Source organism: Sturnira hondurensis, unplaced genomic scaffold (assembly GCF_014824575.4).
Source record: "Sturnira hondurensis isolate 20B ecotype Veracruz unplaced genomic scaffold, ASM1482457v3 Scaffold0016273, whole genome shotgun sequence".
Lineage (NCBI taxonomy): Eukaryota > Metazoa > Chordata > Mammalia > Chiroptera > Phyllostomidae > Sturnira > Sturnira hondurensis.
In genome coordinates, this window is record NW_028088904.1 from 637,262 (window position 1) to 781,440 (window position 144,179).

At 39.1% G+C, this 144,179-nt stretch overlaps 1 protein-coding gene and 1 long non-coding RNA gene across 2 annotated transcripts; one reads left to right on the forward strand and one right to left on the reverse strand.

Moving 5' to 3' along the window:
- Positions 1-9,403: 9,403 nt before the first annotated feature.
- PRKAR2B (protein kinase cAMP-dependent type II regulatory subunit beta) lies at positions 9,404-119,863 on the reverse strand. Its single transcript, XM_037065869.1, has 11 exons — positions 119,300-119,863; positions 94,239-94,274; positions 37,261-37,313; positions 33,809-33,892; positions 26,797-26,903; positions 23,959-24,112; positions 17,248-17,349; positions 15,912-15,986; positions 13,526-13,591; positions 13,255-13,393; positions 9,404-11,314 (listed from the first exon to the last, which is right to left on the reverse strand). Exons 1-11 carry the CDS (start codon positions 119,607-119,609, stop codon positions 11,181-11,183), a joined length of 1,260 nt encoding a protein of 419 aa, XP_036921764.1. The 5' UTR covers positions 119,610-119,863; the 3' UTR covers positions 9,404-11,180.
- Positions 12,712-14,347, forward strand: LOC119000746 (uncharacterized). Its single transcript, XR_005069396.1, has 2 exons — positions 12,712-12,789; positions 14,145-14,347. It is a non-coding gene; the product is annotated as an uncharacterized LOC119000746 (long non-coding RNA).
- Positions 119,864-144,179: the final 24,316 nt, after the last annotated feature.

The window sequence follows — 144,179 nt, forward strand, 5'->3', positions numbered from 1 at the left end:
AAATCTAGCAAAACCACCTAATAGTTGGCATTTCATTTTTATGGTATAGACAATTACTTCCATATCAAACATCATCACATGCTTCTTTAGGATTTCCTAGGCAATATTAGATTTACAAACAGCATAAAAGGGGACAGAATGATGTAGATCTGTGGGTCAAATAATAAGGTTTTCCTCTCAAAATACTCTGTCTGCTTTGGAAACTTTTTATAAATTTCTCTATACACTAGGCCCAATAACACCACTATTAGGAAACTATATGAAACCAAGAATTACACAAGGAACCAAGAGATTTTAATTGCCCATGCGTTCTGCCCTGGACTCACAAAGTATATGATTTCGGTGAAGTCAGTCCATTATAGAACTGAATTAATTTAAGCTCTCATAGCTGTTGTTGGGCACGCAAGTCCCCTAGAAATACCTGGTGTACTTTGTTGCTTATATTTGCATAATTATACTTCAAAAATTTTTAAAATACTCGTGAAAGTAATAATTATATAGTTCAGGTGGGCAACCAGTTTTCCTGCCTTTAAAAGTACCCTGGAGCACTTTTGCAATTCTTTTTTTAAAAATACATTTTATTGATTATGCTATTATACTTGTCCCATTTTCTTTCTCCCCCATAATCCCCTCTGCCTTGTACCACCCCTCCCACCAGCATTCCTCCATCTTACTTCCTGTCCATGGATTGTACATATAAGATCTTTGGCTTCTCCATTTCCCATACTATTCTTAACCTCCCCCTGTCTATTTTGTACCTACCATTGATGCTACTTATTCCCTGTATCTTCCCCCCGATTCTCTTCCCTCCCCTGCCCCGCTGATAACCCTTCATGTGATCTCCATTTCTGTGATTCCGTTCCTGTTGTAGTTGTTTGCCTAGTTGGGTTTTTTTTTTTTTAGGTTCAGTTGTTGATTGTTGAGTTTGTTTTCATTTTACTGTTCATATTTTTTATCATCTCCCTTTTCTTAGATAAGTCCCTTTAACATTTCATATAATAAGGGCTTGGTGATGATGAACTCCTTGAACTTGACATTATCTGGGAAGCACTTTATCTGCCTTTCCATTCTAAATGAAAGCTTTGCTGGATAGAGCAATCTTGGATGTAGGTCTTTGGATTTCATGACTTGGAATACTTCTTTCCAACCCCTTCTTAACTGCAAGGTTTCTTTTGAGAAATCAGCTGACAGTCTGATGGGAATCCCTTTGTAGGTAATTGTCTCCATTTCTCTTACTGCTTTTAAGATCTCCTCTTTAATCTTGGTTAATGTAATTATGATGTGCCCTGGTGTGTGCTTCCTTGGGTCCAGCTTCTTTGGGGACTCTCTGGGCTCCTGGACTTCCCAGAATTCTGTTTCCTTTGCCAGGTTGGGGAAGTTTTCCTTTATTATTTTTTCAAATAAGCTTTCAATTTCTTGCTCTTCCTCTTCTCCTTCTAGCACCCCCATGATTCAGATGTTGGAACGTTTCAAGATGTTCCAGAGGTTCCCCAGCCTCTCAGTTTTTTGAATATCTCTTTCTTCATTCTGTTCTGATTGAATGTTTATTTCTTCCTTTTATTCCAAGCTGTTGATTTGAGTCCAGTTTCCTTCCCTTCACTATCGGTTCCCTGTATATTTTCCTTTATTTTACTTTGTATAGCCTTCACTTCTTCCCATTTTGCAACCATACTGAACCATTTCTGTGATTATCAGTGTTTTTTAATATATTCTATTGATTATACCATTACAGTTGTTGTTCTATTCCCCCCTTTATTCTCCTCCACCCTACACACCCACCATTCCCCCCCTTTAGTTTATGACCACGTGTCTCAAGTTCTTTAGATTCTATATTTCCCCCACTATTCTTGCCCTCCCCCCTATTTTCTACCTACTGTCTATGCTATTTTCTGTACCTTCTCCCCCCTTCTCCTCCTCCCACTCCCCTGTTGCTAACGCTCCATGTGATCTTCATTTCTATGGTTCTGCTCCTAATCTAGCTATCCTCTTGGTTTGCTTTTGTTTTAGGTGTGGCTGTTGATAAGTGTGAGTTTGCTGTCCTTTCACTGTTCATATTTTTCATCTTCTTTTTCTTAGATAAGTTCCTTTAACATTTCATATAATAAGGGCTTGGTGATGATGAACTCCTTGAATTTGATCTTATCTGAGAAGCACTTTGCCGCCGCCCGTGGCAGCAAGGTGTTCGCGAGGTGAGGCGATGGACTTAACTTAATTAAAATAATGGAGAGGTCCAAGTGCTCCTGGCTGGCAAATGGCAAGTTTATTCAAGAAACTGCTGGCTTATATGCAGAACTACAGTGGCCCGAGAACAATGCTGTTTTACAAAAGTTTGTACATTACCGAAAGCTATCAAGAGGGCAAGATGTTCTCACATCCTGAGAACATTTGCCCACAGATAGCAGTGTCCTCAAGATTATCACTTCCTTGGAACATGATGCACATGCCAAGACCTTGTTCTTTCCTTCAAGGCTGAGAAGGAGGAGGTCCGAAAGATGTCAAGATACCCACCGGCTCCAGGGACCAGAAACCAAGTCCCGCCACCGTTTTCACAGTGGGGGCTCTGTCCGTGATCCCCTGCAGCCTGGTGGGCTCCCACATCTCCCCCTTCTTTATTTTATATATCGAACTGGCTCCACATTCCTCGTCATGTCCAGCTTATGTTTTTTGAGGTCTACATACAAGCCACTGATTTGTTTGATAAAAAACCGAATAAGGCTTAATAACAGCAAATGATGTAACATTCATTGATGCGTTTAAACAATTGGTTAGGAAGCAGTTATGACAGCTTAAGTTATACTTTTGATCATATATAAGTTGAACATTTCCAGCTACAAAAGCATATGGATCTGGAACGCAAGCAATAATTGAAACATTTTTCTGAGTCCCCGAAACATTCATAGCGTCCTGGTCTCCAAGGTGAACCCATTGAACAACTCTTTTAGCTACAGTGACATATTGAAGGGCAGCAACCGCTTTCCATAACATATTTTGAAATGTACGGTTATTTCTAGTCCATATGCCATACAGCAAGTTCATTGGTCTGAATGTTGTGGGGCGGTAATCACTCCAGTCACAAAGCCCTTGATCACAGATGGTATAGTTGAGATGGCACATTCTCCAAGCAGGTCCCAATTGACTTGGGGATGGTGTTTTCTGCTTGCACAATGGGATATCAGGTGGGGGATCTCCTGGTCCTACAATGGTAGTTGAGACATTTCGTCGTAGGTATAGTAAGTCCACTCCCCAGTGAGTCCCGTTAGTGAAATTCCCATCCCAATCAGCATATCTAGAGATAAGAGTGCAGTTATTATTGTCTAATGAAAAACAGATGGGCAAAGTAGTAGATAATCCTGTGTAGTTATAAAGCGTAGATATTGGGATAACATGTCCTATAGAAGGAGGTCCTAAAACTTTAGTATTGTTAACATAAACAGGAACAAAGTCATTATCGTTCCAGGTCACAGGATGCATCATTGGAGGATTAGGGACAAAAGCCCAATATTCCTCAGTCTTCACTTGAATCCTCAGCATCCACAAAAGGCTCAGCAAAATCGCCAGACGTTGGCGTCTTCTCCGAGCTCGCTCCGGGTGGCTGAGGCGAGGCTGCATCGTCAAGCGTGCTAGCCGTCCCCGCAGCCGGTTCGTTTTGCTTCTGGGCATGTCGGACACAACGTTCAGGAAGCCAACGAGGGGCTTCTGCGTCTGTTGGAAAAACACAAACATGCCCCCTGCCCCAAACTAAAACTGGGTCAGGTCCATGACGAGAGCCATCTATGGGGTCTCTCCAATAAACCAACGGGTAATGTCGCATACGCGGCCCCCAATGCCGATCAGCCGCGGAGCGTCCTTCTGCATCCAAAGTTAAAAAGTTAAGAACAAATAAGGAATGTGACACTAACAGTTTAGGAGAATGAGGATCATACCATCTCCCCCCTTTTAATTTAGAGAACTGATGTTTGAGGGAAAGATGAGTACGTTCAATGATACCTTGTCCTTGTGGGTTGTGAGGTATACCTGTTTTATGTAAAATCTGAAATGAAGCACAAAAAGAAGCGAAACTTTTACTAGTATACGCTGGGGCATTATCTGTCTTCAAGACCTTAGGAACTCCAAGGATTGAAAAACAAAAGAGAAGGTGAGTAATAACATTGCGTACATTTTCACCTGTGAGAGGAGAAGCGCAGATAAAATGAGAACAGGTATCAACGGTGACATGTAAGTAACGTAATCGTCCAAACGCTGGGCAATGGGTAACGTCCATCTGCCAAAGATCATTGGGTTTAAGACCACGAGGGTTGATACCATAATGAGGCACGGGGAGAAGCTGAGCGCACGTAGAACATGATTTAACAATTTGACGGGCAGCTTCTCGGGTGAGACGGAATTGATAACGAAGAGAGCGAGCAGATTGATGATGCAGGGCATGAGAAGATGTAGCCTTTTGCTCCTGTGAAAGGAAAATTTGCGTAAAAGTATCTGCAGTTTGATTACCATGGGCAAGGGGTCCAGGAAGGGAGGAATGTCCTCGAATGTGACCAATGAAACAGGGAAACTGTCGTTTCTGTAAAAGTTGTTGAATATCTGAGAAAAGCTGAGAAATCGTATGATTAGAGGTATGAATTAAAGGAACAGTTTCTAAAACAGCCATAGCTCGAACAACATATTGGCTATCTGTGTAAAGATTAAATGGTTGATTATATAGGGCAAGAGCTTGGCTGACAGCAAACAGTTCCACTTCTTGAGCTGAAACATAAGGGGTGGTCCAGATGAGAGGCTTGGTAGGAGTAAGTAGAACAGCACGTCCATTAGAAGATCCATCTGTGAATAGGGTAAAGGAAGTTGATAAAGGTTCAGAAGTGACAATGTTAGGAAAAATAAATCGTGCAGTATGGGCAAATTGTAAAATTTTATCAGCGGGCAGATGATGAGAGATGGTTCCAGCAAAACCTTCAAAGGCAAGAGCAAAAATGTCGTTAAAGTTAAGAAGCCAGTTAAGTTGTTCAGCGGTATAAGGTATAACAATAACAGTGGGATCATGTCCTAAAACTTGGAGAGAGATTTTGCGCCCTTGCTGGATGCGTTCTGCTACCAGAGAGGGATAGGGACTCAAAACTTTCTTTGGAGTAGACGATCCATGGATCCATTGCAATACACCTTCTTGATATAAAACTCCTGTTGGGGTTAAGGTAGTAGGAAGAATAATCAAGGACCACGGTCGTGAAATATCACAATATGTGAGTTGAGCTGTTAATAAAGCATTTTCTACAGACTGTAAAGCCTTCTTTGCTTCTGGAGTCATGGATCTAGGAGACGAGGGATTAGGGTCTCCTAAAAGAAGATTAAACAAGGGTTTTAAGTCACCAGTAGATAATTTAAGTGAAGGGCGGATCCAATTGAGTTCCCCTAGAAAGGTTTGAAAATCATGTAAAGTTTTTAATTGAGAAGTATCAATGGTTAGTTTCTGCGGAGAGAAGGAAGAGGGTTTTAATGAATACCCTAGGTAAGAAAATGGATAGGTATTTTGTACCTTATCAGTAGCGATCTGCAATCCTGATTGGGATAAGGCTTGTTGTATATGCTGGAAAGTTGAATACAAATAAGACTCGCTTTCATGAGCTAATAGAATGTCATCCATGTAATGGATGATTAATGCAAGAGGAAACTGATCTCGAGTTTGTTGAATAGCTTGTTGCACAAACTTTTGACATAGGGACTTGAACCCTGAACCCTCAAATTAAAAGTCTGATGCTCTACCAACTGAGCTATCCGGGCTCCGCTTGACCTGCTAGATTTCCCCAATCTGCTTCATCAGGCTTTGGCGGCTCCGATTGAACAGTCGCCACCTTAAAATCAGTCGCCACCTTAAGATTAGGTTCTTCATACCGCGCCTCCCAAGTCGGAGGAGGCAGAGCAGTTGGCACTGAAGGCAGAGGGCGAGAAAGATCCTCTGCCGAATGAATGGCTGGCAAACTGCCACGAGTCCCTTGTTCCCATTTTTCAAGCTCAGAATCTCCTCTAAGACAATCTCTTACTAGTGTCCACAAAGAAAACGCATCAACAGGAGTTTTCTCTGGACCGTGAGCACGGTAGTGTTCACGAATACGTTCTCCTACCTTTTTCCAAGTTTCCATATTAATAGTACCTTCTTCCGGGAACCAAGGGCAAACTTGTTGAATAAAATCTACAAAACAATGTATTTGATTCTTAGAGGTAGTAATGCCTCGCCCCTTTAATAAGGAGCAGAGGACTTTTTCAAAAAGTCCCTGATCTGATGAATGGGAACTTCCCATAATTATAAACTCTCCAATACTACTTCCTGCTACTTTTTATTTTTTAACTTACCCGGGCTTCCTGTAGCAGCGGTCCTCTCGGGCTCCCCTATCCTCGCGATTAGGACTCTGCTGGTCCCCCCTGACCCCCTTTTTCCGGGTCCCTGTTCGGGCGCCACTCTGCAGCCGTCCGAGGCAGCAAGATGTTCGCGAGGTGAGGCGATGGACCATTCTAAATGAAAGCTTTGCTGGATAGAGCAATCTTGGATGTAGGTCTTTGGATTTCATGACTTAGAATACTTCTTTCCAGCTCCTTCTTGCCCGTAAAGTCTCTGTTGAGAAATCCACTGACAGTCTGATGGGAGCTCCTTTGTAGGTGACTGTCCCCTTATCTCTTGCTGCTTCTAGGATTCTCTCCTTCATTTTAATCTTGGCTAATGTAATTATGATGTGACTTGGTGTGTTCCTTCTTGGGTCCAACTTCTTTGGGACTCTCTGAGCTTCCTGAATTTCCTGGAAGTCTATTTCCTTTGCTGGACTGGGGAAGTTCTCCTTGATTATTTGTTCAAATAAGTTTTCCACTCGTGGCTGTTTCTTTTCCCCTTCTGGTACCCCTATAATTCAGATATTGGAGCATTTAAAGATGTCCTGGAGGTTCCTAAGGCTCTCCTCATTTTTTTTGAAATCTTGTTTCTTCATTCTTTTCTGTTGGGTCATATTTTTCTTCCTTCTGGTTCACTCCCTTGATTTGAGTCCCAGTTTCCTTTCCATCACTGTTGGTTTCCTGTGCATTTCCCTTCATTTCAATTAGTTTAGTCTTCATACGTTCCTCTAATTTGTGACTGTAATCAACCAGTTCTGTAAGCATCCTGATCACCAGTATTTTGAATTGTGCATCTGAGAGGTTCGCTATTTCTCAGTCGCTTAGAGTTATCAGCTCTGGGGCTTTGAGTTCTTCTTGAGCCATTATTTTGGACTGTCCGTGCCTGTTATGTATGAGGAGCGGAGCCCTAGGTGTTCACCAGGGCGGGGCAACTCAGTGGCTGGGATGTGATGCTGTATGTGGGGGTGGGCTCAAAGGTAATCAGTGGTGGTCCCCTCTGCCTCCCGCCATGGTCTGTCTCTCTGCTCACTCCTTTGCTGGCTTATCTGCGTGCGCAAAAGTGCAACCGTAGTCAGCCTGCCCTGCACCCTCACTGGGTCCTCGATGCTACCCTGGCTGCCCTTGTGCCTGGGTGGCCTGCGGTCGCCTGGGTTGGGGGATCCTTCCTGCCCAACCCTGCTCTGCTGCTGGCTCCACCCCTCTTACCAGTCTCAGTTGAATGGTTTGTTGTTGTCGGACTTCCGTATAGTTCAGTTTTCTGTTCTTTGGCTGCGTCTTTGTTTACTAAACCTTTGTTGTATTCAAACTTGGTTGTGGAAGAAGGCACAGTGTTTCTACCTACGCCTCCATCTTGGCAGAAGTCCCTGACAGTGTTTTGAACTCTGCATCTGATAGGTTGGCTATCTCTTCATCACTTAGCTCTGTTTTTGGAGCTTTGATATGTTCTTTCATTTAGACTATTTTTTTTTCTTGGAGCACCTGTTACATAGTAAGGGGCAGAGCCTTAGGAATTGGCCAGGACAGGGCAACCAACATCATCGCATTGTGGTGCTATGTATGGGCAAGGGGTCAGAGAGGGAACAATGCTGCATGCTGGGCTCTCTGCTGGCTTTCAGTCACTTCCCCCTTTCCCCCAAGCAGACTGGGCCCTTCTGGTGCTGATTCCCAGGTGGGTGGGTTTGTGTACTGTGGGTCTCTCCATGGAACTCTCCTGTGAGGCTGGGAGTTTCTCCCCTGCCTCAACCCCGGGTTGCATGGTCTGTTTCACTCCCCAGTTGTTTCTTCTGATTCATCCACATGCAAATGTGGGACCACCCAGTCTGCCAGCTGCCCCTCTCTGCCCCTCTTACTAGTCTGAATGAATGTTTCTTCAACTCCACGGTTGTCAGACTTCTGTACAGTTCGATTTTCTGGCAGTTCTGGTTGGCAGTTTTGTTTTTAAATTTGTTGTTGTCCTCTTCTTGGTTGTGTGAGGGGGCAAAGTGTATCTACCTATGCCTCCATAGGTAGTTACAGATATCCTATTGACCAGATATCCTATTAGGTTGTCTCAATTCTTATTCCAGCTTCTTTTTGTCAAAATCCTGATATTCATTATCAAGCTGTACCATACACTATTTTTAATTTTAGAAGCCAGCATTCATTATAATTGTTTCTCCCTTAAGTGTTAACATAATTAGATATTAGAATCCATCAGTTATTTAAGAAAGCCTTGGCTTACCCAGGTGTATTACTTAGGCTTATACATTATTAATTTTCTTTAAGAATGACAAAGCTCATGTTATGACAAATCCTTGTCATAAACATAACATTTCTTGAGAAAAGTAAGAAAAATACATGACTATTTTAGATGTTTTATAAAGGAAAAGGACTCAGCACTTAATCGTACATACTTCCATAAAATCCAAAGTCCCCTGTTTCATGCCCTGTGTTTTACTTGCAGCAGCAGCACTTTTGAGCGTAGGAAATGGTCTGGAGCCATCGTTCTGTGGCAGCAGTTTAACAATAAACCAAATAGAGTCGCCAACTGTGTCACAGGAGGATTTAGGTTAAACTCTATGCACCAAGCCCTAGTTCATACAGCTATGCAGGAAGCACATACACACTCTTGTATTTATTTAAAGGAAATATGGGGAAGAACTTTTGTGTTAAAACATGTTCTCTGAGAAGAATTCTTAGCTACATATAATACATCCTTGAGTGAAACTTCAACAGAGAACTTCCAAATACTAGTAAGGATTCTTGATTAGTGATTAAATAACATCCACATGTAAAACTAGAGGTGTTTTAGATACTTCAAGACATAAATTTCTTGGCCAGATTTACTTGGTTATTCTAACATAACATACTTATATAAACATGCCAAAATCATATGACTAATAGTTAAGAACGTTAGAAACTCCACTGCCATTCAGAACCATGCTTTCACGCTCCATTATGCCCACACGTGCTGGACCTCAGTCATGCCCTCCACATGGTGCAGTATGCACTCTGGAAGTCATTAAAAAACAAATAAACAAAAACCCTTGACTAAACATAATTAACATAGTTTATTATAAAAGTGTGCTTCATTATAAGGAAAATTTAAATATAACCAACAATAATGTAACCAGCATTTACAGCTTCAGAGTTCTTTATTAAACAGGCATTTTTGCTATTCCATGAATAGTTCACCAGCTTATGCCACAAAATAGGTAATCTGAAAAAGTGAATAAAGAATACAGAATGATGAACCAGAAATCTGGGGTTCTGTTTTTTTTTTATTTATTAACATGGCTTTTAAAATAAAATTAAATAGAAAACAAGTCATTTTCATATAGTAAGCAGCTCTCTTCCTACAAGAAAGTTTACAAAATTGTTAAACAGTGTTCTAAAATGTGGCTGAAGTTACACTTTACATACTTTAACTTCTTATATATACATTATCTGGTTAACATATTTTAACCACATTTTAATTATACAATTAAGACCAAAAACATTCTCTAATAAGACCATACTAGCCACAGAATAATTTTACCCATGTATATGTTTCTTTAAAACATTTCCTAAAATGGAATTGCTTGTTGAAAAGTGAACTGGTTAGAATTAATCTCTCTAGACATTGGATAATATAGGTTAGAAATGTAAGGCTATATTGCTTTGGCTGAATATAATTCATCTTATGTAGCCAATAATAAGTTATCAATTATCAATGAAAATCTATTCTGGTTGAGGTCATTCTTTGAGTCTACATTAAAGCAAATGGTAAGGCCAAATGGTATGTTCGGAATGGGCAGAAATTCCTTTTATCTTTGCATATGATTTTGCTTATAAATATTTATTTTTACCACCTTGGAGGAAACCCCATGGGAGCACATATCTGAAAGAATCATGTTATGGATACAAGTGAAGAACAAAGAAATATCTTGTGGGCATGTTGATAAGGACCCCATATTATTTTTGGTGTGGGTTTTTTTGTAGTATATATAAGAGTTTAGACTTTTAGACAACAACAAGTTAATTTAAATTAAAGCTTTTAAAAAAGGTTTGTGACATTAAATATCAAACTCAAATTTTTAAAGATAAAGAATAGAGAATTGTAAATGGAAAAAAGGAAGCAGAGATATATGCTTTATGAGGAAAAAGTGTTAATGATCTCTCATCTAAAAGAGACTCTCACCTATTACAACTAAATTGCCTGTCCTAAAACTACTGGTTACTGACATTATGCCAAAGAAGTCAAAATGTACTTTATTGCAAAAATATAAAAGGTTCTTGAATTGCATATGATGTTGTATGCCATTTCACCAATAGGCCAAAGCCAGCACATAACTTATCAAGGCAGAAAAATTTTAAAACAAAAATGATTCAAATTGTACTTACTATATATACAATGAGTTGTAAGAGAATGTGAAATCATGCTGTGTAGCATGATTCATCGCCAAGTTCCCTCTTACATGGACATACTCACTGACATATCAATCTGAGTAAGTCAAAACAAACACAAATAGCCTATGATAACATCCTTTGATTATCTTCTTACACACAGATACTTTCAGTATATTACAATCATCTGAATAAACCTTTCAATTTTGTGGAACACAAAATCATTTTATCAGTATGTCAATATTTTTATGATCTACTCTTTAGAAAGTGATGTTAAAGCCTATTGCCTATCACTACTGTTTACTGATACATTGTAAATGTAAAAAAAAAAAGGAAAGAACAGGAAATCACAGAAAATGCTTGGCATCTACACAAACACATTCTCAGTGGACTAACCACTACTGTGTAATTTTGTTACTATAGGTCTTGCTCCATACTTCGCTTCATGCAGTAGGTTCAACAATATCCATGTTTGTTCCAAACAGGGCAACTAATTGTTCTTCATAGGTGGTGATGTTTCTTTTCATAATTTCCATGCAAGGTCCCAAAAGCCTTTCAAATGCTTGCACATCCATGGCTAAAAGAAAAGGGGGGCAGAGAATAAAAGTAAAATGAGTAACATTCTTTGAAAATCTGCAGAATTTCTGAGTAATTTGTAATGTCATTCTGCTATGTCAGTAATTAAATGGTATTTTTAGGTAAATATACAAGAAAAAGGCATAAAGATAAAATTGTTCCACTTCAAAGTAGCCAGAGTTCCTTGGCAATATGATGTGCAATGCAAGGCTGGGATGCAGTTCCTGATACAGACCGAGAAAAGAATGAGGGACTGTCATCGGCAAGGCCTTGAAATTCAAAAAAAATAGCTTTTATGCCGTCATCTGAGTAGATACAAACTCAAAGATGACGAGGAAGTGTCTTCTGTTTTACCTCAGGGTTTATAATGCCATGTTTTAAGACTAAATGTTACCTTTTATCATTTTTACTCTTACACTATCATATAGTCACTTTGAAACAGCAGCCACAATAATACTTTGTCCACTTCCATATCTGTGTTATATGTCACTTTGCTTGCCTATGTCATACACTTTTAAAAACTAAATTTATAATGCGCACATGGAAAAGATCACACTCTGTACCCTAAAACTACAATTTAAAATACATGTTTTTGCCTTTTAAAGTAGCAAAGATAAAAAAGGCAGTGTTTACAAAATTAGAGCAGATGGACATTCTTGCACTGCTGGTAGCATGTAAATCGGTACAAGTAAAAGTGACCTGATGACATATAGCAAAAGCTATAACAGGAAAACCCACTCCTAAAAAAAACATTTCTAAGGGAAAACCCTACGTTTGGGAAAAGCAGCACCCCCTCCAAAATGGGGCCAAAATCTTCAGAATATTCACCAGTGGGGGATCATTAAATAATGTGCATATTTCCCTAACAGAATGTGACAATTTGATGTAGTAAAATGAAAAAATGCCTAAGCTATAATGAGTGAAAAAAGCATTTAACAAAATTGTTTAAAACAGAAAAATCATGCAAATAGAAGATGAGAAGCTACTATAATGGGATGTGGAATGGAAGGTCACTGGGTGGTTTTGGTGTGGGTGCCTCTTAGTTTTTCCTACCTTTTCTGTATTTCTCAAATTTTGTTTAATGTTGGGCTTTCACTCATACTACCTTTACTCTTACTGTTTACTATTTCTACTCAGGGAAATTCCCTGTCAGTTTCTGTCTTCTGTTTTCTGTTTTATCTGAGTGTAACAACTGATTAACATTATACTTGAAAACATTTTCAAAAGTGACTTCTCTATAAGTTAGTTCTGAGAATAATAGCAAATCTTAAGAATATGGAAGCTGAGTTTCTTCTACTAAATGGGGGATGAGGAAAATAGAGTGGCTAATATAGATGATTAATTTTTTTAAAGAAAATGTCATCTATATTGACACCACCTGAATTATATTTTCCATTATTAACGCAAGTTGTTGGTCATATTTAAAATCTTGCAGCTGAAGATGGTACTTCTGCCAAGCTACTACAGTTTAAAAAGGTAATTAAACAGCTAAACAATAAAGAAAATTTTACTGTGCTGACAACCTTAACCTATGTTTCCCAGTACTAAGTATTCCCACAGACATTCCAACTTTCTCCACAGAGCTTAATTCACTCTATAAAAATATTGTTTTAGCCTTTTTGAGGAACATAATACATGTTGTTTATTTGAAAAATCAGATATAAAATGTGGTACCCAGAATTATTATAATAAAATGTTATTTCAAGCCTATAAAAAAGAACACTATATATGTATATGAAACTTTTAACAAAAAAAAACCCCACAGAAAAACAAAACAAAACTGGCTTCCACAAACTGATTTTATAATGCAATACTACCCTTGTTATATTTTGCGGGGACCATAAAACCTATGAATCCAGTAAAGTAAATCTGTACAACACAGATACATCAAGTGCAGACATAAAGACTTCAGTCGGGTGTGCCCACCCCGGGGCGTCCTACCTAAACACTTGACAGTCCCGATGGCATGTGCGGAGGCTGCTCGAGGTTTGTTAGTCACCAGCGCAAGTTCTCCGAAGTACTGTCCCCGGGAGCACCGAGCGATCTCCACGGCACCGTTCTCTTCCACTTCTGATTTACTCTGACAAGTCATTAAAAGCATCAACTTTTACTCAGCATGTTGGAAAGACAAAAGTTAATCTTAGTCTAAAGAGCATGAAGAAAATTTATTATGTTCCTAGTAATATGTGAATTTTTGGGAATTCACACTTACCTTCCTTTTCATAGTAATTTTCACTTCTCCAGATTCTACAATGAAGAAAGAATCAGCCAAATCTCCCTATTAGAGTAAAACAAAAACAGAGGATGAAAATGCAAATTTAGTTGACAAAAATCCTCTTGCCTATTATAACCCTGAAGTCAGTCCAACTCCCGGTGTACAGATTTGCCTGAAAAGTAACACCCCACAGTTCCTGTCTCTCACTTTGTAAACAGAAGTTATAGTCAACAATTACATAGTAATGGTTTCATTTGTAACATTATTTGAATATACCCTCTACCACAGCATTTTTAAGTCAAGAAAAAATGGCAAATAACACTGGGGGAATTCCACCTGAACTTCAGCCTGGATACAGATGTTAGAACACCCAGACTTATTCAGGAACTGTAGATTTGGATCCTGATGTTTGAACTGCAGTCAGCTAGAGACCACACTCTAAGATGCCTGTTTATTGACAGTCCACCGTCAAGGCCTCTGGGGGGGAAAAAACTGAAAGAAAAATGTTGGGTGAAAAGAATGAAGGGATTAAGCAAAATAAATAAAAATAAAACCCTGGTGGGGGGAGGAGGTAAAGTGTTGTTATTTCTAACTGCATATCCATTTTTTTTCTCAGTGATGTTTTTGAATAAACTCTACCTTGACTTCCAATGATGCCTTCTAAATTAAATAGTATAAACAGAAGACAGCAGATACTGACTTTACTGAGCCTCTCCAAGTAATTTGGAAAAGAAACTTAGGTACTCAAAAACCCTTTAGTACAATTCAAGAACCACACTATCAATTTATATCACAAAATACATATTAAGTAGATTTATATAATATGATATGTATGTTTATGAATGCTTAAAAACATCTAAAAATATCCTTAATAAACTCCAAGTATAGTATACATATGTCCTTTCCCTTATTTTTACATCTAGTTTTCATAAGAGTTTCACTTTCAGATTTGAATCATAGTAGGTCCATCAACTGCTGTGTAATTTAGTTTTCAAAACATGCTCTAAGTGCATGTAAACTGGTGAAATCTGAGTAGGGTCTGGATTAGGCCAATGTCATTTCCTAGTTTTTGTTTTGTTTTTTCTTGAAAAATTTTATTTATTTATCTTTAGAGGGGAAGGGAAGGAGAGAGAAAGAGAAATATCAATGTATGGTTGCCTCTCGTGTGTCCCCTGCTGGGAACTGTCCTGCAACCCAGGCATGTGCCTGGACTGGGAATCGAACCACGGTTGTTTGTTTCCCAGGCCCATGCTCAATCCACTGAGCTACGCCAGCCAGGGCTATTTCCTAATTTTGATACTGTGCTCTAGTGATACAAGATACCCTGGGGAAACTAGGTGAAGAGTGCATGGGACTTCTCTGTTCTATTTTTGCAACTTCCTGTGAAGCTATAATTATTTCAAAATAAAAAGCTGAAAAAATCATTTCAAAAGTGTTCTATACTTATCAATTTCTATAATAGAATCTTAGCCTTGTTTTCTAATTTGATCCCACTTCTTCCCAATCCTTCACTGCTCTAATCTGTGAGTATGTTTGGGGGATAAGGAGCAGGGAGGGGACAGAGACTGACTTATTTACCTTCTAAAACAATTATTTCCTCAGTCTCACAGACCTTCAATCTTGTTTCACATATATCCAAAGAAGAGAGGATATTTTAGCTAAATAGTGCAATATAATATATTATGATAAAAAATTACAGAATCTATTAAAAATCTATTTAAATAATTTGTTCAACACTTCAAAAATATAACTAGGAAATAAGGTACTATCATCTGTGTGCTCAATCTGTGAACTTCAGTTATCTCATAAGTCCTACTTCTCACAAGCCACATTCTAACCAAGGTATGTATTACTACTGGCTCAAAGTGTGATTTTTTAGATAAGATTAATGGTTAAATAGCATGTTGGCCCTCGTTTCATGTCTGGAAGCCAACACAGTATAGGGTACAGCGTGTTCCATTTTTGGTTCATTTTATGAGGGAGCAGCCATCGTGAATGACATTGTGAATGGACTGTACAAAAGGCTCGCATCTTCCAGTGCACCTTCTGACTCTTCATTAATCTCATGGGACATTCACCTGTAATTTTCCTCTTATAAATGGCATCTTATTCTTTATATATATATATATCATATACAAATACAAAATTAAGCAGAAGTCTACTTGATGACTTAATACATATTCATTAAGAGATAATTATATAAATAAAAATATTCAAAGCTTAATGGCTGTAAATTAAACCATTTTAAATAGGTCACTTGGTAAAAGTAATATTTAATCCATCAATACATGCTAATTAAAGACATAAGAAAAATTCATCAAGACAATTTTTAAGAAACTTTTGGAATATAACTCTAAACTAAATTATATAAAAAGGATTATACCTGAGCAATGATTTGTTCTCCATCATTATATACTTTGGTGCCTATCACATCTACCACTTTCAGGCGTTCAGAAACCTACAAAGAAAAAAATTACTATTAAATAAAGATTAGTTAGGTGGTAATATTTATATCAGAGGTTTGAAAATTAGTAACCTATACACTAAACAAGCCAAGAAGTGTGTGGGTTTGTAAGTGTTACATTAATTAACCAATAGCATTTTAAAGTAAATTTCTCAAAAAATTTTGAATTTCCAGCTTCTCTTGAAAAATCAACAGTACCCAGCCCATATTTCACATGGCAAATGGAGCACATGTTCTCCAGTTTTACCAAAATCCTGTCCTGCCTTGGTTCTTCTTTATGTAACTTGCCTAGATCTGAAGGCATTTGGATTTCCAACCCCTGATCTATTTAAATTTAAAGACATATGCTGCTAGAGATAGCTGCCTAATTTGCATTCTGTAATGTGGCCAAAAGTTTTGCCAGGCGTATACTAACAATACAACAAAGGTACTTCTGTACATCAGTCAGTGCGAACCTCAAACACTCTGGTCCAGATGCTGAGAGGAACTTAGTTGCCAGCCACTAAGACAGGGAAGAGGAGTGGAGTAGATTTAGGATGTGAGGTTTGAGATGTCTATTTAGTGTCTGAGAGGAAATGTTAAATATGCAGTTAGATAGTTGTATGAGTCTGGCATTCTAGGGAGGGACCTTATCCGTTACGTCAATTTTAAAAGGTATCAACACAGTGTTTAAACCCAGGAGATTTGACAAGTTCAAAAGAGGAATAAGAGTAACCTAAAAAAAGAAAAGACACTAGAATGCCAATTTAAGAGGAAACAAAATAAGGAATAAACATATTAAAGATGACTGGGAAGGAAAGGCCAGAGAGGATTTTTTTATTTTCATTTTTTGGTAACTAGAAAGATTAATTTTTTGGTGAGGGGGACAATGTTGTTCTGTTTGTTGTTTCTTTTCCCTGGTATATTTACAAGGGAATAGATATTTGTTATATTGAGTTAATATCCATTTCTATATTTAAATAATGTCTCCCTAGAAAGGTATAACTAATGGCTCCTGATGACACTGCATGTTTATTTCAAATCTCTTTTAGAAAAGGACCACATAAAACTGCTAGAGATGCTCACAGGAACCCATTGCTTATAAACAGTAAAATATATGCAGTTTTAGGTAGTAAAAGAAATAGCGAACTATACAAACACCATAACTAATCTTTAAATGAAAATGTGGCTAGATTTCTATTCAAAGGAATTTTTGTATAGAAATAAATATTCCTAACAAAACAGTTTTCAAAGCAAAATATAAATATATACTTACTTCCAAAGATTTAAGAAATGGCAGTGACTCGATAAAACTTTCATACATTTTTCTCTTTTTGGCATTATTTTTTACAATTATTCTCCTGAAGGTTACCCTGTCCTAAGGCAGAATATCAAATACAAAGACAGTTAAAAAGGTAAATTTTCTGAGGAAAAAAAGTTTCATTCCCTATAAGAAACAAATGATAACTGAAGATTTTGAAATAAAAGAATAATATTATTATACATTTAGTGTAACATTTAATATTTTTATTCAAGCATAAACTACAGAACCATATAAAATATTATTTTATGTTTTTTAAAGAACGCATCATTTTATTTTTATTCAGAACAGAGATCGACCACCATGTAATTAAGCTAAACCCACAAGGTGGCACTGTCGCTCCATTTTAAAAACTATATACCAGCACCGTATTTGTTCTTGCTTCGGCTTTCAGACGTAATTGACAAATAACATGGAGTAAGTTTAAAGTAAACAACATGTTGATTTGATAACTTACACAATGTGAAGTGATTCCCACAGTAGAATTTGTTAAGGCCTCTATCAGCTAATTGCCATTTCTCTTTTATGGTGAGAATATTTAAAATTTACTTCGGCAACTTTCAAGTATATAATGGAATACTGTTAACTGTAATAGTCACCATGCTGTACATTTGGTCCCAGAATTTATTCATCTTTTAACTGAAAGTTGTATCTCCCCTTTGACCAGTATTTCCCCCGGTACCCCATGCACAGCCCCTGGCAACCACCAATGTATGCAGCTTCTAGTTGGGACTCGTGCAGTTTTCTGACCACGGATGACAGCCCTAGAGTATTATCAAATCACTGTGATAAGATATTACCAGCATTTTTTAGTTGCAGTATAACTGTTATATAACAGTTTCAGTTGTACATGATGGTTGGATTTTTGTATATATTGCAAAATGACCACCACAATTTAAGTTTAGTTAACATCCATCACTTTACACAGTTATAAAACCTCTATTGTGGTGAGAAGACTTCAAATCTGCTCTCTGCAACTTTTATTTATAATTTAAATGACTTTAATTTTTACACTTGATCTTAGCCAAAAGGCCGAGAAGCGATGACTTTTAATTTTTAAATTACAGTGAACATATAATATTATGTTAGTTTCAGGTGTACACCTCGGTAGTTAAGACATTATATAACTAAGCGATCACCTTGGTCAATCTCATAGCCATCTGACACCACACATAGTTATTAGAATATTACTGACCACTCCCTTCACCATTTTCACCCATCCACCCAACTCCCTCCTAGCCGGAAAAAGTCAAAACGTTCTCTGTATCTGAGTCTGTTTCTGTTCTGCTTGCTCATTTATTTTGTTTTTTAGATTCGACTGTTTTTGATGGACACTCTTACTGTTCATTTTTTTTTATCTTGTTCTTCTGAAAGACCCTTTAACATATCATGTAATGCTGGCTTGGTGGTGGTGAACTCCTTTCGATTTTTCTTGTCTGAGAAGCTCTTTATCTGTCCTTCGTTTCTAAATGATAACTTTGCTAGACAAAATAATCTTGCTTGTAGGTTCTTGCTTTCCCTCACTTTGACTATTCATTATTTCCTGCCAATCCCTTCTAGCCTGCAAAGTTCCTGTTGAGAAATTAGCTGGTGGTCTTAAGGGAACTCCTGTAGATAAATAATTGCTTTTCTCTTGGTGCCTTTAATACTTTATTTTTCTTTTTAACCTTTTGCATTTTGATTATAGTATCTCTTTGTGTGGATTTCTTTGGGTTCATCCTGCTTGAGACTGACTCTGTGCTTCCTGGACTTGTACGTCTATTTACTTCACAAGGTTAGGGAAGTTTTCTGTCATCATTTTTTTCAAGTAGGTTTTCAATTTCTTGCTCTCTCTCCTTCTGGCACGCTCATGATGCAAATGTTGGTATGCTTGAAGTTGTCTCAGAAGCTTTTTGCACGATGTTCATTTCTTGAATTTTTTTTCCTACTATTCTGATTGGGTGTTTTTGCTTCCTTATATTCCAAATTGCTGATTTGATTCTTGGCCTCAAATACTGTACTGTTGATTCCCTGGAAATTGTTCTTCATTTCAGTTAGTGTATCCTTCATTTCAGACTGGTTCTTTTGTATAGCTTCCACGTCCTTTCTTATGCTGTTGAAGTTCTAAGTTCATTGGGCGTCCTTACATCAGGTGTTTTGAACTCTGCATCTAGTAGATTGCTTGTCTCCATTACGTTTATTTTTTTCTGGAGTTTTGTTCTGTTCTTTTATGTGGGACATATTTCTTTCTCTTCATTTTGGCAGCCTTCCTGTGGTTTTTTTTCCCCCTACATATTAAAGTTGATACGTCTTCCTGGGCTTGGTAGAGTGGCCTGAGGTGTAGTGGGTGTTCTACCCACTGTAGGGTCCAGTGGCACAGCCTCCCCCAATCACCCAGGCTGGACACTCCAGGTGCCACCATCCTCTACCTCATGTGGGCTGTATACTCTCCTATTATAGTTGAGCCTCAATTGCTGTTGGCATGTCAATGAGGGGGATTTACCCTCAGGCTAATCAGCTTCAAGGACTGGCTATGTTCACCAACCTCTGACCACAGTGTGGTATCAGCTGTGCAGGGGCCCACCCCATGGAGCAGGACTTAAACGTCAGCAGGGCTCTGGTACCTGCTGAGTCTGCCCCTTTAGCGTGCCGCTTGTGAAGGTGGTTGAGGGTTGCTTTGACATGGTCTGAAGCTGTCCACCAGTGCTCTGGCTCTGAGGTCTCCTAGGAGATGCAGGCTAAGGTCACCTGGCATAAGCTACAAAACAATCTGGAGATGGCTGCTACTTGTGCTGGGGTTGGAGGTCCCTAGGTAAGGACAAGATGCAAATCAAGGCTGGCTAGTGGTAGGCCTGGGGCCACTTAATGAGAAGTTTGGGCATGCTGAAGCCAGAATTTGCTTGAGACATTTTAAATAGTCTGAAACATGAGCCAGGACAGGCCAATCTTATGGAAAAGCCACTGGAAACAATTTGGGTGGGCCAAAAGTTGGATGGTGCAGGGACTTCGGGGAATCACTGGGGTGGGCAAACAATGTGAACCTAGTTGATGGAGACTCACATATAATGCCTGCCTGCTGGCTTTGTTGGGGAAGGACTCAAACAGAATGGTGTCTGCCAGCACTTTTTTCTGGCAGAAAGCTGCACGTCTCCCCAAGTTCTTACCTGATCCATTTCAGTTCCTCCCTGTATGCCTATGGTGCCCTTCAAGCTGCTGCCCTAGCGCTGGAACTAAGAAGAAGTGAGTCCAGGTAAGTCCATGTGGGGGCCCTTGAAGAGTAACTGCCTGGGACTCTAGAAGCCTCCTGTCTCACTCAGCCTCACTCCCCACTGGTTTTTAGAGTCAGAAGTTATAGGGGCTTCTCTTCCCAGCACGGAGACCCTGGGCTGGAGGGACTGGCGTGGGGCTGGCACTCCTTGCTCCGCAGGGGGACCTCCACAGCTGAGCTATCCCTCCTGATTTTTACTGGTCACACATGGGTGTGAGACCAGCCTGTCTGTATGGGTGTGAGACCAGCCTGTCTTTACTCCTCCTAGTAGTCCCCGAGTGGCTTCTTTAATTCCCTAGTTATAGGGCTACCATTCAGCCAGATTTCAGGAGGTTCTGTAGTGTAGTTGTAACGTGGATGTGGTTTTAGGAGTACATAAGTATGACATTTACGTACCCCACCATCCTGACCCGAAGCCAGCAACTTTCGAATATACCATACAGTATCATTATTAACTACAGTCACCATGCTGAGCATTACATACCCAGGACTTTTTATGTTAGTGGAAGTCAGTACCTTTTGACCTCCTTCACCCATGACCAGCATTTTTATTAAAAAAATAAAGTAAAATAGAATATAGCATTAATTCCTTTTAGTAAAGTGTTTTTTACCTATGTATCTGTTTCAGTTTTACACGAACACAGATACATGTTTCCTGATGTGCTTTTTAATATGAGCTGCAGTAAAAAAAAATACATGAGAAACACTACTAGGAAATATTTTAAAATCATAAAGCAATTGTAAGAGTTTCTGAAAAATTATTTTTCTCACATCCACATTATATCAGTCCTCTTAAAGATGTACATAGAAAACAACAACTTTCTTAAGTCTAATTCCAGTGTTTATTTCATGCATATGATTTTAAAATGTTCCTATGTGTATACTATTTAACTCAAAGATAACGCAATTAAGGAACTGGAGAAATTTTAAATATCACAGCTCAAAAAATGGGGGAAGGCAGGACTTCAGTGTGTGTTTGCTGATGTTTTAAAGAAACTTTGTAATACCTATGTAACTTTAGTTCTGTTCTTTCTTACAAAAAAGACTTTCCTACAAATTTTATTTTCAAAAAAAAATTCCTACAGAACAAAATTTTGGGTCTTAGTAAACAGCCCCCAAATTATGTTACTTTGGCATATCTTGACAAATAATACCAACTTACATAAAATAAAATTAAGTTGGATACGTTCTTCAATTACTAAATTATTGTGCCAACATATTAAGGCTGAATTTAAATGAACTGAGAATATGGAGAAAAATGCCAGTGTGAATACGTCTTGAGAAAATTGAACATACTTTTGCCCAATTTAGTTTATTATAATTTTACAAGGGCTATAATTTAGACTTGTACTCTTAGTATTTTTTTAAAAAACAGAAAGTCTTACAAAGTAAAAAAATTGAAATATTTTCCAAGCTTGGCATCAGAATCAGCTGAGTACTAAGAAAAGGTTTTTGAGGTCCTAGACTTTCATGACTGAAAAGTCTCTCCATGTAGGGCCCAATAACCTGTGTTTCATAAAATCTTCCCAAGTGATTCTGGTATATAATCAAGTTTGGGAACCAGCTGAAACACCATTCAATGGACAGAGTTTATTGTAAAACAGAGAAGATTAGAAATAGTTCAGTGATTTAGAAGTAAGCTTTATGTCTCAAGAAAAAATTTCTATCAGTGGCCCACTCTTCACACCCACTGTGACATATAAATAAAATCCAGAATGTCCCATTTCAAATGTTTTCATCCTAGTCATTTCAGTAATTACCTCTCTGAATCATCAGCATGGTCACGCTGATCGGTTACTTCTCTAAGGCTATCAAGCAACCCTACTCAGAAGATTAATTCTTTCCGTGATATCTTAGGGAACAGGTTCTGTAGCTCTCCCCACCACTCACTTCCTATGGATCAACTCTGCTCTTGATGTGGAAGTTTTACTGTGCTGCCTTTGGGTAGTCAAATCTTTTATAGCCCTTAAAACACTTCAGATAATGAGTTTTCCTCTACCAGAAACAATTCCAATTTTTCTTCTACAACCTAAAACGTGATTCATTTTAAATAAGTAGACCAGTAACTGCCTAGTTCTAGTAAGAAAAAATGTACACTGTCTTATTTCTATGATCAAGTGGTATTTTTACCAGCTGAATCCACTTTGGAGTCTAATGTGGAGTCCTGATTGAATAATTTTTAACTTCTGTAAAGCTACAGTCCTTGGAAATGAAATTAACACACTTCCTATCATCTCAACCTTCCCCCCTTCCACAAAGGATTTGAGAGAAATAACCTGATAGATGCATGTCGAAACTACAGGGTGGACTATTTTCAACCATTTAAAAAGAAAATATAAGTGGTATGAACAGTCCCTTAAATCAGTGCTGCTGAAAGTGCGCTTCAGGTCCCAGAAGCACTGGTGTCTCCTGGGAGCTTATGAAAAATATAGACTCACAGGCCTCATCCCAGACTCACTGAATCAGAATCTGAGTTTTAACTAAATTCCAAGGTGATCTGTACAAGCACCAGCGTAAACAGTCTTCCCGAATCAGCTTTCCTAGTGCCTGCTCCTCTGCAGCCTGGTATTTTCTATGAAAAGATGATACGCAGCTCAAACACCAAACCCAAATGCCTCTGAGCCAACTTTTCAGTATTGTTACTACCATTACTTACTACCCTAATACTAGCATTAAGAAATCTATTTTGAAAGCCCAGGTCCTACCCTAGAGAAAGTCTGATTAGGGAGAGTGAGGTTAAACCTGTGGTGGGGCCTAGGCAAAATGATTTTTTACCCCCACCCCCAAGTGATTCTGATGTGCATCCAGGTAAGAAACACAGGCACCAAGTATTTTTTCTCTACACAGCTGCTATTCAATGCAAATCTCTTACCAATCAATGTATATCCCACCAAAATCAGTTTTCAGTGGTTTCTTAAACTCTAGTGCACTTTACAGTCACTTGGCAGGCTTGCTCAAATACAGATTGCTGGGCTCCATCTCCAGGGTTTCTGATTTAGTGGGCCCAAATCAGTAAGTGGGGCCCCAGATGAGTTGCTCCTAGTTAGGGGACTGCAGTTTGGGAGCAAGAGATGGTCACACTTAACACAGAAGGCTATCTCAGAAAAAAGCATGGAAGGCTTTGCTGGTTTCTTGTGTGAGTGTTTAAAAGATGAGCAAAAGGCAAAGGACCACTTTGGATCTGAGTGTCTTTTCCAGGGCCAGTGTGTTAAGCACTTGACTTGACTGGGGGAAAGAACACGAAGATTTCACTCAGCACAGTCTTAGTGCATTTCAGCATCCAGCAGTTGCTTAAGCCCCTGGTGCTTGGTGATGATCCCAATAAATCCACCTATTAAAACTAAAACACTGTATCTACATAGCTTTGGTCATAATGCTTTTTACAAATAATATTCAGGTCAAAGAAATATTTCACTCACCAAACCCCACAGAGCACCAGGAGAGGTAGCAGTGATTGTAGCTGCTCTGGGTGTATTGTACATTAAGGCCAGTTCACCAAAACTCCCACGATTATCATAGTTACCAACACATCTTCCAACACCATCACATTTTACATAAATATCAAATGTTCCTCTGTTGGACACAGGAAAAATAAAAGGTAAAAGTAATTCAGGTAAAATCTCATTACAATAAAACCTGGTTTGAGAGAAAAGCCCTGTGCAATAAAACCTCATTCCATGCTTCCCTTTCCCTTCTGATGGCAATCAGCAATTAAAGGGCATTAAGATGTCCAAGACACCAGCTGATCCAGAAAAGCATGAAGAGACATCAGTTAGACTAGGGGGAGGACCATACATATGCCTGCTGGGGGAAAAGAACAAGGCAAAACAATAAAAACTGGAGGTAATAAAATAAATGATAAAATGTAACTAAGAGCAACCAAGCAGTACACACATCGATAACCATCTGAAAGAATGTGTATGAAAATGCTGACTGTAGTTATCTCTAAGCATAAGAATACTGAAGGAATCCAGGGACATTAACTAACTACCTAATACAGAGTTTTTGTCTCTAAAATGAACATGCATTACTTTTGAGATCAGAAGAAAATAACTTTAAAATACGTATATATAATTAATATGTATAACTATCTAAAATATATACATCGTATGTACATAAAACCAATTTGGTCAGCCATTACTATACAGTACTTGTGAGGATCCTCTCTGATCTAAAGGAGGGGCTGGCCCACACACTGGCTGCATTTTCACAGTTTTACTAGAACACCGGCACACTGAGGCTCATTTGCACTGCGTCTTGTCCCTATCCTGTATTTCCACGAACTACACTCTTCTGGTGGAGGACCGCCTTTCCACAGGCGGCAGACTACCAGCACACGTGGCTGCAAGGCTGCTGAAGTGCCTGTGATGGCAGACGAGGGGAGTTCTCTGGTTTTATCTTACTGGCTAAACCCTAGCAAAGACAAAAGAGGGAATGTTTTTATTTAAAAGGGGTTATGAATGGTAAAAACAATACAAGCAAAGACATAAGAAAACAGACAAAAATATCAGTGAAGAAGAGAATAATTGGCTTAACATAATTCACATACAGAATGACTATTTCAAGGATAACACCTAGAATTGTTTCTGAATGATTTTTTCAAGCATAGATTAATTCTTCTATTTTATGTTTAACACCTTTGCACTAAAACTGGTCTCTACATTTTCTACTTTGAGGTAAGGTAAAATATACAACAAATGTGCTGATGAGAAGTAAGATGAGTTCTAGTCCAGCTGAAATGACGTAAGTCAAACATCTGTTAAAATACTGTGTGCTGCTTTTTTATACAGATCGCTGCCCTGATTAGGTGAGGCCTTGGGCATGGACAGAACACAAATGGTGGCCAAGAGACCTGCCTGCAGGGCTGCCTCTGCACCCATCATCTGGGTAACCTTCACCCACTCACGCCACTTCTGTGTGCCTGAGAGTTTTCACCTGGGTAATCAGGAGCTACCTGAAAAGAATGTACTATATACAAATGTAGGGGAATTATTATGGTCAAAATACCTACTAAAGTAACATTAATCCTACATGGTATTTGGGGTTCTCATAGGCCCCTACAATTAAACAACAAACAGCTGAATGAATTTCTGAGGCGCTTCACTGATGGAAGTGGTTAATGATACAAAAACCATGACTGTAACTTACATATGAGGTAACTGGTTCTATTTTGTGTTCTAAAATCAGAGTGCACCATGGCCCTGGATACCGCCTTGGCAACAGCTCTGTAGGGCACCAGGGTATTTGGGATGAGGGAATGGAGGAATCCGTGGAAACCCTTGTTGCAGAGAGCACGCACTGCTGATTTTTATGCAAGATACCACCCACGGAACCAAGATCAAGAAACGAGGACTAAGCAGACAGATGGGGAGTAATTTTCCACAAGCCTTCCGAGTTGAACACAGCTCTACCCATAGAAGCAAATGTAATCCAATAAATTAGGGCAGGGATACCAATTGTCTCATATTTACTTCAACATCATTTTACAACGTGAAGAAATACTCAGTCCAGACTGCTCCCCATCACAATTTTTGGGACTCTCACTTAATTACTGGTAAAAGCATCGTTAATGCACAAAGTCTTATTAAGCACAACTTGAAGCTTTCTTAAATTAGATTTTTCAATGCAGATGCATGCTGTCTTATTTTAATAAAATAACTTATAGAGTGTTTAAAAGGCAAAATAATGCATAAGCAACTTCTGGAAGGACAAACTACTGCTAGACTAACTACACAATGCTGAAGAGGTGGGGGATGAGACCTTCTGCCTTATGCCCCCTTTGACTTTTTAAACCATAAGCACATTTTACTTTATAGCTAATAAAAAAACATAACAGATTGAGTTTACTGTGATTCAGTATCTCAGGTGCTGTATTATGCTTCTAATTCTCACTGTAATAGGCACCAATTACATCCTAACTACCTGTCAAACAGAAGTTAACAAATGGCCCTGGCTGGTGTGGCTCAGTGGTTGAGTGCCGGCCTGTGAAACAGAAGTTAACAAATGGGAAGGTTCACAGTAAGCAACTGAGATGTATAGACGAAAATAAACAAAAATCATCAGTTCTTTTATAAACTATGCCTCTTTTCATGATCCAATAGGATTTCACTGCATGTATTCACAGCAGGTTTAGTGCCTATTATGTAGTAATAAGAGTAAAGAAGCAATAGCAACTATATATTAAATTGCTATCATAACCATTGAGATTGTACCCAAAAGGTCTGTTACATTTTAGCAGTGAAGCTATGCAAACTTACCTATCGATTACGTAAAAGTTGTCACCATCGTCACCTTGATCAATTACATGTTCCCCTTCTTTGACTAATTTTTCAAACATGGCATCTAATACTTGAGACATCTGCTCCTATTTTTTAAAAAGAAAAGATAATCTATATGTTTATCTAGATCATGTTTTCTTAAGTAAACATAATTAGCTTTATATTTCTGTGAGCAAGTGCAAATAAATGGAGTGTCATCATGCTATTATATTAAGTCCTATCAAAAACTACACAGCAGTCTTTCTGACCACATGCAAATGAGATGATTATGTATTTACTCTCATATTCAGGATCTAAATGGAATTCTAATTAGTCTGTTTCAGAATATCTGCAATTAGCACCACTTTCACATGAAAAAATTAGCCATCAAACCACATATACTTTGTGAAATATAATATAACTAAAATGACCAGGTTAAGTAAAGAACTACTGCAAATATCTTTTTAAAAATCTGTTTTTAAAACTTCCCTATATTAGTCATCCCTAGAATTTATATGAAGATTACTTAAATACTTGGTGAATTTAAATCCTGACTCCAATCCTTTTTGGTTTAGCTCACACACACAAAAGGCAAAATAAAAAATGACTGTGGCAAATACTGTATCACTGTTTTTTCTCACTAAGGTTCTTTTCAAGAAGCAACCATTTACCTCTGGAGAGAAGGTTTATTAAAACTGAAGCCAGAAACATAAAATCTAATATTCAGAAACTACTTAAAATATATAAACATTTTATTCTGCTAACATGTAGCTTAACAAGGCTTACAAATAAACGTCAGCCAGTGAGAATAAACTAGGAAGTCAAAGAAATCCATACACAATTCAAAGGGCTTTGAATACACAAAACAAATGGACACAGAAAAATAGTACAATGCACAGTAATAGAAAAGTCAAAAGATGTAAGAGGGTTATTTGCTTTGACACTTACTGGCTCTGATATTTTACCCAGTTATTTTCAATGGGTATTAAAAGGGTACAATCCTAACTTGCCCATGCCAAAATACTTAAGTATGATAAGTTAAGGAGCTGAAGATAGATTGGGGGGATGGCAGGGGGGGAGATATAAGTAGAGAATACTGGTTAAAACACAGTATTACACACTCTGCGCCTGCCGGTATGGCTTAGTTGGTTTGATGTCCCTCCACAAAACCAAAAGAAAGGTGGTTCTGTCCAGTTGAACATATGCCTGGGTTTGGTTTCAGGTTTGGTCCCAGCTGGGGGTCAGGGTGCTTATGGAAGGCAACCAATAGATGTCTCTCTTACACTGATGTTTCTCTCTCTCTCTCTCCCTTCCCCTCTCTCTAAAATCAAAATTAATTTTTTAAAAAAGGTGCTCTGGATCAAAAGCAAGAACAGACCACACAGGACTCTTTCTGAACATTTCATAGGAACATAAGGTATGAACATACACAATATAGAGTATGGGAAGGGGAAATGGATGGCGGTGGCATTTCTAGAGCATGGGTGGTTGCCAGATTTTACTGTGTATAATGCACACGCACCATTTTGTATGCATTATACATGGGATTATGCCCATTATACCCATGGTATTTATTCCTTATACCCAGGCATAATGCACATGATTACTTTTTCCTCAAACATCTGGGCAAAAAGTGTGCATTCTATATGACAAAATACAGTAAATGGAAGGTGTTCAACCACGATCAAAGACTGAAAGACCCACCCCAACATAATTTGTCAACTTCTGTAAAGCTTCCAGCAAAAAGAGGGAACTCTTAAAAACACGATAGGATGTTCCACTTCTTTCAAAGTAAAAAGAAATGCAAATTAAAACTGAAATGAGATACTTTTTTCACCTGTCAGATTCAAAAAAATAAGAACATTCAGAATTAAGTGTTGGAGATGGTGTGGAAAAGGTCCCCTCACACAGACTGCTAAGGGGAAGGTGAAGTGAGAAAAACTAGAGAATAATCTGTCAATATCTGATAAAGTTCCAAATACACATACCTTTCACCTCACTACTCTTTTTTTAAGAAAGATATTATACAGATATTTGTGAAATGACATGTGCATAGGCATTTTTCATTGCAGTATCGTATAGCAAAACAAATGGAAACAAACTAATGTTTACCTACAGGGCACTGGATAAATAAATCTGGTGTATCTATACATTGGAAACCTATGTAGCTATAAGAAAGAATGTGATATTTAAGATATCTATCTTTCCTTGGAGTAACTGAGAACAATGAAGGGTAATCAGGAAATATGAAAACCTGCCACAGGGGGAACAGTTCAAGGAACTGGGGGCATTTAGGTGAGAGAAAAGAAGACCTGCATGTGAACAAATCAGCTGTCTTCTGTCACACGATGTCAGTGATTCTAGAGGCCACAACCAGGGCTTTCGGGTCGAAGTGTCATGGAGACTTTGGCACAATGTAAAGACTTGTCCAAGACTGAGAGCTGTCTATCAGTGGCACCGGATCCCTTGCACAGAGATCAGCTCCCTGACACTCAACGGAATGTTCAAGGCTGGCTTTCCATCTTCTACAAGCTATGAAAGGGCCCAACATTTCTCAAATTGTGTTTTGTGCAACCCATGGCTTTTCTGGAGGTGCTTTGGGGACTAATTCTGTAAACAGTTAATTTAATTGCATCCTTAAAGTGTATTTTAGCCATTAAATGCTATAATGGAAATCAAAATGCTCAGCTGGATTAAATATACTAAATTATTACAAGGTGAAATTTTATACAACATAAAATGAAAAGCCATTTTAAAGTGAACAATTCAGTGGCCACAAAGTTGTACAACCATCACATCTATCTAGTTTCAAAACAGTTTTCATTGCCCTAAAAGGAAATCCTATACCCATTAAGCAGTCATTTGCCATTCTCCACCCCACCCCGACCCCTGGCAACACTAATCCATTTTCTGTTTCTATGGAGTTACCCATTCTGGATGTTTCATGTAACAGGGTCATATAAAATGGGATTTTTTTGTGTCTGGCTTATTTCACTGAGCATAAAGTTTTTGAGGTTCATCCCTGTTACAGCATTACTTCATTTGTTTTTAGAGATAAAAACTATTCATTCCAAAATTTGCTTATCCATTTATCTGCCAATGAATAATTGGGTTCATAGTGAATAATGTGGCTATAAACATTCATATACAAGTATTTGTTTGAAAACTGTGTTTCAATTCTTTTGGGTCTATACCTAGGAGGAGTAGAATTTGCTGAGTTATGTGTTTAACTTTGAAGAAACCACCAAGCTGTTTTCCACAGTGCCTGAACCATTTGACTTTCCCACCAGAAATGTATTAAGGTTCTAATTTTCCCATGCCCTCACCAACACTTATTTTCCTCTTTTTAAAAAAAAAAATAGCCACACCACTGCAGGTGAAGTGGATTTTTTTAATCATTACAAGAGGATATGTTTATTGATTTGAGAGAGAGAAAGAGAAACATCAATCAGCTGTCTCCAGTACACGTCTGACTGGGGATCGAACCCACAACCTAGGTATGTGCCCTGACTGGAAATCAAACCTGCAACCTTTTTGATGTACAGACAACATTCCCACCAACTGAGCCACCCAGCCAGGGTACAAGTGAAGTGTTTTTGATGCATTTCCCTAATGACTAACCATGTTGAAAATTTTTTCATGTGCTCAGTGATTATTTGTGTATCTTCCTTGGAGAAATGTCTATCCCAGTACTTTGCCCATTTTTAAGTTGGGTCATTTTGTCTTTTTGTTGCTGAATAGTAAGAGCTCTTTACATATTCTGGATACTAGGCCCTTATCATACATATGATTTATAATATTATCTCCCATTCTGTAAGTTATCTTTCCATTTTTTTTGGATAATGTCCTTTAATGCACAATTTTTTATATTTTCTTTTTTTATGGAGTCCAATTACAACATTATCCGTGTTCTCATCTTTTTTTTTTTTTAATCTTTAGAGGGGAAGGAAGGAGAGAGGGAGAGAAACATCAATGTATGGTTGCCTCTTGTGCATCCCTCACTGGGAACTGGCCTGCAACCCAGGCATGTGCCCCGATTGGGAATTAAACCCTGATCATCTGCATCACAGGCCCGTGCTCAATCTACTGAGCCACACCAGCCAGGGCTGTTCTCATTGTTAATTCCTTTCAAAACTTGTGACAAGTGGCAAAACCAACAAATACTGAATGATGAAGCATTTTCTCTTGCAGAGTGGCATTGACTCATACAAGTTCTAGCAAGCACCATGAGTCCTGAGCAAGTGCCAAGTGTGGAAACATTTTTTTCTCATCAAAATGTGATGAGTACAGGGTTTGGCAGGTTCTGAAGCCAACAAGTACCAAAGTACTGTAATCTTTTTTCTTTTCTTATTCCTGTTTTTACCATCTAAGAATCCACTGCTATATCCAAAGTCAAGAATACCTCTCTGTTAAGAGAACTAAAACTATGAAGTTTTCGAGTTTACAGTTAGGCATTTGATCCACTTTTAGTTAATTTCTATATATGGTATGAAGTAGGAGGCCAAGTCTGTTATTTTGTGTGTGGATATCTGGTTGTCCTAGCACCATTTGTTGAAGTGACTATTCTTTCCCATTGAATGGCCTTAGCATTCTTACTGAAATCAAAGAGCCGTAGATGCACAGATTTATTTCTAGACTCCACTATATCCCATCATTCTCTGTCTATCCCTATGCCAGTGACACATTGTTTTGATTACTGTCTCTATGTAGTAACAGCTTTGAAACTGGCTACTGTGAATCTTCCAACTTGCTCTTCTTTTTCGATATTATTTTGCTATTGAGGCCCCCTATTATATATACAATTTTAAATCATACATTAGACAATAGCACAATAGTAATGTTTTTGTGATTAAGCTTTATAGCATATTACCTTTAACTTTTACAAATAAATTAATAGTAATAAAATAATTTTTAAAAAGATTATAGAATCTCTATGAGTACAGACATGGTGTTAAGTAAAAAAAGAACTAGGCACAATACTGTGTAGAATTTGCTGCCAATGTTTTTTAAAGGTTATACTTGTATATACAAAGCATAATCCTGGAAAAATACACATGATAATGCTAAAAGAACTTGGCTCCTGAGAGACTAGGATGCTGGGAGACAGGAATGAAAGGGAGATTTCCTTTCACTGACTACTCTTTTATTGTTTAAGAATTTTACTATTTTGTTCTGTTTGAATTTTTGTAAATTGTGCATATATACTGAGTTACCATTTTTAATTAATTAAAAAACCAAACTCTCCATTTACACAGAGAACATAATTATTGCATCTTCATGTGAGTTAAGAAGACTTTTGGGAGAACAATGGTGATGGGTTCATAGGCGGTAGTTTCACCCCTGCCCTGGGTCTCTGTGGGAGCCCTGGCGCCTCTTTGTGAAACAGCAGCCAGGCCTGAAGATGATGCCAATGTGGCAGCAAAACAGTGCTTTCTTGGCATGGTGCTAATTGACCCCACAGGGGCCATTTTACCCAGATGAGTTCATGGACCAGGCAGCATATGGTCACCTATTAAAATTATGACATTGGATTAAACAGCTTACTAATACTTTGTTTTGCTTACTGTTTATATTTCAACTCTTTTAGGTCAAATGGAGAGGGAATATCAGCTTTACTGATTAGCTCTGGCTGTAAATGTCAAATGGAGAAAAAGATGAAAAACAGTGCTGTAGTACGTATTTTTGCCATCTTTGAATTAGCCGCATTGAAAAATATTATAATGCTTAAGAATTCACACACAGATATATTAAAAAGTAATTCCTGATAAAATACAGACAATTATTTCTTCTAGAACTTCTCTATGTGACAGGTGTCTGTTCTAGTCAATCAAAATGTAATTTCCCCCTAATTATACACGGAATGAGGAGAACTTAGGAAATATTCGACATGCAGGGCCTTATCAAAATAACTGACAACTGCCATAGGAAATCCCTTTGTCTCCTACAGAATGCGGTTACGAGACTAAGCTCAGTACAAGGGCCCTGACTCACTCAAAAATAACAATTTACTCTTCATTAATCAAAGAGCCTAGCATATAGCTTAGGAAAATTATTTCAGTTTGCCTCATATTAGAAATACTTCCAAAGAAAAATGGCCTACTGAGTTGAGCATTAAAATATTCATGAAAAGATTATCTTCAAAGAGATTAATAATTATAAATGCTGCACTCAATGTATGAATATAGAACACTCCAAGGGAAAATGCTGTGAGGCCTAGGAGGTGCAAGGTTTTCAAGATAAACAATGACTTTGGGAAATTCAAATGAGATAGTAGATGCAAAGCCAAGATGATTCTTCTTGTCAGTCAGTAATTACTGCTTCCTTTTCCTCCATCAAGTTTTCCCATTTTAGGAAAAGGTACCACCTCACCGTCATTCTGGCTAGACACAGGGAATCATCCTAGACTCTTTCTGTTAGGTTCCAATTCATTCAACCACCAAGTACCAACCTCTGCTGATCCTGAATATTGTGTAAAGCCATTCCTCTTCCCCTTTCCCTAGCTGGGCCCGTTTCTTTTCCCTGGATCACAGATGGCACTGTTTCCTCACTGAGCTTCATTCCTCTGTGCTTGCTCTATCACTCTCCCTCTGGCCTTTACTCGACCCTCTACACTGTGGCCACAATACAGTTACTGTTACCAGTTGGTGAGAGGCAATTCACCAAGGGCCTTGCACATGCCTGCATGTTCCGGAGGGGTGTACAGATAATGCAAGGTCTGAGCTTCTCTTCAGCTGGGCCATTTCTCAGGGCTGTTTGTAGCTAGTAATTTTGAGGGATGAGATAATGTCTTCTTCCCCCAGACAAACAGCAGGCCTGCTTACTCCTCCTTCTAACAGCAGTGACCTCCCAAGCTCAGTACAAACATTCCTCCCCTATAATACAACCCACTGCACACGCGGGTACCCACAACAGGGCCACTACAAAACAGGGTGACGTTAGCTAGTAAAGAGAATGAATCCCAAGATTCACACCTACTACTGCAGAAACCATTTCTATCACTGAGATTTCTTACCGGATCCAGGTTCTTAAACAGCAAGATGTCTTTGCAAGCCTCTTGCAATCGATTCCTTTGATCATCCGTTTTTGGATGTATAATCTAAAACACCAAATAAACCAACAAATAATTAGTCTATTCTTATTTATAAGGGATAAAATTTCCTAGTAGGATGTTAGAAGGAAGAACTGAGAGTACTGAGGTTGCTTTAGGCAATTAGATACCTATCAGCCCACTAAGTAGGAGAAAATAATACAATTTGTCTCAGGGAGTGGGTGTACATTGATTAATATAGCACTTCAATGTTTTTCTTTTCTTTTTTAGTTTTTCAATTATACTTGCCATTCAATATTATATTACATTAGTTTCAGGTATACAACAAAGTGGTTAGACACTTGTACAATTTAGGAAGTAATTTCCCCCATAAGTCTATAAAAATACTATATATAGTACCTGCATGGCACCATACATAGTTATTACAATATTACTGACTTTATTCTCTATATTGTACTTTAGATCTCCCTGATATTTTGTAACTGCCAATTTGTACTTCTTACTCCCTTCTTTTCCACCCAGCCCTGCAGCCCCTCGCTTATCTTGGCAACTACTGGTTTGTTCTGTTATCTCTGAGTCTTTGCCTATTTTGCTTATTCATTTACTTTGTTCTTTAGATTCTCCATTTAAGTGAAATCATATGGTACTTGTCTTTCTCTATCTGACTTATTTCATTTAGTGTAATACCCTCTAGGTCCTTCCATGTTGTTGCAAATGGTAAGACTTCATTCCTTTTTATGGCCAAGTAGTATTCCATTGTATATACAGGTTGGGGGGAAAGTAGGTCTACAGTTGTTGGTATGGAAAATAATACAATATTTAATAAATAATATGAGAATGAACTCTTGTGTTTCACTCTAGGTTTCACTGTAAACCTAGCTCTCCCCACCCTGTACATACCACATATTCTTTATCCAATACTGATAGACACTTAGGTTGCTTCCATATCTTGGCTACTTAAAAAAATGCTACAGTGAACACAGGCTGCATGTATCTTTTCAAATTAGTGTTCTGGATAGCACTTGAATGTTTTTGAAAGGGGTGTTTCCCCCAGGTTAGCAAGTTACACTTTGTACAGGTTTGTGATGGTCTAATCACTAAAGACACCCAAGCTCCCAGCCAGTGGGAGCACAGAACAGGATGACAGGTGACAACAGATGCACTAAAACTCTACAGACTTCCTCTATTCTGTTTAATACTCTCTAAGTATTCTTACTCAGAATGTAATATAGTCTCTAGAATCAAGTAAATTCTTACATGTGCAGTGCAGTAGATGTTAAATACACTTTTATGTATCATGTACATCAATACCTTCACAGGGAGCAACTCTTTGAAGGGAGGGAGCAATTGTGCCCTGCCACACCAAGCATGTGGATTTGAAAACAAATGAATCCAGCAGTCCTGGTGTGCTCACTTTAGAATGAGCTCCAAGAAAACCAGCATCCTATATTCTTACCAAACTTTCCATTCCAGTGAGATAAAGAACAAACAGAATGCTCTGGGTAAGTGTGGCCTGCCAACTCTCCAGAGTCCCTTTAATTTAGAGAAGGCAAAACTGACTTGGACCAACTGGCCTATTTTTCACGAACACTGTAGTGTGTAACTTTTATAAAATGAGTTAGGCAAAAGACAATCGTAAAAGCAGCAGGCAACAAGTTGGTCTCCTGGAAACCTATAAATCACCTTTTCCTATTCTGATGGTCACTCTAAGAGTGACCGTGGAAGATGATAAACTGGTGCCTCTCCTCCTCAGCCAGCCAGCCCCACCACCAGAGCAACGAGAATCCAGCAGTGGTGAGTTCTGTACCCATGAATATATCAGAACTTAAAATGGGAAATGCAAATCAGTATTTCAGACCCACCTCAGATGGCCAAGTATTAATGAAAATCATAGGTCCAACAAGAATCAAGGAAATTTACAATATATGTATACTACTTATGTGTGTATTGTTTATATACTACTCAAAAGACTATATCACCTTCCTATAAGGGTAAGGTATATGCAAACTCTTGTTCACTGATCAATATTCATCTCAAACTAGATTCTGTGGTGACACATCAACACAGAAAAAATGAATTTGGTGACTACTAACTCACTGTGTATAAGACACTTGTAAAATGTGGGTATTAACTAAATCATGCCAACCAAAATTTACTTCTTCCTACTTTAAGCAAGGAAGGCTAACAGCACAAAACAAAGTTACTTCTCACTTGATGAAATTCATCAAGAACTTCAAGCCAACGCATTCCTAAATGTTTGCCTGCTGAGAATCTCTATCCTCAGAGAGAAAAGGTTGGGGCTATCAGGTCACCAATGTTGAGGTAACGTCCTAGGTCCAAGTGGGAGTCGCTCCCACCTGGGGTGCCGCACTGGCAAACCAAAACTTTGATAACTTTTGGGTACCTGGAAATGCTCTGCTTCACCAGAAACATGACATATCCAGCCAGCCAGTCCCCAAGTTAAGCCAGCTCTGGTCTCTAGACTAATTTCATTGTTTCTCACTCATTTTCTTCCCGCCCTCCCCAACCCTGGTGCTGGGAATCTCCACAGTAGGGAGAGAAATGGGGGTTCCTTGAAGATCTTCTGGTCATATAAGGCTCCTCATCTTGTTACCATTGGATTTTACATATATTTCAGGGAGCTTAACGATGCAATGACTTAGGGATGCAATATCTGGTTTTCCATATTAAAACTCCATTTTACAGAATTATTTTTGAGAGCTACAGAAATAGACTTGTGTTTATATTTTTAAAGGCCAAATAGAAAAGGGGGACTTCTGTAAAATACGTACTTGAAAAAAGGGCATTATTGCTTCCATTTCCAAGCACAGTAACCTCTTTGTTTAGTTTACTTTTTACTAAATAAATAACAGGAGATTGGACTAAAGAACACAGCTTAAAAATTTGCTTCAAACTAAACCAAACAAATTTTTACAAAAGCATTAGGACCTCTAAGAAAATAGTTTCTGAGCAAACTATTAAGACTCATAAAAAATATCAACTGCTGTACTGACACTTTAGATGTCATTTTACCAGGATTTTTTTTGTTTGTTTCAGAGTAAGCTTCTGTTATCACAAATCAGTAGGAGCAGCAGGCTCTTCCCAGTATTTTTCTTTACTAGAAATACTAAGAAAAATAAAGTATCGCTATGAGAAAGCTGTATTTTTGCAAAAGAAATAAAACCACAACTCCAGTGAGGTTTTATATTTACCTTTCCTTTAGCCAAAGAGAGAGACTGGATAAAAGTAATTCTACAGAACTTGCAGGACAAGTAAACTACCAGAGATAAAACTAGGGAAAGAAATAGTCAAAATAATTCCATTAAACTATGTGCCTGTTAACACCTTTTCTATCATTACTTTCCTTACCCGATGCGGGAGTAACTTAAAATTAATTCATTCAGTAAATTACATACCCTGGACTCTGCATCATCTTCTTCTTCATCAGGATTATAAGCTTCTGCACAAACTATTTAAAAAAAAGAACATTTTAAAGATTCTTTCACCAAGAAACATACTATAATAAATATATCTTTTAAAAATTAATAAACAAAAAGAGTACTATTGTGTAAAAACCATTAATTCACCTCATCCAGGACAAGCAGTCCACCCCCAAACCGATTTCCTCTTGCAGTACATGTGGAATTTATTAAATACAGAGCTGCACTTTAAGACACTGACAACTGCTGTTTGCTTTCTCTTATTCAGAGAAACATAATGGTTAAGCCATGAAGTTGGCTTAACCTCTGCCAACTTCATTTCTAAGCTATAGAAATGTATAAGATCTAAAAGTTACCTGAAAGAACAGACAGCAAAAAAAAGTTTAAGTCTGCTATAAAATGATCAATTTAATTATATAGTCAGGAGTAACTTTCATATATTATGTATAACCCAATCTTCTAGGAACAAGTACTTTTATTAATATCTTGCATATTCCTATCCAGTCTTTATTTTTTGAATTGAGCTCATATTGTACATGCAATTTTAAAACCTCCTTTTTTCATTTAACACTGTAAGAACTTCACGTACTACTAGAAACATTTCTGTAAATAATGATTTAAGGACTGCTGATTACTTATCATAAGCTATAATTAACCACTCCCCTACCTAATGCTAGACACTTTGTCTGGCTTCTATTAAAACAACCTTTCAATAAACATCTTCATGCAGAAATATTTGTCTATACTCCAAATTATGCTGTAAGAAATTATTCTCAAATGTTGTTTTGGGGGGTAGGTTAAAAGAGTTTTTAAGACACAGTGCCAAATGAGAGTGTACCATTCACTGTCCTACAGGGAATGTATAAGACAACTCCTCTAAACTCTACAACAGGCTTGGATGGTAATGCTTTTAAAATCCTTGACAATTTAGATGAAAGAGGGATTTAAAACTTTCAAGGTTACTGCTGACCTTGAACAAGTGTCAAATGTTTATAAGCTGACTATATTTCCTCCTTTGTCCTTATGTATAAGGAATTTATGTACGTATTTGGTTTTCTTTTTGATTTATACCAATTTCTTAATACTACTGTGTCATATTTCTCACAATCATCTTATCACGTTTGCTTTTTAACTATAATTACAAAGATTGTATAGATATGCCTATTTATATACTTTTAATGTAGTGATACCAAGGGAGAAAATTCCCCAATATGATTTAAATTAAAATGTTAAACACCACAAAACTGGTACCACTGGTTCTGAACTTGGAAATCCCTTAATTTGCAAGTCTGCTACTTTAAAGGAGAAGTAAAGATCTGTTACTTCTCCTTTCAGTTTTTTAAAATTATTTTATTGTTGTTCAGTTACAGTTGTCTATTATTTTCTCCCCACCCCTGCCCTCCCCCTCAGCCAAACTCACCTCGCCACTCCCTTGCTTCCACCCTCCCCCTTGGTTTTGCCCATGTGTCCTTTATAGTAGTTCCTAAAAACCCTCTCCCCACGATTTATAGATTCAATGCAATCGCTATTAAAGTACCCATGACATATTTCAAAGATACAGAATAAACATTTCAGAAATTTATATGGAGTCATATAAATTTATATGGAGTCATAAATGACCCCAAATAGCTGCAGCAATTTTGAGAAAGAAGAACAAAGTAGGAGGGGTCACAATACCTGAAACCAAATTGTATTACAAGGCCACTGTAATCAAAACAGCCTGGTACTGGCATAAAAACAGGCATATAGACCAATGGAATAGAACAGAGAGCCCAGAAATAAACAAGTCTCTACAGTCCTTTCCGTTTTTTTAAGACAGATCTTTTTATTGATACATTACCCTCTAGCCCATATGAACTTAATTATGCCATAGGTATAGAAATTTAAAGAATAGAGGATAGATAAAAGGCTGACAAAATGTCTTTCCAAGGGCCTCTGATGGAATCAAGAATATATCATCATTAAGAATAGTATCAGCCCTGGCTGGTGTAGCTCAGTGGACTGAGCGCGGGCCTGTGACCCACAGGATCGCAGTTCGATTCCCAGTCAGGGCACATGCCTGGGTTGCAGGCCAGTTCCCAGCAGGGGATGCAGTTGCCAGCAGGGGGTGCACAAGAGGCAACCATACATTGATATTTCTCTCCTTCCCTTCCCCTCTAAAGATTAAAAAAAAAACTTAAAAAAAAAGAATAGTATCAAGAACAGGCAGCATGGTACAGTGGGCAAGAGCCTGGACTCCACAGAAGAATATTATCAGAGGACTTCCAGTCAAGATGGAGGAATAGGTAAACACAGTTCTCACCTCCTCCTATAACCACATCAGAATTACAACTACACTACAAAAAAACCACAATCCAGAACTGCCAGAAATCAAGCTGAGAGCAAGTCCTTCAACTAAGGAATTAAAGAAGAAACCACAATGAGAATGGTAGGAGGAGTGGGGATACTGAATGGCACGGTCCCACACCAAACTGTGGCAGATAAAAATCAGGAGGGATAGCTCCACTGTGGAGTTCCCCCCTGCGGAGCAAGGGGTCCCAGCCCCATAGCACAGGTTCCAGTGCCAGGAAAAGAAGTCCCCATAACTTCTGGCTCTAAAAAAGAGCAGTAATTGATGCTGAGGAAAACACAAACTTCTGGAGTCCCAGGCAGTTCCTCTTAATATGCCCCCAAATAAACTTACTCGGACTCACCCTCTCTGAGCCCAGCACTGGGCAGCAGCTTGAAAGGCACCAGAGACATACAGGGAGGAACTGAATTGTCTGGCATCAGGGTGAGGGCTAGAGGGGCAGCTTTATTCTAGACAGAAGTGCTGCCAGAGGCCATTGTTACTTTGCTGAGCCCTCCCCCCATAGAACCAGCAGGTGGGGTGCCGCATCTGAGAGTCCATTCAACCTAGTTCACTGTTTGCCCCATCCTGGGAGTTTCCAGAAGCTCCCTCCACTGCCAACCTATTTCCAGTGACTCTTCCATACAAACGGCTTGTCTTGGCTCATGATTCAGATTTTCCTAAATTTTCTCAAACACATCATCTGGCCTCAGCAAAGGCCCATACCTCTCCTCTCACTAAGTAGCCCCTGGCCTGGCACAAGCAGCAACAGGCCTCGGTTTACGACTTGGCTTTGCCTGGGCGCCTTTAAGCTCAGCACAAGTAGCAGCCATCTGTGGATCACTCTGTCGCTTACACAGGGTGGCCCCACGCAAGACACAAGTGGTGGCTTACATTAACCTGCACCTCTGAGGCGGCCCCACGGCCAGCGCATCCTGTGGTCAGTTTCAGGCCACAGTGAAGCACCATCACTCAACCACCTCCACAAGTGACACACTCAAGAGGAGTACTTAGCTGGCACCAGAGCCCTGCTGAAGGAAGTCCTGCTCTGCAGAGTGGGCCCCTGCACAGCTGATCCTCTGAGGTGTTTGGAGGTGGGTGGTCAGTGGTCACAGCCAGAAGTTGCAGCTGATGAGTCTGGGTAAAACCCTACCACTGACATGGCAACAGCAGTCAAGGCTCAATGATACGATGAGGGCATATAGAACACACAAGGGTGCACCTTGACTGTCCAGTTTGGAAGATAGAGGAGACTACGCCACTGGATCCTACTGGACACCTACTACATTAGGCCGATCTACCAAGCCTAGGAGATGTGGCAGCCCTACCGAATACACAGAAATAAACAAAAGGAATCTGCCTAAATGAGGAGACTAAGAAACATGGCCCAAATGAAAGAATAGAACAAAACTCCAGAAAAAGAACGAAACAAATGCAGATAAGTAATCTATCAGATGCAAAGTTCGAAACACTGGATATAAGGATGCTCAATGAACTTAGTGAGGACCTCAACAGCATAAAAAAGAGCCAGACAGAAATAATCACTAATTGAAATAAAGGATAATTTATAGGGAATCACCAATAGAGTAGATGAAGCCACGCTACCCAAAAATAAGCAATTTGGAATACGAGTATAAGGAAGCAAAAAATATCCAATCAGAAGAGCAAAAAGAAAACAATCCAAAAAGTGAGGTTAGTTTAAGGAGCCTCAGAGAGAACTTCAAGCATACCAACATTTGCATCATCGGGATGCTGGAAAAAAAAGAGGAAGAAATTGAAAACCTATTTGAAAACATAGTAACAGAAAACTTCCTTAATTTGATGAAGGAAATAGACACCCAAGTTCAGGAATCACAGAGAGTCCCAAACAAGATGACTCCAAAGAGGCACATACCAAGATACATCATAATTAAAATGCGAAAGGCTAAAGTCAAAAAGAGAATCTTAAAAGTAGTAAGAGAAAAGCAGTAAGTTACCTACAAGGGAGCTCCCATAAGACTGTCAACTGATTTCTATAAAGAAACTTTACAAGCCAGAGGGAGTGTCAAGAAATATTTAAAGCGATGAAAACCAAGAATTTAAAACCAAAATTACTCTACCCAGCAAAGCTATCACTTAGAATTGAGGGATAAAGTTTCCCAGACAAGAAAAAGCTAAAGGAGTTCATCACCACTAATAATACTGTTCATCAAAACAGTATTATTAGAAATGTTAAAGGGTGAAGGGGCAGGAGGGAGGAAGGGAGAAGAGGGGAAGGAGAAGAAGAACAATAAAAATATGGACAATAAAATGGCAATCAACACCCATCTATCAACAATGGAATCTAGAAACACAAAATCAATGAGCAAGCAGAAAAGAAACAGAATCATAGATACACAAAATGTTTTGATGACTACCAGATTGGGTTGGGGGAAGGCAGGGAGATGGGCAAAAAGGGTGAAGGGATTAAGAAATTCAAATTGGTTGTTACAAAATAGTCAGAGGATGTAAAGTACAACATAGGGAATATAGTCAATAGTCTAATAACTGTGCATGGTGTCAGACTGTGTGAGATTTATCAGGATGATCACTTAGGTTATATAATGTCTAACCACTAGGGTGTACACCTAAAACTAATGTAATGTATGTCAACCGTAATTTAAAATAAAAAATAGTTTAAGAAAATGATAAAGCAGAGATTGCAAAACAAAAAAAGAATATTATCATCATTAGTACTACTATTACCATTATTATTCTAAAACCTGCCATTACCTTTCTCATCTCCAAGCATTGTTCTATATACCTAGGCCAGTGAGTGATTCTTAACCAGGGACAAATTTGGTCCCCAGAGGACATGTGCCAATGTCTGGAGACATTTTGATTGTCACACCTATGAGGGCTGAGGAGAAAGCTACTGGAAAAGGCCAAAGATGCTGCTAAACATCCTACAATGCACAGGACAGTGCCCTGCTGCACACACCCTCCAACATGTCAATAGATCTAAGGTTGAGAAACCCTGACCTAGTGTATATTTTCTCATTCAACCTCACAACCCTCAGACAGGTATGTCACTGCTTGACAGATAAAAGACTAGGATATACAGAGGTTACATATCTTGGCCAGAATCACATATTGTAGTACCACAGCACCATACTTGATCCCAGAATTGGCTGGCTGAGTCCAAAGCCCCCGTTTTTAACCATGGTTCTGCACTCAACTGCTTTGATGAATTCACCAGCACAATGCCTGGACTTCAGCCTTCTGTCTCAGAAATCTACAGGAGGCCTGTCTCTAAAGGGCAGGCTCCTTACTAAAGAACCTAACTGATGCATATCACCAAAATGCCAATTTATAACTAACTTCTTGAATCAAATAGGGAGTCAGCATGACTAGCCAGCTTTCTACCTGCAGGAAGACCACAGAAGAAGCCGAATCACAATTAAAAGATTGCTTACTGGAAAGGAAAGGGGAGGAAGAGAGTTTGTGAAATAAAATGAATGTTTGATGGCATCACCTGGGACAGACTGAGGCATCCACTTACACAACAGATGGTCCTGCTAATGTGGCCTAGACCATTTCATTTTGTTGGCTACAACTCTCCCTAAAAGCATGAGGACATCTACTTCCGAAGCTGGGCTCTGTAACTTTCTGTTTCCATAAATGGCCAATCTCACAGGCAGGAGTGCTACAAAATTTGCAGGACTCAATGCAAAAACAAAGGCACCATTTTTAAAAATTAAGAATATCAAGAGGTCAACAACAGAACATTAAACCAACATTGAGGCCCTTGTGAATATGGGGCCTATGAATTAAGCTCTGCTAATGAAATGAATACATTCAATGAAGTGATTATACAGCAGGTAAGGTATTTGGTTTTTTAAGGTAACTTGTTATAAGCATATATATCCTCCAGCCCATTATCATTGATCTTACAATTTAATTCACAGAGGAAAATCTTAACCTGATAATTTCTAAGTTTGAAGCACTAAACTCTGACTAAAAACCATGAAGGATATCTATTTTTTTCCTAAATAACTTACTGATTGTTCCACTATTATTTGCTATTTAATACCCTCCTGACTTGTGACATCTACTTTATCACATGTTTACTGTTTGATTCTGAACTATCCAATTCATTGAACATTTATTGTGCCAGTATTAAATGATTTAGTTCTTGGCATTTATGGTAAAATGTCCTACACCATTTGTCCAAGAAATTGGGACAAGAAAGATAATGAGGCTAATGATAATTGGGACAGAAAATGAGGACCTTTTGTCCTGTTCACCAAAGGGCCTAGCACAGAGATTAGGAGCTCAGTAACTATCCAATAAATGAATGAATGAAATGTTCTATGGTCAAACTATGGTCTCCAGATAATTTGAGCTTCCTCGTTTCTTTCTGAAATGTATTTGCCCCATCCCTCCTGGGCAATCTGAAATACAAGCTTGAAATGATATATAATACTTTGGTAATTACACAAAACTGAGGGACAGAGTCTTCTTGTTTAAGTGAACCCAATATTGAGGTTTTCCTTTTATGTTGTGCATATATGTATTTGGATAATGCATTAGTTATCTAGAATGGTCCAATAATTTAAGTACATTCTCACACTGCAGAGAGTATAACATACTATGGTGCAGTCAGCCATCTGTCACAGTTTGCAAGACAGAACACGAAAGTAGGAATTACACTGACTTTGCATCTTTTGGGGTCTTGCCCTCAATCTCTTCATATAATTCAATAGGTAGGTGAAAATAGGTAAATAGGTAGACAGACAGATATAGAGATATAGTGATCCATGACGGGTATTAAATATGTTATCTTTTCCAACACCACTTCTTCAACTCTTTGACATCAACTGGGTGTCCAACAATTCAATTAAATTCTAACATTATCTGTCTAAAGTTACGTTAGATGTCACAAGTGAAAGGACTCAGCCCTACGAGATTGCCCCACTTCAGACACCAGTGCAATTCCCAGGCTACCCATACTTCTGACCAACCAGCTATAAACTGAAGGTTCCCCAACCCCCTCCTCAGGTTTGATAATTCACTAGAATTACCCGACAGAACTAAAAAAAAATGCTTTTCTTACTCTTACCAGTTTATTATAAAAGATACTTACGAAGAGCCAAGATGAGAGGCAGAGGGCAAGAAATGGGGGTAGCATGGAAAGTGGCAGGTAGGGGTGGCACAGAGCCCCCAAGCTGTCTTTACTGCACCCACTGCCTAACGCCTCAATGTGTTTGTTCACCAATCTGGAAGCCCTCTGAAACCTGTTTAGGGGGTTTTATGGAGGCCTCATTACACAGCCCAAGGTTGGGCTGAAAGTTTTAAGTTTCTAATCAGAGCTTGGCCTTTCCAGTAACCAGCACCCATTCTGAAGAGTCCAGGAGCTCCTCAGGAGCTCACCAAAGAAATTCAGCACTAAGGAGATACTAACAAGGGTTTCTGGAACTCAATGCCAGGCATGCAGGACAAAGACCAAGTATCTTTCTTGCTTACATCTCACACCAACTCCCAGGGTCTTTCATGAAGTACCCACTATGCTCTGTTGGTAATGCATAAAAAGCAGTACAGTCAAAACAACTCTGCACTGGACAAGTTTGCATACCCACATTAGCAAAGCTAACAAAACATAAGGGAACCAAACTGAATTCCATGAGCCAATGGGTCTCAGCACCTGGTGCAGACTCTTACACATGGTACACCCTTAATATTTGTTGAACGAATAAAAAGCAAATGTAGCCTGTACAGAAACACTGCATGCTTTAAAGGCTGTTAGCCTAGAAAAAAATTGACTTCTATAAAAAATATAAAATTTACTTTTCCAATGTTCTCAGTACATTAAGATTTTAGCATACTTATTTAAATGATAATCATCTTCAAATAAAGGTATTATAAAAGCACAGGTGCATCAGACAACAGAGTTCTGATTTAATATGGTTAAACTTAGCCTATTGAAGTGGAAATGCCCTTCTACAATGGGAAAAAAAATTACCTTTTACAGAGATTAGTTTAAGGCATGCATTCTCAGACAAGACAGTTAGGGGAGGGGTCAAAAAGTATTTTTTTCACATACAGCACTGATATATATATACACACACACACATAGGCACACACAGGGATATACAGTGTATCTGTGGTATTAAAATGTCATTGGGGACTATTAAGGGGAAAAATCTAAAAAGGAGATGTGCCTATGAAAATAAAATTGAGAATGTTCTTATGCCTACAACGTTGGTATAAGAACATACTAATTAGAGCTAAGTAGACGGAAGAGGAAAAATGACAAGTCAATATACTTTCCCCTCCCCCCACTCATTTACATTTCTGTCAATGTAATTTGCTCCATATCTTCTCTGACACAATAGTGATAATCTTGTTAACACAAGATTAAGCAATATTCTTGTCTGTTACCAAGCCAATGTCAACAAGAGTTCCTAATCTGGGGTGCAGAAAAAGGAGAAACTATATTCAGGTGAATGGTTCGAAAACTGGAGAAATGTAGTTTCTGCTGGACACCAAAACTGGGCTCCACAGAGACAAGTGGGAGAACTGCTTATATACAGAGAGAGTTCCCACCCTGGTTCCCAATAGGTCCATTTTTATGCAAAGGATGACTCCACACATGCTGTCTGGGCACAAAAGCACTTTCCTGACTGGCTGGCTTCACACATTCTGACAGCCGTTATGGAGCAACTCTGATTGGTCAGTTTAGATGCAATGGAGATACGGCTGTGCAGTTCTGACTGAATGGGGCAGGTCTCAGCCCACTGGAACACAAAGGATACCAGAAACTCCTTGATAAGGGCTGATACTGAAGGCAGGAGCACAGTACTTTTGTTTTGTAGGCTGATAGTTCGTTCAGTCTACATCTTTTCCCTGAAATACTACTGCATGTGAGAGGCCTCTGAGGGCAACAGCTGCTAGACTTGAGTTATGAATTTGTGCCCAATTAACCACAAGGAGTCCTTCTCGGCAGATACAGTCCTTCAGGTCCACAATCTTAAATTTGAATTCACAAAGCAAAGCATTTGGCATGTGCCCCAAAAATACAGAAGTTCACATTCTGATCCTAAATCATACTCAAGCGAAAGGACCCATAAGAAGTCTTACTTACTCATTTAAAAAAACAAAACAAAAAGAACTACCAGCCCTGGCTGGTGTGGCTCAGTGGATTGAGCACCGGACTGTGAAGCAAAGGGTCGCCAGTTCAGTTCCCAGTCTAGGGCACATGCCTGGGTTATGGGCCAGGTCCCCAGTAGGGGACATTCGAGAGGCAACTACACATTGATGTTTCTCTCCCTCTTTCTCTCTCTCTAAAAATAAACAAATACCTGGCTGGTGTAGCTCAGTGGATTGAGCACGGGCCTGCGAACCACACAATCGCAGTTCGATTCCCAGTCAGGGCACATGCCTGGGTTGCAGGCCAGTTCCCAGCAGGGGACTCACGAGAGGCAACCATACATTCATATTTCTCTCCTTCTCTCCTTTCCTTCCGGCTCTAAATATAAATAAATAAATCTTTTAAATAAATAAATAAATAAATAAAATTTAAAAAGATTTAAAAAACTGTGGATGTCAGAAGAATGGTGGCATGACAGATCCCCTTGGTCCCTCTCCTTGAAGTTTCAACAATTTCAACAGCTACAATTCAACAAAAGATTCCACACTCAATGCACAAACACACCGTAGAAATCGCACTTTGGAACATCTAAAGATAGGCAAGTGGGAGTGAACTGGAGAAACAAGAAGGGAGAAAAGCTGAGATGAGCCAGCAACACAGCCCTACAGCTGGACGCTCCTGGTAGGGCTCGGCCTGGAAAGGGAAGGAATCAGGTTGTGGCTGGAATTCCCTTCAGCCAGGAGGAGCCAAGAAATTTGGCAGCATTCCTGCAGGAGAGGGCAGTAGAAGCAGAAGCTGAGCCCAGAGACCGAGGCGAGAGAGAAGAGCACAGAAGTCTGGCTGCAGTTGTTGGGCAGTTGGCATTCTCAACGGAAGAAAAGCCACATCTGGCCACCTCGTGACCTCCCAGACCTGTGCCTCCCCTCACCTTTGGTGTTGGGTTGTGGAGCACATTACCTGCAAACCGGAGAACTAATACTACAAAATCACTTTATTCCCTGAACAAAGGGTGCACTCTGTGACTGGGCCTGGAGCTGAGACACAAGGGGGACCACAGAGTGGTCCAAGATCACCATAATTGGAAAGGCAAAACAACAAAGAAGCCAGCTGCATTCCCCCAGCCCACCTCACCCCCACCTGTCATTGCTATAGTGATGGCAGCATCTGGCTTCTGGGGATGGCACTGGGACTTCACAGATTTGGAGCCCCATTGCCCACTGTATTTCCCTGTGGGGTTGGTCACCTGGGACCAGGGCAACCACTTCATGGGGGAGGGAATCATCTACCCAGGAAAATCATCTTCACCCATGGAGATCTGAAAAGCCAGAGTGCTAGAGAGCTAAAAAACTTTGTGGTTCAGTGCCACCTACTGGAAAATAATAGAAAGACCTCTTCGGGTTAATCTATTAGAGAAGTACTACTCATACGTAGATGCTTAGACAGAGAAGTAATCCATCAACTACCATGAACAACCAAGGCTGCAAGGCAGTTCAGAAAGAAAATGAAAAAATCTCCAGAAAACAAACTTACTGAAATGGAAATATGTGATATAAATGAGAGAATTCAGGACCGCAACTGCTGAAGCAATTCAATGAAACCACCACCAAAATAAAAAGGCAACCTACTGAATGGGAGATGATATTTGCAAACAACAGCTCTGACAAGGGGTTAATATCCAAAATGTATAAAGAATTCATACAACTCAACACAAAACAATCTGATTTAAAATGGGCAGAGGATCTAAACAGACTCTTCTCACAAGAAGACATACAAATGACCAACAGACAGAAAAAGATGGTGAACTTCACTAGCAGGGAAATAAAACTATAATGCGATACCATCCCACAACTTTTAGAATGGCTATCATCAACAAGACAAATAACAGGTGTTGGAGAAGCTATAGAGAAAAGGGAACCCCCACTCCCTGCTGGTAGGAATGAAAACTGATATAGACACTATGAAAAACAGTATGGCAGCTCCTCAAACAATTAAGAATAAGCATATGACCCAGCAATCCTCCTTTTGGGTACCTACCCCCCAAACTAAAAAACATTCACAAAGATATGTGTACGCCCTATTCATTGCAGTATTATTCAAGGTGGCCAAGACATGGAGACAACCAAAGTGTCCATTGATAGAGGACTGGATAAAGAAGATATGCTATGGAATACTACTCAACCATAAGAAAAGATAAAACAATGCCATTTGTGACAACATGGATGGAACTTGAAACTATTATGCTAAGTGAACTAAGTGACTCAGAAAAATCTAAAAACCACTATGATTCCACTCATAGACACAGACAACAGTATGTTGGGTACCAGAGGAAAGGGGGTGGAAGGATAGTAAAGGGGGCAAAATATATGGTGACAGATTATTCGACTTTGGGTGTTGGGTACACAATGCAATATACAGATCATGTATCAGAAAAATGTTCACTTGAAATGTGTATGATCTTATTAACCAATATCATCCCAATAAATTTAACTTAAAAAACAAAAAATTATTTATGAAATGCAGGAGATAATACAAAGAGTAAAAGAATAATTCAAAACATATATTATCATTAGGTATTATGAATAAGGTAAAAATTGTTTTGCCTATATATTTTATATTACTTCAAATATTATAGATACCTATGTACTGCATATAACCATCTGTGGTCTAGGAGACCACAGCTTAGAAAGCAAGATAGAAATAGAATAATCAACAATAATATTAATGCCATGATGAAGGTATGTACAAAGTGCTGTAGGAGCACGGAAGACAGAGGAGTGACCAGCTGTTTAGAGGACAGAGGAAGGACTCAGAGAAGAGACTCCTTAAATAATTAATGAAGAATGGAAAGTTGTTCACTGAGAAAAAAAGGAGCTTGTTTTGTTCACTGCTGTATTCTTAACACTTAGAATAATGATTGGCACACAATAAATGTTAACAAAATGGTTGAAGAAATGAATGTTCTTTTTATTGGTGAGAAAAGCATTATCTTCTTTTGATCCTTAGACTAACAGAAACTGCATTTGTCAGGGTGGTCTGGCCTATACTACAGTAACAAGCATCCCCAAATCTTAGTGACAAAAAACAAAGGTTCACTTCTTGCTAAGACTATCTCAGGGCAGTGGGTCATCTGCTCCAGGTGGTCTTTACTAAAGACTGCAGGCTAACAAAGCTGTCACAATGTGGAATGTTACCAGTCACCAAGCCCATGGCAAACTGCTGACTGGCTCTTAATGGGGTCAACATGTGGCACCCCAAATCGTGGCCCCTTGGTATAATGACTATGTTAAGCTGAAGGCATCTGAGAAAACAGCAAAAGCAGGAAGGTCACCCTTCTTCCCTGAAAGCAGGAGATAAACCTCTCATCTCAAAGGTACCCTCTCCCTGTACCAGGAGGGAGACATCCTTGCCACTGGAGACAGGGAACTTACAGCTGAGAAGGCCATATAAACAAATCTCGCTACTTCTTCATCATTTAGTACATGTAAATGTACCAACACAGTACCAACCCCTCTTGTCAATTCTTCACACATGTATTGCTCTTTGTCTGACAGGCATAAAAGCTTCCTGCTTCAATCACTTCTTTGGGGCGTCATTTGCCTCTGAAGGCTCTTGTATATATGTAAAAAATTCAATAAAATTTGTATGTGTTTCTCTTGTTAATCTTATGTCAGTTTAATACTTAGGCCTAGCCAGAGACCCAAAGAGGGAACACAATGTTCTCTCCCCTGCATTCCTAGAGCTTCTGCCTGGAAATGATACGTGTCACTTCTGCCAAGCAGGAATATATGTCACTTTCATGTGACAAGACACAGCCATTCCTAACTTTAAGGAGACAGAGAAGAAAATGTTACCATGTGCTCACGGGAGAAAAAACCAGGATATTGTGAAAGCCCTAATGACCAAAGAAACTACCTGACAGCCCTAAACCCAAGGTTTTCTCTCACTCAGAAAGGGCATAAAAGGAGCACTGAGCTCAACCTCACAGCTTCCTTAAAAACAAAGAAAAAAATTCTTGACTTAAAAATCTTCAGAGTAAAGTCCATAAACTCTGAAAAGAATCACTACAATTTTCTTTAAAACTGCCTATCAAATACTAAATGAATATTCAAAGATTTAATTTACAACATAATGTATTCCTGCATCAAACTATAAATTATTGCAATCCACTGTGTTGCTGCCTACATTTCAGCTACAAAAAAAGCAATATATACATCATGTACCTATCTTGCAGAAAATGTTGGCAAGCTTCACTAAATAGTATTTTTAAAGTATATTTTATTGATTATGCTATTACAGTTGTCTCAATTTTTTTCTCCACTTTATTCCCTTCTACCCTGCATACCCCGCCACACTGCAGCACTCCCCCTCCCCTTAGTTCATGTCCATGGGTTGTACATGTAAGTTCTTTGGCTTCTCTATTTCCTATACCATTCTTAACCTCCCCCTGTCTGTTTTATGCCTACCTATTATGCTTCTTATTCCCTGTACCTTTTCCCCTCCATTCTCCCTAAATAGTATTTAAATAGATCATATATGTTCATGTCAGCAGAATTTTACTAAAAAGATTTTAGTTAAGACTATATAACACTGTCTTGTACAAACGGCAGAAATATATTTTCCAGTTAATCTACTTTGTTTACCTCTTCACAAAGTTATCAATTGGGCTTTAAGAATCAGCCCTTCATAAACTACCTCTTATTCTCTAAAGAATTGTTTTAAACTTCACTCAGGTAGGTTCTTAAATCATCCCAGATATATAATTACCAATCCTAAAGAAAACACTGATAATTTTTCCCTGCTATTTCCAGTATAAAACATTCTACTGTCTCATATTTCAGATATACTTTATTAAACATTTCACTAAACTGCCCTGACTCGTTACCAAAACAGTATCTTTGTTGCACTTTGAGAGGTATTTTGAATAAGACTGCATAATTTACCAGTTCCCATGTGTTTATATTTATTTTTTCCCTCATTTTTATTGTTGACACTAATACACATCCCCATTACCCCCTCCTTTACCCACGTCCACCTATGCCCCAAACCCCCTTCCCTCTGGCTATCCCCACACTGTTACCAATGTCTGTGAGTTATGCATAAATGTTCTTTGGTTAATTCCTTCACCTTCTTTCCACCTCTCCTCAGCCCTCTGAAAGGGGCCAGTCTGTTCCATGTGTCCATGCTTCTGTTTCTATTTTGTTCATCAGTTTATTTTGTTCATTAGATTCCACATATAAGTGAGTTTATATGCTATTTGTCTTTCTCTGACTGGCTCATTTCACTTAGCATAGTAATCTCCAGGTCTATCCAGGCTGTCACAAAAGGTGAGATTTTCTTTTCTTTACAGCTGGGTAGTATTCCATTGTATAAATGTCCCACGGCTTTTTTTTTTTTTTTTAAGATTTTACTTACTTATCTTTAGATGGGAAGGGAAGGAGAGAGGGAGAGAAATATCAATGTATGGTTGCCTCTCATGCATCCCCTGCCGGGAATTGGCCTGTAACCCAGGCATGTGCCCTGACTGGGAATCGAACCGCGATCATGTGGTTCGCAGGCCCGTGCTCAATCCACTGAGCTACACCAGCCAGGCTGTCCCACAGCTTTTTTATCCACTGATCTACTGATGGGCACATGGGCTGTTTCCAGATCTTGGCCATTGTAAAGAGTGCTATGAACACAGGGTTGCATATATTCTTTTGAATTGGTGTTTCAGGATTCTTAGGCTATATTCCCAGAAGTGGGATCACTGGGTCAAAAGGCAGCTCCAATCTTAATTTTTTGAGGAGAAGTCCATACTGTTTTCCACAGTGGCTGTACCAGTTTGCATTCCCACCAGCAGTGCAAAAGGGTTCCCTTTCTCCTCATCCTCACCAACACCTTGCTGTTTGTTGATTTATTTATGACAGCCATTCTGGCAGGTGTGACGTGATACCTCATTGTGGTTTTAATATGCATCTCTCTGATGACTAGTGATGCTAAGCATCTTTTCATATGTCTGCTGGCCATCTACATGTCCTCTTTGGAGAAGTGTCTAGTCAGGTCCTTTGCCCATTTTTTAATTGGACTGTTTGTCTTCGTAATATTGAGTTGTAGATGTATTTTGGAAATGAACCTCTTATCTGAAGTATCATTGGCAAGTATGTTTTCCCATACAGTGGGTTCACTTTTCATTTTGTTGATCGTTTTCTTTTGTGGTGCAAAACCTTTTTAGTTGGATATAGTCCCATTTTTATCCTCTATTTCCCTTGCCCTAAGAGACATATCAGCAAAAATACTGCTCTCAGACATGATATTTTATTACCTATGATTGCTTCTAGTATTTTTTATTGTTTTATGGCCCACATATAAGTGTTTTATTACTTTGAGTTTATTCTTATGTATAGTTTAAGTTGGGGATCTAGTTTAATTGTTTTCCCATGTACCTGTCCAATTTCCCCAACACCAGTTATTGAAGATTCTGCCCTTCTTTGTCAAACACTAATTGACCATAAAAGTCTGGGTTTATTTCTGGGATCTCTGTTCTGTTCCGGGATCTATGTGTCTGTTCTTACACTAGTACCAGGCTGTTTTGGTTACAATGGCCTTATAGTATAGTTTAATATCAGGTCCTCTGGTCTGTCCTACTTTATTCTTCTTTCTCGAGATTGTTGAGGCTATTCAGGTCTTCATGGTTCAATATACATTTTTGGAATACTTGCCATTGGTATCTTAATAGGAATTGTGTTGAATCTATAGATTACTTTGGGTAGTACTGACATTTTAATGATGGTAATCCTTCTAATCCATGATCACAGAATATGCTTCCACTTATTTGCATATTCCTTAATTTCATTTTCAATGTACTCTTAATTTTCCAAGTACAGGTCTTTTATCTCTTTGGTTAAATTTATTTCTAGGTACTTTATTTATTTTTGTTGTAATAGTCAATGGGATTATTTTTATATTTCTAAAAACAATTTTTTTCCACCTGTACACCACTGCTCTTTAAGTGACTGTACAATGAAGAATCATACATATCTTACAAACAAGTATCATGTTTAAGATACTATTGAATCAGTGTCACTGAGTCACATAAATAAGCAGCAATAGAGCTTCAGACAAATGAAAATGTGTTCATTTGGTCTTTCCCTATTATTAAAGTTACAGAAAACAAAATATTCCTTAATCTGTTTCCAAAAATGTATGAATTTTTCTTCAAAACCTCCTCCAAAAAAAAAAAAGCCCTAACTGTGTTGAACCCATGTATGTGCAATTTTTATTCTATACTTGAATTCCAATGTATTTAAAAACTTTAGTTATGAACCCAATCATTGAATCTATCTCCAATGCATTTTCTTTCCACTACATAATCTACATGTATGCATTCAGTGTATAAAACATCCACTGCCTCTTTTAATAATTAACTCATTTATAAGGAATATGGCACAGTTTATAGGACAAACCACTCAGTAGGTTTATACAGAAAACCATGTCAGTATGAATGTACCTGTGAGGGTGAATCCAGAACCTGAAGGTATCTTACACGACGTAAGATATCTTACTTGACGTAAGTCCACGGTTCATACACAATGAGGAGCCTGTGGGGTTCAGAGAATGGAGCGCACACCACGAGCCCTCTTTCTCTCTTACAAAGAACAGTGGTCCCCATGGCTACTAATGTTCCTTTCATCAGTAAGGATATAAGAAAGTTAACAATGTGCAGGATCCAAGATAGGGAAAGTGCATGTAATCAAAGGGCCTAATCTTTGCATATTTTCTAAATAATCTATTCCAAGTAAATTTTTCTTAAAGAGAAAGTATAAAAACTTACAAATGACCAAGGATCATCAGAAAAGTAGATAAAATACAAAGAACCTAGCGAATAACTCTGAGAATAAATTTGGATAACCATTAATATTTTACAGCCAGATGCTAATCATTACAGTTCCTCACTGAAATTCTCCAGAACTATTAAACAGCGAACAGTAACTAGATCATCTGTACCAGAGGGCATGTCACAGAAATTATAATGTGCTTTGCTGAAAAGGCTCTAATAAGGACTTCTGAGAATTGTATTTGATGGTTATAGCTTTTTTTTTTAATATATTTTATTGATTATACCATTACAGTTGTTCTACTCCCCCCCTTCTTTCCCCTCCACCCGCACACTCCCTCCCCCACCCTTCTCCCCCCCTTAGTTTATAACCACGTGTCTCAAGTTCTTTAGGTTCTATATTTCCCCCACTATTCTCACCCTCCTCCCTATCTATTTTCTACCTACCATCTATGCTATTTTCTGTGCCTTCTCCCCCCTTCTCCTCCTCCCACCCCCCTGTTTCTAACCCTCCATGTGTTCTTCATTTCTATGGTTCCACTCCTGATCTAGCTGTCCTCTTGGTTTGCTTTTGTTTTAGGTGTGGTTGTTAATAACTGTGCGTTTGCTGTCCTTTCACTGTTCATATTTTTCATCATCTCTTTCTTATATAAGTCCCTTTAACATTTCATATAATAAGGGCTTGGTGATGATGAACTCCTTGAACTTGACCTTATCTGAGAAGCACTTTATCTGTCCTTCCATTCTAAATGAAAGTTTTGCTGGATAAAGCAATCTTGGCTGTAGGTCTTTGGATTTCATGACTTGGAATACTTCTTTCCAGCCCCTTCTTGCCTGTAAGGTCTCTTTTGAGAAATCTGCTGACAGTCTGATGGGTACTCCTTTGTAGGTGACTGTCCCCTTATCCCTTGCTGCTTCTAGGATTCTCTCCTTCATTTTAGTCTTGGCTAATGTAATTATGATGTGCCTTGGTGTGTTCCTTCTTGGGTCCAACTTCTTTGGCACTCTCTGAGCTTCCTGGATTTCCTGGAAGTCTATTTCCTTTGCCAGACTGGGGAAGTTCTCCTTTATTATTTGTTCAAATACGTTTTCCACTCGTGGCTGTTTCTTTCCCCCTTCTGGTACCCCTATAATCCGGATGTTGGAACGTTTAAAGATGTCCTGGAGGTTCCTAAGCCTCTCCTCATTTTTTTGAATTCTCATTTCTTCATTCCTTTCTGGTTGGATGTTTCGTTCTTCCTTCTGGTCCATTCCATTGATTTGAGTCCCAGTTTCCTTTCCATCACTATTGGTTTCCTGGACATCTCCCTTCATTTCAATTAGTTTAGCCTTCATATGTTTCTCTAATTTGTGACTGTACTCTACCAATTCTGTGAGCATCCTAATAAATAGTGTTTTAAATTGGGCTTCTGAGAGGCTGGCAATCTGTTGGTCGCTTAGAGTTATTGGCTCTGGGACTTTGAGTTCTTCTTGAGCCATCCTTTGGGCTATTTGTGCCTGTTAAGTAGCAGGAACGGAGCCCTAGGTTTTCACCTGAGCAGGGCAACTCAGTCGCTGGGTTGTAGGGACAATGGCTTCTCTCCAGCGCCCGCAGCCGCCGCCGCCGCCGCCCCCGCGACCCCCACCAGCACCGCAGCCACCACCGTCACCAGGGCCACGCGCCCCGCTCCTCGGCACGCGGGTGTGCCACCACTGTCAGCCCTCCACCACTGGGTTTGCCCCCTGGGGCCTGTGTGGTCTGTCTCACTGTGCGAGAGTGTGCGACCTTGGTCAGTCTGTTCCACACCCCGACTAGGTCCGGGCTGCCTGCGCTCCTAGATCTGCCCTGGCTGACCCAGCTCTGCTGCTGGTTCTGCCTCTTACCGTCCTCGTTGAACAGTTTGTAGCTGTCGGACTTCCGTATAATTCGGTTCTCTGGCCTCTGGATGTGTGGTAGTTCACCAAAACTTTTGTTGTATCCAAACTTGGTTGTGGGAGAAGGCACAGTGTTTCCACCTATGCCTCCATCTTGCCGGAAGTCCCCTGATGGTTATAGGTTTTCAAAAATTAAGAGCCAAGGAGAAATCAAAAAAGAATTCTGATCCTTTGATTAAAAACACTAACAGCTTCCTAAGAATTTTTGCAAATGCTGTAATAGTTCAGATAATGTCATCATCTCATGACATTTTATTTTGGTCTGAGGACTTGAATCACATTAAAGTAATATGAATATAAATACTAGCTGATAATACATAATATACCCACATTTATCAAAATACAATTTTGCTCTCCAGATGCAGTAAAGCTAGAGCTCTTGAAGCTTCTGAATAATTGTTTGCTGATTTTCAGACTTATGTGCCTAACATGTACCTATAAGAAAAGTATAGAAACAGAACCACCACAGGGATTTCTGTAATTTATTGAGTTTTCAGAACCAGTATCATTTGACCAGATGGTTCTGGGATGCTAAATATGGACTTAAGTATAGCCAGAATTATAGGAAAACAGTTTAGTCAATTTTTGGTTTCCAAGTTTAGTAATAAAACTACCAAATGTGAACATCTGGGCAACATATTTCAATCAAGGCTCTCTATGTGATCATCAGAAATCTAAAAAGAATTTCAATGCTATTTTAAGAAAATATGACCAAATTGTGACAGAAAACACATATCAATATCCAGAGACATACACACACATATGAAGGCAATTCAGTCAAGCTTTCTCATTAATTAAATTCAAAAGACGTAACTCCTTGTAAGAGGCCTAACTAGATTTTCTTGAAGACAATTTCCATTTCGACTTTTTAAAGGGAAACTTTTTTAAAAAGTCAAAATTTGCAAGGTGATAAATGACAATGAATTGAAATGAATTTTTAATTAAAAAGAAAAAATAATATGAAGACAATAAGACAGGAGATGTGGAAATAAAACAGCAATTAAATACAAGGTCCAGCAGAAGTAACACCCATTTGAGTGTGGTTCGTAGGGTAGTAAAATGGGTGTAATAATTTATAGTTTTAATTTTAACATTTCACCTAAAATGTCATATGGTGTGCTTAAGTGTGATACAGAATTACATGCTTATGATTTTGTAATGAAAGATTTTATAATAAATAGGGGCATTATTTGTGCTGGAACCTGTCTTTTAAATATAATAAATGAGCCAAGTTAGTTTTTTAATAAAACCCACTTTTAGAAGGGGTACATAGATTAGAATGAACTTTTTCATACACTGCTGGTGAAATGCTAAACTAGGAGTGGGGTAGAGAAGTCAGTGTGAAAATATTAAAAGCCTTGAAAATGTTCCTGTCACAGCATGGATGGACCTGGAGAATATTATGCAACTGAAATAAGCCAGTCAGAGAAAAAAAGTACTAATGAGATTTCACTCACATGAGGAACATACCAAACAAACTGAACTAAAAAGCAAAATAAAGACAGACTCACAGAAAGCAAGCAATCGGCAGAGGGTGGGGAAAAGCTGGAGGTGGGGAAAGGCTTGGGGGGGCCAGGAATTGAGCAAAAAAGAAAAAAAGGGAAAGAACTCATGGACACGGACAAGTGTGGTGACTGTGGGGAAAGGGGCATAGGTGGAGGTGGAAGAAGGTATAGGGGATAAATGGTGATGGAAAAATGTAAAATAAAAAATGAATTAAAAAATATATTTAAGCAAAAAAAAAGAAAAAAATATCCATGTCCAATTCAGCAAGTGATCTTCAAGTAACTTGATCTAAAGAGATGACAGTTGAAAACAGAAGAAACCTCAGTTCTAAAAATAAACAAGTAATAAATTATGATAGCTATCCATATATACTATTGATATACTATGCAGACACTTAAAATTTGTTTTATAAGAATATCTAATGACAAAGGTAAACGTTACCAAATCTTACTAGTTTGGGTTTTTTTTAAAAGCAGATTTCAAGCCAGGTGTATGATTTCAGCCCACATAAAGGATGCATGAGTCTGATAGGGCAGACAAGAAAGTTTGTGTTTGTTTCTTGGTAGTATGACTGCAATGATTCTATTTTTCCTATTTGTGCCTTCCTGGGTCTTCTTCAATCTCACTAGCAATATTGTTATAAACCTAAAAATATTCTAGTAAAAATTCTAAAACAATACTGACTTAGCTCTGGATGAGTGGTTCAGTTGGTTGGAGCATCATCCGATACACCAAAAAGGTTGTGTGTTCGACTCCTGGTCAGGGCACATATGGGAGGTAATTGATGTTTCTCTCACATCAGTATGTCTCTTTCTCCCTTCCTGTCTCTCTAAAATCAATAAATATATCCTCAGTGAGGATTAAAAGAAAAGAATACAGACTTAATGTCTACCTCAATTTTATAATAACACAGCTTCCTTTAGCCTTGAATGCTTAAAAACCACCGGCAGGGGTGCAGTACAGCAGAGTGAGGGGTACAGCAAATCCTTGCCCCAAAAGCAATGACAAAGCAAGATGAAATTTTCAGAGAAAAACAAAAAGCATTTCAGGACTCAAAATCAATTAAAGATATACAATAAACTGAGAAGCACTTCAGAGAAAACTACTGAATTTCAAGTTAGAAATTTCAAGTGGGAGTATATAGGAGAAACAAATGAGTGTTTTTCATTTACTCAAGCTACTACCACACTCACAACACTTCTGACACAGATATGTGGGTCATTTCCACACTGGCTGATTCTCCAAGACCAGCTGGATGTTCTACATTTCAACCCGATTCTGACACTATCGACCTGGAGCCAGACCCCACAAGGTAAGAGTTCAGTTCCATAAGACTACCCGCTTCAGATGCCAATAGCAGGTGGCAGGTACCCAGGTTACCCACAACATCTGTCGAACACAGCAAAACTAGAGGTTACCTCACCCTCTCCTCAAATTTGATCACTTCTAGAATCGCTCACAGAATTCAGGGAAAGATAAACAGATACAGAGGACAAGGTCTGGAAGGGTCCTGAGGGCAGGAGCGCCTGTTCCAGGGGAGCTAGGGTAAGCTCCCCTTCTAGCACGTAGATGTGTTCACTAAACTCCATACTTCTGGGATTTTTATGGAGGCTTCATCACATATGCATGATTGATCATGAACTTCATCTCCAGATACTCTCCCCTTCTTAGATGATGGGGAAAGAAGCTCAAAATTCTAAGATTCCACATATGGCTTGGTCTTTCTGGTGACCAGCTCCCATCTTGAAACTATCCAAGAGCCCACCAAGAGTCACCTCACTAGAGACACTCCTATAATCCAGGAAATTCCAAAGGATTTAGAAGCTACATGTCAAGAACTAAGTTAAAGACCAAATTCAAAAGATGCTCTTGGTACCCTCAGCACTTAGAAAATTACAAGGCTTTAGATGAGTCAAGGCTTGACTTTTGGCCAAGACAGAGGTGTAGGTAGACACGCTGTGCCTCCTCACACAACCAAAGCGAAACAACAAATTTAAAAACAAAAAAACAACCAGAATTAACAGAAAATCGAACTGTATGGAAGTCTGACAACCAAGGAGTTAATGAAACAACATTCATCCAGACTGGTAGGAGGGGTGGAACGGGCAGCTGGGTGGAGAGGACTGAGGAAAGGCCGTGGCTAGAGGACTAGGAGAGGCAATGGCTCGCGGACTGGGCAGACGCACATTTGCGTGTACATAAACCAAGAGGAACAACGAGGGAGCAAAATAAACTGCGCAACCCAGGGTTCCAGCACAGGGAAATAGAGTCTCAAAGCCTCTGACTGAAAAAAACCTGTGAGGGTAGAAGTGGCAGCAGGAAAAGCTTCCAGCCTCACAGGAGAGTTCATTGGAGAGACCTACAGGGTCCCAGAACATACACAAACCCACCCACCCAGGATCAGCACCAGAAGGGCCCAATTTGCTTGTGGGCAGACGAGGAAGTGACTGAAACCCAGCAGAGAGCAGAGCAAGTGACACTGTTCCCTCTCAGACCCCTCCCCCACATACAGCATCAAAACGCAGCCATGTGGGTTGTCCTACCCTGGTGGACACCTAAGGCTCCACCCCTTACTATGTAACAGGCATGGCCAGACCAAAAAAAAAAGCCCAAATAAAGGAACACTTCAAAGCTGCAGAAAAAATACAACTGAGAAACAAAGAGATAGCCAACCTTCCAAATGCACAGCTGATTTCTCAAAAGAATTCTTGCAGGCAAGAAGGGGCTGGAAAGAAGTATTCCAAGTCATGAAAGACAATGGCCTACATCCAAGATGACTCTACCCAGAAAAGCTATCATTTAGAGTAGAAGGGCAGATAAAGTGCTTCCTAGATAAGGTCAAGTTCAAGGAGTTCATCATCACTAAGCCCTTATTATATGAAATGTTAAAGAGATTTATCTAAGAAAAAGAAGACAAAAAATATGAACAATAGACAGCCCAGAAATAAAGCCAAGTCTCTATGGTCAATCAATATTCAACAAAGGGGCAGCAGCATAAAATGGAGTAAAAATAGCTTCGTCAACATATGATGTTGGGAGAGCTGGACAGCTACATGCGAATAAATGAAACTCAAGCACCAACTTACACCATACACAAAAATAAATTCAAGATGGATAAAAGATTTAAATATAAGTCATGATACCAGTAAAGTTCTATAGGAGAACATAGGCAGGAAAATCTCAGATATTCCATGCAGCAATATTTTCACTGATATGTCCCCTAGAGCAAAGGACATAAAGGAAAAAATAAACAAATGGGATCTCATCAAAAGAGATCTCATAGCCAAAGACACTGAAATCGAGAACAGGCTGACAATGACTAGAAGGGGGGGGGGATAATGGGGAAAAAGGGAAAAAGGTTTACAGGAACAATTATAAAGGATATATGGACAATAACAAGGGAGGGGTGGAAACAGGGGAGGTAGGTAGAGCTGGGGTGGTAGGGAGGGGTCAGGGGAAAAGGCAGAAAACTGTGCTTCAACAACAATAAAAAATATGAATAGTAAAATGACAGCAAACTCACAGGTATTAACAACTGAACCTAAAAAAAAAAAACAAAAATAAAAATGAAAAACAAACTAAGCAACGAGAACAGGAACAGAACCACAGAAATGGAGATCACATGGAGGGTTAGCAACAGAGGAGTGGGAGGAGGAGAGAGGGGGAAAATGTACAGAGAATAAGTAGCATAGATGGTAACTAGAAAATAGACAGGGGGAGGTTAAGAATAGTATAGGAAATGTAGAAGCCCAAGAATTTATACGTATGACCCATGGACATGTACTGAAGGGAGGGAATGTGGGTGGGAGGGGCTGTGCAGGGCAGAGGGGAATAAAGGGGGGAAATGGGAAAACTATAATAGCATAATCAATAAAATATATTTTTAAAAAAGAAAATTACAAGGTTTTAGGAGATCTGTACCAAGAACTGGGAAAATGGGAAGAAATAATGGTCAAAAAATTACCAATTTTTATATTAAACACCAATTCACAGATTGGAGAAGCTCAATGAACCTTAACCTAGAATAAAAAAAAATCCATATTTAGGCACATTTTAGTCAAATTGTTAAATGTCAAAAACAAAGAAAATCATTAAAACAGAAAAAAAGATTATACAAGGGAACAATAAAACAGTCAATGGTTAACTTCTCATCAGAAACAATGGAAATCACAAGGCATTAATGGCATACTCAAATTCCTGAAAGAAAAATGTCTCCTAAGAATTCTATACCCAGCAAGATGACTCTTTTGAAATGAACGTGAAATACATTTCTTCTCTGATAAACAAAGACTGAGAGAATTTGTTGCAAGCCAATGTGCCCTGTAAGAAGCAGTAAAGAAGCCCTAAGCAGGTGGCTGGGTTGGCTGTGAGCAGTCCTGCAGAACAAAGGGCCACCAGTTCAACTCCTGGTCGGGAGCGTGCCTGAGCTGCACGTTTGGTCTCCAGTCAGGGTGTGTGTGGGAGGCAGTTGACTGATCTTTCTCGAATTGATGTTTCTCTCCATTACTTTCCTCTGTCTAAAAAATAAATGAATAAAAATTTAAAAGACATACAGCTTACACCATTTTTATTTAAAAAAGAAATACTAAAGGAAGTTCTTGAGGCTGAAAGGAGATGACACCAGATGTGAACTTCAACTGGCAGGAAATGAAAGGTAAATATAAAAGACTGTACAAACACATATTTTTTGCTTTTTCTCTTAATTTTCACTCTAAAGGACAAGACTGCATAAAGCAATAATTATAACACTAAATGGCTGGGTTTATAAATATATAATGCATATGTTAATAGCTCTGGCTGGTGTAGCTCAGTGGATTGATTGCAGGCCTGCTCCAACCAAAGAGTCCCTGGTTTGATTCCCAGTCAGGGCACATGCTTGGGTTGCGGGCCAGGTCCCCAGCAGGGGGTACATGAGAGGCAACCACACATTGATGTTTCTCTCCCTCTCTTTCTCCCTACCTTCCCTTCTCTTTAAAAATAAAATAAATAAAATCTTAAAAAATAATGATAGCACAGTGGGCTGACAGTCTAACACTACCTCCCTCAACTCCTCCTAGTTCAAACACCTTAATAAGGTGGTCTGATGGATACAAATGGCTATGCCCGGAAAGAGATCACATCTTCTCAGTTTGTTCCCGCGTGATGTGAAGGTGTAAGAGATGTGGAGAATAATAAGGAACTTCCTGGATTCCATCCAGACCATTCCTGGTCATGGTACATCTCTGACTAAAAATTTAATGCTTCCCACAACACAAAGAATAAAATCCAAATTCTTGAGAAGACTCTCAAGGGTCTCCCATGATGATTCAAACCTATTTTTGATACTCTCCTCCTAGTATAATAAAGCCCATAAATTTCTAACCTTATTAGACTACTCACTATTCCCTCAACACAGTATTATTTCATGTGGTTTGCTCAACAGGCAATTTATCCCTTCTACTCCCCCGCCCCCCCCCATCAAAATCTGACTCTTCTCCCAAAGCTCTGCATGCCACACCCTCCCTGACACTTTCCCCAAGCACAAAGTTAGAATTCAATGCTTCCTTTTATGTAGCAACAGAAATGTACCTTATTTGTATATTTACCTCAGTGTAATCATGTATTATGTGGGGGCAAATTCCAAATACAATATACGAGGAAAAAATCTCCAATAGTCTATGTTACTCTTGGAAATCCCATAGGAAGCCACTGCTGAAAAATGGTTCTAAAGCCCCACTATAAGTACGCAACTATGGGTTTTCCCTCCAGCATTAGGACCAATCGCTTTTTCTTCTGTTGTTCTCTAGAAGTTGTTGCTGGCTTACATTTAGAAGGCACATGTGTGGAAATCGGATACCTTCAAACACTAAAAATGCTCATACTCTGAGAGGCATGCAGGAACTGGGCAGGCCAGCAGGAATGGTAGTTTCACATGTCCCCCTTGCTCCCTGAAGGCACAAACTCACTAAGGGGAATGTCTCTCTGTTCCTTTGCACTTGGGCTCTCTGTAGTACGTGTGTAATGGAATCAGAGTGGTGTCACGGACCCAACATGGCAGCGTTGTCCTACAACTGTCTGGTAGGACAGCCATGAGTACAGAGTCACCTCTTCCAGGGGCTTGGGCACAAGATATATCTTCCTCATCTTTAGCAGTCTCACAGTGGTTTTTAAATTTAACTGAAGTGATAGCATAACCAACCAGATATAAAGCCATCTCTCCTACAGTTATCAGGGAATAAAAATTCCCAAAACAAACATTTTAGCACAAAAAAGTTATCCTCTTATAAATTAAAAACACATGCAAGTGTACAAAAACCATCCAATCTGATTTTAAATTCAATAATTCTACACAGTAGGAGAGAACCAGGTGGTTGCAGCTGCTGTTAATATTCTGAAGAAATAACATCAAAAAAGAGTTTGTAAGAAGAAAATTACAGTGACCTTTAGTCTCCCACTTTATCTTTTAAAATTTGTGGGATGAATGTAAAGTATTTTTCTCTTTTGGGGCTTTTTCCCCTTAGGACCTAATGAACTGATATGCAAGGTAATAATTCCATTCTTTTGAAGAGAAGCAATATTTGTCTGGCATTTTTATTGTCATTCTATGTGTAAAGTATTATTCTATCATAAAATGGTAATTTTTCTTATTAGAAAAAGGCTCATCCAAATAGGTCACCCACAGCAGTACACACAGTTGGTACAACAAGATACCTGAGTTTCCATTTTACACGAAACTCAGGGCTTGTTGGCCCTCTGACTTACAAATGTGCTGGGTAGACTGCAGATGGAAAGGAAACTCAGGGGGTAGCTGGTCTAAACTAAGAATGAGCTAGCAGACTACAATAATCCAAAATGGGTCAATTAAAATTAGTCCCACGGAGGTCAGGTTGCTGAGCCCTGTGTCACAGCAGACTCCAGATGGGCAAATGAGACAACGTCCAGCTCGATCCAGAATGGCTAGGCTAATCAGAACCCTTTCCTGGGATTTGGGGAGGCCTGAATCAGAGGGAATGTCAGGATAGTCTCTTTCTGGTGGCTACTGTAGAGTGTGGAACTGTGGTGGTCATATTCCTCACCGTATGGGGAAAGCAGCCTACAAGACAGAGAAGTAGAGGCAAGAGACAGAGAGATCCCTAACAGTGCAGTTGTTCTTCAGGCCCAGCTGCATTCCTGCCTGTCCTCCACCCCCAACATTTCACTACATTTTTCATTTTCACTTAATGAATTTCAATGTTTTTCAGTAACTTGCAACCAAGGAGACATCAGATATTAAGGGGAACACGGGTTCAAAAGATCAGGACAACGGAAAACAACATAACAAAGGTTCATCTAATTACCAAAATAACTAAGAATAAAACTACACAGCAATCATTGATAAGGAAGTGGTTATTTGCAAAAGAAGTTCAAACTCCAGGGCCTATTCAATGAAATTCTAACAACAAAAGTGGATGGCCTATAACTTGGAAACCACGTGCAGTTCTCACAAGAGTACCGACAACTGTTCATCTGTGATATCAGAGAATGTAAAAATGATAAAGGTTCTCCATCAAATTGAAAATATTCCCTGCCAACAAATTTTGCTATCTTGCGGAACAAGTAACAGTGGGCTTAGGTCTACAATTCAGTTTTTATGCTCCATGAACTGGTTAAAAATAACTTTATTGTTTTTATGAAAATGATACATGCACCCTGCAAACACCTCATTTGTTAACTATTAAAATTCTGTTTTATCACATGCAAAATGCCTCCAGCTTCAGTGAAACTAACACATGAAAATAACTCTACCTTACTGTTTGTAAAGCTGTGCTTGGTGCTTATGACAGATGCAAGTACTAAGTACTAAACAGGGTCCTTGCATTCTATTAGCTTATCATCTGGTTAGAGAGATTGATTCATCTGTTAAAGCAGTAGTATAAACTATTTTACGTGGTTATTATACAGAGAGTACGGATATACAGTGTAGGGAAAACAGCACAGGATTCAGAGAGTGAGGCATATCTCAGCTCTGCCGTTTTTTCCTGCCATGTATTAACTGTGTGACCTTTGTACATTACTAAGCATTAAGAATCTCAATTTTTTTCTATCTGTAAAGTGTGGCTATTATGAACCAGCTCATCGAGTTGCTATGTTTAAATAACTAAAAGTCAGCTGTATAGGAATCACACGAGGAGTAAACCTTGAAAAATATATTGATATACGTGGCTTAAGCTCAAACATATAATGATGAAGTAGAATAAACACACATTCATACTTTCCCATGAATGAGAGTAAGCTCCAGGCTTTTGGACATGGAATCTCTGGGACTGCTTCCCCCAACCAAGCCCTGCTCCCCACTTATTCCCAATGTGCTGGGTGGACTGCAGATGCCCCGTAGGCTGGAAAGGAAACTCAGGGGCAGCTGGTCTAAACTAAGAATCAGCTAGCAGACTTCGATTCCAATACACATGACCTCAGTTAAACACACTCAGTTAAACATACAACCTCCTCTGAGACACACTATCCCCCATGTAAATAACTAACCCACATGAACAGGTGTCATGTGTCACTCACTGAAGAACTTAGTCACTCCACAGATTCTCATTCAAGATGACACCTGAGGGTGGGGGGGTAGCCCCAAAGAAAGGCTGTGCAAAAAGCCCACATCAGGAAGAAACAAACTCTGACCACTCCAGAGAAGCTGAGGAACTTTGGACCAGTTACTTAACTTATCTGTGCCTCAGTTTCATTGTCTATAAAATGGGGATAATAATGGTACCTTATTCAAGAAGTTGATGGAAGGATTACATATATTTTCAATTCAAGAATGTTCAGAATACAGCAGACAGCCACAACATGGGTGGATGGCAAGGTTTTTGTTAGGGATAACAGATTACAGGGTGGGGTAAAAGTGGGCTTACACTTGTTCATACAGAAAATAATACAATGACTAATAAATAATAATACAGAAATGAACTCTGTTTCATGTACTCACAACTGTAAACCTACTTTTGCCCCACCTATACAGTGTTACAGAGTAGTTGAGTCTAGGTTCTTCAGGGTCTTGAGTTGAATACTGATTTGAAATATACAGACTTTACCTTGTGTGACATGTAGAATGACAAGAGATGTACCAAATGAATTAGAAAAAAAGAGGAAGACTAAAGCAAGGGAGATCACTTACCATAACCACAGCAATCTGTGTGTATGGTCATTGGTTTGGTGACAAGAGAGAGAAAAGAAAAGACAGCCTTAACCCACTGACAGACTAGACACAGGGCCAAGGTTGCGAACTGTACACATTAATAACTTAACTAACAGATACAGTTCCTATCAAGAACTCACCATAATACAATAAAAACTAGCACATTACACTCAGTTACTAACTAGTTTAAAAATGTTTCTAATGAACCAAGTGTGAATATTAATAAGTATAATCAAGTAAGAAGCAATACCATTTTCAAAGTAATACCAAAATAACAAATTATTTTTAGGGTACAAAATAAAGAACTGAATTCTAGCACAGAAATGTAATATACCAATGTCATTCAAGGAAAATTTGAGAAACCAGTCTGCTATGATGCAATTTTTGTACTTAACTCTTTCAAAAAGATATTTTCATGATTAATACTGGGTTGGCCAAAAAGTTATGTTTAGTTTTTTTCTGTAAAGTAAAAGACACATTTTTCACTTTCATCAATAACTTTATTGATTTGGATATTTTGAATATGTTAGCTATCTCCTGCGTGGTATAGTGTTGATTGTTCTCAATTAATGTCTTTATTTTTTATTTTTATTCTTGTTCAAGTACAGTTGTTGTCTCCATTTTCCTGCTACCACTTTCTCCTACCCCACCCACCCCACCTCCGACCCTCACTCCACCATCCCTTTGGCTCTGTCCATGGGTCTTTTATACATGTTCCTTGATGACCCTTCCCCGTCTTCCCCCCATTATTACCCTTGTCCCTCCCCTCTGGTTACTGTCAGTTTGTTCTTGATTTCAATGTCTCTGGTTATAGTGTTGTAACTTCTTTGTTTTGTTGATTATGTTTCACTTATAGGTGAGATCATATATTTGTCTTTCACATCCTGGCTTATGTCAACTGATGTCTTGAGTTGATTACTATCAACTTCAACTGGTCTACCCAACTATGGAGCATCGTCCAGTGAGAAAACTCCGGCACGAAACTTCACAAACCACATTTTGACACATTTAATCAGTCACAGAACCTTCTCCATACATGGCACAAATCTTTTTTTTCGTTTCACTTGTTTTTAACTTTCTTGAAATAAAAAAGTATACCATGCCAAAATGTCACTTATTTTCTTCCATCTTCAATATTAAAATGGCTACAAAAAATTCAACAGTTTGGTCTAAGTTTTTTTTTATGCATGCTGATATGACAGCTGTCAAAATACAATCTAACAAATTGTTCTGAATAAAGTTAAAGACAACTAAGGCCTACTAGAGCCACCTAACAGAAAAAAAACAAATGAACTTTTTTTTAAGTATATTTTATTGATCGTGCTATTACAGTTGTCCCAATTTTTTTCTCCCCTTTATCCCCTATGCCCTGCAGCCTCCACCCTCCTACATCCCCCCACTTAGTTCATGTCCATCCTTGGCTTCTCCACTTCCTGTACTATTCTTAACCTCCCCTCTGCTGTCTATTTTCTGCCTACCAATTATGCTTCTTATATCCTGTTCTTTCCCAATTTTCCCCCTCCCTCTCCCCACTGAAAACCCTGTATGTGATCTCCATTTCTGTGACTCTGTTTCTGTTCTAGTTGCTCACTTATAGTTATGAGTTTGTTGTCAATTTACTGTTCATAGTTTTTGATCTTCTTCTATTTCTTAGATAAGTCCCTTTATAATTTCATATAATAAAGGCTTGGTGATGATGAACTCCTTTACCTTATCTAGAAAGCACTTTATCTGCCCTTCCATTAGAAATGATAGCTTGGCTGGATAGAATAATCTTGGATGTAGGTCCTTGCCTTTCATAATTTCAAACACTTCTTTCTAGTCCCTCATTGCCTATAGAGTTTTTTTTCAGAAGTCAGCTGATGGTCTTATGGGAACTCCTTTGTAGGTAACTCCTTTCCTACTGCTGCTTTTAAGATTCTTTCCTTATCTTTAATCTTGAATAATTTAATTATGATGTACCTTGATATGCCGCTTTCGGTCCAATTTCTTTGGGACTCTCGGGGCTTTCTGGAAGTCTAGCTCCTTCCCCAGATAGGGGTAGGTCTCTTTCATTATTTGTTCAAATAAGTTTTAAATTTCTTGCTCTTCCTCATCTCCTTCTGGCACCCTTATGAGTCAGATGTCGGAATGTTTAAAGTTGTCCCAGAGGTTCTCCAGCCTCTCCTCATCTTTTTGAATTCTTGTTTCTTCTTTCTGTTCCAGTTGGATGTTTATTTCTTCCTTCTGTTCCAAATCATTGATTTGAGTCCTGGTTTCTTTCCCTTCACTGTTGGTTCCCTGCATATTTTCCTTTATTTCACTGTGTATAGCTTTCATGTCCTCCTTCATTAGGGACTGAGCTCAATCAATTCTGTGAACATCCTGATTACCAGTGTTTTGAACTCTGCATCTGCTAAGCTGTCTATCTCCTCGTTGCTTTGCTCTACTTCTGGAGTTTTGATCTATTCTTCCATTTGGACCTTATTTCTTTGTCTTGGCACACCTGTTACGTGGTAAGGGGCAGAACCTTAGGTATTTGCTAGGGTTGGGAAACCTGCATTTCTTTACTCTATCATGGTGCTGTCTGTGGGGGCGGGGTCAGAGAAGGAACAATGCCACTCACTCACTCTACTCTAGCCCCACTTTCCAACACATCCTCGGGTGAGACTGAGAATTTTGCCCACCTTAGCAACCCCCACAGTATTTTACAGCCTCAGGTTTTTGAGTCTTTAGTTTCCCAGTCAGCCAACCCCGCCTCACCGAGTCTGCCACCTTGCCACAGGTCCTCTCCACCTGGCTGCCTGTCTCCACCCCTAAGGAGTTCCATGCAGTTTGATTTTCTGGCAGTTCTGATTGCTTATTGTTTTAAAATTGGTTGTTATTCTTCTTTTGCTTGTGCGAGGAAACGAAGCATTTCTACCTATGCCTCCATCTTGGCCAGAACTCCCATCCCAGATGAACTTTTTGGCCCACCCAATACTTTTCAGATATCCTGAAAATATCAACTTTTTTCAACATATGCCTAAATGAGAATTTGAAACAAAAAGTATGTATGCTAGGAAAAAACTACAGCATTTTCTTGAGAAATAATCATTTACAGGCAATTCAATGTAGTTCCTCTATCTGCGCCTACATCTTTTGCTAAAAATTATGGTGCCTAGAAAATGTAGAGAAGGGAGGAAACCAATAAATCAGCCTCTTCTATGTCAAGCACTGTGCTAAGAGCCTGTGTGCATTTAATCCTAACCATCACCTCAAGAGGTAGGGCACTCAATGCCCAGCTCATAAATGAAGACACAAAAGCTCAGATTTCACCCATAGCTAACACAGCCTCACCAGGTCTTCACAAAGTACAAGAATTTCTCCTTACACAGCCCAATCTCCTGGCTTTACATAGTAACACAGCATATCTATCACTGATGGTCAAGAAAAGAATTCATAACCCAACCAAGTAAATGAGAAAAGGTGAAAAACATTCATCATTATGAAAAACCTTGAGAAGCTATAAATGCACATTTGTATTGATGCTTTCTGTTTCCACAAGAACGTACACCTCATGACAGCAGGGAGCGTGTGTCTTACTCACCACACCACGGCACTGTCCCAGATGTACAACAGTTCAGAATTCCCACACACATTAGGCACTTGGTAAATGTTTCTTGAATGAAAGTAATTCCATCTCTGTCAGTAGATTGAAGCATTTAAAAGAGTACAGGTTTTATAGACAGAAAGTCTGAACTTGCATCCTGTCTCTGCTATTCTGTTGCTGTCACCTGGGACATGGACTACCTCTCTGTGTATCCGTTTCTTTGCCTGTAGTATTAGAACAATAACAGTACTTGTGTAGAAGTGTTTTACGAATAAAATGGATTTATATATATATAAAACATTCATGTAAAGAACAGATCCTGGTTCATGGTAAACCCTCAATAAATGGCAGCTATTAGGATTATTCAAAGTGTTTCTCATTGGTATTCCAGGTTCTAATTATACATATAAGTTTGTATACAATGTAAAATATCTTTACCATACATATCACATTTCTAATGTGTATACGCATTTCTTAGTACTTTTGAAGTTGAAAAGGAACAATTAAGAAAGAAGTCAGTATTTGATGAATGCAAATGGTTTTAGGAACAAAAATCATGAGAAGTAACTTATACAAATGTTCTAATGTATTTCATTTCTCCACTAGATTCCCTATAAAATCAATCGTAATAACAGAATTTGAATATTCAAAATAATATAACATACTATTGTGGAGGTACATATACCCTTAAAAAGACACAAATTTAGAACATGTAAGACTTTCCTATGCATTAAAAGTTTTATTGCAGTTTTATAAAACTACATTGTGACTTTTATTTTAAAAGCCATGAGGTACATATATAAAATCTCAATTGACATAAAAGTATGGATGGACAATGGCTGCTTGTTACATGTATTGACTAGGACATCTCGTGCAAAATCAGTGCCTCTTGCTGGGGTCAGTAGGTGCTTCAAGCAACAGCTTCTAGTTTGATGATCCCTCCCTATGATTCTCATTAATCACCTAAAACAGCAAAGCACATCCAGTGATATGTCTGAAATATACCTAAAATTCTCCACTTGATTCTGTTTAAAATGTGTTTTGATCTGTACTAAAATAAGCTGATATGTGTTATATATCTCAAGAACACAATTAATAATAAATATTAGGACAAACATTTAACAAATCAGTAAAGGAAAAAAAATTGAACAGGCAGTTCACAGGAAAAATACAGAGTCAACAACAATGAAAAGATGCCAAGCCTCACTCAAATTTTTTTATAAAAGCACCTAAAAACATAATTGACCCAATGAATTGACACACATTTAAAAATTCTGTAATGTTGAATGCTTTATACGATGTTACAAATAAGATAAAATGTTAATTAGTATACTATTTAGAGGGCAATTTGGCAATGCCTATTCAAATTTCATATGCTCATAGCTTTCATAAGCAATTCTACTCCTAGAAATAATCCTTTAAATCTACTTGCACAATTATGCAAAGGTAAATGTCCCTAAAATTTGCATAATCTTGTTTAAAATTTTAATACATCCATACAAAGGACTAACATTCAGCATTAAAATAAGAATTAGGTACCCCTAGCTGTAGGGGCATGAAAAGTAGCACAGGACACGCTATTAAGTGAAACAGGCAATATGCAAAGTTGCCTATGATTTTAATTCCAACTAAATATGAGTACATATTGAAATGCCCAGGAAAGTCCTCAAGAAACCTTTAATTATGGTTCTCTCCAGAACTAGGACTGGGAACGATAGAAGAAACAAGCACCTCTAATTTTCATTTTATACATCTTTGTACTATTTGAAATTCTTTATCATGAGCATGTGCCAATTTTATAATAAAAAGTGTTTAAGTGACATAAAAGATAATGCACACGGATCACGACTATAAAAAAACACAAACACTGACTCACTAAGATTCCACTTTAGAAAAACTTTCAGGTTGCACTTAGTATGTAGTGGGAAACATGACATCATCATTAAAATGATTTTTATGGGGGACCTGAAAACGACTTCAGATTAAGGGGGAGAAAGTGAGCAAACCTCCACGTCTTGTCTCTGCCCTCCGTCCACACCCACCTCCTTTGGCCCTTCTCATTTCACCCTCTCTTACAAATCCCACCGGGCATCCCACAGACTGCTTTTAGACTGTTCAGAGGGCTAGTCTCATCGGGTTATAATTTGGACAAACAGATATAATTAGATTTTTTAATTTTTATAGGATCCATAATTGCAAAGGAGTACGTATTTAATAATACAATTCTGCAAACCAAGCAAACATGACTAATGCAGTTCTCTGCATCTTCCTTAGGAACACATGCATCATCTTTTGTTGAGTTACAGACATCAAAAGTATATAAATGGTAGTCATTACAATATAAATGAAATTGAATTTTCCCAATATTTAGGGTTTTCCCCCTTTCTAGGGAAAAGCAAAGAGAAATAATAAACCTTACTAAACTGAAGGCAAATCATTTCCAGAAATATAGTTAATTCTACGTATAAACAAATAGTACTTTGGTTGACAATATTTGTAGATATTTACCCATTGATTTGGGTGGCAATGTAGTATTTCCAGATTTCTAGCTGAAAAGGGAAGGGGATAATATTTAAATTTAGATCAAAATTAATCTGAATTGTACTATTAATGGGCATAAACAGAGCACAAAGCATTCCAGAAACTGCTCTTTTCACACCGCTTATGAGGACGCTCTGGAAACGGGCCACGGCTGGGCCTTCTCAACGAGCGGCAACACAGCAGCACATGCCAGCCCAGCGCAGGATGAGAAATCCCTGACAGCCCTCTTCTGATACCCCAAAAATACCTGAGTTACTCAGATTGACTGTTACTAAAAGCACTGAAATATAAACTATTTTTTAATTTGGGGCACTGAAAATATGAATGATGAATTGATTAAAATATAAAGAACACCTTGGGTTTTATTAAACAACAATTTAAATACTTCATCTATAAGAGTATGTGTAGAAAAACAATGCTGGTACTAGAGATTACTCTAACAACTGCTTTTCCTCTACATTTTTTGGAATTTACCATATGAATTATGTAATATATTTTCAAAATCCTGGATGATAATTATAACAGGGAAAAATAACTAGAAGTCTTTTGATTTAGTGCCCTGTAGAATCCTCGTTGACAACTTCGTGATTTGGCTATGACGTATCCAAGATTTTTATGGTTCTACCATTTAACAGTTAAAACTAGTTTGATTCCATTTTAAAGCATAAATACTGTTAAAAATCAAAATGACCATGGGCATATTACACTCTCTGTGCCTCAGTTTCCACACCTGTAAAATGACGATAATAAGAAAATCTCCTTTACAGACAGCACTAGTGATTCTCATAAGATGTCACGGGGAAAGCAAACCCGAGAAATGGTGCCTGGCACACAGTCCAGCACGCCTGCACACGTTTTAGTGTCTTCATCATTATCACCTACTTTCCCAAATCAGGCTGAGGCTACAGCCTAAATAATCCATTCCTATTCAAACTTTTGAGCTACTCCCTTGTTAAAGAAGCTTATTCTTTGATGAAAGAGAAAGAACAAAGCTTCGGGAGCTATAAATTCATAGAAAACATTAGGGACATTTGAAATAAAACAAAAAACAAGACAACAGGCCCAGAATGGAGTTGCTGCTAAGCCCCTCGTCACCAACCTGAGACTTGTTTAATTAGTTTCAACTCGCCCAGAAACGAAAAAGCAGCCAATCAGAAACGGCCTGACCAGTACTAAGTAGGTAATCTGCCTAACTGATCCCTGCCATCCTCCCTAAAATAAAGTAACCTTCTAACACCCAACCTACTTTTTGCCTACTATATTTCCTTGTTTCCACTCCTTTCTGTCTATAAAGTCTTTCATCTTGTACATCTCAGAACTCCTTTCTATCTGCTAGATAGAAAGCCACCCAATGTGAATCAGTTTTTGCTCAAATTAACAAAATTTTTGATACACCTCATATCTTTTACCAGGATTTTTTCACAGGCTGCCTCAGCTTTGTCCAGGATGAGAGAGACGCAGTGGGGCTCTCCTGCAGCTACAAGCGTCATCCAAGGGACTGCAGTCCTACCAACCACACAGTTTAACATCAAGATTCCCTCCTAAAAAATTATTTAACTAAAGCAGTTTTTAATTTCACTTAATTTCTGATGTAAAACTGCCTACGTAATACAATACGCTTAAATGCTAATCAATAAAAATCTAATTCTGCCTAATATGTTCTCTAGTAATCAGCTCCAAAAAGCTGTATCGTTATTCTAATTCCAAGACCAATTTTCAAATCTAAGAGATGAACTAAAAACAGGTTAAATCCTCCCTTTCATATAAATGTACTACTGAAGAAAAGCAAGACCCTAAAGGTCCACGAAATCTGAATAAAGTGAAAATACCAAATAAGTAGGTATCTCGAAAGTAGCAGTTTATTTTTAAAAAGCCACAAGAGTAGATGTGGTAAATTTGAATTTGCAGTTTCAACTGCAAACCACCACTCGGCAACTTGGTGAAATGCAGCTACGAAAATAGCCAGCACAGCCATGCACATTTTCTGAAACACTTTGCATCTGGTTCCCTATCACTCTGTGTTATGCAAAGGACACACTGAATTATCCACATCTGTTTTTAAAGGGGAGCTATAACTTGAAATCCTGTTTTAAAACATCTAAGGAAGGGGTCAGTTTCACTTTTTCTGATGGAGGTCAATAATAATAATACTCACAATTCCTCGACAGAAGTCTAACAACATCATCATTTAAGTTCTTTAGTCTTCCAAACGAAAGGCTCCTCTTTTCTACCATTCTGAATTAACAAGATACCATTAATCTATATCTTAAGGTTTCAGCAGTTTAATTATACCGTCGTATGTAAAACAGCGACATCAGAATCAATGGTCCCTGGTTTTAGTAACTCAAGACTGAAGACAAGAGAGCGGGCGGCTGGGATGGTGCAGGTAAAACCTGCTTGCTACTGGTAAAAGAAAGAGAAGGCCTAAACATACTTTTCTGAGTTTTAGTTGTGCCATTAATTTTTTTAAATATCAGAAACATAATCAAATGAACAGCTAGCATATAATGCATTGTTGGGCTCTCAGAGCGCGGTGAAAGTAACATTCTCTACTAATCAGCTCCAAAAAGCAGGTGGTTCAGCCTGACTCACAGCATGGAAGGGGGGAGGGTGGGAACTAAATTTACACACACCTGTTTAAAATTAAAGGTTAAAATTTAAAAGGCAGATCCATTTATTTTCAAAGTCTACAAATATAACAATTGAGAAGAGAATAAAGTTGCTCTTTTGTTTTTTATCTAAAAAGCTAAAGGATGTTACATTTCAAAGAAATCTCTTCCATCTCTCACAAAATCTTCTTACAATGTTAAAGCAGTCCGAATTTGAGGTGAGGGAATTAGCTGTCAACCATTTGGTTCACAGGCTGTTGCTTAATCCACTGAGCCACACCAGCCAGGGCTGGGAATTAGCTGTCAGAGAAACACAAAATTATGTACTTTGGCCATCTGAAGTTAAGTGGGATAAATTATAGGAGAAAATAGCAGAGATAGTAATACGGTGGCATTTTTATTTTAAAAACTTGGTAAATTGAGCATAATGATATATTAGCACTCACTGAGTCAGGCACCGTACTTAAAACAGACACGGGCACATGACAGCTATGCCTGTACTCTCTTCATGAATTACAGCCCAGTTTTACCCAAGTCAGTCTGAGCAGTAAGTTGCCCACGGCTGCAAAGCTAATCGATGATGCAACTAAGATCCTACATGACGTTTTTTGCCTCAGGCCCACCCCAATGCCAGACACATGGTAGGTTTTCTTTTGAATATTTAATATATAAATGAAAGAATGGCCCAAATTCAAGCTCTTCACATCTACACCATACTGTCTTTATGCTTCAGGTAAATAGCAGAAGGTTAAAATGTTCTCATTGGAAACCTGACAGAGTTAACCCCAAAGAAAAGTAAGTTAAGCAAGTAAACAAGTGAAGCATTCATAGTAAACAAATTAGAACCTAAAGACCCTAGAACCAACCAGGTTGGTTGCCCTCTTTACTGTCATCCTTGGTCGCCCACAGCATGCAAGACCCTCCACACAACTGCCTTGGCCCCAATGTCACCTGCACACTCCTTTAGGGTCGCTCATCAGCCTGTATCTTGAGGGCAGGGAGTGTTTGCCGCTGCAGTAGCCAGTGCCTAGCACAGTGCCTGGCAATGGTAACTGCTCAATTAATATCTGCTCACTGAAGTCCTGACCTGTGGACTCCTCCTGCTCACTACTACCCTCCTCCTTTCCAACACGTTCCCCAAACCCTTAAGTGCTTTTATACAACATTTCCAACATTTCTCTGCCTCAGCTGGAACCTGGTTCTTCTCTAAGAACACCACTTCTCTCAGAAGGACCCAGTCGCTGCACAAGTGAGGGACTCTCATGGCTCCCCACACTGGCATGCAAACCACTGCCTGGCCCTCCCATGCAAACACCTGTGCTCCTATGAGATTCACAGCATTCTGGCACCCCTCATGATTGGCACCTGACTCAATTTTCTTTCCACTCCAGGTTTGCCATCGTCACAGACTTCAATGTCCAAGCCCCTCCTCAATTGTTTGCTTTCTTTTTTTTTTTCCTGATGGCCAGCAATCTTAGAAGATGGTCAGTTATGTACCCTCAAAAACCATCTTAACACCTCTTTTCAAACTGACCTTTTACAAAGAGAAGAAAGGGTGGGTAAGAGGTTTTGGGGAAGGTTAATTGCATAGAACGGTAGGTAACATATTTTTTTAAGGTTAATAGGGTGAGAGTTGCAATCCAGCGGTGATTTTCCTAGTACTTCTTTATCTGTTGATCAACAATTCTTTTTTTAAATATATTTTATTGATTATGTTATTACAGTGTTCCCATTTCCCCCCTTCACGTCCCTCCGTTCTGCACACCTCCTTGCTCCCACATTCCCCGCTTTAGTTCATGTCCATGGGTCGTACATGTAAGTTCTTTGGCTTCTACGTTTCCTATGCTATTCTTGCCCTCCCCCCGTCTATTTTCTACCTACCATCTATGCTACTTATTCTCTGTACCTTCCCCCCAGCTCTCATCCTCCCGTTCTCCTGTTGCTAACCCTCCATGTGATCTCCATTTCTGTGGCTCTGTTCCTGTTTCAGTTGTTTGCTTAGTTTGTTTTTGTTTTTGTTTCAGGTCTGTTATTAATGATTGTGAGTTTCTTGTCATTTTACTGTTCATATTTTTCTTCTTCTTTTTCTTAGATAAATCCCTTTAACGTTTTATATAATAAGGACTTGGTGATGATGAACTCCTTGAACTTGACTTTATCTGTAAAACACTTTATCTGCCCTTCCATTCTAAATGATAGCTTTGCTGGATACAGCAAACTTGGATGTAGGTCCTTGTCTTCCATGACTTGGAATACTTCTTTCTAGCCCCTTCTTGCCTGTAAGGTCTCTTTTGAAAAATCAGCTGACAGTCTGATGTGAACTCCTTTGTAGGTAACAGTCTCCTTTTCTCTTGCTGCTTCTAGGATTCTCCCCATTTTAATATTGGGTAATGTAATTATGATATGTCTTGGTGTGTTCATCCTTGGGCCCAGCTTCTTTGGGACTCTCTGAGCTTCCTGGAAGTCTATTTCCTTTGCCAGATTGGGAAAGTTCTCCTTGATTATCTGTTCAAATACCTTTTCCACTTGTTGCTCTTCCTCTTCTACTTCTGGTACCCCTAAAATTCCATGTCAGAACGTTTAAAGATGTCCTCGAGGTTCCTAAGCCTCTCCTCATTTTTGTGAATCCTTGTTTCTTCATTTTTTTTTCTCAGATGTTTCTTTCTTCCTTCTGGTCCACACCACTGATCTGAGTCCCAGTTTCCTTCCTATCACTATTGGTTCCCTGTACATTTTCCTTTATTTCACTTAGTGTAGCCTTCATTTTTTCATCTAATTTGCAACCATATTCAACCAATTCTGTGAGCATCCTGATCACCAATATTTTGAACTGTGCATCTGACAGGCTGGCTACCTCTTCATTGTTTAGTTGTATTTTTTCTGGAGCTTTGGAGCTGTTCATTCCTTTGGGCAATTTTTTTTTGTCTTGACACACCTGTTACATAGTGAGGGGCAGAGCCTTAGGTAATCACCTAGGCGGGGTAACCCATGTCACTGCACTGTGACGCTGTATGTGGGGCAGGGGTTCTAGAGGGAACAATGGTGCTTACTCCACTCTCTGCCGTATTTCAGTCACTTCCCCCACTTCCCACAAGCACACTGGGCTCTTGTGGTGCTGATTGCTGGGTGGGTGGGTTTGCGTACATTCTAGGACCCTGTGGGTCTCTCCAATGAACTCTCTTATGACGCTGGGAGTCTCTCCAGCTTCCTCAACCCCCATGGGTGTTTTCAATCAGTAGTTTGAGGCTTTATTTCCCTGGGCTGGGGCCCTGGCTTATCTGCATGTGAATGTGGGACCACACCGTCCACTATCCGCCACCTCACTGGGTCCGCCGGCCTCGGCCTTGCCTCGAATCCTCCCTGCCCAGCAGCCTGCCTCCACCCCTTCTACCGGTCTGGATGAATGCGCCTATTTTAACTCCTTGGTTGTCCAACTTCCATACAGTTAATTTTCTGTCAGTTCTGGTTGTTTTTTGTTTTTAAATTGGTGTTGTCCTTTTTTGGTTGTGTGAGGAGGCACAGTGTGTCCACCTACGCCTCCATCTTGGCCGGAAGTGTGTTTGCTTTCTTGACAACAATAAAACTTCGTACACTTTAGAAGTCTCACTCTGTAACTATATACATGGCTGGTCCTTATTAAAATACAATAAAAATTAAATTTAAAAAATAGAATTGTAAACCCCATTACCCGTGTCTGACCAAATCTTCCCATCCTTCCATCACTCCCACTTCTATTTTTTCTTTGACTTCATCCAGAAATACCCTCTTCTCTTTGTCCATCAACTGCGATGGCTCACAATTCGGTGGAAGGAAGAGACACATGAAAAACTATAATAGCAAATGATGTATAATAGTAACAGCAGCAGGACTATGTACTCTAAATGCAGGTGGCATCCAGAGAGGCAGAAATAATGCTATGAGGGAAGGAACACGATTAGGGGAGGGGAGGGGAGGCAGTGAGTTGTAGCGAGGCTGGACAAGCAACGTTTGTGGAGTATCCCCAGTAGGAGCAGGCACATGCCAGGCAGCAGAAGTAGCAATATGTGCACCACGGACCTGGAGCAGGGCTGCCAAATATCACCATTCTACCACTCTGCAGGGCACTGTTCACACTGCAGTCTGTTCTCAAAGACTGCCAAAGTGGCAAAGTAAGGTTTCTGGTTTTGTTTTAATAAGCAGTTCTTTTAGATAAATACATGATTTCCCCTTATAGAAGCTTTTTATGAGAACTTTCATGCTTCCTACAGAGCATACCGAGGTCACGTCACCCACATCACAGCAGTCCACAATGAAGTAAGTACAGAGTGGAAGTGTTTAGAAACTATTATAGCTATTTGATTTTGCTGTGGCAATTTTACTATATTTTATAAAAGTAATGGTCTGCAATGGATTATGGGGGAAAACTGGCCCTTTACACAGAGAATTTGTGGAGTAAATTATAGAGAATTTATGACCTAAACACTGATCCTAATTAGAGATGGTAGCAATAAGTCCAAATGGCCATTCAATGTACTCAGGTCTGTTTTTAGGCAGTGACCGGCTAAGGGGCTAATGACCTACAGAAGCTTCCCATGACACAGTCCCTCTGAGTCTGCTGATGAGAAGAGTCTAAAGACACAGGAGCAGGAGACATCCCACCCTGCCCAGCCCTGCACTGTTAGTCATGATTTTACTATCGTATTCCTCTCTCTTCCCTGGAGGACTCAAAGAGTACTTTGGAGAAAATGAAGTTCAAGAGCATTTCTCAAGCCTTTCTCACTGACCTTGAGATAGTTTATCTGCATTCATGGGCCTAACAAAAAAGAACCAGACTCAACATTTCCCATAGATTCCACTGGAATCTAATTCCACAGCTGGCTAAGGCCTGCAAGAACACAGTGTGCTTAAGCAGCAGTAAATGAGCACTGCTAGAATATAAAGAAAGAGAGGGAAGAGGTTGGGGACAAGTGGTCATAGCACCTGCTCTGTTCCTTTTTGTTTTATTTGTAACCATTCACAGGGGAGAATCCATTTTAACATCAGCCTGGGCGCTGAGCATTAACAGGTGCATGAAGTAGCTGAAGCTCCTTCCATCCCATCTGAGAGAGAAAACCAGACAAAGAGCCTCAGGGACTGTGCTTTGGCATCTCAGAGACCCTCTCTAGGTCTACCCTCCACTCTCCTTTCTCACCTCCCATGCTCACTGACAGCACCCCTGGTTTCATCCTGTTGCCTCTGCTGAATTTACTGACTCTTGATTTCAACCTCACCCTGGGTATCGTCTAACAAACTCTCCAGGTCAAGGTTTGCAGTCGATGAGCAACTTCTAATCCACTTTAACATCCATCCAAGCTCCTAGAAGCCCCGCCTATCCAGGAGACACATATGGACAACAGGTAGATACTTTGAAACCAAACTGGAGAAAATACTGTGTTAAATGTTTTTCACGGATTATTTACTGTTTAATCACTATGATAACCTTGTGAGAAGACTGGGCATCAGAAAGGTGACTAAGGCCACGTGCGCACACCCACACAGACACATACTTACTTTTAATAAGTGGACACGTGCGTGGCAGGGGCAGTACTCCAGCCCAGGTTCGTCTGAACCCAGAGCCCAGACTGCTACTCTGGTAGACAGACAGGTTTTGAAACAATGGTTAAGCTGAAGGCATAAATAATTCCTGGCCTGAAGACCCTGCTGGCTGTGGCCATGGCATCGGTTTACTCCATGCCACAGGTGCTTGATGGCAGAAGCAAAAGGCAGAGCAGCATACTGTAAAAAGGGGCTTTTTATAACCAAAATAGCTCTAGTTTTTAATAATAAAGCGTGAATTTGCCCCTTCAAACCCATATTATGAACTTAAAGACCAGCTCAAATAACACCTGTGAGCCACACCCTGGAAGAACTACGTTTTCTCCTTCTCCCTTTGTGGACACTGTGGTCACACTCAGAGGGTGACCACACTGAGTCACAGCCAGCTTCCCTGCTAGACCACGGGCTTCCCAAGGGCTGTAGCTGACTCTCTGTGCATCCGCAGCCCTGCATCTGGCATACAGTAGGGACTGAGTAAATGTTCGCTGAATGAGTTAAAGCAGTACTCTTCCAGTGTGCATTATCTACCTAGTATCAGTGATTACCAAGCTTGAAAATGCTCATTTCAAAAATAAAATATAAAGGTAAATATAAGGGGGTGGAAATGGGGGGGGAGGTGGGGAGCACTGGGGGGGTGGGCTGGGATGAGAATACAAGACAGAAAACTGTACTTGAACAATAATGAAATAAAAAATGTTTTATAACAAAAAAAGGTAAATATAGTCATGCTAGCAAATTAGTTTGACAATCTGAGAATAACCTCTGGCACATCATTACAGGAGAGGGGCGGGGGTTTAAGAGAGCTCATCAAATAACTTCAAAATCAAAACAATGAATGCCACAGCTACACAATATTTCCAAAACAAAACAAAAGGAAGCATATGTCCCCTGAATCAAGAAAGCACATGTTCCCTGAATCGGAGTCAAGACAAGATCTGAACTTCTGCTATTTCACCACTTTCTTAAGGTCTAATCATTTTCCATTTCCGGTGATTTCAATGAGTTTTTAATGTCATTTTACACAGTGGGTAAGTGAGATTTAAAAACTTAATTTTACCTCTGAATTATTCTAAATGCTACTTTAGAAAAAAATTGAAAATTTTAGCTCTGCTAAAAAATATACTATAGAGTTCAATGCTCATGTTAAAAACGTAGAGGCGGTTAACTATGTAAGAAAATAAAGATCAACAAATTCATAATTTGGAGTTTGATTTTCACTTCTATAAGAAATAATTATGTATTACAACAAGTAATGCTCACAGCAGTCCATGACAGCAACACCAAATGTCAATGCAGAGATGCCTGCACGTCAGTGGGGCACAGTGACCGGGCAGCGGATGTGCCCATGCAATCTAGGAATTGACAGCACATGATACAGGGAACTGTTTCATTGTTAGCGATAACCTCCAGAACTCTAAGAAAGCAGGATGTAAAAAAGGAAGTCAATTTACAACAGGAAAAGCAGAGTCGTGACAATTAAATTGGATCAATACAAAGGCCTTGAATGAGCTTGAATTTTTTTAAAAAAAGAAAGAGGGAGACAGAACATATCAAGACAACTGAGGAAACCAAACTCTAGACTCTATATTAGTTAACATCATTGTAAGAAGATTAAACTCCTTGTGTTACATTATGTAGAAGAATGTCCTTATTTTTAGGAGCTATCCATGAAGGATTCAGGATTCCTAAAAGGTTCAGTGAAAAAACAAAAAGTATCTGTATGTGGATGTGTAAGAAAGGAAGAAAAATAGTGTGCAAATGTGGCAAAATATTAACAAACGGGAATTCTAGATAAAGGTGTCCACTGACTTACTCTTCATACTTTCCTATAAGTTTGACTTTTTTCAAAAGAAAATCCTGAGGTTAAAAAAATTCAGAGAGAGGTCTGACCTCATGCTGCAGCCCAGTGTCTCCAGATGAAAGGATACTTCTTGACAAGAGGGGAAAAAACATAAATAAAAACCATTATAATCTTTTTAAAAATCATAAAGTGCAAATAATAAAAAGAGATGCCTAAATTAAAGGATGAATACCAAATAGTGTTATAACTTTAAGGCTTTTATAACGACAGGCTAAAGCACAGAGATGAGGATATTATTGTTTTCTTTTGTTTTAATGTTCTAGAAAACAACCACTTAACATTTTTGAGAGCCTAGACATTCTGCTTAATAAAAACGATTTAACCATCACAAGTATGGCTATAGCTGGTATGATTCCAAACTGAAATAAAATTAAAGTAAAACTCAATGAGATAAAGAACTTACGTGCAAATTCAAAGAGTAAATGGATACTTTGAACTCAAGTCTGGTCTTTGTAACTTTGCAGTCTAGGGTCTTTCCCATATGTTATACTAGATGAACAATGAAACAAGATTGCTATTTGCTTAGTTTACTCTTCAAAGTTTTATTGAGTTACTCTATCTACCACCACAGATAATTTTTAAAGACCCTGTTTATTTATTTTTAGACAGGGAAAAAAGGGAGAAAGAGAGGGAGAGAAACATCGATGTGACAATGAAACATCAAGCGCTTACTTCTCGCATGTCCCCAACTGGAGACCTGGCCCGCAACCTTGGCATGTGCCCTGACTGGGAATCAAACTGGTGACCTTCTGGTTTGTTAGACACTGCCCAACCTACTGGGCTACACCAGTGAGTGCTAACTTTTAATAATTACAACAATAAATGGTATATTTCTATTTTTCCACCAAAAAGAATGATCTCCCAAACAGAAAGCCCACAATAAGCTACAGGAAAAATTAAACCCCAAATCTGCAATGTTAATTACATAAAAATTCTAAAAGATTGTGTATGACTTCTGTGTATTTAGAAAAACACAGATAAGAAGTGATCACTAAGAGTTGAAATGGGTTTAAAAAAGAACAAAAGCAGTACTTTTTTGGATTAAAAATAGGATTATGGGGTGCTATTTAAAATAACATTATGGGTAATCATACTGCAATATAGAAATGTATCAAATCAACACATTGCACACCTTAAACATACACAATATTGTATGCCAATTATATCTCAATAAAAATATAAGTAAATAAGAAAATTAAGGTTACAGAGTGTTGTCAAGAAGATACTAAAGGTACATTTTACCCGGATTTCAGGAGATATCTAACAGTTTCAATTATGTTTTATACAACTTACCCAATCTAATATATAAAGCAAGACCCTATTCTTCCAATGCCCGTTGGTTTGCTTTCTTTCTTCCATTTCTGTGCCAAGTGGAAAACCGCTTAGGAAATCCTGAAACCTCACCCTGGCTGGTGTAGTGCACTGCGAACCAAAGTGTCGCTGGTTTGATTCCCAGTCAGGGCACATGCCTAGGTTGTGGGGCCAGGTCCCCAGAAGTGGGTGTGTGAGATGCAACTACACATTGATGTTTTTCTCCCTCTCTTCCCCTTTCTCTAAAAATAAATAAAATCTTTTTTAAAAATTTAAAAAAGAAATTCTGAAATCACTACAAACTCTTAAGATTCTAGGAATTTTGGTCCTGGACAGTGTGGCTCAGTTGGTTGGAGCATCATCCCATAAACCAAAAGGTGGCCAGTTCAATCCCCAGTCAGGGCACATATGTAGGTTGTGGGTTCAATTCCCAGTTTGATTCTCAATTGGGGCACATGTGGGAAGCAATCAACCAATGTTTCTTTGTCACATCAATGTTTTTCTCTCTCTTTCTCCTTCCCCTCCTTCCTTTCCTTCCTCCTCAGGTGAGGATTAAAAAAAAAAAATCTAGGAATTTTGTTTGAAAATACTGAGTGAAATGATTTATTTTACTGACAGAAATAAAAATTGACAGTTTTTTGAAGAGCTACTGAAAACACATGAAAAGCGTTTAGCAGAAAGTATTATTAAAAGTTTTAAAATGATCTTAAACGTTTTTGTTAAACACTTTAATATAAACATTCCTCTCATCTTCATGAACCACAACAAAAGAAAAAGGCATAAAAGAAATGTTTTGTTTGAATCATCAGGTTGAAAAACTCATTTTGATAGATGCAATCAAAAGCCAAAACCTCAGAGATTTGGGAAACTCAGTCAGAATGTGAAATATAACATTTTTTCCTTCAATCAATGGTGACTGAATACCTAGCACTACCCATAGTATGCTTATTGTTTTGTATATAAAAAGCATAGCATTTATTACTGTATTAAAAATAGATGCATTTTTTAAACTTTCATATCATATAGACTTCTGGTTAATTTTACCTAACTTATTTTCTTCCTCTAAATTGCAAAGTTTTACAACTTATTTCCAAGAAGAAAAGTATTTCTGAAATAAAAACTCCAAGCCTGCCCTGGCTGGTGTAGCTCAGCGGATTGAGCACGGACCCACAAACCACACAATCGTAGTTCGATTCCCAGTCAGGGCACATGCCTGGGTTGCAGACCAGTGCCCAGCAGGGGACTCACGAGAGGCAACCATACACTGATATTTCTCTCCTTCCCTTCCTCTCTAAAGATAAATAAATAAATCTTAAAAAATTAAAAAAAAAACTCCAAGCCTAAGCCTAAGAAATATTTTAATTGCCAAGTATGACTATCTATATTAAGCAGACATTTATTTTCATTTTCAGGAAATGCTATTGGAAAAGAAACAGATGTATATCTCTACCATGAAAATAAATTACTTTAGCCACTAAATTAACAAAGAAAACTATAAAATTTCCTTTTCAAGATGGCTTAAGATTGTTTTTATATTCTTCTTTGCCATGAAAGTTTTAAACAAATGTTTCACATAAGAAAGTCAACATGAATTATAGACATGTAGATGATTAACTAGATCCTGTAACAGGGTGCTAAGCTAGAGTTTTCCCAAACCCCCATAGCTATCTCTGGGGGGGGGGGGTGCAGGGGTGGAGAACACAGGACAAAGCAGGGCCATTGACAGCTACTTTGCATAACTGAAAAACCTTCCAGTGTCTAAAGAGCTGTGCCTGCTCAGAACCAGGGAGATGGGCATGACTCTAACCCCCTATGCCATGTAGCCTGAGGGGCTTCCTGCGCCTTCTGTAGAGGCTTGGGGGTGGCTCCTATGCCACAGGGCCATGCTTGCCCAGACTAACAATGGCAGCTGAGAAAGGCAAAGAAACCAGACTATTGGCAGGTGTGACCCAGTGTGGAAGATGTTGGAAACCCTGTTATGCAGGAAAATCTGAGCCAGGATTTAAACCCAGGTGCAGCAACCATGCTGGGACTTTACCATGCAGTTTGGAGGCTTTTTAACATGCCATCTGGGGGCGGAAAGGGGGCTTCATCCACGTGGTTTGGGGGCAGAGAGGGGGCTCTCTTGACCCCATGGCTTAGAAAGCAGGAAAGCAAGATGTAGTAGCCACGCGGAGCTCTCTCTCTCGGCCATGTGGTTTGAAAGGATGTAGGATTCCCCGCCCACCAGGAGGATTCGCTCTTGGATTAAGAATGGGAGCCTAGAGGCTACAGCAAGATGGTGGCAAGGTAGGTGGGAGCTGAGCCCAGTTCTCCCTGGGCCCAGCTGGAACACCTAGCTGATCTTTTGAGGAACAGAGGGAACATCCAACACAATCCCGGTTTACATAAAGTTTAGAGGCCAAAAATTGTAGAGGACATTGAAAAACAGACAGCGAGGATAGTAAGGTCCCTGGAACCTGCGCAAGGACCTAGGCCACTGTGACCTCTGGCCCGGCGCCTCAAGATATGAGTATAAGAGTTAGATCACCAGCCCCTCCCCCACCAGAGTAAGGGCAGGCAGCCCAGCACCAGGAGGGACCTGGATGCTGGAAGTCACTAGTGGGGGGGATAGAGACAAAGTGGGAGACACACAGAGGCAGTACACATCCACTGAGACTGGACTCTGACACCAGAGAAATTGTAGAGTGCCAGGGGACACCTGGAGAAGGGAGGAGTTAGGCTGTGTTGTACCCTGACTCCAAACTGCTTGGAAAGTCAGACTGTGTGAAAAGCCATGTTTGTTAAGAATGGCGGGCAGCTGCCTTGTAAGGAACTCTCGAACAGAGGCTGGCACACCCCAGGGTGATTTGAGCTGCGTACCCCAGAGGCTGAGTGGATGAGCAGAACAGCATACCTGGGCCTGACTCATGCTGTGCGCCCAGACACTGAGTGGTAGATTTGAGCCTGGCAGCTCATGGAGGACCTGAGCCAGAGGCTGAGCAACTGTGAATATTGCAGCCCAGACCTGGTCCCCATCTCAAAATCACAGGAAGGGAGAAAACGGAAGCCCAGCCCCCTCTTCCTATGGCATCCAAGACGACCAGCAGAATTCGCTGAACAGGTTTGAAGTCAGCAGGAGGCTTATTTTTTTTTCTTTTCCTTTCTTTCTTTTTCTTTTTTTCTTCCCCCAAGTGAGACAATAAGACCTGGAGTTATGAAAGGTCCAGAGACAAATCCAAAGGGGGAGCACAAGGCTAACACCCAAAACTGAGAAATTGAGACAAATGTCACTTTGCTATCCCATAGAACTGGAATTTTATTGTTTATTTGTATTAATATTATGTTTTCAATATTTCTACTTTATATTGTATCAGTATTTTTTAAATTTCTCTTCCATGTATTTAGTTTCCCTCATTTTTATTTTTATTTGCACTGTTTGACTGGTTTTCCTTATTCTCTCTTTATTGTATTTTAATTTTCCTTCTTTCACTTCACTGGTGTTCCAATAACACACTACTCTTGATCGTGTCCTTTCTAGTCTGGTTACCCGAATCATATTATTTCTTGACACATTATTATTGTTCCAGTACTATAGTAAATAATTGTCATTCCATACAATTGTAAATACTACACAGCAACCCTCTGTGATCTTAGCCCACTCCACTTTATTCCTGAGCTTTATTATTGTTGTTGTTTATTCTCTCGCACACTACTTTCTCTCCTGTATTCTCACTACATCTTATCATCTAACCTTGCACAAGCTCTCTGTTTTCCGGATTCAGCTCACAATCTCCTCCCCTCAAACAAGAGTCTTATCTCTCTTCCACCTTTCATGAAAAGTGGCTAGCTGGGAGAAATATCACAGTTAATGCTATACTTATCTAAAGAATCTCCCATCCCTTCTCTACTCGCTGGTACTTTAAATCCCGTAAAATACTCTCCCACTGTCTTAATACATTTTGCCTACCCCCAGCCACTGATCACATACAAGAGGTGGGACTGCGCACATCAATATACTTGCTGGAGGAGAAAAACCACCACCAACAAAAAAAACACCAAAAAGTAAAAATCCAAGTACAGCAAGAGAGCCCACACAAATAGAAGGGCAAGTATATTGCCCTAGAGCATACACACAAGGAGATCAAAGAGACCACACCATTGCATCCCACAGACTTCCTACCACAGAAGTTCACCCTACAAAGACAGCTAGCAAAGCAAAACATCAGGAAATGTGGAAAAAACAAAGAGTCACCTAAAATGGGGAGACAAAAAAAAACATGCAATCAAAACAAATGGAAGACTCCCCAATAAAAGAGCTAAATAAAATGGAGATAAGCAAATTATCAGATACAGAATTCTAAAGAATGGTTTTAAATATGCTCAAGGAACTCACAGACAACAACAAGGAACTGAGTGAGAACTACAACAGTATGAAAAAGGAAATAGAAACTATAAACAACAACCAGGAAGAAATGAACAATAAAATCTCAGAAATAAAAAACACACTACAAGGAACTACAAGCAGGTTGGATGAAGCAGAGGACTAAATCAGAGAGCTGGGGTACAAGGGAGAAAAAAACACCCAGATAGAGCAAGAAATGAGAGTTAGAACGAACAAAGAGTTGATAAGGGAACTGTAAGACAACATGAAACATAATAATATCCATATAATAGGGATGCCAGAAGGAGAAGAAGAGCAAGGGAGAGAAAACCTATTTGAAAAAGTAATGACTGAAAACTTCCTTGATTTGATGAGACAAAACGTCTCACAAATCCAGGAAACACAGTGAGCCCCAATCAAGAGGAAAACAAAAGAGGCCCACTTCAAGACACATCATAATTAAAAGGCAAAATTCTCGGACAAGGAAAGAATCTTAAAGGCAACCAACGTGAAACAGGAAGTAACATACATGGGAGCTGCAATAAGACTAGCAACTGACTTCCCAATGGAAACGCTCCAAGCCAGAAGGGGTTGGCAAGAAACATTCCAAGTAATGAAAACCAAGGGCCTGCAACCAAGACTACTCTATCCAGCAAGGCTCTCACTTAAAATGGAAAGCCAAATAAGAAACTTCCCAGACAAAAGAAGGCTGAAAGAACACAACTCCAACAAACAAACTCTGCAAGAGATGCTAAAGGGACTGCTTTAAGAAAAAAGAAAAAAGAAAAAATGGCAATGAACAAGTACCTATCAATACTAACCTTAAATGTAAATGGATTAAATGCTCCAATCAAAGGACACAGAATAGCTGAATGGATAAGAAATCATAACCCACACATATGCTGCCTACTAGAGACCCACCTCAGGACAAAAGACCTACACAGATTGAAAGTGAAGGGCTGGAAATAAATATTCCAAGCAAATGGATAGGAAAAAGAAAAGCTGGGGTAGCAATACACATATCAGACAAAATAGACTTAAAAAAAGGGCCATAAAAAGAGACCCAGAAGGTCACTTCATAATACTCAAAGGAAGAATCCACCAAGAAGACATAAACATTGTAAATATATATGCACCCAACATAGGAGCACCCAAATACATATAGAAAATCTTGGAGGACTTCAAGAAAGATATTGACAGAAACACAATTATAGTAGGGGATTTTAATACCCCACTGTCAAAAATGAACAGATCTTCCAAACAACATATCAACAAAGATATTGTGGCACTGAACAATGCCCGCCCTAGATCAAATAAACTTAACTGATAAACACAGAGCACTTCATCCCAAAGAAGCAAAATACACATTCTTTTCAAATGTACACAGAACATTTTCAAAGACAGACCACAAGACAGGACACAAAACAAGCCTCAACAAGCTAATCCCAAAATAAGATAAAGACACAGCAAAGAAAGAAAACTTCAGGCCAGCATCACTGATGAATGTAGACACTAAAAACCTCAACAAGCCCTGGCTGGTGTAGCTCATTGGATTGAGCATGGGACTGTGAAGCAAAGGGTCGCCAGTTCGATTCCCAGTCAGGGCACATGCCTGGGTTGCAGACCAGGTTCCCAGTGGGGGGACACATGAGAGGCAACCACACACTGCTGTTTCTCTCCCTCTTTCTCCTTCCCATGCCCTCTCTCTAAAAATAAATAAATAAAATATTTTTAAAAACCTCAACAAAATATTGGTAAATTGCCTCCAGAAATACATTAAAAAGGTTATACACCATGACCAAATGGGATTCATTCCAGGGATGCAAGGATGGTACAAGATTCACAAATCAATAAATGTAATACATCACATAAACAAAAGTAATGACAAAAATCACAGATCATACTAATAGATGCGGAAAAAGTATTTGATAAGGTACAGCACCCATTTATGATTAAAACACCCAGCAAAGTAGGAAGAGAGGGAGGATCTGTCAACATAATAAAGGCCATATATGAGACTTACAGCCAACATCATACTCAATAGGCAAAAACTAAAAACTTTCCTACTAAGATTAGGAACAAGACAAGGTTGTCCACTTTCACCACTTCTGTTCAACACAGTAATGGAAGTCCTTGCCACAGCAATCAGACAAAAAAGAAAAAGAAAATAAAGGGCATCTAAATTGGAAAAGAGGAAACAAAACTGTCATTGTTTGCAAATGATACGATAGTGTACATAGAAAATCCTATAGATTCAACCAAAAAACTGCTCGACCTAATAAATAAATTTGGTAAAACAGTGGGATACAAAGTCAATATTCAGAAATCAAAGGTATTTTTGTATACCAACAATGAAATATCAGAAACAGAAATCAGGAGAAACATCCCATTTGACACAGCAACCAAAAAAGGAAAGGAGGGGTGGAAACATGGAGAGATGTGGAGATGTCTGGGTTGATGGGGAGGGGTCAGGGGCAAAGGCAGAAAGCTACTTGAACAACAATAAAATTCAAAAGTATTACAAAAAAGAATGGGAGCCTAGCCAAGCTACAAATTCTACTTCTTTTCCTGAGAGACAGTACCTCTAACAGACCTGGTCTGGCAAGCAGAAGCAGGGCTGTGTGCGTGTCTGTGGGAGTTTTAAAGGGACTTTGAAATTTAACAACATTCCACCATTATTCTAAACCTGTATAACTTTTGAATAAATAATTCCTTTCCTTTTTACCAAACTCTGGCATTGAGAGCCACAGTTCATATTGGCAGCGGGCAAAAAGAACCCAGAGTAATGAAAAGACCCACGGCAAGGGCGGGGGGGGGTTCTGTAACAATCCCATTCCTTTTTTCTAAAACCACTGTTGTTTTTATCTAAAGAAGTAAACATAGATCCTATCTGCCTTACTTGAAAGACTGAAAATGTATATAAAATGCTTAGCAACGTATATAAAGGGCTTAGTGCCTGACCCACCAGGGGCACTCCATAAATTAATTCTCTTTTCCTTCCTATATTCAAAGTCACAACTTATTCTCATCATGGTTTCAGAATGTTAGATTAACAATTTTTATTCCTTTTAAGGTATATATTTTAAAAACATGATTCTTGAACTTTGTATCACTTTATCATTTTTCTTTAAATTGAATTGCTTATTATGATGTTCACTGACATTTCCTATGTCCTGTCATTTTAGGAGTAGATGCGGTATTACTTTAATGTGCATTTCTCTGCTAATACTCCACCTTCCCTCCATTTTCAGCAAAGCCCTGCGGAGATACACTGCTCACAGGATTAGTGGTGAAGGGGCACTCAAATAACAGTGTTTCAAAAGTAACCCACACCCCCAGTGGTGTGGCTTTGTTGAACGGGCATCATCCTGCAAAGTGAAAGGTGGTTGGTTCCATTCCAGAGCAGGGCAAACGCAGGGCAGGTTCAGTCCGCAGATGGGGTGTGTATGAGAGGCCATCAATCGATGTTTCCCTCACATGAATGTTCCTTTCCCGTCTTACTCCCTCCCTTCCCCTCTCTCTAAAAATAAATAAAATCTTTAAAAAAGTAACCTACATAACTGGAGCCCCAACTCACCAATTGATGATATATATAAGGTAAAATAAATACTAATGAAACTTGCCCAGAAACAAATCTCATGTCATACAGTTTTAGACAGAAAAGTAAATAATTTACTCTAAAATTCTTAACTATGTACCTATGGAAAGAATTTTAAATCACAAAAACAAGATATCACCCTATTGATTCTCTATTCCTCTTCTGTTTCCACCACTGTTCATAAAGACTATATACCAAACTAGACTACAATCATTCTACATAGCTCTACTTTGGGATAAAACTTACTGACATGACTTACTAACATGAACATAATCTCTCATTCCACAAGTTATTACAATTTACTTTTTATTTTAAACATTTAAAATAAAAATGCCTTGAGATTACAAAAAATTAGAAGGGTAAAATAAACAGCATCCCAATACAGCACGTTTTTCTAATCCTTGTTTTTCTCCTTACAGACTTGGTCACTACATTAGAGTCAATTTCATCAGTAATGGCTGACTAATTAAAAATAAAACTCAACCTTACAACACCGTTAGGAATATAGCACAGATGGAAATAAAGTAATTTCATGAAATAAATTACTTACTTGCATTATATAAACATCAAAGATGATCTGTGTGAAATATTTATCTTGTGTTTTTCAACAAAAAAAAATCTAGCTATATTTAAAAGAAGGAGTAATTTTCTCAAACCAAACATAGTAAGACATCCTTTGTCCTCTGCCTTCAGAGTATTCCACAGAGGTGAGTTTTTCAAATAACAGTTTACCCATTTAAACACCCCAACTGACTTTGCTTCAACCATTCTGGATAGAACCTCCCAGCTGTGTCCTGTCCTTCCACCAATGCAGGTAGCAAACCTAATCTGCAATCACTGTGAATACGTAGGAGGTTACGGTGGTGTCTTGAAGACAGCAACAACCACAGGGGTATTAACACATGTAAAGCAATCTGCTCCAATTCTAAAGGGCCACACAATGACAAGTTCTCATGGCATCTGCATTTTAAGTTTTCCTGTCCCTTATTAAAAACTCTCACCCATCACTGCTTCTTGTGTCCTTTACCCTTTGCCCAACCTTCTAAATACTGCTTCTAAACTGTGGCTTGTCAATCATGCATATACTAATAACTAACTGAGAGTAAGAGTAAACAAATTGGGGTGACAGTCTCTATTTAAAAGGGATATCAGCCTTACTGCACAGTGTAATTTTAGGTTTAGCCAATTGGCTCAACTTAAATAGTCAGAGACTATAGTCAGAAATAGTCAGAGACTATTTCCAATTACTTCCTATTCTTAACTATATCGGGGGTTGTGTTTTCCCGGGAAAATGACAAATAAATTCTCAATCTATAGCAGCAATTTTCAACCTTTTTTATCTCATGGCACACATAAACTACTAAAATTCTGCAGCATACCAAGAAGTATAATCTTTGCTGTTCTGACAAAAAAAATAGGTGAAATTTTGATTCATTCACAATGAACGGCTATTGTTGTGCTGGCTGTTGCCGGTTTTTCATTTGACAGTCTAAGGGGGAAAAGGCAGTGCCCTGACAAAGTATTCAGGTACTGCATGTTTTAAAAACTCTTGCGGCACACCAGTGTGCCTGCAGCTACCCATAAATGGAAAACCACTTCTCTGGAGCAATTATTCTCTTCATACCTTATTCTCCAATACTGGTATCATTTTAAAAATGTCACCATTAACAAGCAAAATCCATTAACATAGAGTTACCTGAGGCACGCCTCGTGAATCGGTTTATTACCGGAGCTGAAAGAAAAAAAGCAGAATATGATTAGATAAAAGTCTAATTTAGCCAAAGTTCTGAAAAAAAAAAAAAAACCCCAAAATAGTTAAGTGATCCTGTAAGTTAAACATGAAAAAAATGAGTGAATGAATGATCAAGAGGAAATACCACAAACATATGAAAAGTAAATGCTAAAATTTACTACTAACCAAAGAAATACAAATTAAAATATTTTACTTGTTTAAAAATTAGTGTCCCCCAAAACACTTTAAATAAAAAATTCTCTAGCTAGAGACAGCTGAACCTACTTACCTGAAGACAGTGTAAATCTATAGACTATTTTTATAAATAATTTGGTGATTACATCAAGTGTCATTAAGGTTTGTGTCCTTTAATAGAGTAATTCTACTTTTACTTTTAGAGATTTATCCTAAAGAAACACCACTAGACCCTGGCTAGGTAACTCAGTTGGTTAGAGCGTCATCCCAACATATCGAGGTTGAAGGTTCAATCTCTAATCAGGGCACACACAAGAAGCAACCAATGAGGACATAAATAAGTGCAACAATAAACTGATGTCTCTATCTTTCTCTCTCTAAAAAAATCAACAAATAATAACTAAAAAAGAAATATCACTAGAGAAAGAAAAAAGCAATGTATGTATGTAACTATTCAGCAGCATCATTTTTACAATGGCAAATATTAGGAAACAAAATTTAAAACACCCACGTACGCTAAAATCATTATTAGGTGAAGAACAATGTAGCCTCGATATTCTCAGACATAAGCTATATGGCTTTGCAATTTTTGTGTGACCTGAAGGTCAATGACATACAAATCTATATAGTGAAGGCTGCAATTTCAGGCTGGTGTGAGTGTACCACTCAACTTGGAAGCCTGTCATGGGCCCACTCCCCAGACTCAGTTCAGCCCACTATTTCTTCCTGGTTTTGGTTTTAGTTATCTCAAGAAGCGAGGTTTTTAAAAACTTCATTTCTTGAGAGAACCAGGTAAATCTGTTGTCCATATTATTTACAGAAATGACAGCATGTACTATACAGTATATTTAGTGGCAGAATGTCATGAGCCTATTGTAATACTTTTTAATATTTCAGTATTTTCAAAACAGTAATTATGACATTATAGAAATAGGTCAAGTAAAAAAGACTTAAAATTTTTTTAAAGATTTTATTTATTTATCTTTAGAGGGAAAGGGAAGGAGAGAGGGAGAGAAATATCAATGTACGGTTGCCTCTCATGCGTCCCCTGCTGGGAACTGGCCTGCAACCCAGGCATGTGCCTTGATTGGGAATCAAACCACGATTGTTTGGTTCGCAGGCCTGCACTCAATCCACTGAGCTACACCAGCCAGGGCAAAAAAAAAAAAAAAAGACTTACAATTTTTATCAGCCCTATTCTATATTGCCTGAAAAGTATGAACACACAGTAGCAAGCACTAGGAGAAAACTGCATCAGATGTTCTAAGTGAGTCCTTGCAACCATGCTATTAAATATCAGTATCACTATATTACTGATGAGGACAATTTACAACAAGGCTCAGAGATACTGATGAATTTGCTTTACCTCACACAGCCACCCTATGGCAGATGGAGAATCTGAACTGATGTACATCTATCACCAAAAGGCTGCCTCACAAAGAACAGAAAGCAAAATATTGATTCCTGAAATCACAATAATAGGTAAGTATTTCCCTCCTTATTGATTTGCGTTGGTTTTAAAGATTAACTTTGTGAAGTAACTCACAAATCCAATTATCAAAATACTGTATAGCAAAATTGTATCCATCAAGAGATAAAATTCTCATAATTTATATACCAAAATAATTTAGCAATATATTTGCCAAGTCACAAATTATGTACAAAAAAGCCTTTAATTGGGTAAACTGTAGGGTACATATATTTACACTTCCATTAGTTTTCTTGGATACTTTCAAAACCATTTTTCACATTTGCTTCAGAAGCTGGTCTTAAAGAAAGCTTCCCCAGAGAGCTCCAAGGACAGGAAATGGAGGGGATGCAAAAAGCTTCCACCACAGGAACGCAGGGTAGTCCCCTGCAGGCTGATAAAGGCAAGATGAAGGCAGGCACATAGGAAAAAACGGAGCAGACTTCCTCTGCTGCCTCTCTAGACAGTGACATCACAGCACTATGAGCTTCTGGTTTGAGACGTCCTCTCGGGGTCCCTTGGGTTTCTGTGTCTCTGTAGTGCTCAGGGCAGAGATTTTCGGCACAAGTCGCACTGCCACCTAGAAGGTGTATTCTGAATTTGTGGGGCAATTTTTTTCATTGTGACCTTAATTTAGAAGACACCCTTGGCATTTGGCAGACGACACACAGGGCAGTCCTGTACTACAAAGAACTGTCCTGAATCCCACAATTTTTGTCCTGTGGTCCTTTCAGATATCCAACTGGACATTCATGGTGCAAAAAAGTCAGTTTATAACCATCTGAGAACTGCTTTATGTAAACATAATTATTTTATACAGTTTTAATATACACCAAATTTTCCACAACACAACTACCACATAAATCAAAGGAATTTGGGGCAGGGTTGTATTTTGTTTTGTTCAGAATTTTAATAAAAGACCTTCATTATTTCAAAAAGTCATGTCACAGCTGCAGTGCCAGTTCACATTCTCAGTGACTTCACATGGAAAACCTGACCACATTATGCCTTCTCATGTACATGCTGATGGACATCCCTACCAAAACATATTTTACTTACTATAAATGGCTTTCTTCATTTCTCCTGTACATTTTTGTTAGAAAGGCTGTCAATTTTTAAATTGTGGGCAGATAGGTTATATGACTATGATTTCCACTTCCCAACAGTACATGGGCCCAGGACTAGGCAGTTAAGAAGAAAGTTGCCATTGGCTAGTGGCTCGCAGTAGCCAAGGTGAACACTAGGTGTCAACAACAATTACCAAAAACCCAGTCCCTCAATCCATGTCCCTCCACACCCACTTGCAGGGGTGAAACACACCTTTCCTGAACAAACTTTTGGCAAGTTAATAGTAACCTTCACGATTTTTCTAGATTTTTTTTAGTCTAATTACCAAGGGTGACATAGTGCCTTGCAGGAAATAAAGCAATGTACGTCTGGGCAGAGTAGCCTGGTGTTCTCTCTCGGGAACCCCAGGCCAGGGGAGAAAACAGGAGGAAGGTGAGGATTCCCGGCCACTGGGGATCCAGGCTGAGACCCAGCGCGGTGCCACCCAGACTCAGGAGGCTGAGGCTCCTGGCCCCGTTGCCTTCTGTGAAACCTTGGACGAATCATGTAACTTTGACTTAAATTCTCAACTTATAAAAAGTAAGACCTTCCTGCCTTCTTTAGGGCGGTGGGGGGGGTGGAGGGGGGAGGTTATGAAGAGAAAACATAAACATCTTTGAAAGTGCCTCTAAACTATACATTCCTATTCAAATGTAAGAGACTGGTGTTTATTTATAGTGAGCTACTGTTACCAATTTTAATATTACCATTTTCAACACACAAAGCAAGCAGCAGTGCAAATTCACCAAAAAAAGTTAACAGATGACCTGGCTGGTGTAGCTCAGTGGATTGAGCACGGGCCTGCGAACCACACGATCGCAGTTCGATTCCCAGTCAGGGCACATGCCTGGGTTGCAAGCCTGTTCCCTACAGGCTAGTTCCCAGCAGGGGATGCATGAGAGGCAACCATACATTGATATTTCTCTCCTTCTCTCCTTCCCTTCCCCTCTAAAGATAAATAAATAAATAAATTTTAAAAAATGATGTTTTAAAATGTGACAAGTTAAATAAAGTTTTTACCTTTAGAGTTACTGATCTATAAATATTCTGTGAATGTACTCACATTCCCCCCCACCCAAAAACGCAAAATCAATAATAGCAACTAGGAAAATGTAGAAGGAAAAATACAGGAAATGCATTATATTTCTGGAGAAACATGAAACACAACTTAAGAATACACTAAATTGCTAACAGTTTAAAGAGATACAACCTAAGATCTTAGTGAATCTTCAAGAAAAATGCAGAATTATTTACATAGCTTTGACTTTCTTCCAAACGCCATTGCAGTGGAAGACTGAGAGTCCTACGTCCTATGAATATCTCCATTCTTGTCAAACCAGAAATCCCCTCAGTTTCCAAACCATATTCCACTAGATTGGTCTTAATTCCTCTCCTCCCAGGAGACCCAGAAGGGTAACTGTAACCCTGAAATCTTCTTATAAGAAAAATCCTCCATGACTTGAGGTGGACTGAATGAGCCTCTTACCCCTAAAGCCTCCCAACCTGTGACTCCATCCAGTGGTGCCAGCAGGACCTGCTATCCCTCCTGCTTCTTTGTGCCCAATGCCTAAGTGCCTGGCAGAGCAGAGGCCCAAGTAATTACCTGCGGCACGAATCAATAAACTCTGGGAGGTCAACAGAGTGAGCTCCTTGTCCCACTTATTTCACTGCTTTATGGAATACAGGTGGCTCCACGCTGAAACTGAACAGAATCCCGGGCTCTGAAGAGTCTGACGAATGCTTGTTGTATTTTCAGATTCAGTGATTGCAACAGTTTACACCACATAAACAGCTACCTCACCAAAAAAGTTAGGTGAAGAGAAATTCCGTACAAAACTAAAAATTCAAATTCTGTAAAAACAAAAGCAGTCAACTGAAAGCATGAACCTGTGAGTTTGGTCTTCAAGCAGGAACACCAGGGTGGAGTGCTGCACACGGCAAATTCTGGGAAAGAGGCTCCAAGTTAACAAAACAGCCTAGAGTCACGACCTGGGACCACTGAACACATATGCACATGCACAGCCTGCCTGTACTGAAGCCACATTAGTTACATGGACTCTGTGCAGAAAAGTGATCCTATGCCCTGAAGTGAGATGTACACAATAGTCTTGGAGTCAGTAAAATAATGAGCATCCTATTAGTCTCCTTTTCCAGCAATGAACACTTTCTGAATCTGATAACTGTCTACATAAAAGGTACTAGAAATTACATAAATTGAAACCATGTTAACTCATTGTTTTTAGCAGAGCAAATACTTAGCTCAGAATAAACTAATTAGCTCTTATGCCCATACTTCAAAAATTAAAACAACAGTACAGCTCACTCTTGAACCAAGGAAGAATGAACTTTTTAAAAAGATCAATAGCAAAAAAGCAAAAATCCCCCCAAAAGCATGAAATATTTTGCTAAAAAACCTAACACAGTTTTCAAACTTTTTATACATTTCACTCCTGATATTGAAAACAATCACTTGTGGTCTGTATTTCTGGTCAAAGATGATGAGCTTTGACCACTTTTCCATTCTACTTAGAGACACTCTACTCGCCACTGTCCCGGGATCCTTTGAGTTCGTTCCCAGACACTGGGAGCCTCTGGGGGGCTCTGGGGCACTAGGACCGAACCACAGCTGGAAAGACGCTCTCCAAAGCTTCCCAGTCTCGCCCCTAAGACGACACATCACCAGCCATGTACCCTCCACGTACTTCTGATCAGACGTCATGGGAACTGTTTGAGAAGCAGGCATTTGGAGGACCAATTTTCTTTTCCTTTCTGATTCGACAGCACATGATCTGGAGTCCACCCCACCTACACATAATGAAGCACGGCCACAGGGCAGAGTGAGGTGACATACACACACCTGAGCTTTTAGCAAGTGCCAACTTTCAAGGCCACTACAAAGAGACATATATTTATTCTTTCTATTCATGAACCAAAGTAAGTCCTCAAAATATAACTGATATTTTAAAATATCACAGTAATAACATATAACTACTATATAAGGGGAAAAAACACTCGTACTTACTTTTGCTTATGAACTTGGTTCTCCACCTTTTAATTCATGGGAACTTTAGCAAAAATGGCCTCTTAGGAATGAAAAAGAACAACACAGCTACGGCTAGAAGAGTTGCAAGGTAGCTAAGCTGAATGACACAGTTGGTGCAGTAACAGATCCGAGAGGAAGGCTCTGACATTACACTGTGGTTCAGGAGAGGAGTAGAACAGAGGATGCCTGTTGTCGAAACCACAGAAATTCTATCTCTGCCTCTACATATACTGGTAGAGTCTCTTTTAAACCTACAAGGTCAAATACGTGCAAAGGGAAGATTTGTGGAGACTACTGTCCTGTTTCTAACAGTGAGCACTATAGAATAAATTAAAAGAATAGCAGGAAAGCCCAAAGCTTGAGTTCAAATTGTCTCACAACCATAAAGTCACAGCAAAAAACAAACCCTAAACAGGGGAATTAAGAAAAAATATAGGACTCTGAAATGAAGAACAACTGGGTAAACAATCAGGGGGTGTGATTATGGTTGACCTAATCATAGAAGTACAGTTCCCGAAAACCCAACCCCACAGCTTCACAGGATGAAGGTGCCCCTGCTATTCCAGTCTCAGCTCAAGGTCCCTCCTTGAGAAGTCCTTCCCTGAACGCTCAGTTGGAAGCAGACCCTCTCGTTCCTTTCAGTCACATCATCCAGTCTCATTTTCTTCATTGCCATCAGCGCTTCCAAAGGTACCTAGGGTATTACCCTCATTGTGTTTCCTCCCGTTCCTTAGACTATAAGCTCTTTGAGGGCAGGGTCCTTCCTTGTCTGTCTGCTTCACGACTGTACCCCCAGGGCCTAGAACACCGCCTGATATAAAACATTAGGTTCAACAAAAGCTGAATGAATAACGCTAATGGGAAATTAATGTAATAGGGGTTTACCCCGACACCTGTGTGGGGATCCCCCAAGGGTCCCCACATAACACTTTGAAATCTACCTTTACAACATCAATACATCTGTATAACACACACAATGTTTACTACAGCACTCTAGTAACAACAAATTGGAAACAATCCAAATGCTTATTGAAGAATGTACAAAGCATCTATTTATACAAGGCTCTATTACACAGCAGTTTAAAATTACTGAACTAGGGTTTCATGAATCAATGTAACATCATTACAATGTTCTCAAAAACAAGTAGAAAGATGAAAATGTATATAAATGAAACTTCTGTAAGTGGTACAACTAAAAAACTTTGGAAGTATGCAAAATAACGTTTCTAATCTTTGGATAAAATTAGATGACTGTGTAGTTCCAGTACAAGCACATGCACTGGAAATAGCAACACCACACTGACCACAGTGGCAGTTACTGATGGAGAAGAAATGTAAGAGAATGGGGTAAGAGAGGGGACTCCTACCGCACGAGATATTTTCTTAAAAGAAAAAGACCTCAAGGGTTAAAATGTTAAAATTAGCTAGAAGATGGTTTATGTGAGTGTTCTTTATTTAGTCTCTGTTCCTTTCTGTGTGTATTGGAAATATCTCACATTTTAAAGATTTTTATTTATTTACTTTTTTAGATAGAAGGGAAGAGAGGGAGAAAGAGGGAGAGAAACACCAATGTGTGGTTGCCTCCCATGTGCCCCTCACCTGGGACCTGGCCCACACCCAGGCACGTGCCCTAGACCAGGAATCGAACAGGTCACCCTTTGGTTTGCAGGCTGGCTCTCAATACACTGAGCCACACCAGCCAGGGCAGAAATACCCCACATTTTAAAAAAATAGAAAATGTTCTGTGCTAGTTGGTTTTGGCAAATAAAATTTCTTGCTATGCTCTAACACTACTATCAGCAGCCCAACCAGGTTAGTTCTCATTTTTTAAATATCACCTTTGACATATAAAAATTGTACATATTTAAGGTATACAATTTGATATTTTGATATATGCACACAATGTGAAACCATCACCACAATCAAGCTAAATAACTCAACACTCCACATAGCTACCATTTTGTGTGTGTGTGTGTGTGTGTGTGTGTGTATGAAGCTTTAAGATATACCTCTCAGGAAAATTTAAGTACATAACACAGTACTGGTAACTGCCACTCTCTTGTGCTGTGCATTAGATCTCCAGAACTCACTCGTCTTGCATTAACTGAAACTTTGTACTCCTTTAATGCTAAATGTGTTCCTGAGATATTTTTTACAAAACATCCTTTTTACAAGTGAATACTAAAATTCAAACACTAAAATCCTTTTTTTAAAAGGAATTGTAAGGAAATTATTTTAAGGAATTATTCAGAACCAAATGTCCAGTTGTTACTTAGCTGTTAAACTGTTGTTAATGACAGTCAAATAAGAAATCAAAGACCTGTGAACGACTCCATACAGTTATCTGAAAGGAATGACTTTTTTTTTCCTTCTAAAAATCTATTAAGCTAGCAATTTATAGTGGAGCAAGCACATAATTAGGTTTTTGGAATAAAACCTCATTCTAATGTAAAACTCAGGTATAAATCTGTCCCACCCTGCACTTCCTTTCATAAATATTATGACATGAGGAAACGGCAACAAGCTGTCAATTTAATGCAACTACATTTTTCCAATTAATTTCTATTTCAGACACATAGTAATGTTTTTACTATAAACATCTGCCTCATTTAAATAAAGCGATGATTTTCAATACTCCTACCTTCTATTTCCTACAGTAGTTTAAAATGATTTTCTAAAACTTAAATAAAACTATAAACTTGAAAAGTTTGTACACATAAGTTTATTTATGCTGTCAGTTAATTCTCAAGGTAGGGGATGGTACGAAACAAAGCAAAGCTTTATCCTACTGTTTGGGGGTTGTTTTAACTTTATTTTTAGAAGTCAAATTATTTGCCTTGTATTTCAAATGCAATTAAAGTAGGGCTTGAGATTTAAAGGAGCATTTTTTTTTTTTAAGTTTGAAACCACTCAAAAACCTAAAGGCTATCTTCATATTTTTCTTGCTATGCTCTAACACTACTATCAGCAGCCCAACCAGGTTAGTTCACATTTTTTAAATATCACCTTTGACATATAAAAATTGTATATATTTAAGTTATACAGTTTGATATTTTGATATATGCACACAATGTGAAACCATCACCCCAATCAAGCTAAATAATATTCATATTTTCATTGATAGCTTTTTTTCTTTTAGTATTTATTTATTTATCTTTAGAGGGGAAGGAGAGAGGGAGAGAAACATCAATGTATGGTTGCCTTTTGTGCGTCCCCTGCTGGGAAATGGCTTGCAACCCAGGCATGTGCCCTGACTGGGAATCAAACAGCGATCCTCTGGTTCGCAGGCTTGTGCTCAATCCACTGAGCTACACCAGCCAGGGCTGACAGCTTTTTTTTTCAATACTCAATGATATGTTTGTTGATTTGGAAGAGAGAGAGACAGAGACAGAGAGAGACAGAGACAGAGACAGAGACAGAGAGACAGAGAGACAGAGACAGGGAGACATCAATCCCATATGCGCCCCAACCAGAACTGAACTGGAAACCCAGGCATGTGCCCTGACCAGAAATTGAACCCACAACCTTTGGTGTACAGGACAAAGCTCCAATGAACTGAGCCACCCAGGGCTCATTAACAGCTTTTTAAAAAACTCACTACTACTGCACAGGCTTGAAAGCAACCTCTCATTTCTTGTATTTCCAAGCAAACTTCATTTTTAGAAACTGTCATATTCTCAAAACTTACTCTTCCTTTCCTTCCCTCTCTCTCCCTCCCTTCTTTCTTTAACTCATAATAAGTATATGTCAGTGTTTTTTCAATTTTAAAATATATTTTATTGATTATACCATTATAATTGTTCTATTTCCCCCTTCATTCCCCTCCACCCTGCACACCCCTCCCCTACCTTTTCCCCCCTTTAGTTTATGTCCACGTGTCTCAAGTTCTTTAGATTCTATATTTCCCCCACTATTCTTGCCCTCCCCCCTATCTATTTTCTACCTACTGTCTATGCTACTTATTTTCTGTACCTTCTCCCCCCTTCTCCTCCTCCCACTCCCTTGTTGCTAACCCTCCATGTGTTCTTCATTTCTATGGTTCCACTCCTGATCTAGCTGTCCTCTTGGTTTGCTTTTGTTTTAGGTGTGGTTATTAGTAACTGTGAATTTGCTGTCCTTTCACTGTTAATATTTTTCATCTTCTTTTTCTAAGTCCCTTTAACATTTCATATAATAAGGGCTTGGTGATGATGAACTCCTTGAATTTGATCTTATCTGAGACGCACTTTATCTGCCCTTCCATTCTAAAGGAAAGCTTTGCTGGATAGAGCAGTCTTGGCTGTAGGTCTTTGGATTTCATGACTTAGAATACTTCTTTCCAGCTCCTTCTTGCCTGTAAGGTCTCTTTTGAGAAATCCACTGACAGTCTGATAGGAACTCCTTTGTAGGTAACTCTCCCCTTATCTCTTGCTGCTTCTAGGATTCTCTCCTTCATTTGAATCTTGGCTAATGTAATTATGATGTGCCTTGGTGTGTTCCTTCTTGGGCCCAACTTCTTTGGGACTCTCTGAGCTGCCTGGATTTCCTGGAAGTCTATTTCCTTTGCCAGACTGGGGAAGTTCTCCTGTATTATTTGTTCAAATAAATTTTCCACTCACGGCTGTTTTTCTTCCCCTTCTGGTACCCCTATAATTCAGATGTTGGAACGTTTAAAGATGTCCTGGAGTTTCCTAATCCTCTCCTCATTTTTTTGAATTCTTGTAACTTCACTTTTTCCTGTTTGGGCATTTCTTTCTTCCTTTTGGTCCACCCCCTTGATTTGAACCCCTGTTTCCTTTCCATCACTATTGGTTTCCTGTGCATTTCCCTTCATTTCAATTAGTTTAGCCTTCATATGTTCCTCTAATTTGTGGCTAAAATCAACCAGTTCTGTGAGTATCCTGATTACCAGTGTCTTGAATTGTGCATCTGAGAGGTTCGCTATTTCCTGGTCACTTAGAGTTAATGGCTCTGGGGCTTTGAGTTCTTCTTGAGCCATATTTTGGATTGTTTGTGCCTGTTATGTATGAGGAGCAGAGCCCTAGGTGTTCACCAGGGCTGGGCGACCCAGTTGCTGGGTTGTGACACTATTATGTGGGGGTGGGGCCAAAGGAAAGCAAAGGCGGGCACACTTTGCTTCCTCCCGCCACCACCGCAGGCCTCGCGATTCGTCCCTCTGCGCATGAATGGGCCTGGCAATTCGTCCCACTGCTTGCGAATGTGCGACCGAGGTCAGCCACTGCTGGGTTCGTTGCTAGGAACTGCACAGTCTGTCTCACTTCTCACTCCCGCCGTCTCAAGCCCTCACTGGGTCTGCCCGACACTACCCCGGATGCCTGGGCGCCTGGGGTAGGGGGATCTGTCCTGCCCAACCCTGCTCCGCTGCTGGCTCCGCCCCTCTTACCCGTCTAGGTTGAATGGTTAGTTGTTGTCGGACTTCCGTATAATTCAATTTTCTGTTTTTTGGCTGTGTCTTTGTTCTCCAAACCTTTGTTGTATTCAAACTTGGTTGTGGGAGAAGGCACAGTGTTTCCACCTACGCCTCCATCTTGGCGGAAGTCCCTATGTCAGTGTTAACTCACTCAATTCTTACAGCAACCCTGAGGCACATACTATCGTTATTCCCATTTCACAGATGAAGAAACTGAGGCACAGATGATAAAGTAACTTGCTCAAGGTTCGACGTTATAAATGGCACAGCCAGGATTTAAACCCAGAGTCCATGCCAAAGTGAAGTCATTTTTTAAAAACTGTGCATTGTTTCTCTTTTTTTCCTGTCACTACTTTTAAAATTTCAGCAACTAAAAGCAATGTTTGTTTTCCATAAACAACCAGGTGTAAGAAGTATGAGGCAGAGGACACAGGCTCTAACTGATCACATTTAACAAATGTGATGGACACACACAAAAAAGAACAACATGAGTGTGTACACATGTTATTGGACACACACAAAAAAGAACAACATGAGTGTGTACAACAGCAAAGAATAACAACTGAGGCAGAAGGTAACACATTCTGTTTATATCAACATTATTTGGAGGTTCCTGAAGGGCACACGAGTAGAGGTGGTTGGTAAGTGGGTAGCTGTGTTCATCTGAATCTTAAAGGGAAGCCTGTGCTGCAGTGAGAGGAAAGGAGGAAAAACGGGGGGGCTCCAAAGAGCATGTGAGCCTTGAGGGGTGGGCAGGAGTCACTCAGAAAGGGAGGGAGGCAGCCTGCGCTCAGGCTGATGGAAGAAGGTTCGTGGCAATATGCAAGTTTTAGATTTGGCATGAGGCTCACGTAAGAAGAGGTAACGTGGTAAACTCAGGTAGGTCAGAATGTCTCCTAGGTCAGAATATGAACTACTGAACAGCAAGGTAAGCCTATACACCTACGTCCTTTGCATTCTGCAGACTGAACAGGTATCAGGCCAATATATAATACGGCCTCATTTTTAATACAATGAAGTCTAAACCTGTGAAACTGAAAATAGGCTAAGGCTATTACATTTCATGTGAACCTTTTAAAACTCAGTTATGTAAAGAATGATTAGTAGACTTTTAAAATTTTACATCACAAGAGGGTTTCAATCACTTTAGAAATACACCTGTACAGACATTTACTACTAATCAGACAGTTTTCAACTGAGGTACATTGGAGCCCCTACTGGGCAAAGTGCAGGACACACCAGAAAGCTGAAAGAGAGCCCAGTCCCACGTTTTCCTGCCTGCCTGGGGTGGGACACGCGACACCTGCAAAGCTCACTCGGATACAGGGCATATTCGCCTTGTCCTATCGATGCCATTCATGTCAGCCAGAAAATTTCTGGCAGGGCGCAATGTCTGCCGGCCTTTAAGAAAGAGTGGGGTTCAGCAGCAAGGTAAGGAAGGAGGACTGGGCAGTCAGGACCAGCAATATTCGGTCACGTCAGTTAAGAACCATGTCACGAGCCTCTACAGACTGTGTGTTAATGACTACTTAATGAGTACTTATAAAAGAACTGCCTTTTCTTCATGTCTCTTTACAGTTAAAATTCATTTAATCAGTAACACAAGTATATGATAAACATCTTTCCAAAAGACAAAGAAGGGGAGATAATGAAAGGTCTCCCTCCTAACCGATGTCATCTCCAGAGACATTCTTTCTGGAGATGCTCCAGAAACTGCATTTCCTTTAAAATTCTTTAAGCTTAGCTTTTCTTCTAATTCCAATTGGAATTTCCACGGTTTTGTGGTTCTTAAAAACCTGTAATATGACAATTCTTTTTTCCATACTCAGAATTTGCATGAATATTGGTATACAAACCTAAGGAATACAAACTTAAGGCCTGGATCTTCCCTACCATGGTTCTGGTTTTATTTCTTTAAAAAAAAATAGGACTTCTGTTGAGTCAAACAACTCACCTAATGAATATCCATTCAAAAGAGCATGCACACCCACAACAACCCTGCCTGTGGGCAGGTCCTTTGTAACCCAACAGCTCCAATCAGGAAGCCACAGGCGATCAGCCACGCTGTCTTATGTATGAATGGAGTTCTGAGTCGTGTTGTGTTGTTTAGCGCTGGGATCTACAGAACAGGTTCACACACCCCAGGCAGAGTATAAGGCAACCCTTCAGAGCATAGAAAAAATCAGAACTTGTTTACCATTATTTTTCATTTTCAATATCTATATTCTGGGAAGCTATATCATCTACATAATAAGCTAATATACTGGTACATGTATACAATTCATAAATACCTACTGGAAATGCATATTCAAATATATTTTGCCAATAATGTAATCAAAAAAGTTTTGAGAATTAAAACAGTTCAGTATATGAGGTGCTATTTCTAAAAATAAACAATATCTTGAGTTTCTAAAGTACTATTGTAAGTGCTAATTTGAGTGTAATAGACAGAGAAAACAAACTATAAAACAGACAGACGCTGGACTAGACTGCAACATTTTAAGAAAGAAAAGTAAGTAGCTTACTTTTTGACAGGTGGTTCTTTTCAACTGTTACCCTGTAAGAACTGCTGAAACTGAAGTATACATACCATGGTTAAGGAGATGAGCCCTGTATGAAGACTGTCAGGTTTAAACCCTGACCATACCACTTCCTTTAGCTAGGGCTAAATATGTGTAAGCCTCATTTTTTCAAGGTTTGTGGGAGGCACGTAACACACAAGAACATGAACACCCAATCATCGTACTTTGTAAGTGGCCTTTTTTCAATGTCTCACACTTAAGCAGTTAAAATGTTAACAATTATTAAATAAAAAGAGTATCATGTAACAAATATTAGCTTTCTACAGTAACTGAAATGAAAGAGCTGAGTCATGTTTTAATTTGGAGAACCTTTTAGAATGATGCTTTTGGGGTCTAACTGAAATGTATTTAAACAAATGGAAGCTTTTTTCCTCTCTTTTTTTTCAATCCAAAAAAATCCCCTTAATATCACCACCATGAACTATTTTGTCTTGGAACAGCTAATGTAAATTAAACAATGTCAGTCCCTAGCCAAATGGATACTGGAATAACTGTATACAGTATATCTTCTTGGCTTCACTTTTATGTAGAACATGTGTTTATATTTTGACCTTTTGTCTTTTTTCTTAAATACAGAAACATTTTTAAACAGCAGCAACTGGAATGAATTTTTCTTAGTTTCCCAACATATTAGGCTACACATGGCAGCGTCTATTGCTGAAACATTTATAAATGTTACACCAACTGTGTTTATATATCTGATTTTTTTAGATTGTTTTGTTTTCATGTAAGTCATGACCTACAAACTTTAGATCAAATTCTTTCCACAAATAATTACATAGTGGAACAATCTGAGTCATTTTGAATTTCCAAAACACAAAACTCACCCATAGAAAATAAAGATGATGACTGGCATCATGGTGAGATTTTTGTGCAGGGTTCTGTGGTGACCCCAACCACACCTAAATGTTGTGTGTAAGAACAGAAAATAAGAACAGGCTGAAGAACACAATGATAATAATTCATCTAACTCAGAAAAATCACTGCATTCTTTTTACTTTTCAACGGTCTCTTCTTCAGTAATACAAAAATAAAGTCTAATATGAGATTTCAATTCAAGGGAAAAAATCAAACAGAAAAAAATGGTAGTTCAGGACTTCTGGTCAAGATGCAGGCGTAAGTAGATAGGTTTCACTTACTCACACAACCAAAAGAAGGATAACAACCAATTTATACACAAAAAACAACCACACTCTGATTGGTGTAGCTCAGAAGACTGAGTGCCAGCCTGAGAACCAAGGGATCGCTGGTTCGATTCCCAGTTAGGGCACATGCCTGGGTTGTGAACCAGGTCCCCAAGTAGGGGGCACGAGAAAGGCAACCACACACTGATGTTTCTCTCCCTCACTTTATCCTTCCCTTCCCCTCTCTCTAAAAATAAATAAAGTCTTAAAAAAAAAACCATCCAGAACAGACAGAAAATCAAACTGTATGGAAGTCTGACAAAAGACAGAGGAGTTAAAAAAGAAACATACATCCACACCTGTAGGAGGGGTGGAGACAGGAGGCCTGGGCAGAGAGGATGCTCAACAATGTAGCAGCTGCCAGGGGGCAGGTGAAGTAGCACTGGGTGAACTGAGATATCCCACATTCCCGTGTGGATACACCAGGAAAAACAACTGGGGAGTGACACAGACCACGGAACCTATGGTTCCAGTGCAGGAAACTAAAGCCTCAAAAACGCTGGCTGTAAAAACCTGTGGAGGTTGCAGTAATGGGCAAAACTGCCAGTCTCACAGGAGAGTCCACTGGAGAGACCTACAGGGTCCTAGAACATACATAAACCCACCCACCCAGGAATCAGCACCAAAAGGGTCCAATTTGTTTGTGGGTAACAGGGGAAGTGACTGAAAGCCTGCCTAGAGCCGAGTAAGCAGCACTGTCCCCTCTCAGACTCCTCCCCAACAAAACAGCACCACAACACAGAAAGGGTTGCCCCGCCATGGGTTGTCCTGCCCTGAAGAACACCTAAGGCTCTGCTTCTTACAACGTAACAGGTACGCCAAGACAAAAAAAAATGACCCAAATGAAAGAACAGATCAAAACTCCAGAAAAAGAGCTAAGCAACGAGGAGATAGCCAACCTATCAGATTCACAGTTCAAAACACTGGTAATCAGGATGCTCACAGAAATGATTGAGTATGGTCGCAAAAATAAAGGGAGAAATGAAGTGTATCCAAAGTGAAATAAAAAAAATGTACAAGGAACCAACAGTGAAGGGAAGGAAACCAGTACTCAAATCAACGATTTTGGAACAGAAGGAAAAAATAAACATTCAACCAGAACAGAATAAGAAACAAGAATTCAAAAAAATGAGGAGAGGCTTAGGAACCTCCAGGACAGCTTCAAACATTCCAATATCCAAATCATAGGGGTGCCAGGAGAAGAGGAAGAGCAAGAAACTGAAAACTTACTTGAAAAATGTAATAAAGGAAAACTTCCCCTATCTGGCAAAGGAACTAGATATTCAAGTCCAGGACACTCAGACAGTCCCAAAGAAATTGGATACAAGCAGAAACACACCAAGGCACATCATAATTACATTAGCCAAGATTATAGAGAAGGAGAGAATCCCTGAAGCAGGAAGAGAAAAGGAGACAATTACCTACAAAGGAGTTCCCATAAGACTGTCAGCTGATTTCTCAAAAAGAAACCTTGCAGACAATAAGGGGCTGGACAGAAGTACTGCAAGATGTGAAAGGCAAGGGCCTACATCCAAGATTGCTCTACCCAGCAAAGTTATCATTTAGATGGAAAGGTAGATAAAGTCCTTCCCAGATAAGGTCAAGTTAAAGGAGTTCATCATCACCAAGCCCTTATTATATGAAATGTTAAAGGGACTTATCTGAGAAAAGGAAGATGATCAGAAGAAAAAGATCAAGAACATTAAAATGACAACAAACTCATAACCATCAACAACTGAACCTGTAACACAAAACAAAAACTAAGCAAACAACTAGAACAGGAACTGAACCACAGACATGAAGATTACATGGAAGGTTATCAGCAGGATAATGGGGGGAAAAAAGGTACAGGGAATAAGAAGCATAAATGGTAGGTACAAAATAGGGGAAAGTTAACAATAGCATAGGAATGGAGAAGCCAAAGAACTTATATGTATGACCCATGGACATGAACTGGGGGGGGGGGGGCGGGATGCTGGCAGAAGCGGGGTACGAGGTGGAGGGGTATTAAGGGAAGAAATACTGGGACAACTGTAATAGTGTAATCAATAAAATATACTTAAAAATGGTAATTCCAAAGGCAAAAATACAAAAGTACTTCTCTTTAGCCTAGCCCAGCAATTTTCAACCTTTCTCACCTCATGGTACACATTAACTAATTACCAAAATTCCAAGGCACACCAAAGATATATTTTATGCCAACATAACCAAAAAACAGTAAGTATAATTTTGATTCACTCACACCAGACAGCTACTGTTGTTGGCTGTTGTCGTTTTCCTAATTTGACAACATGTCAGTGGTAGTTCTATGTTGAGGAAGACCAAAACCAACTAAATTTGGATAAGGAACTTCTCTGACTCTCAGCTGCTCCACCTGTTAAATGAAATGGACTATGTATTCTATCTGTGAGACAGTCTCTGACAAAAGAGTTGATTCTTAAGAAGTCTAGAGATAGAACACTTAAAAGAAGAATTTCTTTTTTCTTAAAAAAATGGAAGAGTTGGTTCTCAAAAATTTCTGCAGTGAGTGGATGAGTGAATCAGCATAACATCCTACCTCCCAACATTCACATATTCCTCAGGCCTCAGCCCCTTTCTGGTATCATGTGACTTGCCACTAAGAAAGCAGACTCTGCAGTCAGTTATTCAAAACCTCCTTAACTGAACTCCACTCTCAAACCATGCATCAATCCTAACCTCCACCATAGGCCTGCTCCATTGATTAGTCTCATTAAAAGACTTCATGGGCTACAGCCCCGGCTGGTGTGGCTCAGTTGGTTGAGTGTCATCCGGTAAACTGAAAAGTCACGGGTTTGATATCTAGTCAGGGCACATGCCTAGGCTGTGGGTTCAGTCCTGGTTTGGTCCCAGTCCAGGTGCATACAAGAGGTAACAGATCAATGTTTCACTCCCTCACATTGATGTTTCTTTGCCTCCATTCCCCTCCCTCTAAAATCAATAAGCATGTCCTCGGGTGAGACTATAAAAAAAATCACCTAGTGGCTTACAATTTAACTTCTTATTGATCAATTCAACTATCTCTTGTTAGTATTTACACAGTTTAAAAAGAAACACTGGGTTTTTTTTGACACAGTTATGAACAAAATCTTGACAGCTAGAAATTTACTAGAATCTATGAAATGAGATTTGCAGCAATAAATAACCACTAAATATTTACTCCAGTCCCACCCAGACACAGCACATCATTTTACCAGCAACCCAAAAAGAAAACTTGAAACCATCACACTAAGCAATGGCTAAACAGTTTGATTTTTAAGATAAGTAGACACATAGAAGCATCCAATGCTTTACTTTTGTTTGGGTGTTTTCATTCTATGCCCTTTTTTCCTAAAGCCTAAAATAAAAGATGTATAAAAATTTAAAAAAGGACACTATTTCAAGTACTCTGATTTTCTCATTTCAATACTAAAGCAACCCACTAAATATTACTATAAAAATTAATAATGTTCTTAACTGTCTACTCTGAAAATCATAATCACCATCTATAACTCAAACTATTTTTTAAATTTCTAATCGTATTGTTTTATGCTCATAAGTAAAATAATGCCTTCAATATTTTAGCCATCTGTCATAAATGATGTAATCCATTTCAGGAGGATTTAAAACTACCATGTAAATTTCTAATACCCAAAGACCATTAAGTCTCATTAATTACAAAATCCTGGGCTGGGCTCTTAGCTACAAATTATGAGTTGAAAGGATGGGGGTTGTTCGGTTTTTTTACTGTGCAACACAACTGCACACTAAATCCTAAGGAGAATTCACATAAACTTATTTCCTACTTTATATCTCTAAAAAGTGCAAATTCTAGATTCATTTCCCCCAAATACAATGACATGACTATCCTGCAAGAAAAATGTACACTTCTATAAGGTTTCATGTTAATGAGATAATTTAACATGCAATCAACATTTGGTGAGTGCACTGTGCTATGGGCCTTACAAATATTGAACCATTTATGTCTGTAACAACTTTATGAGGTAGCTACTATTCCTATAGTAACATGTCAACATGCCTAGCACAGCACATCATACATAAAAGAAAATAAATGTTGCCTGAAAACTTGACTTTCATAAGCATTATTCAAACTGATTAAATGTATTTAAGAGACTGATGATATATTAAGACATTTTAACTTTTAGTCACTTGCTTAAGATAACTCCAACAACCAAAATTTCTTCAGTACTATGCTGACAGCTACATGTAGGAGGAGGCAAGAGATGACAATTGGTTGCTTTGTCTCATAATAATCTCGTCGCCATAGAGAGAGCAAGTTCTTACATAAGGGCACACAGAAGTTGAGCCTAATAAATTACCCAAAGCAACAATTCTTTAAAGTGATGCTTACTCTCTCCAGCATCCTGCCATCGGTCGGGTTATGACCTCGACTGGTGAACCTATTTCTTACTCCCAGCACGAGCGCAGTGAGGACATTTTCACAGCAGAGTCTCGAGCAGTCCGTTGGTCTACTGCCCTCACCACTTTTCCCTCACCTCATCTTAAGACCACGTAAACCATGCCAACAGATGAATTTCTGATTTTTATTCTTCAAGTTAGAATGGGGCTTTAGTGCTTTTAATTCCGTCTCTAACAAATATTTGCTCGTCATCAACTATGAAAACATTTTCAGAAACACGACTATTCTTCTCAACTCTCCTTCAACCATTTCTGCTCACAATAAATAACTGTCCTCTAAGTCTCCCACCACAACCACCACCACAAGCTCCAACTTTCCAATATTTTGCATGGTTTTGAGGGTCCCTTTAAATTGTAAAAAGTCAACAGTAGGTAAGATTCCCCAACAAAAATGTGACATTGCTGAAAGTTAAAAGGATTACATCATTTTTACATGGTAAATTTCTTTTTATGTACCTCTGGCATGCTTGCTTATTAGACACAATTCTACATTTTTGTCCTGTTTACGCACTTGGAATTCTAGATCTTTTTCTTCTACGATATAGAAAATTACTTTTTCCATAGATCACATTAGTTTATTTTTCTTCCAGGTTGATTGCTTTTCATATGAAATATGTGTAACTTATGTTTTTCTGGACACTTGTTTATTTATCAGGGTATTTTCAAATTTTATTTAATGTTGTAATTTTAGCAATTTCACTGAAGAAATTATTGAGCAACAAAAGAGCTCACAATGATGCCTGTATAAAACCACTATAGGTATTCTCTGCTTTTCAAAAGTTCATGCTACACCACTTTGACAAAACACCTGTATACCTGTTTTTGCTAACTGGAAAAAAAATCCAAAGAGGACTTTCATTTTTATGAAAAAAAGGAGAAAGGTAAAAACAGTGTTCAGCATTTGTTTTTTAGCAAGCCATGGCAAGGGTAGTATGTGCCCTGGGCAGCAAGAGTGGCACTACTTTTACTTTATGTTAGTGTTATTTTTAGGTTTTATGTGCCATTTGGCATGGTTTGGTGGGTTATTTTGGGGGTCAAAACTTTCCATATAAATTAATGGTACAGTTCACTCTTGAACACCACAGGTTTGAATGAGTCTATTAATATTGCAGAATATTTTCAGTAAATACTGTAAATTTATTTTCTCTTCCTTATGATTTTCTTAGTAACTTTCTTCTATCTAGCTTATTTTATTGTAAGGATACAGTATACAATACATATAACAAAAAATATGTTAATCGACTGTTTATGTTATCAGTAGGCTTTTAGTCAACAATAGGCTATATCAATAGTTACATTTTCGGGGAGTCCAAAGTTACACATGGATGTTTGACTGCATGAGGGGTTGGCGCCTCTTACGGCCACCCCCACCCCTTCTTTTTGTTGTTCAAGGGTCAACTGTAATTGCTTCTTCATTTTACAAAAGATTTCATAGGAACACTCCAATTTTATATGGGGAAAACCTGTAATTACTATAGATTCCACTACAAACTTCAACTAATCCAACTCTTTGTCCTGTAAACTCTAAGCCTTTCTAATAAGTTCCAAGCCTGAGAACACTACCTTTTCAGAAGTGATAGGCCAAGCTTTATTCACTTCTACAGGATGGGAAAGAGGCAGGCAGGGTCTCCACGACACCTTCTTTCAGGATGTCAGAAGTTCCCCAAAAGGGGACTGCCATGTGCCATTATCACTCTTAACAATTAAAAATTGCCTGTTTAACTAGAATTGATAGCAACAGAAAATAGAAATCAGAAGTGACAACATTAAAACAAAACAGGAGAGGAACAGGAAAGCAGAAGAGTGAAGACCACCTTCACCCACCTATTTCACATGGTGCCATCGATGGTCAGCTACTAGACGGGCGCTGCCTTTTTTTCAATTCAATCATCACACTAAGATGTCAATGTCACCTGCCTGTGGGTCACCAGGCACGTTTCATGGTCAAAAACTCGCCTGTTTTCCCATTCTCTCATAAACACCAGTACTTGTCCAAAATGGATTCATGAAAACGGGTAAGAACCAATCAATGCAATTTTATCACCATTACTGAGGAAAACACCACCACCACAACAGGAAAACCTGACCTGTGAGTCAGCCCATTCCACAAATTCAATTTAGAGAGAACTCCCTGATAGGCTTGGGGCAGACAGATGCAAGAAAACAGGCTCTGCTGCTTACTGGTCCTATGTGTAACCTTGGACAAGTTAATTTTTCATAGCTCTAAAGCTAAACCACACTAAGGTAGAGCTTTACATAAAAAAATGTTCAAGTGATGCCCTCACTGCCTTCCAGAGGTAAACTGCTGGGAGTTAGGGGCACAGGGATGGAGCCAGCCCACCTGTGTTGCAATTCTGGTTTTGCACCATGCTGGCTGTAAACAGTAAGCAAATGACAGCCATCTTTGTCATAAAGGTGGGATAATGAATTGAAGCATTTAGCTATTGCCTAGCATACACCAAATGCCAATAAATGGCAGCTACTTTTCAATTGTTAATACAAGAAAGAGATATTATTATCAGTGTTTATCAATGTTTCTCAAAGAGTAGTCAGGGAACAATGAGTATCAGAAAGACCTGGCATGTCTGGGGGGAAAAAAGAAAAAAACATGTCCCAGCCCAACCTATTAAAAAAAGCTGTCCAAGAATGTGTACCTAGGAATATTCATTTCTGAATTGAACTTCCTTGAGATGCATACTAAAATTTAAGAATTGTTGATCCTGCTGGCTTTGCGTTGTGTCATATATGGTAATTTAAGACTTATCTTCTAGCCCTGGCTGGTGTAGCTCAGTGGATTGAGCGCAGGCCTGCGAACCACATGATCACGGTTCAATTCCCAGTCAGGGAACATGCCTGGGTTGCAGGTCAGTTCCCAGTAGGGGACTCAGGAGAGGCAACCATACATTGATATTTCTCTCCCTCTCTCCTTCCCTTTCCCTCTACAGATAAATAAAATCTTAAAAAAAAAGACTTATCTTCCAGTATTTCTTTATGTTACTAGGAGAATTATCAAGTAACTGGTTTGTTTGTTTGTCTATTTGTTTGTCTAAATATATCTGGGCACTGTTTTGGACCTAGACATTGAATAGACAGGCTCACTCCGACTTTGTTTTCCAATGGCGTTACTTTGACCTTTTTTCCCCTCTCTGACGAGAAGTTGGCAAACTATGGCCTTGGTCTGTGGCCAATTCTGTACAGCCCCAACCCCCAGAGGAACATGTATTCAAAGGGTTGTTTAAAAAAAAAAAAGAATATGCGATAAAACCCAAATGTGTCTCACAAAGTCTAAATAAAGTATTTACTGCTTGAACCTTTACAAAAAAGTTTGCTGGCCACTGGCAGCCTGAAAATGTTTTTAAACTCAAGTCTCGACACAATTTTTTTAAAGGAGAAGACTGTAACAGAAAATATTCTAGTAGACATTTTCTACTGCACCTAGTAGAGGGAAGTACCATTGCCAAAATTTCTGGTGTTTTGTGTGTGTGTGTACATGTGTACTGGGTGATGATCCAATTGCATTTGGTTGAAATCAAAAAAGTTTTTAAGTCATTGAAGGTGGTATAACTGGTTAACAAGTATTTATTAAAATTCACACTGAGTAATTTTTACAATAAGGGTACCTTGGAGAATATAAAACCATACAAAATGATCCCTGTTGTTTAGAAGTTAATACTTTATTTTTTCATTGCAAAATAGAAATGAAATCTGCTGTTTGCAATATACATGGCTGTAAGGAAAAACCTGGAATCATCAATGCCAAGTACTTCAAAAGCATTATTCAAACAAAGTATTTTGGTTATACTAAATTGTATTGAGCACATACAGGTTCTTTAACAACTCCCTTAGTTCCCAGTTTCCTCCAATCTTGGAAACAATTATTTTCCCTTTGTGTGTATGCATGTGCCCATGTATGCACATATGTGCGCATGTGTGTGTTGTAAGCATAAAAAAATAACATTAGATGCCTCTGTCCTTTGTGTTATCCATTAATGGCTTCTCCTCATTTATTTAACATACGTATTCTTTTTTTAAAAACATTTTATTTATCTTTAGAAGGGAAGGAAAGGAGAGAGGAAGGAAACATCAATGTATGGTTGCTTCTCGTGCATTCCCTGCAGGGAACTGGCCCCTGCTGGAAACTGGCCTGCAACCCAAGCATGTGCCCTGACTGGGAATCGAACCGTGATCGTCTGGTTCGCAGGCCCGCGCTCAATCCACTGAGCTAACATACGTATTCTTTTATTCTTTTCTTGCTTCTAGTAAGAAAATTATTTGATTAAATTCTTGTACAAAAAATTTAAGAATGATTTAAAATTTTTAAGTAACAATCTTTCCCTTTATCTTCACAGAGCACTAATTTCCAGGGATTTTGTGACTGTTTTGAACAAGCTAAAAATATATTAATTTATAATATGGTTCAACAACTTTGCAAAGAAACACCGTCCTAGGTACACACACAAGATGACACTTGAAAATGTTTTCATTATATGAAATGCACTGCAAGCACACAGGCCACAAGTAATGTAAATAAATAAAAGCTGCTGCAATGCTGAACGCATGTTTGCCTTATACCACAAAGAGAAACACTTGCACAGGGCACACCATGTTGTTTTAACTTGGGATGCCATAAAGATGGGATTTACGCATTTGTGTAAACACAGGAGGCTGCAAATGTGGGTGTGTGTTAGGGAAAGAAGATTGTAAGCAGAAGGGGTGGGACTTGCCAGGAGCAGCTATTTGAGAAAATTCCTTTTTCTTTCCCATTCATTCTTTCTAGCTTCGGAGTCTGGCACAGTCTTTGCAATTACTCACTGGCTTTTCATTCTAAAGACAACTACCAAGCTTTCAAAACTTCCTACAGTGTTTTTCAAATGCTTATTTGTAAAACGGCTCCAAATCATTCAATATTTGTTTTATATAAAAAAAAAACTATTAGCCCGTTTCCTCATTCCAAAGACCCAGTACGTTACAGGTTTAAAAGGACCCTTTGTTGTGTTTCCAAAATAACACAACGCAGCATTGGTAAATTGGAAAATAAGGGATTACTTTGTTTTCAAGAATGTCAAAGCTATTACCATACATTTTGCTCTGCCCCAATTTCATGCACCTTTTAGAGAATTTGCACTCCTAACAACAAAGCCAATCCAATCGAACACCCCTCGCCTTTTCGCTTAGGACACTCCATTGATAAACATAAGGGCTGAAAGAGGATGCCAAGCGGGCCAGTTTTCTTTATGCACAATGGTATCCGTCCAAAGCAATACCTCCAACCACAGTGAAAGTTGTCTTGCAGATGCCCACCCCCAACCGACCATCCTTGGCCTCACAACCCCGAACCAGAGGGGCAGACGGGCAGAGAACCCTTACCTTTCAGCTCCCCTCTCCAGAAGAGGAGACGAGGGGAAAGGCATGACAAGAGAGCAGAGTACGAAGGTGGGCGAATAGGAGAGTCAGAAATGGATGCTGAGGGAGTGGGCGAAATGGGAAGGTAGGGAAGGTGGGTAATACAGGGAGAAGTGAGTGAGCAAGGATGCAGAATTCAAGAGCACAGGGGAGAAAGACGTTGGGGAGAGGGGGCGGGCAGGGGGTCAGTCCTCACCGTTGAACGCCCCTGTTTCCGTGGCCTCCTCCTCCTCTTCCTGCTCCCCGTTCTCGGAGTCAGTGTGCATGGGCTCCTCAGCAAAGTTGACCCCCTTACTGGGGGTTCCGCCCCCAGCGGCGGTGCCCGCGTCCCCCCAGGTCCTGCCCTCATGGCCGGAGCGCGCGGCGCCTTTGCGCTCGTTTTCCTGCTGCAGGCGCGTGAAGTGCTGCAGCGCGAACTCCAGCAAGTCCGCGGGCTGGTGCCTCAGCACCTCCACGGTGAAGCCCTGCAGCAGCTCCGTCAGTCCCGCCGGAATCTCGATGCTCATCCTGCCTTCCGGGCGGCGGGCGCCTGCGCGCCGCCCTCGCCCCCTCCCCGGACAAGCCTCGGGCCCCCCGGCCGCCAACCAAGCGCGGAGGGTGCTGGAAGCGCTACCGGCTGCGAGTGTGGCGCAATGGGCCTCGGCGGCCGGACTGGCTCAGCACGCGGCTGCTCGGTTCGGCGGCGATAGCTGAGCGAGCGCGGCCCGGGGAGGGCTGGCAGCATCTCCGGCTCCTCCCGCTCCCGCCGCGGCCGCTTCTCTCCCCCGCCCGGACCGCCCCTCCCCCACTCCTCCGCAGCGCGGGAGGGAGCTCCCGAGTGCGCCCACGTGACCCGCGGAAACCATGGTAACCCAGCGGGCGGGCGGGTTTGCGGGGAACGTGGCTCCCGCGCGCTGCCGAGGCGTGGGGCCTCCACTCCTCGGTACCCGGGCTTGTGCACCCCCCAGCCCCGTAACCAGCCTCGCCTAGCCTTCCACCTGTCCGCACGCCCCCAGCGGGCTGGCCGCAAGGCAGATTTTCACGGGTCTTTTACCAGGGGGAACTCACTCTGGTGCCACAAGGTTTGCCCTGAGACTTAAGCCCCCACCTCGGTAGCGCATTTTATTTTTTCCCGAGAATCTAGTTACATTGATAAGTGTGTGTGATGTCTTTCGTTTAAAGTCAAAGAGTGATACTGGTTCTCTTTGGATAAAGAAAATATGTTTGTTACACCTTCCTGTTTCTTTCACCACATTTTATCCAGCCTTTCTCCATCCATCCTGTTTATTGTGTTTTGCTTTAATGATACTATTCCATGTTCCACCCTATGCATTTACTACTACTTATTGAGATAAATGCACCGTTTATTGTGAGGCACCTTCGAAGTTAGTGTTTACCTTTCAAGTAGGATAGTGCAGGAAATGGAATAAAATGTCATGGTAGGACAGATGGTCCTAAAGCAAGAAAAGCTTTGCTTGATTAGACTCTTATTATTTATTTTAAAACTTTCCCTTAGGCCTTGCGTGATTTTGAGTATCTTCAAAAGTAAGAATATTTCAATATAAAGAGAAATGGAGTTAGAGATGTGTTCTTTCAAAGTAGAAGTCTTGACTTTGAAATGAAGCCAATTCTGCAAATGTTTAGTTTTGAATTATAAAATTGTTTTTTGCCAATTAAATGCTATTTAAAAACCCATGTGTCATTTTCTACAGTGGCCACCATATTATTGTAAATAAAATATCGGAAGAGCAAGCTAACTTACTCTGAGTTATCTTTTCTACATGACTCAGAGACTAGAGACTAGAAATCAAATTGTAACAAAATAGTCCATTTTATAAAAAATACTTTTTGATATTAACCTTTTTAATAATCCAGCTGTAATTCACCCCAAGGGTGAATATTTTCTCTCTTTCCATTTCTTTTCAATCTTATAGTAATGTTTTTAGCTATAGTAATGTACCGTATCAAGCATTTTAAGAAGTAAGCTGTTATTACATACTATACCACGATCCTCACTGCATGGCCCACAATATTTGTTAAACTCTAACCAAGTTAGCATTATTATCTTTATAGCTCCAGTAATTTAAGACAAATTTGCATCACCTGTGTTTATTCATGATGTTTTTATTAAGATTAGCATTGTTTGCATGTGGCAGAAAGTGCAAAATACAGTAGCTTAAACACGATAGCTTATTTCTCTATAATGTAAAATGTAAGCAGTTCAGTAGTGTTAGTGGTGGTTCCATGATCATCAGGCACCCAGGCTCCTTCTAGACCCTTGCTCTGTAATTCTCAATTTGTGGTCCAAAATTACTGCTCCATCTTTAGTCATCTCATCCATATTTCAGCCAACAGGAAAATGGAGAAGAGAAGGGAACTTGCCTCCCACTCCCCCCCCCACACATACACCCCATCTCTGAGGACACTTCCAGGAAGTTAAACATACCTAGAGTACTCTTATGTCCTTTTGGCCAGAATTTAGTGAAGATGGCCACACCTATGGTGTAACAAATTGCGTTTTCCGAAGGTAACTGCAAAAATATCTCCTGTTTCACGTGCGCATCTTCCTTGTAATTGTGCCACTCCCCTATCAAGAGTTGAAGTCTTAGTTCCCCTCTTCTGAATCTGAATAGGCTTGTGATGGTTTAGATAGAAATTACTCCAGTATGACAGAGACTGCCAGTCCTGCGATTCCCTGTCTGAAATCCTGACCCACAGAATCTGTGAACATAATGAAAAGGTTGTTTAATGCTCCAAGTGTTGGGTTAATTTGTTACACGGCAATAACAACTAAAACACATGGCTAAGAGGAAAGCTTGGAAATGTAATCTTTACTTTAAGCAATCATGTGCCACGTAAACATTTGGAGATTAAGGAGAACGAATTCTGGGAACAATAATTGGTGTCTGTCACAATGCTTACCACCCCTTCCCACAGAAATGGCAGGAGAGAAAAACACGCCTTTTCCAAACATTTACAAGAGCCATATTTCAAAGTAGCTTCCTGCTTTGTATAAAATATATTTAGTCCTTTTTGTGGATTTACTATATGAGGCATGGTGAATGGCTTTGTCATCAAATGCACTGCCAGGGTCCTGTGGCTGTCATTTCTTTAGGGGAAAAGAAGTGAGTCAAGCATGAAATGCATAATTGGATTAGGTGACCTATACAGTCTCTCCTGTACCATGATATTGTACAATAGTATGATATTAAAAGAAGACCTGTTGAATTTAAAATATCTTGGCAAACAGTTCTCTTATAACAATATTCATTCGTATCAATTCTTGTATCAAAACCATCACGAGAAAAAGTAAAGCTTGATCCTGATATTCCTATTATGTTAACATTGTTCTCAGAATGAATGTTCACTTTTCAAATCATAGTCTGGCATTTATTCACTACCACATAACCATTTTGGTAATGTATGATTTTCTTTGCTTTCATTTTCAGAACATTTCCTTTTGATCCTTGGAATGCAGGGACAGTGGCTTATGGGGACTATTTATCTTCAAATTCTTTAAAAGAACACACTGGTTGATTTTTTGGTTGTTGATTTACAAAGCAATTTGCATTACTTTCTCAGAAAATCAGAAGCAATTGCAAAAGAACTCCAAGAGTTCAGCATTGGAATAAAATAAGAGTGATACCAAATTTGTTTTCACACCTGGGAAATTAAATAGGTATTGGACAGAGACATTGATTTGTTCATATGCCATTGCCAAAAGAAGCCAATAGCATGGGCAAATAAATAGTCTGGGCAAGCTTCACAATGGATAATAATAACTATGACCAATCAGTCATACAGCATTTCTTACCAATAATTAAGATGTATCCTGATCGAGTATCTTTGCACAAGAAATATATACCCACTCAAGGAGAAAAAAGGGCAAATTGAAAGGACACAGGCACTGTGTTTGGGCAGGGCCCACTGTGGCCATCACTCACAGTTTTATATACCTTAGCAGTTCAGCATTGACTACCATTTTGGTGGCTCTAGTTGATATTACCCAGAGACAGAATCCAGTTAGTTGGTCTTGACCATCAGTGGACTGGCTGGCCTTGAGTGAGAAGCTCTCTCCTGGTTCAGTCAGTGTGGCCAGTGGGATGCAGGATAAGGAAGTGGTCAGGTTTATAAATACCTGACAAGGCCAGCTTCTTCAGCAGAAAGGAACATGTAAAACATGGGCACTGCATGCAGTACAGGCACCACACAACGTATCTGCTGAAGGATGTTCTTATAAAGTTAGAGAGATCCTAAGAAACAACGCAGAATATATCCTTTTTAAAAAATTTTTTATTTATTTATGTATCTTTAGAGGGGAAGGAGAGAGGGAGAGAAACATCGATGTATGGTTGCCTTTTGTGCATCCCCTGCTGGGAGTTGGCCTGCAGGGAACCAGCCTGCAACCCAGGCATGTGCCCTGACTGGGACTCAAACCGCAATCCTCTGGTTCGCAGGCCTGTGCTCAATCCACTGAGCTATACCAGCCAGAGCAGAATATATCCTTAAATGGTCCATTTTGTAAGTAGGATATGGCTTTCCTATTAAGGACTAGGTTGGACTCACAACTTTATCTCTGCTTCCTAAAATTCCACTAAAATAGTGGCTAAAGGAATGGGGAAATAAAACTGTAAGCTCATAAGGACAAAAGAACAAGAGAACCATAATAAAATGTAAAATAATAAAAATTTAAAATTATTCAGCCTTTAAAAGGAAGGAAATTTTAATATATTCTACAACATGGATATTGAGGATATTATGCGAAGTAAAATTAAGGCAGTCAAAAAAGACAAATACTGTATGACTCCACTTAGATGAGGTATTTAGAGTAGTCAAAATTTTTAGAAACAGAAAGTAGAACAGTGGTGGCCAGCAGCTGAGGGGAGGGGAAAATTAAGTGTTGTTTAATGGGTAAAGAGTTTCAGTTGTGCAAGATGAAAGAATTCTGGAATCAGATGTAAAACTGTAAATATACTTAACACCACGGAAGTACAGACTTAAAAATTAAGATGGTAAACTTTGTGATGTGTATTTCCCCACAGTTTAAACTTTTAAAAAATGGTTTAATTACAAAAGAAAAAAGCAGGAGAGAAGACAAGAACAGATGAGATTTATCTGCTAGAATTTTGGAACCAACTTGGCAAACTAGAGAATGCTGGAACCTAAGCTTGGGTGAGGGGTCAGTGAGAGGAAGCCAGCAAGAAGCGAGATCACGTCTGTATCACAGAACACAGAAGCACAGAATCTGGTGACTTCACGTGCCTCCAAGAGGGATGAGGAGCGAAGATTAATGAAATGTTTGCATGGGGATCTGGTAACTCCACCCTCTGACCCGTCCTCTGTCCTATGTAGGCCAGCAACTGCTCTCCTTCATGCCTAGCAGGAGATGGAGAAGTTGACCTCCTGTAGAGGTTTTCATAGCTGACTGTGGGGATAAGGTACTGTTCTGAAAAAAAAAAAAAAAGGAACTGATTCCAGTTTGTTGAACTACTTATCAGTGGCCTTCCTCCTCCATTGGACTCCCAAATTTCCAAGAACCAGATTCATACCCTTCCAAGCAGGAAATCAGAGGACTCCTCTTCAGGGAACTGACCAGCAGAAAAGACAAGTACCGATGCTGATATCCAGGGTTGAAAAAACCAGCTCTCTTGTTTTTCATCCATTTTGAAGTTCACCAGTCAGTAATCACTACCACCTCCACACACTTCATAAACATGAATTCAAGTAAGAATCACCAGGTATCCAATAAAAACTTTTAGTGTGAAAGACTGGCACCAAAATAAATGAACTAAAAAAAAAGTACCTCAGAGAAGTAAAGTACTTTAATATCTTCAGATACACTATAATAACAATAAAACATTAATTAACATTTACTTACCAGATATGACTCAGAGCACCTAATATCTGTTATCTCATTTAATGTTCACAAAACTCTATAAGATGTATATGTTATTACAATATAGATTAATAAACCAAAGCACAGAGAGGTTAAATAATTTGTCCAAGATCACACAGTTCACCAGTGGTACTGGGATAGGACCCCAGGTAGTCTGGCTGTATAGCCACTATTCTATATTTGGAATGAATGAGAATTAATTGTTAGAAATTTAAAGTATGATTATATAAATATCTGTAAATAGGTCCAAAATAGAGTTGAGGAAATTTATCAGAAAATAGTACAAAAGAAAAAAATTAGAAAGTGGCAGAGAAAAATAACAAAGAAAGCTCAATATGAGCTCAAGGAAAACAAACAATAAGAAATGGAGAAAATTGTTTTAAAAAATCACACAGGAATTTTTTCCAGAGTTGAAGCATATAGATTTCTAGACTGGAGGAGCCTGTGGCCAGGCCCTTGAAACAACAAATAAAAACACCCTCACCGACCCTATAATACTAAAACTTTAGAACACTAATATAAGCAGAAGAGCATAAAAGCTCAGAAAATCATCAGACTTCTTAGTAATAGCACTGGAAGCTAGAAGACAATGGAACAAATGCTAAAGGAAAATTATTTCCAACCCAGAATTCTGAATACAGCAAAATAAAGGTAGATAAAGATATTTTCAGATATGTCAAGTTTTAGATAGTATAAACTCCCATTATCTTTTCTCAAGATTCTTAAGTTTTATCAAAACAAGAAACAAAATTGAGAAGTAGGAATATATAGGATCTAGTAAGCAGAAGGGAACTGACATGTGCTCCTACCACATCAACCAGACTACCCGTGCCTGCACTCATATACCTATACTTCTGCTTATTAATTCAGATGTCCGTGTTCTGTCTACCTGCGCTCCACCCTGTTCTCTCCTCAGGGAAATTGCTTCTGCAGTTGCCATCTCTTTCTTGTGTCATTGTTTCCCTTTCAACTGAACCACCCAGTTGCACACAGATTCTCGGGACCCAGGATCATGACCCCTGCTATTCAGGGCTTGTAGAATCTCCTCCTCTGAGTGTGATTAGTCCCTGTTACTTCTATCCAGTAAAATATGACAGAGGTGAGGAGACTTTGCAGATGAATTAAGGTCCCAAAGCAATTGATTTTGAGTCAATACAAAATCAGTTTATCCAGGACTTGACTTAATCAGCTGAAAACCCTTTAAAGAAGAACAAGGACCTCCCTCAGGGGAAAGTCTCCTTGCTGGCAGCCCTGTTGAGGAGGCCAGACTGAACTTGATTTTCAGGAGACCACTTTTTCTTGGTCCTCCTCCTACCTCCCTGTACCCGTCTTTGTAGTATTTTTGCTGGGTAGTAATGAAGTCTTATCCTCTTGATCTTACGTGTTGAATCACATTAAGTGCAGTGGCTTTAAAAACCATTTATGTGTAAATGATTCTCAAACATACCTCCAGATTTACCTCTCTGAACTTGAAAGTTTTATATTCAACTGCCTTGAGATGTCTAATAGGCACCTCAGACTCAACCTGTCCAACACTGAACTCTCTATTACTAGTTCTCTTTTATCCACAGATAAATGCCTAGAACATAGTGACCCTCAAAATTTATTGAGTACGAAGATGCAAGGAGGGAGAAAGAATGTTGGGGAGGCACACATGTAGGACAAAGGCTAAGGGAATTCTTAGGATAATGGTGAAGAGGGGTTTGGGGTGGCTATTCAGCAGGTTTACAGATCATAAGGTCCAACTGAAGCAAGAAATCAAAGACATACAGAAGGATGTCCCTAAAGAAAAAGGAAGGAACTGATAAATTATGTAATATGTCTGATTATATTGTAAAAAAACTATACCTCTAGCACAGGGTTTGAGAAATGAATGAAAGATAATTCCAGAGAAAACTACACAATTGAAGAAAAACAGTACAGTCCACTCCAAGGAAAACAGAAAGTTGAGTAAGAAAGGAAATAAAATCAAAGAACACTATGTAGCTTAGCCATAGGCAATATTTATGTAGTCATTACATTGGAACAACCAGTACTGATACAACAGAAAAGTGTGGTGTGGTGACACAGGGCAGAAAAGGAGAAAGAGAAGAGTGTATCTATCTGCATTGGGAAGCGCAGAATAAGAGCAGTAAACCCTGATATCCCATCGCAAGAAGGCAGTAGAGATGTCTGAACTGGAGAATCAAGAAATAGTAGCATATATATTATTTATGGTAGAAATGTGTCATTAAATAGCAAAACAAATAGCTTAAATAATTGAAAGTGCTTGCTTGTGGGAAATGGAAACAAAATATTCCCATTACTGTGTTAAACTGGAGAGTATGAATTTCTATAGCAGCTACTAAGTTACAGGCATCCCTGCATTTCATTCAACTCTTTATTTTTGGGCTCAGGGGACCATATAGCCAAGATTTTCCAGCCCCTATTTAGTGGGCTAAACATCTGATAGGAAAACCCTAAGCCTGCATCTTCAGAGTCTGTGAATTTTAAAAATCAGTTGTTCGTTAGACAAGTAGCACTTTTTACAGGGAAGGACCTTCAAAGTATTCATTCTCTAAATAGTCTACTTATTGTACAATGCAACATAGTTTAATGTTTATGAAATTCTCTTTTGTGTTATAATATCTTGTTCTATGAGTTATTTCCTCTTTTTGCTCCTCATTTTCTCTCTCCAATTTAGTTATTCCATTTCCATTTGTGAAATTCAAGGACCCAGATTCCAAGGTGTAGAATTCTCTTGCCAGTCATCATCCTAATGGGAAAGAATGTTCCATTTTTGCTTTCAGTCCTCTCAGAGCTAATGTGAGCTTTATCCGAAGAACAGTTTACCCTTTACTCTGCCTGAGAGTCGTGGTGTCTTTAGTTTATTGAACTGTATGATTTAATAATTTGTTTGCTTCTCTTTTCTGCCAACAGAAACAGATTACACATGCATCAAAGAAGGAGATACTTAGGGTGTTTAAACTACATTTTATTCAACATTTTAAAGGTATACCTTCTGCATTTCTTGACTCTTATTGCTCAAATTCTAGAATTTGTAAAAAAAAACACAGGTAAGCTGGGCATACATAGCAAAAATGGTGTTATTTTGGGTAGACTTGGGGTTATTTAGATCTTTTTGAGCGTGGATGTTTTTATTTGTCCATGAGTAGTCCTTGGTGTTAACTCCTCTGCAGATGACTCTAAGAATGATTCAGACTTAATTCAGTCACCTCTCTTAACCACCAAATCCATAATCCCATTTACCTACTGGGAGCCCCTGGGTGGCTATGCTGCCAACACCTCAAATTCAATCACCAGACTTGTCAGAACACATAAAATTAAGCTCTGCCCCTTCAGAATGGTTCTTTTCCCTCTGCTCTCTCTCTCTATAAATAGCATCATAACACCTTCTAGTCACAGGCTTAGACTCAGAGCCTCTGTTGACCTTTGCCTCTCACATCCCAAAGTGGATTAGTTGTCAAATCCTGTTGATTCTGTTTCCATGGTATCTAGCTGACATTCATCCTCTCCGTGCCATTCCTGATATCACTGTCTGTCTGTGTTAGTATGCGCAGGCCGCCATACCAAAATGCTGTGGAGTGGGTGGCTTAAACAGCAGAAGTTTGTTTGCTCACAGTTCTGGAGGCTGGGAGTCTGAGATGAAGGTGCCAGCTAGGTTCTCTTGAGAGCCCTCTTTCTGGCTTCTCACTGTGTCCTCACATGACTGACTGACTCTCTCTCTCTCTCTCCCCCCCCCTTTTTATAAGACCTCTGATCCTATTGGATTAGGACCCCACCCTTATGACCTCATCTAACCTTAATAACCTCATGAAACAGGGGTGTCCAACTCACTTTCACCGGGAGCCACATCAGCCTCATGGTTGCCTTTGAAGGGCCAAATGTAATTTTAGGGCTGTGTAAACGTAACTGGTCCTTAACAGTTAAGTGAGAGCTCAGTGCTGCTGCCCAGTAGAAATAAGATGCCAGTGGGATAAAACAAGGGGGAGGGCCAGATTCAGCCTGGGGTCCTAGTGTTTGCCGCCTAATATTTGGAGATAAAAGCTTTATCTCCAAATATTATCACACTGGGGATTAGGACTTCAACATATACATTTTGGGGGACACATTTCAGTGCACTGCACTGTAGCAGACTGGGTTTTCATAATTTCTTACCAGAATATGTCTTCTAATTAACCCTCCTGTTTTCCAGTCTTTCCCATTTCTAATTGCACATTATTTTGAGATCTCTTTTCTAGGTGCATTTCTGTTTATGTCATTTTTTTAAAAAATGGGAATTCTTTTTTCTAAAGATTTTATTTACTTATGTTTTTAGGGAGGAGAAAGAAGGGAGAAAGAGAGGGAGAGACACATCAATGTGTCGTTGCCTCTCCTGTGCCCTGCACTGGGGACATGGCCTGGCCTGCAAACCCGGGTGTGTGCCCTGACTGGGAATCAAACTGGCGATCCTTTGGTTTGCAGGCTGGCACTCAATCCACTGAGCCACATCAGCCAGAGTTGTTAATTTTATTTTTTCCTAACAACAATAACAAAAAGGCTTTGTGATTCTTGGAGAATAAAGGCAAGCCTCATTATCATGAAATTTAAAGACTTTGGTAACGTGATTCCAACCTAATTTCCCAGCTTTAGCTCCAAGTCCCCATCATGCTGTTTAAACCACAGCCAAACTGGAATACTTGTCTTTCTCTTAAAAGTGTCTTTCAATCTCCTGCCTCCATGTGTTTGCCCTATTTAGAAACCTTCGTGCATCTTCCTCAGTCAGAAATCTTCCCTTTCGGTCAATTGTCACAGCATCATGAGGACTTCTTTGATCTTCTGGCCACAAGTATTACTTCCATCTTTGGTGCATCCTTTTGTACTTTTATTATAACTTTTGAGGGTTTTTTTGTGGGATTATGTGGTCTCCCTCTGGAAAATAATTTGCTGGGAGCATTGGGCCATGGGTTGGCTTACACGGGTATAGCAGAATCCTTGCAGAGCCCAATTCCAACAGGCATTCAGTGAATATTTGTTTATATGAATCATGAATATATTAATGGGATGATAATATTTCATAGACACTTGGACATGAAATAGTATTTAGATTAGTGATTTTCAAGCTATGTTAATTAGAATTATATTCAATTACATGCCTCAGTCTTTGACAAAATATTTTATTTGAAGAAAGGGGTTTGTTCTAAATATTTTAAAGCATTGATCTTATGTAACTCCTTCACTTTATAAGAAAAAAATGAGGCCTAGTGGGAATTTAAAATGATATTCCCACCAACGGATTCCCAACTCTTTATCAGCAAGATTCTGATATATAAACTGTGTCATTTGAAAATATGTACTTGTGGCATAGCTTACCAACTTCATCCTTTCTAAGATATTACCCTACTCCTGGAAAAATTATGGTGATATCTGAAATGAAAACTCAGTAAGGGCATGTAAAGTTAAATCTTGTTAAATCATTTTCCTAGACACTGTTTGGTCTTCAAGACTATGAAAGATTCTATTTTCTCAGGAAATGTGTTATTCACCATGGATCCTAGTGAAATAAGCCTATTGTCTTAAAAGATGAACAGAAGCTAAAAATCACTTAAACTCTAAGTATTCCCCATGATTTCCCAGGGGCTGCATCAAAGTAAGATCTTGCATTAGTAATTAAGATATCAAATGTATTTATTGTTTCTTGATGCTTGCATGTATAACAATGTTATTGTCATAAGAAAATGTTTAGCTTTTCTTAGTTCTTTATTTTTTAAAAAAAATTCTTTAAAAGAATCCTTAAATTCACAAGGTTCTCCAAAAAACGAAGAAGGATTAAAGGAACATGAGAAGCTACCCAAAGTATTGTTTTTGCTGCAGTGTTACTTTACAGCATGTTCACTCTTATTTCCAGCGCAGCCTGAGAAGGCTTATCAGTGCATTTAAATAGAAGCTGCCACTTAAGGAATCAGGGGCCCTGTGAAGAAGCACGCCTTTTTGGTCATGAAATAATCCATGGAGGGTGGGAAGCTATTGGGAAGGCAGTTTATCATCAATAAGAATAGTAGTGTATCCAGGATGCTACTTCCTGGGCCAATTTGTGTATTTAGATTTGGCTTTCTATTTTTGGAGCACATCTCAATGAATCAAAAATATTAATGCTGAGAGTTGCAGTAAGCGAAATGAATGAAAATAAACCTTGAAAGATATTTGAAATGCAACCATTTTCCAGGATTAGAAAATATGGAAAGTTACCTGTTTGACATGGATTAAGGAACATTTCCTTTAATGGCTGTATTTGGCTCTCTGAGAGAGACTTCATACACAAGTTAACATTATTTATAGCACAAGTTCTGTGCAAGGCACCATGCTAAGAGTTACTGTTAAACAAGGAGAAAATTAGGATGAGGTAAAATGTTCCTGTCTTTCTATTTTGTCTATGCAACCAAATAGAACACAAATTATGAAGAAATACAGGATGGTCTGCAAGAGTATAAACTAGGAGACCTAATTAATTTAGAAACGAATGGAAATGTGTCCTTTTTGTTGACTGCCGGTATTGGGTATAGACACATCCTTTTTTTGCTATTAAACAGAGCCAGAGAATATTAGTGGCAAGGCTGCCAGAGTGGGAGCAGCTGGGAGCAGCTGATACTATTAGAAAGATCCTTGGCTCAGAGCCAAAGCCCCAGAGACAGCAGTTTGCCAAACGCAGCCATTTTCCACAGGACTTCCTCTCCTAAAATGTGTGTCCCAGAAGTGTGCAGGACCCTGTCTGGTCCTCCCCAGCTGACTTTACTGTGCATTGCAGGAGCCTCTGATTTCAGTGGGGAGTGGGTTGGAATGAGTCATGAAAAAAATGCTTGACAATCTTTTCATTTAACTTTAAGTTGCCAATGCTTTATTCATAAAACTTCATAAATATTTTTAATTTAAAACAGTTTTTCTGGGTGGTATTAAAAAACAGGAAGCTCAAATATTCATAGTTGTAATATTTATCAAAAGCCATTCTTTCTCCTTGCATTATTTATATATTGATGAGTTTCTTCAATGGAATTCTGTTCATTTTTACTTTTATAGGTTAGATTTATTCATTGTTTATGTAACAGAAACTGAAATTTAAATATCCCCAACCTGTTCTTTATACATTTTTTGTTTGTATTTTTATTTATACTCATTAGAGAGGATTTTCTTCCTAAGGCTTGGTTGGACCATTTTATATCAAATAATTACTTTAAAATCAAACTTATGTTCCTGTGGTTAGTGTTTTAAGCAATAGTTACCTGAACAGAAGAACTCTCTTAACCCTCTGTTCTCCTCTTGAGACTTGCAGAAGACTTTGCTACTTCCATTTCCGTGAAAAAGATGATTTCTGAGTCTATTCATCTTTCTGTAAAACTTAGACCCCAAACACCTAAAATTTCATTGTTTTCATCAATCATCAGTTTTCTGTAGAGAGCCATCTGATTCTGTCCATTCCCTCCATTGATTCAAGATCAGTCTCAATTGTTCTCTTTTACTCATGCTTTCTAAGTTGCATTTGAGTTCATTGACATTCCTTGTACCCACCCCACTGCCTCTACTTTCTCCATTCAACCAAGAAGTAGCTTACCTCTTTCTTTTAGTTCCCTGTTATTCAATCCTTTTCAGTTTTAGAAAAATCCAACACATCCCTTTAAAATGTGCATTTATCATGACATGGCTAAGCCCTAATGAATGTTCCTTCTCCTTTTTAAAAGTTGTAAGAGGATGACTGTGATGCTCACATACAGTGCAAATTACAATAAAAACAGACAAAAAAAGCACTGAATGCTTAAGTCCTGTGTTCAAATCCCAACCCTCCCTAACTAGTTTGGGTCACATTGTTGCCTTTCTGGGTATCAGTTTTTTCTATAAAATGAATGATTTGAATACCAGATAATCTCTAAGATTCTTTCTAGGTTTAGAGTTCTGTAACACTATTAATGTCTCAATAGAAATACTCCATATTCTATACAATGTACATATATTATAATTTTAAAGTCTATAGGAAATCTTCTCTGTTTAATATTCTTTTTATATAATATTCCTGACAATTTTATTTTTGTATCCATTCACCTTTTATAAAACCATACTCTTAAGACTCTAATAAAAATTTATTTTTCTTTTCTCATTCTTTTTACATTTTCCCCTTTTCTTCATCAGTAACTCTGTAGTTCTTTACACTGTTCCTAGACTTGAGTATTTGTCACCAAAATGAAAACATGTTCCATCTGTTCTTGTCATTCTTACAATAATATTATTTTTGTAAGCTACAACTAACATGTGCTCTTTATTTATACAGTGTACTGGCCTTGTACTTGCAGCACAATTTTTCAAAATATTTTAAATAATAATACATAAAAGTTTTGAAAAATAAGAAAATACAAGGAAAAAGTTAGAATTTCTCATATTCCCGATATCCAGAAACAATAGCTATTATTTTAAAAACAAATTGGTATTATACTGTATTATTTACTCCTGGTTTTTTGATATACAATGTAAACTGCTACCATTTCTAATTGTGTCCCACTTATTTATATAGCTTCACTTTTCCTAAACTGTAGATTTCCATTCTTTAAGAACTCTCTACTTTCATTCATTATGCACAGAAATTTTTGCTTATTATTTTATTAACATTTTATTGTGCAGTATATTTTAAGAGTTTCTATTGTTATGCATATTGCAAAGGGTTGAATGAATATTCTTGCCTTATTTTGAGCTTTGCTCATAATGTGCCGAATTCCAATCACATTTTCCCAGCATTTTATGTATTTATCACAGAAGGCAACCCATATGCTGGCTACTTTTGTTTTTGTATTGGTGATTGTCTCCTGAAACAAAGGCACTATTTGAGTTCTTTTTGATCATTCTACTATTAATAAGGTATAAGGTATTGGAAAGTCTCGTCTGTCATCTTTTTGTAGCATAATTTTAAGTCTGAAGTATTATTCTGTCACTTGCTACTACTAGTCATTGCAGCGAAGTTATGAAAAAATTTTAATTGAAATCCAAAAATGCTGAGCATCTCCAATTACTGCTATTCTTTGTTAGCTTCCATAAATGAAATAGTCTAAAGTACCACTATCATAGACTTTGTTACTTCCCTTTTCTCCAGAGTCAGACTGAAAATATGTGCCACAGGCTTATGTTAACAATAGGCAAATGCAGTGGTAAGCCAATCTGTTCCAGAACACTCTTTTTCCTCCTCTAACTTTCAGACATTTCTTCTGCCACTTAAAATCCAGTCTCCCATTAGGAAAATCATCAGTACAATCCCAGAGAATTAGAAGGAGTCCTAGTTCATCCCCTAATACTTGTGTAATTGTCATTGACTCTCTTTTCAGAGCTGGACTGCCTGGACATTAATCACTCTCCAGGAGTCTTTGTGTCACTCACAAGCTCTTGTAGCCTCCTCTTTCTTCTGGGAGGAAAACGATAAGGTTAAACTCTTTTATCATTTTCATCATTTCTTTTTACTGATCTTTATTTATTCTGATTCCAAGCACAAAGTGCAGTGATTCTCTTATCACAAATCTTTGCTTGTTCGAACAAATGTTTTTCTACATTTTATGATAGTCATATTTCTTCTGCTTGGCTTTCCTTCTTTACCTCTTTTTTTAAGAGTTTATTTTTTTTAGACAGAGGGGAAGGGAGAAAGAAATGAAGAGAAACACCAGTGTGTGGTTGCCTCTTGTGCACGCTCTACTGGGGACCTGGCCTGCAACCCAGTCATGGGTCCTTGCTGGGAATCAAACTAGCAACCATGTGGTTTGCAGGCTGGCACTCAACCCACTGAGTCACATCAGCCAGGGTTTGACTTTCCTTCTTTAATGTTTGCCAAACATTGAGTCTGAGAAGATAAAAGTTGAGGAAGGAAAGGAATGAGATTATAAAGAACTAATCCACGTTTAGGCTGATTGACAGCCACCAAATATCAGAACCACCAATTAGAGGACTTGAAGCAGAAACTTCAGAGGGCCCCCCTTGTCTTGTATTAAATATAACATAAAGCTACAAAACTAGAGTTTCATAGAGAGGCATTTATATTTAGCAACAAGGATTTGGTGTCTTTCATGAAGGCCCAAAACATAGAATTGTTTGACAAGATGAACAACTGATCTTCATTGAGACTAAATCTTTTATTGAGATAGGTAATGGCTATAATTTTTGAGTCTTACTAGTCTCTGATAGCCATCCTCTCCTCAAATATTAACACTGAGACTTTCAGCGAAGATGGAGGTGTAGGTAGATACACTGTGCCTCCTTGCACAACCAAAAGAAGGACAACAACAAATTTAAAAACAAAAAATCAAACTGTATAGAAGTCCGGCAACCAAGGAGTTAAAGAAGAAACATTCATCCAGACTGGTAGGAGGGGCAGAGATGGGCAGCTGGGCCAGAGGGGACTCACAGCAAGGCAGTGGCTGGTGGACTGGGCAGTCCCATGTTTGCGTGCAGATAAACTGGGAGGAACAACTGAGAAGTGAGACAGATCACACAACCCAGGGTTCTAGAGGCAGGGAAATAAAGCCTCAAAACCTATGACTGAAAAAAACTGTGGAGGTTGCGATGGCAGGAGAAACTAACTCCCAACCTCATGGGAGAGTTCATTGGAGAGACTCACAGGGTTCTAGAACATACACAAACACACCCACCTGGGGATCAGCACCAGAAGGGCCCAATTTGCTCATGGGTAGTGGGGGAAGTGACAGAAAGCCTGTTGAGAGCCCAGCCAACAACACTGTTCCCTCTTAGACCCCTCTCCCACAAGCAGGGCCACAGTGCAACAATGTGGGTGGCTCCACCCTGGCGAATACCTAAGGCTCTGTTCTTTACTACATGACAGGCATACCCAAACAAAAAGTATGGCCCAAATGAAAGAAGAGATCAAAGTTCCCAAAATACAATGAAGTGATGAAGAGATAGCCAACCTATCAGATGCATAGTTCAAAACACTGGTAATCAAAATGCTCACAGAATTGGTTGAATATGGTCACAAAATAGAGGAAGAAGTAAAGGCTATGAAAAGTGAAATAAAGAAAAATTCACAGAGAGCCAGCAGTGAAGGAAAGGAAACCGGGACTCAAATCAATGGTTTGGACCAGAAGAAAAAAGAAACATCCAACCAGAAAAGAATAAAGAAACAAGAATTCAAAAAAATGAGGAGAGCCTTAAGAACCTCTGGGGCAACTTTAAATGCTACAATATCTGAATCATAGGGGTGCCAGAAGGAGAAGAGAAAGAGCAACAAATGGAAAACCCATTTGAACAAATAATGAAGAAAAACTTCCCCAATCTGGCAAAGGAAATAGACTTTCAGGAAGTCCGGGAAGCTCAGAGAGCCCCAAAAAAGGTGGACACAAGTAAGCACACACAAAGGCACATCGTAATTACATTACTCAAGATTAGAGATGAGAGAATCTCAAAAGCAGCAAGAGAAAAGGAGAGAGTTACCTACAAAGGAGTTCCCATCTGACTGTCAGCTGATTTCTCAAAGGAAACCTTGCAGGCACAAAGGGGCTGGAAAGAAATATTTGAAATCATCAAAGGCAAGGACCTACATCCAAGATTACTCTATCCAGCAAAGCTATCATACAGTCTGTATGTATATGTGTGTGTGTGTGTGTGTGTGTACATATATACAGCCTGTATGTATATATACATACAGGGTAGGGAAAATAGATTTATAATTGTGAGTATGTAAAACACAGTTTAGTCATATTATTTATTATTGGTGTTATTTTTTATACAAACAACTGCCTACTCTTATTCCACCTTGTATATGTGTGTATTATATAAACTTAACTTCTGCCAAGATGGAGCCATAGGTGGAAACACTGTGCCTTCTCCCACAACCAAGTTTGAATACAACAAAGATTTAGAGAACAAAGATGCAGCCAAAGAACAGAAAATTGAACTATACGGAAGTCCGACAACCAACCGTTCAACCAGACCTGTAAGAGGAGTGGAGCCAGCAGCACAGTGGGGACAGGCAAGAAAGATCCCCCAACCCCAGGCGCCCAGACAGCTCCATGTTGGGGAGATCTCAGCTGAGACTTTACAGGCAAGAAGGAGCTGGAAAGAAGTATTCCAAGTCATGAAATCCAAAGACCTATGTCCAAGACTGCTCTATCCAGCAAAGCTTTCATTTAGAATGGAAGGGCAGGTAAAGTGCTTCTCCGATAAGATCAAATTCAAGGAGTTCATCATCACCAAGCCCTTATTATATGAAATGTTAAAGGGACTTATCTAAGAAAAAGAAGATAAAAAATACAAACAGCGAAAGGACAGAAAACTCACAGTAACAACCACACCTAAAACAAAAGCAAACCAAGAGGACAGCTAGATCAGGAGGGGAACCATAGAAATGAAGATCACATGGAGGGTTAGCAACAGGGGAGTGGGAGGAAGAGAAGGGGGGAGAAGATACAGAAAATAAGTAACATAGACAGTAGGTAAAAAATAGATAGGGGGAGGGCAAGAATAGTAGGAGAAATATAGAATCTAAAGAACTTGAGACACGTGGTCATAAACTAAAGGGGAGGAAGGGTGGGGGAGCGGGTGTGCAGGGTGGAGGGGAATGAAGGGGGGGAAAGAACAACTGTAATGGTATAATCAATAAAATACATTTTTAAAAATATGAAAAAATAAACTTATTGATCTCTATATATCTATCTTTGCCAGAAATTAGGAATTTCTAATTCCTAGAAATTAGGAAATTAGAAATGTTGTCTTGATTTCAGAGATCAGGACCATAAAGAGTAATCATATTCTCCCAGAAAATCTTATTCTGCCATCATAAGTAGAATATTGGGCTTGTATGAACCATGATCTGACCAGAGTGACACTTTTCAAGTTTTAAACTGTACAGCATTTTTTTTCTTATATTCTTACAGAAACCATGACATTCTGTGCTCCAGATATGTTGATCTGGAGCCCCTCCCCAGCTCATCAACCTTTTTTGTTATTTACTTACACTCTGAACAGTTTTTGGCTATGGTGTGCAGGAGTGTTTCACAAGCAGCTCCCTCCCCACTCACTACTTTTTCTCCCTTTTTTCTATTTTTCTGCCTTCCTTCCACTTCCCTACTATCTTAACTATGTGACAAACCACCCTCAAACACAGCAACTTAAAACAATAAACATTTGTTATCTCATTTTTTGAGGGTTAAGAATGCAGAAGAAGCTTAGGAGCGTGGTTCTGGCTCTGGACTGAAGCTGAGCTGTTATGCAGGACTATGGGCATCTAAAGGCTGGACGGGTGCTGAGGCGTTTGCTTCCAAGATGGTGCCCCGAAAGCATTATTGGTGGTGGCCCTAGTTACTCTTCATGGGGTTTCTTGAGGGTCCACACGACATGGCATCTGGCTTCCACCAGAGAAAGTGTCCAAAAGAGAACGGGGAGAAAGTCACATTTCCTCTTATGATCTAGTATTGGAAATAACACATCATCTCTTCTACCATATTCTGCTTATTAGAAGCAAGTTAGTAAATCCAGCCCACACTCAAAAGGAGAGACTGTAGCTCCACTCTTGAAGAGAGAAATTATCAAAAAAAAATGTGGGCATACATAAAATTACCATGTATCTTCTTGTCTCTCCCCTTTTTTGATTACTCATTTGGAGAAAGAAAACTATAAGACACCTATGTTGCCTTCTTCTAGGAAACAAAATAATGTCCCCTGGGTAAATAGAGTTACGTAGCAGATGAGTAGGAATGGGAAAGCCAAAACTAGAATCTTGGGTGGATCACTTAACCTAAGTTGCTTCAGTTTTACAAATTGTTAAGAAACTTGACACTCCTTAACATTTATTTTCAATTCAGAATTCTACTTTACCTTATCTATTTTTTTAGGAAAGTAATACCTAACTTTTGTTCTTTCACTGGCCCCCAGATTAAATTCCTGTCTCTTTGGGCATCAGTCATTATATAATCAGTTGTAAACATATTTGTACTCCAGCCTTATTTACTTTTGCCTCCTTTTAGTCATACTTAGGTTTAAAGTCAACCCCGATCTGTAGCAGGGCCCCAAAAGGAATGAGATGGCCTGTCCCAAGTAGATAATTGAGGAGAGTTTAACAAAAAGACTTTACATCGGGGTGGAAAGGTTTTAGGGAGACCAACAAGGGACAGTGCACTATCTTGGCAATAGCAAAACCAGGCACCTCTTATCACCCTGAGGCTGAAAGGGGAAAACAGTCCAAAAACAGAGAAGACTTTCCCCCAAAACAGCTGTGGTTTTTGCTCTTGGAGATTGAACCTATTTGCAGTGACCACAGAAGGAGAGAGTTGAGGTATGAAACATCGCTGCCTCACTTTCCTCCTTCCCTCTGATCTCTGACATCCATTCATTGGCCAAATCCAAACTTCTCTGGTTAGAAAGTGCACTAATAAGTGGAAAATAGGGAGCACACCCCCAAAATGAGGTTAAAATTACACTTTGAATGTGAAAACGGGAATAATTAAAACATTAAAGATAAAATCAGACCTATAGAGAGAGGACCCCACAGATTGTGAGTGCCCAAATATAACCCGCGTGCCACCTAGGAGGACAAGGCTGAATTGTGATTACTTATATCTAGGAAAAATTATATTTAGTTCATTAAATTGAGCCATGTCTGGAGAATGAATGTGCAAACAGAAGTAGGAGAATCTCTAAGAAAGACAGAATGTGACAGCTCCTCTAGCAGTGGCCAAAGGAATTGAGCCCTGGCCCGTGAGCACCGGTGTCTGCTGTGAGGCAGATAATGACTAGAGTGCAGGTGAGTGCACTGGGCTGTCACTGCTTCGTGACACCAGGCATAAGCTCACTCCCCCCTACTGTGCTCCATTCTGTTTGAGCTCCATTCTGTTTTCTGAGCACAGAAAACATGTCCAGGCCCCTGATCAGAGAGTTGATCAGGATGGTGAGCAAGCCCAAGACAGGGAAATCTGAAGACCACGCTGATTAAAGTGATGATATTTTTTTTAAAAAAGGTAGTACAATTCAGGCACAAAAAAAGAGAAAAAGATGAAAGAAATGTCCTATTAGTGTGCACTTCTACTTCCACAAGGAGAAGAAAAAGGTTTATATTTGGTCTCTGAAGGGAAGTTGAATAGATTGTGAAGCCATACAAAGGACTATTTGTCACCAGGAGAAGATGAAACACAGTCAACAACTGCCTGCATGAGGATTTTGTGTGGGAATCCAGATTATAAAGTCACTGGGAAGACTTCAAGAGACATTTTTTTGCGGTGATTAAGTTGCCAGGGGTGAAAGAGCAGAAAGAACAAGACTTAAGCCTTAGGAGTAGAATAATTTCTTATTTATTTTGGACACAATATCCAGAGGAAAAAAATAGAGCTGTTGACTGGACACAAATAGCAGTAAGTCAACCAAAGATACAGACCACTTACATGGTAGTGTAGCATAGTGGTTAGATGCTCAGGTTCTGGAATCAAATAGATCCAGGGTTATACAGACTCTTGCTCTCATTGGTAATACAATTTTATTCCTTCTGGGCCATGGTTTCCTCATCTGGAGAATGGGAATAATAATAGCTTCTAGTTCCTAGACTAGAAGACTAGCTTCTAGTTCCTAGACTAGTGTATCGCTTCTAATACACTAGAAGTGATTTAGAATTAACAAGATAACATTTGCAAAAGACTTTTTACAGTGTTCAGTACATAACACATGTAAATAAATGTTGTTTATATCATTTCTCTTTCACTATTCCTCATTTGGAGTTGAATCCTAATTTCTTTCATTTCTGATAATAATTTTTGCTTGTGGCTTAACCTTTTTATTCAGCTTGCCCTTACTGCTTTCATCTAGGCCTGCTTTGATCATATTTTCTTTTTTCTTTTCTTCCTTTCATTTCTCCTCCTCCTCCTCCCCTTCCTTCTTTTTGTAAGTGGGTGTTCAGAATTTCATTTTTAGTTTTCTTGTTTACTCCCACTTGTCTTCCCATTTCTGTTACTTTTCTTCTTGTTATCATTGCTTTAATACGTCTTTCCTAGGCCCCTGCTCTTTCCTTTCTTCTGCTTACTCCTCCATCCATATCAAGCGAGGCCCAAATTTCTTCTTTTCTCCCAGAGTCCGTAAGTTCCTGGAATGGTTACTGCCAAGTGCTTCTTTGCTTCACTGTTCTTTTCTGGCTCTAAGGGATTAGGTTTCATATGCCATTTAAAAAAGTTTTATAAGCATCCTTTCAAAGATATATAAAAGTAGGGAGAATAACAGAACCACTACCACCCAGCTTCAATAATCTTTAAAATATGTTTCATTGATTATGCTATTACAGTTGTTCCACCTTTTCTCCCCTTTATTCCCCTCCACCTTGCACCCCACTCCCATCAGCATTCCCTAGGTTGGCTATCTCTTCATCACGTAGTTCTATTTTTTGAGCTTTGATATGTTCTTTCATTTGGGCCATACTTTTTGTTTGGGTATGCCTGTCATGTAGTAAGGAACAGAGCCTTAGGTATTCGCCAGGGTGGGGCCACCCACATTGTTGCACTGTGGCCCTGCATGTGGGAGAGGGGTCTAAGAGGGAACAGTGCTGTTGGCTGGGCTCTCAACAGGCTTTCTGTCACTTCCCCCACTACCCACGAGCAAATTGGGCCCTTCTGGTGCTGATCCCCAGGTGGGTGTGTTTGTGTATGTTCTAGAACCCTGTGAGTCTCTCCAATGAACTCTCCCATGAGGTTGGGAGTTAGTTTCTCCTGCCATCGCAACCTCCACAGTTTTTTTCAGTCATAGGTTTTGAGGCTTTATTTCCCTGCCTCTAGAACCCTGGGTTGTGTGATCTGTCTCACTTCTCAGTTGTTCCTCCCAGTTTATCTGCACGCAAACATGGGACTGCCCAGTCCACCAGCCACTGCCTTGCTGTGAGTGCCCTCTGGCCCAGCTGCCCATCTCTGCCCCTCCTACCAGTCTGAATGAATGTTTCTTCTTTAACTCCTTGGTTGCCGGACTTCCATACAGTTCGATTTTCTGGAAGTTCTGGTTGGTTTTTATTTTTAAATTTGTTGTTGTCCTCCTTTTTGTTGTGCAAGGAGGCAAAGTGAATCTACCTATGCCTCCATCTTGGCCAGAAGGCCCAGCTTCAACAAATACTAACATTTGTCAGTTTTGCTTCTAGATGTGACAATCTAAGACTACAGATTACCGAACTCTTATTCTCTATACCTCCAACCTGCAAGTGTGAAGTAGACTGTGTCCTAATGCTTTCTGGAGTCATAGAACATTCAGGCAGAATAGTCCACTTGCTGCTCTGCTCCTGTCACACACTCTGAACAAAGCTCTGTGCGGCTCTTCTCATGCTGTTCTGCTGTCATTTATGTCCTTCTCTCTCTCCTCTTCTAGACTGTGAGGACTTTAAGATCTGGAGTTTTATCTTATTTCTTATATTCAGAGCATCTTGCTCACAGTGCTTGACACTAAATGGATGGGTCTTAGCAAAACATTCTTGAATGAATGGATAAAAGATGAATGCATGAAAACATACTTCAATGACTTGCTCTATACATGAAATTTTAAAATATCAGGTATTCTGGTCTCTTCATTACAATAGTCTACTTTTCCTTACCCCTATCTTTAATTTTATCTCTAAGGCAGTTCAGTTTTTCACTCCAATTTAGGTGACATGATTTGATGTCATCATTTATAAAATATCTACAGTATACTATCTATCTACCATCTTGTTCTAAATGATATAAACAACATTTATTTACATGTGTTATGTGCTGAATAAAGTCTTTTGCAAGTGTTATCTTGTTAATTCTAAATCACTGGATGGTCCAAAGTTTGACTTTGGACCATCACCCTTCACACACATCCTTTGCAGCCCACATGTTCTGTTGGAATTGGCTTTCCCCAGATGCTAGGGTTGGGCACATGAACCAGGCCTGGCCAATCAAATGCTGAATTGCTTCAACCATAGTAATTAGATCCAGATGAGCACATGATTGATGATGAGCCAATCAAATCCTTTAAGGAAACTTGTGCTATTAAGCAAGCATAACTCTCTCCTGAGATTGTAGGTACTAAGGATAATACAAGCCTGAAATTATTGGTGGCCATGTTTGCCATATATGGAAAGAGACTTGAGAATTGAGTCTTCACAGAGTATGCAGTACTGAAAATGGAGAGACACAGATTCCCAACCCCATCGTGTGAAGCCTGAACCAAACCATGCCTAAGTAGCCTCTACTTTTGAGCGTGATAACCATCAACAGGAAAATACTCTGCAGAGTAGGTTTCCATACTCTTATTAGGGGAAAGAGAACCCCCACCCTTCATTAAGTGTAAATAGTACGTTAGATCGGGTGTTAAGGAAGGAGACAGATATAAAAACAGGACATTTCAAACCATGCCCTGAGCTGGCCTGAGGGGTTCCGTGAAAGTTCCTCAAGGGATACCATGGAAACCCAAAAGCAAGACAAAGGATAGCTCTGTATCAGCAATAAGATTTCTGAAGGACGGCTCTGTTGCTAACAAAAGCAAAAACAAAAATTCTTTGAAAATCCTTAAAACATGTTTATGTTAATTTTTCTAGAAACTCAACATCATCTATTCTTTAAATTCTGCTTTGCACCCACTTTGTCTCTATTTATGCTCCTGACTACATTTCATTGCATTTCAAGCTTCTTTCATTCTCCCTCTTAAGGCAGTAAATCGGGGCTCCACCGATGCTGCTCTCCTTTCTCAGGGGAGTCGGCCAGTTCGGATGTTCAACAAAATTCAAATTCAGCAAATATTTACTGAGTGCCAGGTAGTGCTACGTGCTGTGTTTTGTAACATTCATGAATTCTTTGAACTCCCAGAGAGGTGAGTAGCTATTTATATTTGTATTTAATGAATAAGGTAAAGCAATCATCTCAAAGGTCACATGACAAATTGTTGATAGAGCTAAAAATATGACCTTGACCACAGTCAGATATAATATAAAAGCATGAAGCTTGGGAACAGACAAGCTTGGATTTGTATCCTGATATGTCACTTACCTATTTTTGGAACTTGGGCAAGTTATTCAGTCTCCCCAAGCCTCAGTTTTCTACCCATAAAATATAATATTCTCTATCTTTCAGTGACATGTGCGGATTATATTAAATAATGTATTAAACACACTAGCATAAAATTGGCTCAGGAACTGTGAGTTTCCTTCCACTCTACCAGGAAATATCTGTGTTCCTCTATTCGGGATGATTTTCACATAAAAGAGGTC

Excerpts from the sequence above, each read along its gene's own strand:
- PRKAR2B (XM_037065869.1), bottom strand. The coding sequence starts at position 119,609 with ATGAGCATCGAGATTCCGGCGGGACTGACGGAGCTGCTGCAGGGCTTC. Across the intron at positions 33,893-37,260 it reads AAGATGATGCAGAGTCCAGG|ATTATACATCCAAAAACGGA; the intron begins GTATGTAATTTA and ends TTGGTGTTTTAG. Across the intron at positions 17,350-23,958 it reads CTGGTGCTCTGTGGGGTTTG|GACAGGGTAACCTTCAGGAG; the intron begins GTGAGTGAAATA and ends ATTCTGCCTTAG.